This window comes from Podarcis liolepis (assembly GCF_965112155.1).
Source record: "Podarcis liolepis genome assembly, chromosome: 1".
Classification (NCBI taxonomy): domain Eukaryota; kingdom Metazoa; phylum Chordata; class Lepidosauria; order Squamata; family Lacertidae; genus Podarcis; species Podarcis liolepis.
The window spans coordinates 27662580-27784475 of NC_139554.1; the positions used below are offsets into that span (position 1 = coordinate 27662580).

At 42.4% G+C, this 121896-nt stretch overlaps 3 protein-coding genes and 1 long non-coding RNA gene across 9 annotated transcripts in view; 3 read left to right on the plus strand and 1 right to left on the minus strand.

Annotated features, from left to right (window-relative positions):
• The window catches only part of STON2 (stonin 2), a 99601-nt gene extending 78558 nt beyond the window's left edge, over positions 1-21043 (plus strand). For 2 of the 5 annotated variants that reach the window (XR_014525736.1, XR_014525737.1), the window contains 4 exons: positions 9185-11047; positions 16071-16273; positions 17600-19969; positions 20041-21043. Coding sequence is in view for 3 of the 5 variants with exons in the window: in XM_083501622.1 (XP_083357748.1) it covers positions 2165-2222; positions 9185-11047; positions 16071-16273; positions 17600-17683 (2208 nt within the window). In the remaining 2 variants the exon portion in view is untranslated. Of the gene's footprint in view, positions 1-2078; positions 2223-9184; positions 11048-16070; positions 16274-17599 lie in introns of those variants that run through there. The other 3 variants (XM_083501620.1, XM_083501621.1, XM_083501622.1) reach the window with 2 other exon arrangements.
• Positions 21044-28421: 7378 nt separating this feature from the next.
• On the plus strand, positions 28422-49326 carry GTF2A1 (general transcription factor IIA subunit 1). Of its 2 annotated transcripts, none has more exons than XM_083503199.1 (9): positions 28422-28681; positions 34433-34534; positions 35502-35733; positions 40344-40408; positions 41561-41636; positions 42365-42498; positions 43385-43705; positions 44010-44099; positions 45322-49326. In XM_083503199.1, the coding sequence occupies exons 1-9, from the start codon at positions 28667-28669 to the stop codon at positions 45427-45429; spliced, it is 1143 nt and encodes a 380-aa protein (XP_083359325.1). In that variant the 5' UTR covers positions 28422-28666; the 3' UTR covers positions 45430-49326. The 2 variants fall into 2 exon arrangements, with proteins under 2 accessions (XP_083359325.1, XP_083359324.1); XM_083503198.1 differs by lacking the exon at positions 28422-28681 and adding an exon at positions 31633-32141.
• Positions 49327-63905: 14579 nt separating this feature from the next.
• Positions 63906-121366, minus strand: TSHR (thyroid stimulating hormone receptor). Its single transcript, XM_083503925.1, has 11 exons — positions 121214-121366; positions 117455-117777; positions 98815-98886; positions 97330-97404; positions 94293-94367; positions 92622-92714; positions 91671-91748; positions 91076-91144; positions 84365-84442; positions 70710-70898; positions 63906-68788 (listed from the first exon to the last, which is right to left on the minus strand). Exons 2-11 carry the CDS (start codon positions 117628-117630, stop codon positions 67393-67395), a joined length of 2301 nt encoding a protein of 766 aa, XP_083360051.1. The 5' UTR covers positions 117631-117777; positions 121214-121366; the 3' UTR covers positions 63906-67392.
• LOC310707300 lies at positions 89658-92714 on the plus strand. Its single transcript, XR_014526420.1, has 3 exons — positions 89658-89723; positions 91585-91750; positions 92636-92714. It is a non-coding gene; the product is annotated as an uncharacterized lncRNA (long non-coding RNA).
• Positions 121367-121896: the final 530 nt, after the last annotated feature.

The following is a 121896-nucleotide window of genomic DNA, read 5'->3' on the forward strand; positions in this document are numbered from 1 at the left end:
TGCATTTGACATCATACAGTAGATCAGGGGTCAGCAACCTTTTCCAGCCATGGGCTGATCCACCGTCCCTCAGACCATGTGGTGGGCTGGACTATATATATATTTTTTGGGGGGGATGAATGAATTCCTATGCCCCACAAATAACCCAGAGATGCATTTTAAATAAAAGCACACATTCTACTCATGTAAAAACACGCTGATTCCCAGACTGTCTGTGGGCTGGATTGAGAAGGTGATTGGGCCGCATCTGGCCCACAGGCCTTAGGTTGCCTACCCCTGTCACAGATGCACATTTGAAACCTTCACATGGGGAAAAGCTGCTAGCGAAGCAGTTTGGTGCAGGGAACTAGTAAACGAGAAAAGAGTCCAGTTCCTTCACGTTTCTGCTCTCAATCATTCCTTCCCAAGCAGCTTTTTCCAACCATGGGGTCAGGGCTCTATTGCACAGATATGTGGAGTCGAAGCACTTAATATCATTTTCTCCTACTACAACTGCATTTATGGAACATTTTCTGATTCTCCTCTGTGGTGTCTTCGTTATACTCTTTCTTCTTATAGACCTCATCAAACCCTAAGTAATTTCTCTGACATTTGGCTGCAAAGTTTTCATACATCAACACCATGCTTGTAAACACCAGTGTTCTCATTATATGAAATAATGAGTTATATTTGTCCTGCTCTGGGTTATTATAGTGTGTAGCCTCTAGTTCAGCTACTTCTTAATTTATGGGCAATATAAAGCAAACAAAAATGAAATTGAATTATCTCTCTATCTGAACAAAATTTCCATGGTGATAGCTTTAAAGTTTATTACTGCAAGGAAGAATGGACATGATTTATGGCCATAAATTATATGCTAGTCTGTTCTGCCTAGCATTTTAAGATTGTTGTTTATAAGATTGTGCCCAGCTCAGCTAGGCAGCAACCTTGCAATAACTTGACAAGTGGGAAATGATAAAAATGCTGCCTCCACTTATCTATATTAATCTCTTTTTCTTCTTTGGCGATCACTCGTAGCCGAGTAAGATTGTCTTCCATAAACACGGTTTTAACAATGAGTCCGTAAGTGACTGTGGAGGCCAGTTCTGGATCCATACATCCTTCCACAGTGGGGACATTGGTTTCCGGGCGGGAGTTGATCAAGGTGAGGGTTTGACAAACGTGCCTTCCTCTTAGCAGAACAGAGCCTTACTGTGAAGACTGTTTAATCTCATACCCAGCAACTTGCACCAGTTGATGCAAGGATCACCTAGGTTGCTGAAAGCTTGTGTAGAGGGGAAAAACATGACTAATTTTCTGTTTTGTGGTGACTTTTATACTTCAGCTCCTTGCATGGCAGTGATCCCCTTTGTTCTTGTGCCTGAGGCTTGTGAGCAGTTTGCCACATATCAGGACCATGGGTTTAAAGTGTCAGATTGACTACTGGCCAGAAAAAGCATTGAACCATTCACACAAGAGTGACATGGAGTATTAGGCCATATATTGTATGGCTACCCTTTGCTCCTACTCTGTTACAGTGGCTTTCCATCATAGAACTCAAATGGTTTCTTTTATAAGGAGGGTATTCACTCCCTTTGAGTCTTTTAACTGATATTCCTCAACTACTAACTTATCGCTCTGTCCTTTGTTGGTTTGCATATGTAGAAACATAGGAGGAAGATTCCTTATACCAAGTCAGTTTCTAGCTCTACACTAGGGATGTAAGAAGACTTTGTTTTCCATTCCACCCTGTATTCTTTGCATACAGCAGTGTTTCCACTCTGCTGCAGTTCATCCTCGGCCAAAAGGTACTGTCTACTGTGGCAAAATTGCATAACTTACTATGTGAATTACATTGTCATGGTGTTATTCCACCCCATTCATGTCAATACAGAGGAAATACAGTGCAAAGCAGGGGGTGTCATAATCAGTTTCATATTGCTTGTGTACTGAAAGCAATAACAACATCGCAGGCCAACCATATTTGCTTAGGGAGGGAGCAGCAGCCATCGGACACCACATCATTCTTCACAGTGCTTCTCCACCCCAGGAGTCAGCCAGCCATGCTGCTCTTGGCTTGACTGAGCTCTCCTAAGTCTTGTGTCTTCGCCTACAAGGGGTGTGTCAGAGAGACAGAGACAGAGACTGCAATATTAAGTGAAAGGAATGGTGATATTCTTGCCACATGCAGACAGGCCAGTGGCTATTTGTCACAGGGAGCCAAGCCACTGACCATCTCGCCTGTGAGTCCTGGAAGACCTGCTTCCTCTCTTGCAAGCCTTTTCCCACCTGGCCTAGGAAGGCAGGGCCCTGACTGACTTGTCTGGCTGTTAGATAGACTCTTGGGCTGTGGTATTATTTAAGGGGACTTTTTGGTGGGGGTTGCCGCTGTTATTTATATTTTTTATATCTTTATTTTAGATCTTACTATGATTTATGTGGAAATTGTTTCAATTTGGTGGTGTATTTTTTGATCTTTTATATATTGTTTATGATGGTTTCTGTTCTGTTTGTAATTATTCCCCCTCCCCTGCCCCATGTTGTAAGTTGCCTTGAGCCTAGTTTTAACTATAGAAAAGTAGCATGCAAATAAAATGGTGTATGTATTTAGAAACAGTGCTGGATTTACGTATAAGCTAAAATAAGCTTGGGGCCCCACTCTCTTGGGGCCCCCCAAAAAATTTAAAGGAAGAAAAAAACCTGGATGTACATTTCCAAACTAACAGATAAAAAACAAATAAAATAAAACCTACATACAGCTAGAGCTTAATAATTATTTCACTAATAATAATAATAATAATAATAATAATAATAATAATATAATATAATATTTCTACCCCACCCATCTGGCTGAGTTTCCTCAGCCACTCTGCGCAGCTCCCAGTCAAGTGTTAAAAACAGTACAGCAATAAATATTAAAAACTTCCCTGATTACTTCTTAATTGTATTTCATTACAGTATTAATATACTTCTTCTTAACTGTATTTCAGTTCAACAAATCCTTTGATAAAATACATATTTTGCTATGTGCTAATGGCTGAGGTCCGTAAATTACCATATAGCATATATTCAACACAAAAAACAGTGACAATTTGTTGTTACAGAAAGCTTAAAAAATGACACTATGTAAATTGTCTACTTCCTTCTCATCTTGCTGTCTGTGCAGGCCTTTTGTTTATCATATTCAGCAGATAGAAGATACAGTTCGGCATTAACATTTGATCCTTAGGAAATACCCTGGGCACCAGAAGCAGGAAACCGGTGTTACTATTTTTGAGTTCAAGAGAAAACCAATGAGAACTGGTCGGGGCAATGTTGTGAAAGCATGTTTTGAAAATAGAAATGGCTGCTTGCTTCTTTTTTTTCATCTTCCCTGTCGTATGAAATTCTGAAGAAGTTATAAATCTATCCACATATATTATATTCTTAGATATGGCTAAATCCCAGCTTTAAGGGTCATTCACCATTTATGAAATTAGCATTGCTGTGGCTCCTGCAACCCATATACCAACCAAATGCCAAAAGTACTGATAAGGAACCCTCTCTTGCTTTGGAACTGCTGATTTTGGCTGATCTGGCAACCTGCTATCAGTTTATCAGCAAAACAGGTGCAGCAAAGGCAAGTTTCTTTACAGCTTTTTCCTGTACAAAAGCTTGTATTGTCTCTGATCTCCTTGTAGTTGGCCTGAAGAAATCACCTGGCTAAGACTTGAATTGGAACTCCCTGTCTGTTATATTAGCCACCAGAATGTCATAGTAACAAAATAGTCACTGTGTAAACATATTGGAGTTGAACTGGAGAGCTGGGACTCAGCTATTTTTGTCAAAAAAACAATGATTTGAATGTGTTATTATAAACATGCAACACCAGTTGGTGCCAGAGAGCAGAAAATTTTTGTACGTGATTTTCCATAGGTTTCCCCTCCTTTTGTTACAACTATCTAATTTCTGACTTATTTATAGGGTGTTTTTTTCCTGCATGTAGATCCATCCCTGATAGAACAAATCAATCTTATATTGACCATACTTTCCTTGGTCCTATTTTAAAGCAAACGTGTTCTGTGTTTTCAGAAGCAGAACAAGAGAGAGTTATGTCTGAACGTGCTGTGGCTTCCGTCCTTTAATACCTGGTGGATATCTTCTGTGTTGTGCTTTTTCCTTTCCTTTCAAGACTTTGTACCTGCCATTCCACTACCTGAAAGTATGAACTCCAACCAGTGACTAGAAATAACAACAGATGAATCCTCCATATACAAACTCCAGTTGCACCTTAAAGAGACATGTATGATGCGTTATCCCCCCTGTGCAGCTATCTGATATTAGCAGCCTGTTAATGGTCTTTATGGCAGCGATGAAACTCCTGTATGTAGCCATCTCAGATAGGAATATGTGAGGAGGCAGATATTAAGCTGTGTGCGGATATGAGCCAGGTCTGAAGTCTTAGCAGGCTGGTAGCTTGTCCTTTCAGCATGTTTGTGTCTGCTGAATGGAAGGAGACTTTGAATCTCAAGAGCTCAGTCAAATGATGAATTGGGTTCTACCTTATGGAAGCTTCTGCCCCAATGAATTTGTTTGTCTTTTATATGCCACAAGATTTTTTTGTCTCTTACTAGTGCACTAGCTTAAGGCTGAACGAGATGGGTAAAGACTGGAACCTTGGGAGTAGGGGAGCCTTGGTCTCAATCCAGGTCAGGCCTCCCTCACCTGCTCTTCATATTGTGGGGGGCATAGTCTCCCCTTCATTCAAGAGGAAACTTTTCTTTAACATAATAGCAGACACATGGTGACTGGTGCTGTTTCGAACTGCATCAGGAGACAAAGAGTTAAAGCCCCTATTCCACGGACAGAAGAGAGTCCCAATATAGGATGTTTCCTTATGTCATAAATGGCAAACGAAGACTCAGGGGCCAAATGTGTCCCTCCAGGGGGATCTGGCCAAGCCACACACCTCACCAGTCCTGCTTTGAACCCCTCTAGATAATTTTTATCCTGCTGGAATGTGTCCATGAACTCTTGATAGTGCTTTTTATTTGTCTTTTACAAAAATTACATTCATTGCTCTGTGCACTTTTTCCTCTGGCACCACCAAACAAAGTCATGTGGCCCCAGGAAGGAAGAAGGGAATATGGTCCTTGGGATGAGAAATGTTCCTTATCCTTGCCTTTATGTCCTTGTGGGCTCCTTGTAGCTCACACTGGGAAACAATACTGAACCAGGCAGACATTTGGTCTGATCTAGCAGTACTCTTATTGTGCAGCATCTGAGATCCCCTTCTTTTCCTGGTGCTTTGGGATTTAACTTGTAGCTGCATTCTAGCCTATGTGGCTTAAAGGTAACTGTGTGCTTTGACTGGGACAGGGAACATCCGACTGCATGTCCCGTTGGAGTGTTGTGGGTATCAAGGAGTTAACACTCTGTGTTCAGTAGAAATGTTGACTCAGCATCATGTGATGAGTCAGCATCAGGAAACCAAGATATGGGGAGTTGCCTAATTGGTCTGTAGCCAGCTGGTATAAAAAAGTATGGTTGTGTCACAAACACACACAGAGAGGGGGGGGCTTCTCCTCTGTGTGTAATCCCACCTGGATGTAAGAAGACTGCTTTATGATGACGCAAGACTGCAACTGGAATAGAGAGGCTGGGAAACCCAGCCAGATGGGTGGGGTATTAATGTTGTTGTTGTTATTATTATTATTATTAAGCACTACTTAAAATATGGCTTGGCTCCTGAGTGCTTCATGTGGGGCATCCTTATATTGCAGCATGCATTTCTGCTATATAACGTGATGGGTGGCCTTGAGCAAAAGCACTTTCTCTCAGCCTAATTTCTACCTCACCAGTTGTGGCGAGAATAAATTGCTTCCCTGAGCAGGGCAGGGCAGGGCGCCTGCAACAATGAAACAGTCTTCCCATGGAGCCTTGGAATGCAAGGCCAAATTCCAAAAGTATTTCCCCGTCAAGCCAAATTACCTGAGCATGGAAAAAGAGCTAAAATATGGCACATCCCTTATCCTCTCGCGTTGTTGGATTTCCTCGGTGAGGGTGTATGTGTGTGGACGCAAAGGTTCCCTACGGTGGCTTACCTAAATGATTAAAATGTAATGTTGGGAGCTCCAGGGCCTCACTTACCCAATTGGACATTTACGTGGAACCTCAGGTCTGTATATGTTTGCACATGAGGCCCCTGCTTTCCCCTCTGTTGGCCCCGGAGATGGGAGGCATAAAAGACCTCCTGTGACAGCAGGTCGAAGGGCCACGAGTGCAGCTGCAGCGTTAGCTAACACAGCGGGGAAAGACCCTGCAGAACCACCCAGGAGCCTTGTGTGAGGGCAGGCTACAAGTACGAACCAGCCGCAAATAGAATAAAGTGTCTGCACGTGTTTTCAGCTTGCTACTTCAGTTATTATTGCTAATCTTCACCCTGTATGAATAATCAAAAGCTTTGCTGCCCTCAAGTTCTGTGAATATTGAATCAGAGGTCATTCAGACGCTAATTAAAATAGTTCTCTCGGCAGCACCGTGTAGATAAAGAGGTTGGGGAACCAAGTTTTCTACTAGCTCTGGGTTCTTTTGTCAGTTTTCTTCAGCTCCTCCCCACCACCTTCCAAGTCAGATTTCTACCCAAGCAGCCTACAGTATCGTTGAAAGCACTTCTGCTGGATGATGAGCTGCATTTACTGAAGTCCTTGTGTACTTAAGAAATGCACTCTTTTCCAAGCGAAGTGCTCTTTTCCACCCACACCGTGTTCTGTGCAAGGTCACAGATATAGTTGGCAAGGCTGCTATATTCTTCTTCTTGTTGTTGTTGAAAAATACTACAAAGCTGTAGTATTCATTTTATGCCTTCAGTAGCTATTAGCTGTAAGGGACGCGGGTGGTGCTGTGGGTTAAACCACAGAGCCTAGGACTTGCCAATCAGAAGGTCAGTGGTTCGAATCCCCACGACAGGGTGAGCTCCTGTTGCTCGGTCCCTGCTCCTGCCAACCTAGCAGTTTGAAAGCACCTCAAAGTGCAAGTAGAAAAATAGGTACCGCTCCGGCGGGAAGGTAAACGGCGTTTCTGTGCTCTGCTCTGGTTCACCAGAAGCGGCTCAGTCATGCTGGCCACATGACCCGGAAGCTGTACTCCAGCTTCCTCGGCCAATAAAGCGAGATGAGTGCCGCAACCCCAGAGTCGGTCACGACTGGGCCTAATGGTGAGGGGTCCCTTTACCTTTAGCTATTAGCTGTGGATTGGGGGCAGATATTCTAAGAAAATAGTTCATGGGTTTGTTTGTTTTAGTTTTGATTTACAGAACTTTAACATTACAAATAAGAATTATTGAAAGCCCTCATCAGGGAAGACTAAAAGGATGATCTAGTGTCATGTTACAGTGGGCGCCCTCAAGGAGGTTGAGCATAGGCCCAGGTTCAAAATGTAATCTAGAGGTGAGGTCAAGCAACAGGTGAATACCAAAAGGAATTAGGCATGGTACAGCATAAGTGCAGGTCCAAGGAGCCAGAGACCTGTGTTATTTTCGGCAACTGGAAGGTTCAAAAGGAAGGCCTGATATCAAATCAAACCATTGAGTGTCCAATGCAGAGCACAAAAACAGGCAAAGCACAGAGAAGGAGTGTTCATTTGCAATATGGGCATTGCAATTTGATCTTCTGTTTCTCTCAACTTTCCATTGTACTCTCTGAGGACATTTCATACATGCCTGTAGGATCCTGCAAGCATGCTCCTGAGTAGGGGGAAGATGTGGAGCATGGCATCTCTGGGAAATATTTTAGGCTTTTTTAGCTATATAGACTGTGCAAATGCAACATAGTAGGCTTCTGTGAAAATCTCGCTGTGTACACTTTTGAGATCTACCAATTAATTGGTGTCGTGGTGGTCGTGGGGTAAACGTTTTGCAGTTAAGTGTATAATTTTGGAAGAGGTCTCTTAGGTTTGTCTGGCTTTATGGCACCACCTTCTGGACATACTGTTAAATTATTCTGGCTCAACAAGGTTCATAGTTCTGAAGGTGGCATGACAACAAGGGCCCTTATTCATGCATTACCTGGCAATATGTTTGCCATCTTGAAAAGTCAGAGCTGCGTGACACATGCAAAGAGTAATCATACAGCTTGCCTGGGCATATGAGATGAGATGCTTTTCTCATACAAACTAACCACACAATCCAGGTTCTCAGTGTGGTTTTCATAGTCATGGGGCGAAAAACCTGCATTATACCGTTTAGGTTCCCAATTTTTTTAACCCTTCACTGACCATTTATAGAGATGTTTAACAGTGACATGTTTAGTAGTCAAGAGCAGAGTTTATGATAGTTCGCATTTCATTTATTGAAATATATTTTATCTCAAATCTGTTTCATAAATTAATGGTGGAAGTTTGGCTTCCTCATCTGTTGTTATTCTCTCCTCCACAGAACATGACAAGCTGTCAAGGATTGTGCATAGGCTAGAGACAGATTTATGCGGTTGATGAAAGCACTTGTAAATGCAAATGAGCAAACAACAGTTTTATTATGATTTGTAAAAGTCTGTACAGTAGAATGGCATTTTCTGGCTCCATGAATCTGACCAGTAATTACAAACAAAATCTGAACAGAAAGCAGAATAAGAATGTCTAGCTCCATATGAGCTCTTGCGAAGGAGGTTTATTTCTGTAAGTAGTTTCTCCCTTCTAAAGGAGACAAAAGCAGTTTGTCTAACATGCTGTCCCCCTCCCTTAAAAAACTTTCTATTGTGCTTGCATTTTGTTTGTAATTATGGCATTCATTGGGCTGTATGCAATATAATGCTAAAGTGAAGGTTCTGTTAGCACAATGGAACATGCTCCCCCTGTTTGACCCCTAAATCTGCCCTCCACAACTCTCCAGAGTAGTAGTAGTAGTAATAGTAGTAGTAGTAGTAGTAGTAGTAGTAATACATTTATTATTTATACCCCAGCCACTCTGGGCAGCTTCCAGCAGAATATTAAAATACAATGATTCATCAAATATCAAAAGCTTCCCTAAACAGGGCTGTTTAATAAATTTAGAGATGGTGTGGGATGCACATGGGTGGAGGAGAGGAGGAAATACTGTTGTGCTAGTGCTAATCCTTGTGCTAGCACAGCTCTTTAGTTGTATACCGCCCATTGTAGACATGATGAAACGTACTATGATGCCTAGAACTTGTATCCTAGGATTGACACTTATTCTCATTTCTCCATATAGACAATTCCTCATCCCTTCTCGAAGATGAAGAGCTAGGCATGGAGGCCACCAGCTGGCAGCTGAATAGCACATCTGTAAACGGCCATAGTGAAACCCCAACAACAGCTCGTTTCCCCAGCTGGGTGACTTTTGATGACAATGAAGTCAGCTGCAATTCTCCATCCACTTTATCCCCCGTAAAAGCAGATTCCCCACCATTAGTAGCAACTGCAGCAGCAGCAGTCACAACAACACAGATCACAGATGTGAACCCTCTTACCCTCTCCTCATCCTTTAAGAAAAGGGAACGCCCCAGAAGTGCATTGGCTGACCTCCCTAAAATTCAGAAACTAGACCTTTCTTCAATAACCAGTTTGCCTTCGTTTAGTGGGACACCCCCTTGGAGTGCGACTAACCCTTTCCTTGACGAATCTCTGAGGGACGTTCAGCCTTCTCCTATCAACCCGTTCAGCTCTTTCTTTGAAGAACGGGACAGGCATTCTCAAACCTTTCCCATTTCTGGCAGAAACCAGAGAGACTCCCTCATTATCCTCCATCAGGAGCCTGACTGCATCAGCTTTAATGAGCCAAGTAAACACCTCAGGCACAGAGATGCTGTCGAGCAGCTCAAGCAACTCCAGATCGGGGACCCAGATCAGCTGAGCAGTCCTACTCTGCCCGACGATGACCCCACAGTGCCAACTGAGCTATATAGTACTGTGTCCTTTCTGGGGCCACCTCCGCGAAAAGATGGCTGGCCAATGATGCTGAGGATACCAGAAAAGAAGAACATCATGTCATCTAGACACTGGGGGCCGATCTACGTCAAGCTGACTGAGAGCCGGTACTTGCAGCTCTTTTATGAGAAGGGATTGGAAAAGCCTTTCAAGGAATTCAAGCTTGACATCAGCCATGAGATTTCAGAACCCAAACTCCAGAACTATGATGAGAATGGGAGGATACACAGTGTGAGGATAGACCGCATCACCTACAAGGAAAAGAGGAAGTACCAGCCAAAGCCTGCTGTCTCTCACATAGCGGAGAAGGAGCAGGTTATCAAGCTGGGTACCACCAGCTATGAAGACTTCCTCAGCTTCATCAGGGCGGTCCAGGATACACTAATGGATTTGCCTGCCTCGTCAACAGACCTGAGCACAGTGGGATTGAACTACCAAGAGGAGGAAATCACTGTGGATGTAAAGGACGAGTTCTATGGCACCTTGGCCAAAAGAGACAATAGGATTTTGCAGCACAATGTGTTGACCCGAGTGCACGTTCTCACTTTCCTTTCTGGCCTAGCGGAATGCAGGCTGGGTCTCAACGATGTCCTTGTCAAAGGGAACGAAATCGTCTCGCGGCAGGACATCATGCCCACTACCACCACCAAGTGGATTAAGCTGTACGATTGCCAGTTCCACTCCTGCGTGGAGGAGGAGGCGTTCGCCAGCGCCCGCGTCATTCAGTTTAACCCCTTGGACGCCTGCAGGTTTGAACTGATGCGCTTCAGAAGCGTGTTTTCCGAGAAGACGTTGCCTTTCACCTTGAGGGTTGCAGCTAGCATCAACGGCGCCGAGGTGGAGCTCCAGAGCTGGCTGATGATGTCTCCAGGGTTCTCCTCCAACAGAGACCCTCTCACTCAGGTTCCCTGTGAAAATGTGATGGTCCGCTACCCAGTGCCACAGGAGTGGGTGAAAAACTTCCGCAGAGATAGTGTCCTCGGGGAAAAGTCTTTGAAAGCAAAGGTGAACAAAAGCGCCAGCTTTGGATCCACCAGTGTGTCCGGTTCTGAGCCAGTAATGAGAGTAACACTAGGAACTGCCAAATATGAGCATGCCTTTAATTCCATCGTGTGGAGGATAAATCGTCTGCCCGACAAAAACTCTGGTGGGTACTTGTGCTGCAACTGGGTAATAATATTGGGAAAAGTTGTATTTTGGGTGCTGGGTCATATTGGAGTAACGTGCAACATTAATGGATGAAACGGTGTTCTGTCAGAAGGTGCAAACAGAATGCCTTCATAAAGCGAAGTAATTACATTTTTTGAAGATATGAAAATTTGCAACAGTAATAGTAGTAATTAAACATAGCAGTACTTGATTGTATTGAATATCACTTCTCACGGTTCTTAATTGCCTCCCCTTTTTTTCGTTTTGCTTTTCTTCCCACCATCCCCCCAAATCTGGCTCTGCTTACCCCAAGAGTTTATAGGAGTCCCCTCAAAGAGCAACAATTCCCAGCACCCTTAAGGAACTGTAGTTCCCAGAATTCTTTGGGGGAAGCAAAGACTGTTAAAGTGGTAAACGAGTGCTTTAAATGTATGATGTATAAGGTGATACAGGAAAAACTTTGTTGGAGAAGTTTGTTTGAAAAACCTTTGCAAGAAAAACTTAGCAGCGCATGCACAGGGTCTAGTTAAAGTGCCCAGATACTTGTTTAGGTAAAAATATCAAAAATGAGAAGGCAGGATGGACCCCACTATCCTTCTCTTCTTTTCTCAGTATTTCATTTTTCTCCTCATCCTGTTTACCATTCAAAGCCTAGTCTCCCTCTCCTCCAATCCCTTTCTTTCTCCCTGCTATCACAAGCTGTGGCAAAAAACAAAAACCCTATTATACGAAAATGTGAAATTATTATTTTTTAACATTTTATACCTCACGTTTCAACATAAAAGCTTCAAGGCAACTTGGCAAGTGTGAACTGAAACATCCAGTGAGAAATTAAGAAACTATATACTAGACACAGCAATAAAAACTAATTCAGCAGAGGTTAGAAAGACTAAAGGGATAAACATCCAATAATCAAAATGACAATAAAAGCATTAAAAAAACAACCTTGATCAAAAGGAATCTGAACAACAGGTGTTAGAATCCAGGTATGTCCTGGACAAGGTAAGAATTGCATCGATGGCTGGTTTGTTTGCTTTTCTCTGCTTTGAAATGGGACTGGGGCAGGGCGAGAGGACAACAGACCAAAACTGACATTCTGCATATGTTGGGGAAGACGGATTTCCTCACAACGTCCTATCTAGGAAGAAAGAAAGCTCAGAGTCAGAGCTTTCAGGCATTGGCTCTGGCACTATTATGATTTGGCTGTGGTATAAGTGTGGTAAGCCAAAAGGCATATGCCTAGCTTTTTGCAGAATCCCATTTTTCTAACCTTGTGCACCCTTCATATCTGCTGCTGGGCTTCTTCCTATGCCTTGTTCTGACAGGTTGTAAACCTCTCTGGGCTGAACCACTTTAGGCTGCAGGTAGAAGCTGACATGAATAAAACTCCTATATTCCAAAGCCTCCAAACACAGAGAGCTTGATGGGCAGGGGGGTTGCTATAATAAACCCTTCTCCCTGACATCTGATTTAATTCAGGGGGCATTGTTTATTGGTAGGAGTCAGTCATGTGAGTCCCCACCTGCAGTCTGTAGTGGTTCATCCCAGACATAGATTTACTACCTTACTAATGAGCAGAGCTACATCTTTCTTTGTTTACATAATTTGGGCTGCTTTGCTATAAAATGTGAAGGTGATGACTATACAAAAAAAACCAGTGCAATCCTACGCTTGTTTACTCAGAAGTAAGTCCATTATATTCCCAAGCAGGTGTACATAGCCTTAGCCTAATGGGTCCTTCTGGCATCTCATTAAATTGACCCAACTTAAGCCTTGCTTTAGTTATGCGTGAAAGTTTCCCCTGCTAAGCACAAGGCAAGTGTTGTCACGGCCCAGATGTCTGTTGTTGTTGTGCTTGAGGGGCAGCTGTTTTTATATAATCTATGTCACAGAACCAGTCCAAAAAAACAACAGCAGCCCTATGCTGTGGAATTGGATTCCGTGAGGAGCATTTATGTGACTGTTCCAGGAACAGCTTGGTAACTTCTAACGCAGTCCCCTGATTCATAAGCAACATGTTGATGCTGGCTGATAAAACAAGCCTTGTTTACAGCCTGTGAGGAGTCTCAGTCCCAACTGGACAGGATTCAGGGCTCCAGCGTGAAAGTGTGTTTTTTAGTCAGTCAACAAGCAAGCCGAACAAAGAGTGTTAAGAAAACATTGAATCACCGAAGGAGTTTCTGCCTTGACTGTGGAGAAATACAATGCCTTTCAAAGGACAGCACAACTTAAACCACAGCTTTGGATCTGAAGACTGGAAAACTGGTGTCTAATCAATGTTCATCAATACTGAATGCCCCTTTCTCCCTAGTGCATTATGTTGAATATCTGAATCTGAAAATGCTAAAGCACATTTTCCTATGAAGTTCACACTGTTTATATAACACACATAAAAATAAATACATTCCAGTTTAAACAATATATATTTGACAGAGGAAGATTCCACATTTCAATAGGACCTACATCTGAGTAAACATATTTAGGATTATAGGTTTAGGTCACATTCTAATCTGTGCTGCCCATGTTCATGCATGTCTCAGCCTGCACTGATCCTTCACCTGCCCACACTATAGATAGGAGGTATTAGCAATAACAGTCCAGATATAGAGGCATACATGCTTCTTCCATACTACCCAGTTCCTGATTCTAAAGACATCTTCCTGTGCTCCTGTTACTAATACTAAAAGGCAAAGAGGGAACATGGACAGCTCTACCCAGACGTACACTTTGTGCCTCTGCCAAGGTTTTCGCTTGCACAAGGTCTGGGGAGGTTATATGACATCCACTATTACCGTAACTGAGCATTCAATTTGATTTACGGGGAGGTCATATAGTGTTACATCAAGCAACTGTTATTCCACCTTTTCCAGTTTGTTTTCCTGTCATTTTCCTTACTGCAAATCAGGTTTCTTGCAGTGCAAGATGACCTAATTCACTTCAATCACGCAACCTGAATTTGCTGCCATGTGATTGAATCCTACTCACAAAATAATGTTAGTCTGAAAATGGTTCCAGAACACACTTGTCAAAATGTTGGTGTCACAGACAAAAACATGCTTTGCATCCATGAGAATCATTCAAAAGTCAGCACTGGAATATGTTATCCACCCAACTTACGTGCTGGCTACTTCCTGTATATTGGATGCAACAGGAATCTGACATTAGATCACTGGCATTAAAGCAGGCATTTGGGGACCTAAGCCTAGTGTGGCTTGTTACGGTCACCTAGTAAATTCAAGGGTGCAGCAAGATTTGAACGGGGGGTTTCTAGAGTTACAACCCACAAACTTACCCACACTGCTGCACCAGCTGTACTGAATCAGTGACTTCCCAATGTGGGTTTTTTTCTTTGCCTTTATTGCCTTTTCTAAAGGGTATATGGGGCTCTCTGTAGTTGTCGTTGTTCTTTAGTCGTTTAGTCGCATCCGACTCTTCGTGACCCCATGGACCAGAACACACCGGGCACTCCTGTCTTCCACTGCCTCCCGCAGTTTGGTCAAACTCATGTTGGTAGCTTCAAGAACAATGTCCAGCCATCTTGTCCTCTGTCATCCCCTTCTCCTTGTGCCCTCAATCTTTCCCAACATCAGGGTCTTTTCCAGGGAGTCTTCTCTTCTCATGAGGTGGCCAAAGTATTGGAGCCTCAGCTTCAGGAGCTGTCCTTCCAGTGAGCATTCAGGGCTGATTTCCTGAAGAATGGATTTTCTTGCAGTCCATGGGACCCTCAAGAGTCTCCTCCAGCACCATAATTCAAAAGCACCAATTCTTCGGCGATCAGCCTTCTTTATGGTCCAGCTCTCACTTCCATACATCACTACTGGGAAAACCATAGCTTTAACTACACAGACCTTTGACGGCAAGGTGATGTCTCTGCTTTTTAAGATGCTGTCTAGGTTTGTCATCGCTTTTCGTGTAAATCCTCTGCGGTCTAGAAAATAATTATTCAACTCTGATGTAAACAGCCAAAGATGCTTCCCTATTCTGATTTCTAATAACATTTTCTAGGACCTTTGGCAAATCACCTAAGGCTCTTCTATATTTGCATATCAACTTTGCTTTATGGCTGGCAAACACTGAGTCTAACTTTTTGTTCAATAAATTACACATCTAAGAATCTTCTAATTGACTATTTCCTGAAAATTATCAATGAAAGGGGTGATTTACAAAGGCAGGCATTTATTTGGAGCTTCACAGGAGAAAAGCAACTGGGAATTGAGTTACAGCGGAAGAGCAAATGGGAGAAAAAAATAGCAGGCTCCCTTCTGCCACTTCCACTGAAAATCTGTCTCCTGGTGGTGTTTTTTGGTGAACAAGTGGGGGTTTTTCCCCCATCCCTACATCATTATGAAGTGTGTGCCAAAGAGCTCCTGTTCCCTAGATTTCCAAAACATGAAATCACAGCACTTGACTCAAGAAATATTGCCAGTGGGAACTAGCCCATCCCCAAATAAATGTTTTAATTCTCTTTGAAATCTTGCCTAAGCCCCCTTGATTTCAATAGGACTTCGAGCTTTAATAGTGTGGATAGTATGGATTGGACAGTTAGAAAGCTCACACTTGTCTTTAAACATGTGGGGTCTTTCTTTTATTAGAGGGGCGTGGGCGTGCCCATTACTGATTTAGAGCTTTAAACAATATAATATTGTATGTCTTGGTATGATCCAAATGATTCCATCAGCTAATATTAGTTGACAGTTTGTCCAGATTCCTTCCAGTATCTATTGTAATAGTTTTATCAACAGACTGGTATAAAGCATGGAAGAGTCGTTCAGTTATTTTTACAAGAGGTTCTTAAATACTCTTCTAGAATATGTTGTAACATCATACTGAAACCTCATATCATACTGAAACCCCAGTAGTTTGATTCTCGTTTTTCAATAATGACATGACAACAGCATTCTGACTCATAACCATCTAATTAATTAAGCTGGCTTTCCTGTTTTGTTCTGCTTCTAAGCCTTCTGAAGGCTTGATTTCAAAGAAAAAGTTTTTGATTTCCATGCCCTTTTGCCCTTTTGTAGCTTCTGGTCACCCACACTGCTTCTTCTGCCACCTGGAGCTTGGCTCAGACCGGGAAGTGCCTTCTAACTTTGTCCGCTATGTGGATGTGGAGTTTGACATGCCAACCACTTCAGCATCCAAAGCCACCATCCGGTCCATCTCTGTGGAAGGCAAGACAGATGTCAGGAAGTGGGTCAACTATTCAGCACATTACAGTTACAAGGTACGAGCGAGCAGTTTTCTTCCAGGGATTAAGTGAATTGGGGTTAGTTAGTTTGTTTGCAAATGAAACTATTTTATAGTATATCTATCAGGATCACAAACTGCAGTGAATGACTAGATTCTCCATGTTGTCTTATATGTCTTCTACCATAAATTTTGAAGTAGAACTACAGTAGGCTTTGTAACTCAGTAGTAGATTATAGGTATTGAATGGAAAAGGCCCCAGATTCAGTCCTTGGCAACTCTAGATATCTGATGGTAGGGCTCAGAAAGATCTCTTGCCTGAAACTGTTGCGATCCCCTGAGAGTAAACAACACTGAGCAAGATGGAGCCAGTGATCTAACTCTGTTGAAGACACCTTTATATGTTCATAAACCTAGGAAGAGGAGAAATACATCAGATACTCCTCCCATTTTTGCTATAAGAACAGTGATGTGGGTGTTGCAGAAGGAAGGCTGGGATTACTGTACTAAGTCCCTACCTCCTTGAGCTCCTTCATTGTCTGATTTCAATCCAGCAGGCTTGAGGGTTCTTCCTATCAAATGGGACATCATGACACTGAGTCCATGCTAATCTCCTCACCCACTGCAATTTTGCCAACAACAATGAGGGTTGATGGGATAGCTATGATTGGAATCTGTCCCACTTTTGCAGATGAGAGTCTCGTGTAGAAGGGTATATGTCCACTGTCTTCACTGTAGAGCAGAGATGGAGAACTGGGAGCTGGGCATGTTTAGCCTGGAGAAGAGGAGGTTAAGGGGTGATATGATAGCCATGTTCAAATATATAAAAGGATGTCACATAGAGGAGGGAGAAAGGTTGTTTTCTGCTGCTCCAGAGAAGCGGACACGGAGCAATGGATCCAAACTACAAGAAAGAAGATTCCACCTAAACATTAGGAAGAACTTCCTGACAGTAAGAGCTGTTCGACAGTGGAATTTGCTGCCAAGGAGTGTGGTGGAGTCTTCCTTCTTTGGAGGTCTTTAAGCAGAGGCTTGACAACCATATGTCAGGGGTGCTCTGATGGTGTTTCCTGCTTGGCAGGGGGTTGGACTCGATGGTCCTTGTGGTCTCTTCCAACTCTATGATTCTGTGATTCTATGATTCTATGATTCTAACTTAACGGCATTCAGAAGTTTCTCGACTACAGCTTCCATTGTCACTGACCATTGCCCATGCTGACTGAGGCTTATGGGTACTGAAGTCCAACAATAGCTGATGGAGGGCCCAGGTTCCCCATCCCTGCTTCAGAGCAGGTTGCCATTGGCTGATGTAGAAATTTTACTGTTCTTTTCCCACAACTCCCAACTTCCTCTTCCTTATCAGGTGGAGATAGAGCAGAAGAAGAACTTGAATCCAGATGTGATGGAAGAACACACTGATAACCCCAAGGACTGTGCTGTGCAGTGAAAGGAAAGGTCCATCTGCAGTTGGAACAGAAGAATCAACAGGCCTTGAAGAAGACGGAACAGCAAGTTGCTCCTGCTGTAGGAAAAGCCGGAAAGAATCTGGAGCGCCATAGGGTTTCCTTGTCCTCTATGTCTATACTTAGAGAGGAACCTATTTTGGGATTTGTTTACAGCAGACTGGTGGCTTTGTAGAAGCACACTAAGCATATAGTATATAGGCTTACAACTGATTCAAGCCTGCCTTCGTCTCTGACACTAATCTTCTTACAGTGATATAATGGTATTTTTTTTCAACTCAAAAGGTGTAACTCTAGTCTTATTGACAGTCTTTCTCCCCTTACTGTGTGCTTGACATTACCTGAACTCTTGCAATTCAGTCCTCAGAAGAGCTCTTCCAGGTACTCTGCAGAAGCACTGAGGGGGAGGAAGGAATGAGAGAATGCACCACAGCATCCCTTGGGTTTTCTGTCACGTCCATGACACTTAGTGAAACATTTGAACAGCTTTTCTTCTCCACCAGTGTAGACGGAACCACTGGGAATTCCACTGGGTGAAGGACAAGTGGATTGACCTTCCCTTCTTATCATCTCCAAGGCAGAACATTTAAAAATTGCACATTTCCTTGGATTTTGGTGGCCAGAAAGCTTCCTTTATTCACTTAGACTGACAGCGGGGCCAGGATTATTCTTTAGACTTGACATAGTTATAGCTGCCAGTAGAGGGGACTAGGATAATATTTGATCAGGCTTGACTGGGAGGATACTGGAAGGAAATAATTTCATTTAAATTAATGGTCAAGTGAATGGTCGGGTGGACTGGTTACTTCTCTGACAGATGACAATTTATATTCTTGATAGGGATAGGGAAAGGAGGTGCTCTGTTTATTTTTTTGTAGATGTTGACAATGCTGCTTTCATGTTCTGTCCCAAAACCTACACCTTATTTTAGAAAGACTGCAGTGCCACAGTTGTGTGTGATATTCTTACTTTATAATGTACTGGCATAATGGCATAGCAGTCAGTGTTGTCAGTACTCTTTGAATTCTCTGTCTACAATAGTCTCACACAAGTGCAAAAATTAACAAAGTCCAAGTTCCCACCCCACATGACTGTAAAGATAATCTTGAAAATGTCTGGATATACCTGAGCAGAATGTTCAAGGGTCAGGTGGTAAATGGAGTTGGAAAGCAGTATGGGACTTCAGCACAGAGGCATTATCATGCAGTTGGGTCATTCAGATCCATTTGTTGTGTGCGCGACAACTGGTACACCCACAATATTCATTGCTATTCCACCTGTGGGTGGAGCTTTAGAATATATGCCATGTGGGAGAGTTTTATCTCTCTCAATCATTCCACCGCCACCTTTTTACATTGTGAAAATGTGAACAGGTATCTCTGTACCTGTGCACATGCACCTTAAAACAACAACAACCCAATAATTCCAGAAGAGCTCAAGGTCAAAACTTGTCAACATGTTTCACAATGGGCAAAATGGAGGCTAGTGTATTGGCATGGACATGTGATGCTGTAGTACAAACAACTAATTTTATCTAGATTAGAGGTGGGGAATCCTGAGTTTCCCCCCACCCCAGCAGGCTACTTTGGCAGGTGGGTACTGTTGTCCAGCTGTCAAATCACCAGACATCACTCTGGTCCTTGCCAATCCTTTAAGTTTCACCCCTGTGCAGAAGTGAATTCTAAGAACATTCAAAACAACATGATGGAAAACCCCAAACCCTGAAAATATACAAATCCAAAGAAACACTACCATGCTGCCCTTCACTTACGCCCTAAGTCTGGTTTATACATGCATTTTCATTACTGGATGAGAGTAATGAAAGGATGTCTTTTGTGTTCTAATGGGCATCACAGAGAGAATTTTCATTTCACATCACCTGTAAGTTAATAGTCGAGACCCAGCTCTATACATGTGGAGCTGTTTTTAAAATGCAGTGGACATGCCTGTCGTCCCTTTGGTGGGGAGGTAGAAACAGAGGTACTAAATCCAGCCTTCTTCCTTTTCCTTCCCAACAGGTGATAGGTAAGATTACTGTTTGTCGAAGAGGAACGTATTATGCACAGCTCAATCATGGAGAGGAATCACATCTACAGCACCTGGTGGTGGATGAGAATCCTCATCTGTATAGCCCCTAACTAGATTCTGAGCCAAAGCTTTGCAGTGGAGTCCACTTCCTTATGCAGGTGGCAGTCATCAGGTATAAAGTAATCAAATGAACATATGTGAACTAGACCCACTTAAAAGCTGATACTCCAGAGGATGCTAAAGCTTGGACCTTGCTGTTTCATAGCAGTCTCTGAAAATACTTCTCTGCGTGTCCTGCATGGGTTTTGCTCAGGCATCTGGGTGGCCCCTGTGAGAATAGGATGCTGGGCTAAGATCAGCAGGCTCTTATCTTCCTAAATATGCTACAAATGCATCAGGTACATATAAGAACATGTACAGCTGGTCTTAGAGCTGTAAGAACAAAGTCAGCTGATCTTAGAGAAAGCAATTGGGCAGAGCAGGATGGGTAAGGGTGAAGATATCTCTTAGATATTTGGAGTCCCAATGTATTAGGTTTCTAAACATAACGATCGGTATCTTGTGAATTGTGCCCAGATTTCCATTCACACCCTAAAGCTTCGAATTCAACATGTCCCGTGCATCCAGTTCCATTCAGATGTCATTATGTAGAATGCACTACAGCCCTTAGGCTTACAAGGCCATTTGTAATTATTAGCAGGTGTAAATTCAAAGCTGGGTAGTGTAAGACCCAGAAGCACCTTCTTGAATGGAGAATGAACAGGAGACAAGGCTATAGTCCTGAGCAGAAGAGGCTGGGACACATCATTGATGTTTATGTCCCCACAAGTGGGCATGACAGCTGGCTGATTATATCTGCGTTTGGTAGATTTGCCTTCAATTGACTTGCCAATATCCTGCCCACTGTTCCAAAAAGTTACATAGCATATAATACCATTTGGCTTTAGTCCTCCTTCTGCAGTATTGTCAGTTGTGCAGGGACTGATAGAATACCCTGCTAATTTATTGTGGAAAGAAACTGTGTCTCTTTGCTATAAAAAGGGTGTTGTGTTGCTTTCAGTCTGCTCTTTGCTGCCTCCATCCAGACGGATTGTTCATGACCTCTTGCACTATTGTGATTGAGTGGGTTGGTTGTTTTTTTACATATTTTGTAACAGGTTTCTACCTTTTGATGTTGTACTATGAGAGAGTCTACACACTGGTTGATACTTTAGGCATTTTGTTGTCCCCCCCCCAAAAAAAACCACTTCTCTGAGAAATGTTCTTTTGAGTTTCATTGTGGGAGAAACCGTTGAATAAAAGCAAACAAAATGCTACCTTTATTGAAGTCAATTTATTTGTGTTGGCATTCTACCTACAGATCCAACATTCATAGTGCATAAGCATTAAAACTTCTTTTGAACCAAAGCCCATCCCTGTGGCCTATGAATATATTACTAATACTGTCATTTATAGTATTATACAGCATATATAGTGTGAATAGGGAAGGGGGCTGAGGGTGAGAGTGCTGGTTATTGAATTCATAGGTGAGTTAAGATTTGGATCTGCGCCTTTCTGTCTCAAAGCTGACATTCTAAGACTATAATCCTAATTGCAGGTAGCTGGGGGTAATTCAGTAGGACTTATCTTGTAAGTCACCATGTTCTCAATTTCAGCCTCTGCATCTAAAGGAAAATGCATTGGAGTGTATGCAGAGTGCATTTTCCCAACCCTTGAGCAGTCTGCCCCACACATATGATATTACAGGGTAGGGTTTGCAAGCAGGCTTGAGCAATGACACCTCACTTAAACAAGGCCTGGTATAATCATTATGCTGGACATGGTCAAATAAAAAATGAAAACAGGCAGCATGCTGCAATAACTCTGCTGTTGTTGTTTAGTCGTTTAGTCGTGTCCGACTCTTCGTGACCCCATGGACCAGAGCACGCCAGGCACTCCTGTCTTCCACTGCCTCCCGCAGCTTGGTCAAACTCATTTTCGTAGCTTCGAGAACACTGTCCAATGTGATGCAATTAACCGGGTGTCTGTGGGCTGGGTGTGGGCTGTATTTGTATACAACTACTGCACATATGGATGTGGCAACTCAGATTAGAGGTTACCCTGCCCACACTGAACTATGTACAAACAAGTCCATGCTTAAAACAAGGCTGCGCATTAGCTGCTCTCAAAGTTTTGCTCTACAATCTTATGCAAGAGCAGCTAAGGTGGCACCTTCCTCATCCAGAAGAGCAGGTTAGCCATCCTGCATGGAAAAGCACATCCCTTTATTAGCACATGTGTTGGATGACTTTGCACCTAAAATGAGACCCCAAAGACAGTGGGTGCCTGAGGAGTCTTTCTTATACCAAGTCTTCTTCTTTGGTGATCACTTGTAGTCGAGTAAGATTGTCTTCCATGAACATGGTCTTAACAGTGAGTCCGTAAGTGACTGTGGAGGCCAATTCTGGATCCACATGTCCTTCCACAGTGGGGACATAGGTTTCCGGGCGGGAGTTGATCATGGCCAGGGTCTGCCACACGTTCCTTCCAAAGCATGTTTCGTCCTGAGTTCAAGCATCTCCAAAGCCAATGGCACCTTTGGTAAAGGCTGTACTCCAATTGGAGCACTTGCAGGCCAGTGTTTCCTAATTGTCAATGTTTATACTACATTTTAAAAAGATTTTCCTTAAGAGAGTCTTTTAACGTCTTTTGTTGACCACCAGCATTACACCTTCCATTTTTAAGTTGGGAATAGAGTAGATGCTTTGGAAGACGATAATCAGGCATCCGCACACGACAAGTCCAACGAAGTTGATGTCAAAGAATCATTGCTTTGACACTGGTGATCTTTGCTTCTTCTAGTACACTAGCATTAGTTCGCTTGTCTTCCCACGTGTACAATTTTTCAGAGACACCGTCACCGTTGATGGAATCTTTTGAGAAACTAGAGATGGTGTTTATAGGTGGTTCATGTTTCAGAAGCGTACAGTAAGGCTTCTATTACAATAGCTTTGTAAACAAGCATTTTAGTTTCCCTGCGAATGTCATGGTCCTCAAACACTCTGCACTTCAATTGGGAGAAAGCTGCACTCGCAGAGCTCAAGCAATACTGGATTTTGGCATCAATGTCAGCCCTTATGGAAAGATAACTGCCCAGGTAGGAGAAGCGATTGACATTTTCCAACGTTACACCATTTAATTGGATTTGTGGTGCTGCAGAGGGGTTGCTTTGTGCTTGTTGGTGCAGCACTTTGGTGTTTTGGATGTTGAGCAATAGGCCAAGCTTTTTGTAAGCTTCTGCGAAGGTATTTAGGATGGTTTGGAGGTCATCCTCTGAGCGTGCACACACTACGTTGTCATCAGCATAGTGAAGCTCTGTGACAGAAGTTACGGTAACCTTACTCTTTCCTTCAGCCTACTCAGATTAAAGAGCTTTCCATCTGTTCGATATATGATTTCTACTCTGGTGGGGAGTTTACCTCCAACAATGTGTAGGATCATGGCAATGAAAATAATAAATAGAGTTGGGGTGATAACACAACCCTGTTTAACACCTGATCCCAGGAGAGCCAAAGGTTCCTCACATCTGCTCTGTACTAAAATATACCAATGGATCAACATTGCAGACATTTCTTTTCCATTTTTGGTAGATCTGTTTCAGATCTCATAAGACCCAAGAGTTTTGCTAGATCATTGGACCAATTGTCCATCTTCCAACCAGATGTCTCCTCCTTCATCCGAGGATCACAGGTCAATTAACAATATAAAAACACAAAAATGCATAACAGTAATAAATAAAAACAATAATGTCCTCACAGTTTAAAAGACCAGAGATTCCTTAATTAGCCAAAGGCCTGGGAGAAGAGGGATGTTTTTGCCTGGTGCCTAAAGACAGGATTTATTACATCATGTATACAAAGCAAATATGCTTGTCAATTTCACTTCTACATGTGAGATTAAAAAAATTTAAATACTACAATATGCTCTAGTATTGGTGAGCACATTTGGCACCGCCAATCAATGTGGATAACACTGACCCAATGGTCTGTATAAGGTTCTTACATTCACCCTGCAACTCCACGTGGTTCCTTTCTTAAAAATAAGAGGGGCCCAAGAATTAATAGTGCCCCAATAATACACTTCCATAGGGGAGCAAGAGTTAAAAACTCCACACACACCCCAAGCCATCCCTGCTGGTGTATAATTTGGGGGGGGGGGCTGGTGAGTGGGGAACTACAGATTCACTGTTGCTAGAACATTTCTGTTCACAAAAATCACAAGAAGTTTGAAATGTAATTGTATGTTGAAATAATCACTTCACTTGAGCATTTTTTTGGCTCATTCCAAAATGAACAGATTCTGCAATGTGGATTTTAAAAGCCCCATTTATTTTTATTTGTGAGGCACATTTTCGCCACCTTGTGGTCTGATGCTATTACTGGAAAACTCATGGATGAAAAACAGAGACAATAACCAACTCATCAAAGTGAGGTACAAAACTGGAAAAATGTTTTTAATATAAAATGATCTGACGCGCAAGGACTTTTTCTTAATAAAAAAAGCACCTACATTATACAGTCACAAAATGTCCCTATGAAAATTTCTAGTTAGTTTCATACACTGTCAAATAATCCAGATATCCACAAAATTCAGTGAATACCACATTCAGGAACAGCAGATTGATCAGTCAGAGGATCTACCAAATGTTCATTGGGATGTAAACTAAAGGGAACCTCCACTGTATGTATAAACCCTCCACCCATCACTATTATTGCATAAAGAAATCCAGTATGTATTGCGACAACAACCATGTCGTTTCTCAATGTTGAAAGTTGCACCACATTTTTCAAGAAGCCAATATCTAAGAACCAGATTAGATGTTACTTTGCAGTGTAGCACGCAGTTCTCTTTTGGGAACTTATGTAGTGGTTTTTTCTAGGAAAAAGCTGAGGTTCAAATGTTAACCATACAGGTCGGGTACTTCTGTCACAGTTCAGAAACAAATGATACATCCATTAATACAATAACAGGACTACAGTATTTAGAGCACCAGCACTTTAAATGTTTTTGACAACTTTGAAAGGAAGAGATAAATTATGATCCACAGACCAAGGGAGGCTCTGTTGTTGTGAAGGCTCTGTGACAGGGCCTTCTTGGTGGCAGTTCCGTTTGCAGAATGCCCTTCTTGGTGCAGCATATTTATCTAATTCATTATAGTTAGTTAAGTATTTCTATTGCTTTACTTGATCTGGGGGGGGGCTGCCCCCCCCCGGCTATGCCCATGCTCAGATATTTGATGGCTGAAAGATACTGTTCCTGGCAACGTTATTAGCTTCGAAGGTATGTAGTGGCTTCCAATTGTATTGTTTTGGCTTTTGGGGGTTTGCAGCCCTCAGCTCCTTGGAGAGGAAGTACGGGATATAAATTTAATAATCACAATAACAACAATAACAGTAACAGTAACAACTAGCAACATTAGACTGTACAAGTTTCTATATATTTTGTGCTGCAGTTTAAAATGTTACATATTTGACACTTCTTATATCAGCAGCAAACTCCACAAAACAGAAAGGCAGTCAATCAATTGCATTGATGCTTATTTATTTTCACTGGAAACAGAAAAAAGTAAATAAAAATTAATTACACGAAATAAAACATCACAAAGCCAGTTGTTCAGGCACACCCTCATGCTGGCCAGCTGGGAAGCAGGGGCGTAGGAAGGGGTGTGTGGTGGGGGCGGTCCGCCCCAGGTGCAATCTCTCAGGGGGGTGACAGAGGCACACCGCAGGGGACTTGCCCCGCCGCACGGAGGATCACACCACCACCGCTGCAGCCACACGCGGAGGATCGCACCGCCTCCCCCCCGGGTGCACGGCATGGCCACCATTCCAGGTACCCATGCAGCCAGCTCCACCACTGCTGGGAAGGAGAGCAACTTTTAGGTTGAAAGGACTCCACACCTACCAAGCAGTTCATAGCTCCCATGAGGTTTAGACTTCCTAATGCAGGGGTAGGCAACCTAAGGCCCATGGGCCACAAGTGGTCCACCGGGGTCGTTTAACCAGCCCACGAGCTGCCCCCGAACCAAGCTGCCCGCTCGGCAAGTCCCTGCGCGCTGCACTAAACCAGCACAGTGTGGCGCGAGGACTCGCTTCCGCAGCGCCGGAAATAATGTCTGCACAGATGCAGACACCAGAAATCACAGGTGCACACATTGACGCGCGCTGGAGTAAACCGGCCCAGGCGAGGTAAACCTTGCCGCCCCCTCTCCTAATGCTACCATTACAGACTAGGAAGAAACCAGCAATAAGAGATGGGCTGCATGAAGGGTCCATGAGTTCCACTCTATGCCAAAGAAAGGCAAAAAGGGAGATTTTATTATCAGCAATTCTCTAATTATGGTCACTATTTGACAGGCCACAGATTTCCCAACCATGAGATACACCAACAGTAACAAGAACCTTGGAGAGCTGCTGCCAGTCAGTGTCAACAATACTAGGCTTAGGTGGACCTGTGGTCTAATTCAGGGTAAGGCACCTCCCTATGTTCCTAAGAGGCTTCCTTCACTATGACTTGCACTTTCGTGGGAGGTGATAACCTCCTGGTATTTCTCTCTGGCAGCTAGCCAAATAAAATGTTCCACCAAGCCAGTGCAAACCCAGCTTACATATGCAGATGGTTACATGCTGCCTGGGGCTTGAGTGATGACAGAAGAACAGATGAGGAACAGTTGCTGAAGGCAGCCCTGTATAGGGAAGCTTTTTTAAGGTTTAATGTTTCACTATGTTTTTATATATGCTGGAAGCCAGAGTGCCTGGGGCAACCCAGTCAGATGGGCAGGGTACAATTATTATTATTATTATTATTATTATTATTATTATTGCCAACGATCAGAGTTTGCTACAAGATAAAAGTCCAGGGATCTATTCGTAGTCAGGATAGCTGATTTGGGCTTACTTTTGTTACCGGGACCACCCAGTAAAGATATACATGGAGGTAATCACTTGAATGACAGGGGTCAGCTGGCAGCAGTCATTCCATCAGGCTGCAGCAGAAGGAAAGGGAGCTGGGTCATTTCTTTGGCTCTACTGAAAAACCAGATCCATTTGACTCCTCTCTCTTTGAACAGTTTTGATTCCAGACGGTTAGATTTACATCATAAGGACTGAATCCCAGGTTTCCGTGTTTTACTGTTCCTGCTTCATCCCTCCCCTACCATTTGTGGCATATCTTTTGGATTAAATGAAGGGAATGCCTATTTTAAAAAACCTTAAGCAAACCACTCTAGGAACTGTTTCGCCTGAAAACTATGGATGAATGGATGGGTAATTTTATTTATCTATTTACACATAGACCCCAAGATCATGAGAGAATTCAACTCTAGAAAATAACAGGTGTTCATAACCTTTCCTCCAGGATACAACAGGGACTCTAGTGGCAGTTCCTTAGAAAGTGGAGGACATATGAAGGATGGGGTTATAGACATATAATTTTGCAGAGGGAATGCTACGGCTGTAACATAATGGGTGTAATGGAGATAGGTGAATACAACCCCATTCTCAGAATAGACCCATTGAAATTCATGGCCATGACAAATTTAGATCCACTCATTTTAATGGAAAGTTAGGTGAATACAACCCATGGGCCTATGGACAGAGAAACAAACAGTAAGGGGAGGGGCAGCCCCGAGATATCATTATGATCAGGGCCATCTGAAACTGTTTGTCTATTTCTTCTGCTGACACTACCCAAATACTGATTTGGGTTAGAGAGCTAAAAATAAAACTGTTAAGGTGATGGAAGACTTCCAAGTAGTGTACTCTTCTCATCATGTTTGGGATAGCTCAGTTGGTAGAGCATAAGACTCTTAATCTCAGAGTTGTGGGTTTAAGCCCCATGTTGGGCAAAAGATTCCTGCATTGCAGGGAGTTGGACTAGATGACCCTCGTGGTCCCTTCCAACTCTACTATTCTATGATTCTATGTGCGGCAAAATGGAATTTGGAACAAGTGAACCTGCAACAGAACATTGCAGCGTGAAATGTTCCTGTTCAGGATACTCAGTTCCATTTCCCCTTTCCTGGTTATACATAATTATTTTCACACCTAACAGTCAACCACCATTCCACACCCATTGAGTTTGCTCAGTATTCACTGGCCTATTTTAGAGTCTTCCTCTAGGCTTCCTCTTCAAAAAATGTTAATTGAAGTTAATTAAAATGTAAAACTGGCCCTGATAATGTTCTGAGTGGTGCACTCCTGGTTTAGCTGTTTTCACTCAGAGGACAAATAGACCCGAAAAGCCAATGGCTCAGCATCTAGTGTCTTCATTCAGCCTATTTATTGCCCCTTGTATTCAAAAAGGTGGGAATTTCTGTGGGAATCCTTTAAGGTGATGCATGAGGCTAAAGGGAAAGTTTGCAAATTGATTGTAAGCGTGTATGAGCACAACTAAAGCATATCGCATACTGTCAGCCGGTGGTTAGCTTTCTGTGTGTATCTGCATGCTTCAGCAAATGTGAAACCAGAAGTATCTGCAAAACCTGCACATAATTTGTGAAACTCCAGAAACAGTACTTTAGAAATATATATAGGCACACAGCACAATCAACTGAAGTCAGTTTGTGCCAGCAACCTTTCAGAAAGCCGTGACTTGAAACTTGCTTTGCATTTACGAGAACCATTTGCAGCTGTGTATAAATATCACATGTTACAAATTCAGCTATTCTCATAAACTTGCCAGGTCCAGACAGCATCCACGCAAAAGTTCTTAAAGAACTGAAACGTGAAATTGTTGACTAGCTAAGAAAATATGTAACTTGACCTTGAAATTAGCCTTGATGCAAAAACACCAATTTTTAAAAAGGCATCCTGGAAATGAGGGGAAATGGGTGGAAAGCATTCTCAAGAGTAAAATCACCAAGGATACAGGAGAACAAGTCTTAATAAAGTGGAACCAGCATGACTTCCGAATGGGTAAGTGATGTCTCACTAACCTATTAAGAGTTGAGTGTGTCAACAAGGATATAGAATTATAGAGGCAATCCAGCTGAAATTGTGTACTTATACTTTCAAAAAGCTTTTGACAAGTACCTCAACACAGAGGTAAGCTTAGTGTATAAGCTTAGCACTCGTGGAATAAGAGAGGTCCTCTTATGGACTGGCAACTGGTTAATAAAACTGGAAGCAGACTAGGAATGGACAGAAAATTGAGTCCCCCAAGAGTTTGCATTGGGACCTGTACTTTTTAACTTGTTCATAAATACCATTTAGAGTTTGAGTCACCTAACCTCAAAAAGAATTATTGTAGAGCTGGAATACATTTTAAAAAGGGCAACCAAAATCATCAAGGGGATGGTGCAACACCCCTATGAGAAAATGTTACATTTGGGGCTTTTCAGTTTAAAGAAAAGGTAAGAGGTGTATAATATGCATGGCATTGAGGAAGTAGACGGAGAAAAGTTTTTCGTCCCTTCTTACAACACTAGAATTTGTAGACATCCAAAGAAGCTAAAGGTTGGGACACTTGGGACAGATAAAAGAAAGTACTTCTTCACCCAGTGCATTGTTACTATAGAATTTGCTCCCCTAAGAGGCAGCGATGGCCACCATCTTGGAAGGATTGAAAAAGAGGATTAGACAAAATTCATGCAGCATAAATCTGTCAGTGGCTACAAGCCATAGCACCTGGCTATGTTCTACCTCTGAATGCTAGTTGCTGGGAATCACAAGTAGGGAGAGTCCTGTTGATCTCGGGTCCTGTTTTCAGACTCCCCATAGGAATATGTGAGAACAGGATTCTGGACTAGTTGACTTGATCCATCAGGCTTTTCTTATTGGGCTTTTGCTATGGGCTGCTTGCCAGGAAAAAACCCCACATTTGTCCCCACCCCTCTACAGCTATAGCCCCTTGTTCATAGCCTTCATAATAATGAGAGTATCAGCCATCTGGGCTGCATTCATGATAGAATGTGTTGAAACTGGCCAGACTCCAGGAAATTATTAACTACAAATAACTAGAAATGCCACACAAGTGTTAAAACAGCACAATGGGGGTGAATTACAGGCAGTATCGTCATTAAAATGCCTCAGTTTCAGGTTGGAAGTTTCACAATGCACACTTACCTGGGAGTAAATCACATTGAATTTAATGAGTCTAATTGACAAAGCAGATTGGCTTCATTGTGGATAAAAGCAGAGAAATATTGATAATCATTTTAGTTGTTCAATGAATTAATCCCTTAACAAGGCATTTATTTTTCACTGTATTACTTCCTCACACTGACACAGGCCCACTTGCTATGTTTTAACTACCTGCTGATTAACTTTTTATTTCTGCAAGCTTACCAAGAAATATAATTTAGCTACCTACGTTTGTTTTAAAAGTCTTCCTTATTTTGTCTGTGTTTTAATGAGAATTATTTTATGTATATTTGTATTTTAATAATTCTGTGGAATCTACCTGTTTTATCTACAATTTTATTGATATGCCACTTAGAGCAATCTTTGATCAAGTGGTTTATAAATCTTATAAATAAAATAAATTCCCATTAAGTGATTACAAAATGAAACGGCTTGCAACAAGGCTGCAATCCTATACCCAGTCTCCTGGGTGTAAACCCTGTTGAACTCAACGAGGCTTATATTTGTATATATGTGTGTATAGGATTGGGCTGTCTCCTTGCTGCTATAGAGACATGGCATTTTCTAACCAGTTCTTAAGTTCAGCTGTGCAATCCTAATGTCTACTCAGAAGTAAGCCCTACTTAATTCAATGGGGCTTATCCCCAGGTAAGTGGGGTTAGGACTGCAGCCTAGAGCCAGTGTGGCATAGTGGGTACAGTGCTGGTCCAAATCCCTGCTAAGCCCACTAGATAGCTCAGTTGGTTAGAGTGTGATGCTGTTAATGCCAAGTTTGCAGGTTTGATGGGACAGCTGCATAATCCTGCATTGCAGGGGGTTGGACTAGATGATCCTCAGAATCCCCTTCCAGCTCAACAATTATTCTATGAAGCTCCCTAGGCAGTCACAGTCTCTCAGCCTGACCTACCTCAAGAGCGTTGTTGTGAGGATAAAAACTGGAAGGAGAAGAGAACCGTGTGGGCAACCTTGTGCCCTTTGGAGGAAACGTGGGCCATAGACGTGACAAATAAATTATGAATTCGCTCGCCGCTTTGAATGACAAATGGGGTTTACTGTCTTTCCAATACCGGGGAAGTTCCTGCTAACTTGCAGTGCGCGTTTTACCAGTCCGGCCACTAAAATACTGGCTTGCTGAGCACATCTAAACCCCAGATAATGCTCAAACTTCAGATTCACACAGAACAGCTGGTGAGAAACAGGTCAGCATTACCAGCTCCCCGCCATATAAACCTCCATCATCTTGTGAGTGGCGGGGGCAAGGATAACAGGCTCCACGAAGCTTACACCGCCGCTTCCGGTGCCTAATAGAACAGGACAGGCAACGCCTCCCCCACCTCCCGCCCCAAAAGGGACACGATACTATAGAGATGTGTGCCTAGAGAGGCCGCATACTTTATATTACGTTTTCCCGCCTCACACATGGAAACTGGTAACGCACCAGATGGGCTACTTGTCTCCTCAACCCATAAAGATAGAAACAGGTAGAGTCGCTAAACTTCAGGTAAAACATCGAAAGCCATCGTCGCCCGTGAGCGCGCCGTTCCAGACTTTGGCGTCTCTATGGCTAAGCCTATTCTTTACACGTCGGGCATAAAGGCGGCTCAAATTTCGGGCAGAAACAGCCGCGCATTGCGAGCAGCGGAATAGCCAAGGAAGCCGCCATAGCGGTTCGGCTCCCACTTCGGACTTCCGCCTCAGTATAGGTGTCATGGCGTCAGAAAAGCGGAAGTCGTGAAGAGGAGGACGGCGGCGTCTCGCTCCTTCTCGCGGGACGTCGCCGTCCTCCCCCTCCCTTCTCTTCCCCGGCCTCCCCCTTTCTCTGGCCGCTCGCGCAGCTGCTCGGCACTCGCTATATAAAGGGGCGAAGCGAGCAGAGCAGGCGGCTGGCGGCTGCAGCCCAAGGGCCGCCGTGTAAGGCCGGGCCGCGGGGGGAGGGCGGCCTCGGAACGCGCTTTCCCCGTCAGCGGCGGGCGAGGGAGAGAAGGGGGAGAGAAAGAGAACGGAGGGCGAGGGGAAGCCCCTGAGGCGAGACCGGGGGGAGGGAGGGGAAGCCGGAGAGCGCGCGAAGTAAGGGGGGGAGAAGAGGAGCCAGCAGTTTACCTCAGCTCGCGGTCTTCCCTTAAGAGAGAGGCGAGGGGGGTGGGGGGAGGGAGAGAAGTGCTTGAAGGTGCCTCAGCCGCCGCCCGCCCGCCTGCTCGCTCTTGCCTCAGCCGCTGCCTCGTTGGGGGTGTGCGGTGTCCTGCCCGGGGGGTTGGCGCGGGACATGGCGAGCTCGGCTAATACAAACCCCGTGGTAAGGACGCAAGGGGGAGCCTCGAGGCGGGGAGGCGGGAGGGCCGCTGGGCTTGTGTGGAGAAGAGGGAGGCGGTTGTTGCGGTGGTGGTGGTGGTCGTAGTCGTAGTATGGGCGGGGGGCGGCGGGAGAGAAAGAGAGAGAGAGAGAGCCAGGAGCGGACCCTCGCTCGGCCTCCGCCCGGATCCGCAGAGGAGGAGGGAGGCGCGCTCGCTCTGTCTCCCTCGGAGCAGCCGCCGTCTCCCTCGCGCGCTGCTTCGGGGGTCACCGCGGAAGAGGCGCCGCGGGCGTCTCGAGGCAGTCTCCCGCTCAGCGGCTCTTCCCCCTCCGCGGAGGGCGTGGGAGAGAGAGACAGACAAGCGGCGGGTTCCCCTGGCGCCTCTTTCTCTCCCGCCCGGGTGGTGGGTGCCTTTCTCTCTGCCCGCTTTCTGAGCGAGGAGGTTGGGGTGGGTGTTCATTTTTTGGAAAAAATTTAAATGTATGTGTGTGTCGGTGACCAAAGGTTGAAAAGCACTTTTTAATTCCTAACCCGGCAGAAGAAGAAGAGAAAAAAAAACAAAACCGAAGTCTCTCTTCCTCCTTTCCTCCTCTTCCCATCAACCCCCATCTTTTCTCGGAAATATCTTTGACGTGCGCCAAAAAGAAAGCACTCTTTTAAGCCCGTGCGAGGTTTCCCCAGAAAAGGTTTTTATTTAGCATTGCTGTAACAAATACAACGATTAAGCCTCTATTCCTCCTTTCCCGCCTCCCTTTTCTACGCTTCCCCCGTCTCGGTTTAATACTAGACGACACAGTTTCCCCGAGTCTCTCGCTTTCCACATCGGTTTGCAATAAGCAGTCACACGAAGGGAAAAACAACAACAAAATAACCCTGCCCCTCTTATCGTTATTTCCCCGTTTCACATTTTTTTAAAAAGAACAAACTGAATTTACTAAGGGGGGGGGGGAAATAACACTCCCCCCCATCCCAATAAACCACTGCTGACAAACCAGGGTCCAGGCGGCTCCGTTGCAGATTTGGCCGCTCTTATTTTGTGCTCTCAGATCCATCATGGCTTCCCCTCGCTTTTCTCTCTCCCTGCTCCTTGTGTTCCTCCTCCCTGTGGCTGCCCTGTTTATATAGAGCCATTGCCGCTCTCTAATATAGACTCTGCCAGGATGGGAAGGTGCTTTCCAGCCCCACGTCACCGCCTCTCCATTTAAACACCACATCAGCCTTTAAATAGGGAGAGAGCTGCGGAAAGCAGGCTGGGAGGTGCCTGCACAGCGCAAGCTGAAAGGAGCTCGCGCTCTCTCGTTCAGAAGCTGCCGCTCTGAGCTTTCAAATTCAATTTGCTGTGGCTTTTTGATGACAAAGCGGCTGGTGCATTTCTGTCCTTGTAGCTGTTTTTTTATTTTTTAATGTATATTCGGTGAAATAGAGAACAGTTCGTTGTTCTGCTTTTTAAAACATTTACAAGCTCTTGCCTGATCTTGTATATGTTTATAAAGAACCAAGTCTGAGCTCAATGGGGCTTAATAGAAGTGTGTCAAGAATTGTGTACTTGCATAGTAAAGCAGTATTAAAAATACCTGTGTGTACATATGTTTACATGTGTCAAAGGATAGATGAATTGCACAGGGTACAGTGAGAAAAATGGTTCTTCTCCAGTTCATAATTTAGCAGCTGAGTGTTCAGCATTATAGCCCTGTTGAATTCAGTGCTGCTAAACTGTTTCATTGTTGTGATTCTATGTACCTTGGGTTAAATCCGAGTGAGCACAGTGGTATTTATATCTAACTAGACCTACATATGATTTGTGCTGTAAAAGCTGCCACTTTTAGTACACATGGTGTGAATTGAAGCTTTAGTCACACTTGACATCAGTTGAGCTGGACTGAATTGGAGCAGAGTACTTTGGTTTGATTCACATTTTGTGAATCAATGTTACTACATACTAGATCAGGGCTACAATGGTTGGGCTACAATTCACACCATCTCTCATCATTTGCCATGCTGGCTGGGAATTACTGGAATTGTAGTCCAACACAATCTGGAGGGGCAAAGGTTTCCCAGCCCTGCATTAATTGTCTTATTGCTAGAAGTGCTAAAATTCTCTGGAATGTTATACAGATGTGATGGTTTAATAACTTTTTTAAAAAAAAAATTTTTTGAGACAATTAAAGAGGTATCCACAAGGATTATCTGTGAAACAGTAGTTCAGTAATTTAAATATATATCTAGAAGTGTTTAGAAATATTGCTAGCATAGATCTCACTTAATAAGCTGGTCTTATCTGTGACTTTTTGCAGCCTAAACTATATAGGTCTGTGATTGAAGATGTCATTAATGATGTCCGAGAGGTCTTTCTGGATGAGGGTGTTGATGAACAGGTTCTTGTTGAACTGAAAACAGTAAGTTATGTTCACTACAAATTACTTGCTGTTTGCAACCTTGTAGCAGTCAGTGCATAAAACTCACAGCTTGAAGGGCTGTATTCTGTAAATATTTATATAGCATGTCACTCCAAGTATTCTGCATACATTTGCAGAGATTCTTCCTTAGAGCACCCCCATAATGGAAGACACTGCTACCCCTGAATTGCAGGTGGAGAACTTAACTAAGGCCACCTAGTAAATTCAAGGCTGGATTAACATTTGAACTGGGAAGTTGTAGCCATTGCGCTACATCAACTCTTTAAAGCTTTAAATACTGCTGTTAAATATAAGTGTTTTATAGTGGTTTTCATAATTATGTCACCTTTCTTTGAAGAAGATCTAAGTATAATGGTTTTAATGTGACTGCTGCTTAATGACTTTGCAAAGATTAATAGTATACTTTTAACATTTTTCATTATCAAAATTGTCTTCCCTCCATTGTACTGAGAGAAACTTTCTTGTAGTTGAAATTTTCAGTAAATGAACAATCTAATGTGTGAAATGAAATTTTAAAAAAGTTTAAGAATATCTCAGGAATTCCATTCAGTAATATTCATCCAGGAAACAAAATATTTCCTTCCAGTAAAGAGCAAGCTTTGTATTTTATCTTTATTGGCTTGGTGCAGAATATTTTCTAATGGCTGTTTATGACATCAGAATAGATGTCTTTTTTACGATGTTGCTGATGTCCCTTAGAAACTGCGTGTCTGGATGATGCTATCAATATGGATAGGAGTGAAAGGAGACTCAAATACAGAATGGAGCCAAATTCACAAGCACTATATAGGTTCCCTTTATTTTCCAGAGGATTTCGGGTCACCTCCCTTCAAAATGAATAGATAAGAGAGAGTACATTGAATCAGTAATAATAATGTAGAGAGTATATAGTTGATGTATGTAAAAAGAAAAGTGTCCTTAAGTGAATCTTGCTTAATAAACACAGCTGTGGGAAAACAAGCTGCTGCAGTCCAAGGCTGTAGATGGATTTCATTCAGAGGAACAGCAGCTTTTGCTGCAAGTTCAGCAGCAGCAACAACAACAGCAACAGCAGCAGCAACAGCAGCAGCAACAACAACAGCAACAGCATGCTCATCATCACCATCACCCACAGCCACAGCCAACAGTTCAGCAGCAGTCCCAGACACAGCAAGTCCTTATTCCTGCAACACAGCAAGGTAAGAACCGAGTTCCTTTCTGGATGTGAGGCTTTGTAAATTTACAGCAATGTTTCATACAAAGAAAAATTAACAGGAGTACAAGTTCTCAATTCCTTCTTTTCAATTTACATGTTGTCTTCAGTGTATCACAACTAGCCATATCTCAGTGGCAAAGCACCTGGTTTGAATGCAGAAGGTCCTAAGTTCAATCCCCAGGTAGGGCTGGGAACATCCTCTGTCTGAAATGCTGGAGAGCTACTGTCAGTCAGTGTAGACACTAAGTGGGCCAGTGGTCAGACTTGGTATAAAGCAGATTCATTTGTCCTTAATTGACTGATATTTCCCCATCTTAAAGTGTCAGTTGCTCATAAAATGTCCTTCCACTTACTTACTATAATTTCAAATATTACTGGATGTCAGGGCTTTTTTTCAGCCGGAACTCACTGGAACTTAGTTCCAGCACCTCTCAGGTGGGTGCCATTGCCATTCTAAGAGAACGAGGGAGGTGTTCATTGTGAGTTCCAGCACCTCTTTTTTTTAGAAAAATAGAACTGCTGTAAGTGAAGACTGCAAGTATGAAGTGCATAGTATGAGGAGCTGTTCTAGTGTTTGCAGGTGGTTGTTTCTAGGACAGACCACCAAACTATTTGAGTCTTAGAAAACATTTAGGAGAGTACATTTAAGGGAGCACCAAAAACTCATTTCACAAAAGAAAAATTGGCAAATCTTCCCCAAATAATACAAAACGCATACATTTACCAAATAAACCACAAACATGCAGGCACTACTACTCCCCAAACAAATAACTGGGAAGGCGGTGGACCTCTGTGTGTGCTGGAGGTGTTTGTCTCAGTGCCCTGTGGTGTCCACGAGTGCCACAATAATTTAGAACATGACTGGGCTTAGCATACGCTATCTCATAGTATGAATTTCTACAAAAATCAAACGTGTACACCAGTAAGGCAATTCAGATTTTTTTTTAAATTAAAACAATACTGTATTTCCTTAATCTGGACGAAAGTAACAATTGTTTCATCTTACTGATTTTTAGGATGATTATCTCCAAATAGCAGCTGTCTAATATGACATATCCATACTGCTGCTCAAATGTGTGCAGGTGGTACATAAGTGCTGTCTCAAGGACTAATGTTTAGATTCTGTGCGACACCTAAGTAACAATGAATGTCTTATGCTTTACACTCTCTAGAAATGCCCCCAGGTTTGGAGACTTCCACAAAATAAAATATTCAGTAAAGGTAAAGGACCCCTGGATCGTTAAGTCCAGTGGAGTTCGACTATGGGTGCTGCTCTCACCTCCGCTTTCGGGCTGAGGGAGCCGGCATTTGTCCAGACAGCTTTTCTACATCGTGGCTACCATGACTAAATCACTTTTGGTGTACAGACCACTGTGACAAGTGCCAGACAGTACGGAAACACCATTACCTTCCTGCCGCAGCAGTAATTATTTATCTGCTCGCACTGGTATGTTTTCGAACTGCTAGGCTGGCAGGAGTTGGTACAAAACAACCGGAGCTCACCCTGTTGCACAGATTTGAACTGCCAACCTTACGATTGGCAAGCCCAGGAGGCTTGGTGGTTTAGACCACAGCACCACTCACATCCCATAAAATACTCAGTACATGCCCATCCAGCAATTAATCTGCTAGCAAGAGCTATTTCTTAATTGCTGCCACCAGCAATTACAATATTTTTTAGTGGAGATGGGCAACTCTGAAGTCTTATGGGGGAATTCATGCTCTTCTGATCATTCCTATCAGTGCAAGAATTTGTGCTTGACAGCAGATTTGGGGGAGGCAAGGAAGGAAAGCCCCATTGCACTGGGTTTGGTTTTTTTTAGTGTGCCAGCTTCATTAAATCTGGCCCTTAGAGTAAGCCACTTGGTTGACTTGAGGCAATCATATGGTATAGGCCGGGGAATGAGCTACCTGCTTCCTCCAGGTTGAATTGGACATAAAGCCATCAAGCAGTCTAGGCATGCTCTCAAAATATGGGAGCTAGTTAAATCCCTTAAGCAAAAGACTTGTTCAGTTAAACATTTGCTTACAGAGAACAAACAGAAAGAGCAAATTTTACTCAGAGTAGACCCATTGATATTAATGGGGCCCATTTATATTAATGGACCTAACTTGGTTGTGATCATTCATTTCAATGGATCTACTTTGAATAGAGCATAGTTAAATACCACTCAATATATAAAAACTACAAAAGAATATTTCTTTCATCATTTTTTGGCTTCTATGGCTTCATTAAGCAGGGTTTGTTAAATAAAATGTGTACTTCCTAAAGTCCCAAATGGCCTCCCTTGCTCTGAAAAGACTCTCATCAGCCTATGTGTCTCCATGCCAGCATCAGTTAGAATCTTTGTTTCAAGTGACTTTTCAGCCTTTTTCAAATGTAAGGCTTCTGTTACAGAATAAACCATCAGCACCCTGGACCAATTAGAGCTGGAGAGGCAAACAAATATTTTATTGTGACCAAAGCAGATACGGTTATCAGCACTCTGATTTACTGCTTTGGCACACTGGGCAGGTTTGAAGATTGGCTAAATCTAAACCCCATCTGCATTAGACAAAAACAGAAGTTTCTGTATCTTTCTCCCCTCCCCTTTTACAGAAGTAATTGCAGCTTCACATAGAGGGGGTGCATTTTAGATGGAGGAAAACATTCAACACTCCTCAAATGCCCTGATGTTTTTCAGATTAGTAAAACAAACCAGGAGGTATCACATCTAATTTAGTACTCAGTTAAATTGAGACTCTTAAACCAAACAGGCAGACTAAGCAGAATATACAACTTCCTTACATTATGATTCTAATATAATTTGCACCTGCTTTTTAATTGTAATATTTTTATAACCCTTTTTGATCATTTGGTAAAGAGTAGGCTGTGAGTATAAATCAGAAATAAAACTTGCTTCCTGGGGTATCCTTATCATGAGGCAGGAGTGGCAAACCATTCAGTCTGTGTAACAGATATAATTAAAGAAAGAAAACACAAACTGCTAAGCTATTTTACAAAATGGAGTCTTGGACTTTTAAAATGGCTTCCTTCATACCAAGTTGGCCAAACAGTAGTGCTCATATTCAGCATAGGTCAGGCTCATCACACCCTGCTTATCACTGTTCTTCCTTTCTCTGTTAGGATTTTAGGTCCTTGGCTTAAAATGTTTGGAATATTGTAGTGGATATGATCTCTTCCATATAATAGTAAAGGATATGAACTTAAACTAAAAACTCACCTCTCTTAGCAAGCACAGAGGTAAAACTGAACCTTCTGCAGTGAGTGTGATAATTGCCATACACCTTTTCAAGACTTCTAAGTTTGTTAGGAATTGTTTCTACTGAGGTATGTATCTGGTGTTGGTGTCCACAATATAAATAGAATGTGATATGGAAAACCTCATTTGAAGAAGAAACATTGTTGGTTAATATTCCTTTAACTGGGTTACTAGTTTAGTGGATTGTGGGATTGCTGTGAGTGTAATTTATCAGGCTTTTAGAAAAAAAATTGATGACGAATATTTTGGTTAACATTGGTTAAATGCAAACTAGATTAGTGTGATTTCAGGTGAAATACCTGATTGGAAAACCATACTTTGAGAATGCTCATCAATGTCTCCTTATAAAATTGGAAGAAAAAGTTTTGTGTGGTACAGGGCTCTGTCCAGGCTCTAATGTGCTTCAATATTTTCATCAGTGATTTACAAGAAGAGGTAGAGGGAATTCTTAAGAAATTTGCAGATGACCCAAACCTGCTGTGGCTAGCTAACATCTCAGAAGACTAAAATAAGATTCAAAATTATCTTGAGGGAAAGGAAACGGGCTTAAATTAACAAAATGCAAAATTCTATATTTCTGGGGTGTGTGGTGTGTAAAAATGCATGGGTACAGAATTGGAGATCCCAAGTTACAAGACTTGTTCCACTTTATTCTGCTGTAAGTACATGTGAAAGCTTCCCCAAATTGTAGTCAATCACAAGCTGAACATGAAACAGGGATACAGCTGCAGAAAAGCTTATAGAAATATAGTTTCCAAGTCACAGGATATAATAGTTCCACTTTATTCTGTGCTAGTGAAATATCATCTGGGGTATTGTATCCAGTTTTGGACACAATACTTTAAAAAGGATATAGGCAAATAAGAATGGGCTTAGAGGAGGGCAACTAAGATGGTCATGATGGGAAATGACACCTTTGAGGAAAGACTGACGGAACTAGATATGTTTAGCCTGGAAAAGAGAAGACTGAATGGAGACATGATTGCATTCTTCAAATACCTGATGGTCTGTCTCATAGAAGAGGACAAAGACTTGTTCTCAACCTCTCCAGAAGACAGGATTAGATCTAATGGGATTCAATCACAATATGAAAGATTGTGGTTTATTGTTAGGATAACTTATTGATGGTAAAAGGAGAATTATCTGGAAGTCTTTGAGCAGATGTTGGTTGGATGCTCAGTTCTGGATTTCATGCATTGATTAGTGGGTTGGACTAGAACAATATATAAGTCCTCACACACTGTTCTATGATTATAGTGTTAATAATAAGCTATGGCAAAGTATTCTGTGGTGATTCAAGCATTCATTATCCTTTTCTCATTTGTTGTAGCACCTCAACAACAAGTTATTATGCCAGATTCCAAGCTGATACAGCACATGAACGCATCAGGCATGGTAAGATTAAGCAGTTTATCTTTAAGGCAAGCATGCCTGGACCCAATTAGGAAAGATTGTTTGTGACCAAGCCAAATTATAGTCTGCATAAAGAAAAACTAAACCCGCACTGTACAAAATAACATTGAATTGTATAAGCTTATGCCTCTTTTTCAGTGACTGTTTTGAATGTTTAGTCTTTTTTAAAAAAGCAGAACACTTATGGTAGTAGCTAAATGTATTATATAGGTTATAAATTGTGTACCACTTATCAAGAAAAAAATCTTAATATAAGGTCTAAATATGGACCTGGTTTACATAATCACTTTAAGTCATAGATAAACATAAACTGGTGAATATACAATGTGAAGGTGCACAGGGCAGAAATAATGGGCTCTTCACTCCACCACCACTCCTGCTTTCAAGAGCTAACCCATGGTGTGGCTCAAGAGTTATGTCAGAACACAAGCTCATGTCCCTGTTATATGCAGCAGTCTGATTTGTTTTCCAGAATTCTGAATAGATTGTCAATTATTATTTCACAAGAAAATATTTTTATAGAATTTTACAGGTTGAATCCATTGTGTCCTTTTTCATGAACAGCAGGGCACCTCTCTGTGGACGGGATGTGAGTTAGTGGAGGTTCCTGCTGGTGGAAGTTGAAGAAGGCATTTTTTGCCTGGTCCCCCAGCAGCTTCTTGTGCTGCCTGCTACACTATCCCAGAGTCCCTCAATTCTCCAGAACAGCTTTTTAGGAGACGGCAGAAATAACTGGCTAAAATTGCACCCCCAGTTTCCTCCTCTAGTCAATGGCAACTCTGGATCCACTCTGGGTAGACCTATTGTGTGAACTGGAAGAAAAGGGAATTAATTGTTTAATATTTGTATTTATAAAATAAACAGTACTATAACTGACTTAAAAGCCATACTCTTACAAGAAGTGTAAGAGTATTGTAAACTGCCTTGTGATTCTCAGATGAAGGGTTGTATAGAAATTTAATAAATTAAGAAGTGCTCAAAGCAGTTAAAAATGTGGGTGGAAGAAGAAATCTGTTGTTATTCTAATATAGAGACACGTAATCGGCTATTGAAATCCATGTGCTGCTTCGTCTTAAATCTGTGTTTTCATTATAGAATTTATTTTTGCTGCTAAACTAGTTTCTTATATTTCAGAGTGCTGCAGCCACCGCAGCTACCTTGGCTTTGCCAGCTGGGGTTACTCCTGTTCAGCAGATACTCACAAATTCAGGTTTGTTTGTTTGTTTGTTTGTTTGTTTCTGTATGTGTCAATATGCATTTCTATAGTGTTATACTTTAGAATATCAAACAAAAAAAATGTATCAAATTATATATTTTGGAAGTGGAGAATAAGAAGCATAAAATCAAAGCACATGGAGGGGAAGGAAAGGGAACCACTTGCCTCATGGTCTTCTCCTGACTACCCACCATGCTAATGTCACCACCACTTGTTCTGTTTCTTGGGAGGCAATCCTGCAATCTTCATTATCAGAACATGGGGCATGAAGACCATAGACCAGACATGTGGGAGGGCAGGTTAGCAACTTGTTAAGCTGCATAGTCACGTTAGCATGGCAACTGCAGGAGGAGGAGGAGAGATGCATGTTCTGCTTGCCCAAACAGTAAATGAGATCTCTCGGTGCTCAGTGCCAAGCCAGCGCGGGGGCAATTGTGTAGGAACAGCCACAAATGCACCACACTATGCTTTTGAGCCTCCAAGAGTCCTCTAGTTCATTAATAATGCAGACAAAATGTAAGCTTAGATGAACTCTTGGTCTGATTCAGCAAGGCAGCTCACATGATGCAAAACTGACATGGCTAAACAGTAAACTTGTAGGGTATCAATAGACATGTCATTGAATTGAGAATTTTCCCAGTGTAACATTATTGGTTTCCTTTGTAAAAAGAGAATGTTCCACAAGTTAAGTGAGATATTCAAATGTACTCATTTTGTTACAGGCCAAATCCTACAGGTGGTTAGAACTGCCAATGGAGCTCAGTACATCATTCAACCACAGCAGCAAGTGGTTCTACAGCAACAGGTTATACCACAGATGCAACCTGGTGGGGTACAGTCTCCTGTTATTCAGCAAGTAAGATTGTTTGGTTAACTAAGGGGAATCTTCCAGGTCACTTTGCAGGTATCATGTTAGCACAAAAATGGGAGAGTTAAGGGAAAGGAGATGGGTGTGAGAAGAAGTATTTATAATTAGGGACAGAGCAAACATTGTTTTTGTTGTGACCGTGGCATAATTGATTTCAGTAAAGTTAAACAATGACTCACTTAAAAGATTAAACACTGCTGACACCTTGTAGATGAAGAAATGAATGGTGTTTATCTACTGAACTAGTTTTATGTATTCATAATAAAGCTAGCACGTTGCTTTCTTCTATAACACATCAGCATAATGTGTTATGCAGGATTAGGGGCAGCTCTTTTTGGAAACGGCTTCAGTACAATCCCTTATTGCCTTACCCATCTGGTCTGTGTTTGAGGAAAGAGGCCAACATGGATTTGAACAGTCTAAACAAATATGAGGCATCCTGACTAGAGAATCCATTGCTACTTATGAAGATGCATTAGATACTGCTTAGTCCTTTTTTAGCTGCTGCCACCTTATGAAGCAAAAGAATGGAGACAAACTTGAGTCCTCCCTCTGTTGCACTGGAGGAAGATAGTGGAATGGAAGGAGGACTCAAGTTTGTCTCCATTCTTTTGCTTCATGAGGTGGCAGCAGCTAAAAAGGACTAAGCAGTGTCTAATGCTAGCTGTTAATCAAAGTAGGCTATATTTTAGTAAATGCCAAGTTCTTAATAATTATTTCCTCAATAATTATTGAACATAAATATTCATATGCAAGGTTTGCAAGAAACAGAAGTAGATTGTCTTGCTTGTTTTATTACAGAAACAAAAACTGATACTTAAGTAGGAATTATAGCTGTGATACAATAGCTTTTGCTTTAATTATTTTTGCTTAGGTTTTGGCTCCTATTCCTGGAGGTATCTCACAGCAAACGGGAGTGATTATCCAACCCCAGCAGATCTTATTTACAGGAAACAAAACCCAGGTAATACCTACAACAGTGGCTGCACCCACAGCAACACAAGCACAGATTCCTGCAGCAGGTCAGCAGCAACCTCAGCAGCAAACAGCACAGCCACAGGCACCTTTGGTGCTACAGGTAGATGGAGCGGGTGACACATCATCTGAAGAGGAGGAGGAAGAAGAGGAAGATTATGATGATGATGAAGAGGAGGATAAAGAAAAGGATGGAGGCGAAGATGGCCAAGTTGAGGAGGTAAATTTTGATGTGTCTGCTTCGATTAGACTTTCCCAGCACATATAGATATCATTAATGTGTTAATTCTAGCTGAGTTGGTTGTAGGATAGGAAAAAAATATGCTCCTATTAGATAAATGGGTTTGAAAGGTTGGGGGCGGGAGCTCAAAGTGGTGAGCTTTTGTCAGTTAAAGAACATGCATGACTAGGTAATATGCACATATGTATATTTTAAAACAGTAGTGTCTTCATTGTGTAGGACTTCTATATAAATGTGCAATGTTTAATGAATTCGGTCATCTGAATACTCAAATATTTTCTAGGAGCCTCTGAATAGCGAAGATGATGTGAGTGATGAAGAAGGGCAGGAATTATTTGATACTGAGAATGTTGTTGTGTGCCAGTATGACAAGGTAAATCTGACAAATATGATTCCTAAAACCTGCATTGCGTTCTGAAAAAACCATATACTTGAGAGAATATGTATATGTTTTTATGTTTGTATTAATAGTGGTAAAAACCTCACTTTCCTAGTACAGTTTGCTGACAATTTAGAGCTGCAATTCTTAGTAAATTTAAGCAGTTAGAATCATTTATTTAAACCTTTAAAACATGTCTCCAGTTAATTTTACATGAGCTTGTAAAAGTTTATTAGAAGTATTCATAATATGGAGATAGGGAATCTTTTTCAGCCTGAGGGCTGCATTGCCTGTTTAGCAACCTTCTACAGGCTGTATGGCTTCAGCAAATGGGACACAAGGAAAATCCATTGTGTGGCGCAATGGATATGATGCTTATCTCTTTGCAGTGGTCTACATACCAGCCAAGCAAAAGTCAGAGGTGTTCTCACACATACACTCACTTGCATGCACACATATGGACACCTCCGTCTGCATCCTCTATCCAAATAAGAGGTGTTGATCACAGTTCAGAGATACATTCCATCCACTCAAATAGGGTGCAGGGCTGATGTGGAGTGTGGTTTGGGGAGGGGGCATGGCCTATGAGAGTCCCAAGAGCCCAAACAGTGAGGCACAAAGAGCTGCTTTTGTTGCGCCCAGGTTCTCTCCCCTTGGTTTAAAAAAGGGATCTTGCGCTGCATACAACAGTGTGTGAGCCCCTCTGTGCCTATTCCCTCTGACTATGCATCTTAGAAGGGCTTTAGGGCAATGTGATACAATACGGTGTCATGTTGATTTGAAGTTACTCCAGGAAGCATGGCTACTTCCCTCTTGCCATACTTCCTAGAGTGGTTTCAGAGCATCACTCTGATGAAACCCTTCTTACTAGGGTTAGTGGAGGGAATGTGTATAAAGCAGTTCACACACCTGTGAGCAGCATAAACCCCTTATCTTAGGGGGTTTCTTGTACGTGAAAGACCAGCGATTGAGAGCCAGAAGGAACCTTGTTTGAGCTTCCCTCAAAGTGGACATAATATCTGTTTGGAAGCCCCAGTGGAAGGGGAAGAGGTATTTTTTTCTGAGATCCCTTCTACCTCCAGCTACCCTTCCCATGCTCTTTTGGGCAGTTTATCCATCCCTCCAGAGCAGATTTGGGTGGGAGGTTTTTGTTAACAAATGTAGTATTTTAAGCTTGGGATATTTCTCTTCAACTTTGGCTTCCCTCCTTCAACAGATTCATAGAAGTAAGAACAAGTGGAAGTTTCACCTCAAAGATGGAATCATGAATCTTAATGGAAGAGATTATGTATTTTCCAAAGCTATTGGAGATGCAGAATGGTGAAGTTCCTTACACAAAACAAACTCTCAAAGCAAAAGCAGGAGATTTTGATTCTTGGACATAACACTTCAACAGAAATCTATATCTGCGCATCGGAAAAGAACAGTAGAACCGAGACTGCTAGAACAAAGAAATAGCATGGCAACGTTGACACTACTTCAAATGGGAAAGCTGAGGCATTGGTGCAGCTAGCTATGCCTGAAAGCTGGTTTTGTATTAATAGCTTAATTAACCACTTCTTCCTATAGATAAAGGTAACTAGCATGTGAGGCTTAATCTCCCCATACACTGATTTGAAGGAACTCTTCTTTTTTGGTAACAATACTATGGGAAAAGCTTAGTGTGTCTTGTGTATAAATTGTGCTGACCCATTCTTTCTAGGAGGGGTTGGTGAGAATCTTGCTTAAACTTGCGTGGAGGTTTCTAACCAAACAGTAAGGACTGAAGCATTGAGTTCTAATAATTACCTTGTATGAGTAAAACTATTTTTAAAGCCCTTGTGCTGGGTCATGCATAATAATTTTATCTACAGTTTTAGGCCTTTTATATAAATTTTGATCCTGGTACCAAAATCCTCATTTGTATTTTAAATTTAATAATTCTGAATCTTTCATTTAATGCGATGTTGTATTTTAAAGGGTCTACAGATGGAAGCTTTTAATGTCTCGGTCTTCCTGCTCTTTCGAAAGGTCTTTAAAGATTGAGCAAATCTAGTCTGCTATGTGCTGAATTATTGCTTGTCAGAAATCAGTCTTTAAAAATATGATTTCACTGGTTAACCTAAACTTAATGTGTATTCCCATTGCCAAGTGAGTGTGCACTGCCGGTTATGAAATCAGGTTGCAAGTGAGTATGTACTTTGGGAAAGGGTCTATCTACAGCATTGAAAGAGCTTCCACTTTCATTTCAGTAATACTGAAAAATACAGTGAACAAAATCACCCTAGCTCTGATAATTGAGCAAGCAGTAATTGCTCAATTAATCAGTTCCTCAATAAATAGCAGAAAGTTGCTGTTGAGGCTGTTTTTTTCTGTGATTGTGGCAGTGGTCTTTGGAAATTAGACTTTCAGAAATGCAGGGCCTCTTTGCAATATGGTGGGGTTGAAGTTCAGGCCAGATAATGGAAGACATGGACTTCCAGATTTCCTGTGCTAAGATCTGGAGGATGCTAGTCACCTGAAAAACAGTGAAGAGCAGATTACCCCCTTGCCCTTCTTTCAGTGCTTGTGTTTGTATGAAAAAGGAAACTTATAAAAAATGTTTTTCTATTAAAATGGCCACTGTGTTTAATCAGCACTATGTATTAGTTCCTTCCTCTTCTCTTCACAACTGTCTTCTTTGCATTTTGATTCAGATGCGTCAGTTGTTCCTGCTTACAGAAAATCCATGCAATAAGCAGTTAGGTCTTTCTGCACCCAGGATGTTGCTAAAGTTTAGCCAAATTTGTCAGTACTGTTGTATAGTGACATTCATAAAGCATCAAGAGTTTTTAAATGTAAACATTTCCTCCCACTTTCTGATACAATATATATTGCCTATTAAACCTGCATCACTGGGTGCAGTTTTAGCTCTGAACTTGAAGGTGCGTGTAAGTACTTTATTCCCACTGTGTAAAACAATGTAGGTTTAAAATAATATATGCCACTACTTAACATGCCAAGATTGTGACTATATTGAGATCAATTGCCATTTTCCTTGCATCCTTCTGTATCTTATGGCCCTATATCCTAGTTTTTAAGTATGATTTAATACAGGCTTCAGACCAATCAGAAATATTGCACTGTGAAACAAATAAGCTGCAATAGGCTACCATTTACTATTCATTACTGGAACCCAGATACTGTACAGGTGACTTTGCATTGTGTACATCATGGGCACTGAACAGCTGCTTGTCTTTAGCCTTTTATTTATTTTAAAGGATACCACAGCTTTAAAAGTGACCTACAGATAGGCCTATAGGGAAGCAGGCATAGTGTCTTGCAAGTTAATTGTGGGTATGCTTTGGTTGGTGAGGGTGTTAACAAGTACCTGTGAAGTGCTTCTGAAAGCCAGTCACATACCAAACTTGTGCTCTTACTTGCTCCATCAAGTGTTCCTTTTTAAAATCAAAAAGTGTGTTTTTAATTTTATTTTATTGTAGCAGCTTGCTGTAAGAATTTAGTTTGCTTACACTTATTGTTGTACTTGAATTTTAATCATGGTTTTAACAATGTAATTGAGCAGACCTTTTTGTTAGGTTTCCATTGAAAATCATCATTCCTTTTGGGAGGGCAAGGGGTCCCCATGGTTAGTCTTTAAGCTTTTTGTCACTTGATCCCCCCCTCCCTTAGACTTGGAATTTGTTTCTATTCAGTATATTTGCTTCTGAAGCAATTAACGGTTTGCAAGAAGGGCTTATGTTTAGATTTGCACAGAGAACAGGAGCACCTTGGCAGGGATATAGAGAAAGCAATTTCTAAATGTTTTGATCAGGGCAATGGGAGATTTACAGAGTGATTACACAAAGGTGAGAGTCTTGTGCCTTTGCAATCTTCAGGTATTCCTGCTTTGCATTGATTGATGTGATATGTAGGACCGTTGGATTCCTTTGGTTGTAGATGGCCTACAGAGTTTCAATTGTAACAAACACCAAGTCTAATCTTGCCAGCTTTCTAGTATGTGCAATCATTTGAAACGTCTACATTAAAGATGGACTTTTAAGGATACTGTCACAAAGAACTTTATATTGGACTATTTAAATTTAATGTGTAAGGTGTGTCCCCCTCCCTGCTCCAGCTGCCTAGTGGCAACCAGAGTTTCCATCTCCCTTTCTCCAACCTATATCATAACCTGCTTTTTGTCATTGGTCATCTCCCTGGAAATGGATCATGATTTCACAAATACAAATATTGTGCTAGCTGTCTTTTTCAAGGGGATGAAACTTGTAATTGAAGAACAGTTGCTAGAAAAAGCAAAGAACAAGCAACACATGTGATATATCCAGATTTGTAGAAATGTCATATTAAAAATAGTGTTAGCACCTTTGGGTTTTCATTTTTTGTCTGTTCACATCAAACAGCAACAATGTCCCCATGTTATTACTGCTGAGTGAAAACTCTGTAGTTCCAGTGCAAGAGAGAGGAAAGAAATAACTTTTCACTTGTTCATAAATCCCTGCTCTTCTGCTTTAAAAAAAAGTCTCTTTTGGCTTTGTTTTATGGAGGTGGGGAACAATCCCCAAACCTAACAAATTATAATTAGTTTGGTTCATTGTATTCAAGATAGCAGACCTTGAGTTGAAATGAGCTATATCAGTTGTAATTTAAGAGTTAAGTTTCCATTTTTGGAAGATATTAGAATATTGGTTGTTTGTTTTCTCCGTTTTTAAAGTAGGTCAGGAATGTTCAGAAATTTGGCATTTTCCCCTGTGACAAAACTACTTGCTTATTTTTTGAATTCTTGATTTGGATGTTAACAAAGAACAAAAGGGTGTGTTTTTTTAGTGGAAGGATAAAAGCAGGCTAGCCACATGTGGTAACATCATGCATTAACTTGCTCCTGTGTGCCTAGAGTACCAAATAATTTAGGGAAGTGGAAAATATCCTTAGTTGCTGTTCTGAGCTACTATTGTCAACTGCTGTTGTACATATACTGTTATGTGTAAGGGGGTAAATATATTTATTATGTTTGTAAAATTCAATCTGTACAATTGAAGATCAAGGATGCTCTTCCTGGGATGTACAGGATGTGTTTCAAAGGCCATGCTTGGAATACAATTAGAAAACTTAGTATTTTGATGTACTAAGACCTATTTTAAGTTTAATATTTTGCCTTTGCAAAAACTTTAATTAAAGATGTTATTTAAAATAAGCTTGCCACTTTTATTTACTATTTTGTGTATTAAAATACTTTTATGTGTAATCTAGTTGTATTCACTTTGTTATGACATAATGATGCAGATGACAGGATTAAGCAAGTTCTGAAGCTGTGAAAAGCTCAGCACTGGGTCAGATGTAGAAAACAGACCACAGCTTGACTTTTGCAAAGTTCTTATTGAGCTGTATAAGCAGACTGGATTTTTATTTGCATCCTTACAAGTGATTCAAAAGGAACATGTAAAAAAGCACAAGGAAAATTAAAAAATAAACTACCAACAACTAGCAACAACAAAAGCATATATATGGACTTCCCTTCCCCTCCTTTGCTGAACTTTTATTTTCCACTTCTCCCTTGTATTCTAAGTTTCTAAGACTAGAAACTGTTCCTGTTCAGAATAGTTTATACAGGATGTAGTTTTGACTTATGCTTTACGGACATTGAAATCAGTAATGCAGAGAGCCTTTGGTAATTTTTGAGATGTATGTTGATTACTTAGTGTGGGGTTTTCAGTGTTTGCAATTTTAAAATTACAATGAAGTTGAAAAATTTGTGTAAGAAGGCGCTAGCAAGCATGTGTCAAATGCTGTTGATCTGGTGAGGAAAACACACTAGATACAGGAAGTAAGATTAGTTTCTAGACAAAAAACCATTCTTAATTTTTTATTAAATTTCTATACCACCCTTCATCCGAGGATCACAGGGTGGTTTACAATATAAAAAGAAAAATACATAACATAGTAGCAAGCAAAAGTAATAAAGCCCCCCACAGTTTAAAGGGCTTTAGCCAAAGGCCTGTTAGCAGACTGATTTTGCCTAGTACCTGAAGGTATGTAAAGAAGGTGCCAGGCAAGCCTCCGTGGGGAGAGCATTCCACAAAAATGGAGCCACCACAGAAAAGTCCCTGTATGTACAACCTCTGGTCTGCAAGTTGCTGCTTATGCATCAGATGCGCATGTGAGTAAAATTAACCATATCTTCTACCACTGCTTCCATATTCAAAAAAGTATTTTATAAAAGTACATATGCACTTTGGGCATTGTTTCTGGAGTGGCATGAATCAGCAACCAGGGATGAATGCTGTAGGGCTACTGGTTTCCCATCACTCCTTTAGAAAAGGCAACAGGGTTTTTCAGTTGGGATAAGCACCCCTCCCTGAACAATTTATAGCAAAACAAATTCTTGCCAAGGTATTTCAGTGTTTTGGAAGGGCTGAAAAGATTTCCAGTTTGTTCGTAAGAAATTTGGGTTCTGGAGTGAAGATTCAAAACCAGGTTTGTTTCCTGCTCAGCTCTTCCATAGTTGTCCTTTTCAAGAGTGGATAAGGTAAGACCCTAGATGGTACTAGTTCTGTATTTTGGGATGATAGATTTGTTTATTAAACAGCCTTGTGTTCAGCTGTAGACCTTTGCCTCTGGGCAAGACTTACCTAATGTGCCCCATCAGCAGAAGCCCTTGCAAGGACTTCCACCTGCACTCCTGTAGTGGAGGAAGGGGTATATTGTGTGTGGGTTGTCACCACCCACTTGTCCGCTGGCAGGAAGTCAAAACTTCCAAGAGCGTACAGCTGATGCGCAGGGCAACCCCATGTCAGTTCAACTTTCTTCCAGCTCCGCTGCAGTTTGCTCTTTCTGGCAGCTCCAGGCATGGGAAAAGCGAAAAGCTGGGGATGTCATTTTGGAAGGGATATTCCTTTGTTCTTTCTTAACTTCTCTTTCCACTCCCTCTGCTTGCCACGTTTTCTCCTGGCTCCATAGATCTCTCCTTTTCTCCTGGTGTCCATTTTCTTTAGCCTTGGAGGCGTCTGGACATTGGCAGTGGGCGGGTGGGATTGGAAAGGGTTGAAATGCACCAGAAGGGAGCACCCATGTGCCCAGGATATCCCTGATCCCAGTAGACAGCAAGATCCATCTGTTCAGACAGGGAGGAAAGTGAGCTTTTCCTGGACGAAGAGGATGGGGAAGAGGGAGACAATTTCCCCAGACTCTTTGGGCTCAGAAATTAAACGGCTCCTGGGGAAAGATGGGTCTACCCTGGGAAATTGACTAAGAGGCTGAGGGGCAACCCCAGGGAGTAGGCAATGCCACACAAAGTACTTTCCCAAGTGTAAGGCCCCCCAAAAGAGTTTTCCATTTACCAGAAGAGTTTAAGGAGAACATCTTGCAAGAATGACAGGTTCCTGGGGCCTCTTAAGGCAGTGCACTGTCATGAAGTGCCTGTATCCCTTTCATAAGCATGTGGTGGAATCATTCCTCTATAATCAGTATTATATGATGCACGTAATATGCAGGAACTGTATTTTTACCAAAATGGTGGGTGGGTGGGTGGGTGGTGGGGCAGAGAGACCTCATCAAGGTTGAAGAATGAGACAAGAATTGAAAAACAAAATACCTGTGCGGATAAACACAAGAAGGCGTTCAGAAAATTCTATCCCTAGGAGTATACCAATAACCTCTGGAGACCAAGGTTGAAAAACATTGCCTTAAGCCATCTAGGTTGTCCAAAATGCATGTTACCCTATTTCTGCTTGGGAAACGCCATAGTTTTGTCTGCAACTTTCTGTTCAGAAGGAGAGCACTCCCAGTGTGGTGGAAAGATTGCCACTTCTTTCTGAATCAGAGAAGAAGACCAAGTAATAGAAGACATTACCAGATATACAATAGTGACTTAATATGGTGCCCTTTGGCCATCATCTTCAGAAGCAGATTAAACAGGCAGCAGGGCTCTAGGTCAGCATCAGTGTTGTGCTGCTTTTGGTGGTGATAAGTAAATGGAGTACACTCCAGTTTAGTAGCCGCGTTTTAGCATATGTCACCATTGGCATATATAACCAATGATTTTCTAGATAACATTAAATATAATCTCTTCGTTTTGCATCATTCTCCCCTAGATGGCAGCCAAAGTGCAGAAAACAAGTTCCAGAAGCATTTAGAAAGGCAAAGTGAGGAGGAGACTCTCAACATCTGCTGAGTGTTTGACACACTGGCATTTGAAGAAGTCTGCTACTTTTTACAGTTGCGACTGGTGGCAAACGTTTGCCAAAGTTCCTCTCAACTTCACTAGGGTGAAACAGTGAAAGCTATTTAAGCACAAGTTTTTAAAGCAGTGATTTTAACATTTCTGCCCACAACATTTCTGTCTTCGAGTGATATGAGCATTCAAGCAAGAGAGGCTGGAAGTTATTGTTGAATATGAAAAGATCAAGAATCACTGTAGCATACATGAAGACTCATACATTTAATTAAGGCGTAAGCTTTTGTGTGGACTAGAGCCTACATCAACGGATGCATAAAATGTGATCCTCAGTTGTCACACACACACACACACACAGAGAGAGAGAGAGAGAGAGAGAGAGAGAGAGAGAGAGAGAGGTTCCTGCATGACACAGGGTTGGATTATATGACCCTTGTGGTCCCTTCCAGTATACCTGAAGGAGCGTCTCCACCCCCATCGTTCAGCCCGGACGCTGAGGTCCAGCGCAGAGGGTCTTCTGGCAGAGGGCCTTCTCGGTGGTGGCACCTGCCCTGTGGAACGCCCTCCCACCAGATGTCAAAGAGAACAACAACTACCTCGGATGACAGACGCTTCAGGTTACAGACTCCGCTAACCCAGAAATAGTACATTGGGTTAAGAACTTTGCTTCAGGATGAGAACAGAAATTGCATAGTGGCGGCACGGCGGCAGCGGGAGGCCCCATTAGCTAAAGTGGTACCTCAGGTTAAGAACAGTTTCAGGTTAAGAACGGACCTCCAGAACAAATTACCAGTAAGTTCTTAACCTGAGGTACAACAGTACCAGACTTTTAGTAGACATCTGAAGGCAGCCCTGTTTAGGGAAGCTTTTAATGTTTAACAGACTATTGTATTTTAATATTTTGTTGGAAGCCACCCAGAGTGGCTTGGGAAACCCAGCCAGATGGGTGGGGTATAATAATAATAATAATAATAATAATAATAATAATAATAATAATAAATTCCAACTCTATAATTCTATGATTCCATGGACTGGTGTGACGTGGTTGGTTCAATTTAAATGATGATGAGATTAAAAATACAGTAAATTAGTGAAGAAACTAGTGAAGAAAATACAAGATTTGAAAATATTAATCTATTTTTCAGTTTTGATTTTTGGCTTTTCTTTTTGTTCTTATTCTTTATTCTTCATTCTTTATTCTTTGTTCTATCAACTGTTTTTCTACTGTGTATCTTTTATTTGTTTTGCTTTTGTAGTTTGAATGTTGGAATTTGTTGGAATTTGTTTTTATTGTTTGTGAAATATTAATAAATAACATTTTTTTAAAAAAATAAAAATACAGTAAATTGAACTGGAGTTTAAATATATGCAAAATTACCTTTCACAGCACCAGTTAATTAGCTGAAGCATGGTTGAATAAAGTGACCATATAATTTAACATTTTAATAAGTTGCAAGCAAGATAAGACAGCTACCTGCTCTGGTAATGGGTTCTTCTAAGAAACTTGGGAAGTGTTCAGATACTTTAAAAAGAAATATTTTTTAGTATAAAGCAGTGTTTTCACTGTTGCACAGACAAATCTTTGGCCTACTCTAGCCAAAATCCCAGAGTTCTAAATCCCCCAGTATCCTAAATGCAGGAAAGGGAAAACCTTTTTAGCCTAAGGAATTCCTTCCACTCTAGAGAACCTTCTAGGGCAGGGGTCTGCAACCTTTAAGACAAAAAGAGCCACTTGGACCCGTTTCCGAAGGAAAAAAAACTGGGAGCCGCAAAACTCGTCATTATAAAAATAATTTTTTTGTCACTTTTTTTTTATTATTTCTTTGTTTGACCCCTCAGAATTACTCCTCCTCATAGAAATAAACATTAAATTAACAAGGTACCTTTTTGTGTGTGTGTGTTCTTCACTCCCCTTCAAAACAGTGACCAGTGTACATGCCCCCTTTCAATGCAGTGACCAGAGTACATGCCCCTTACAATGTGGCGGGCAGACGGGAAGGTGATGCCGGGACGGTGCGTGACTAATGCATGCACCGCCCCCATGCGATGTCACAGCCAGTACAGCGCCCGCCACAGTGGGGAGCATAGGCGCCGACTCCATGGGGCTTGAGGGGGCCCGAGCCCCCTCAAAAATTCGTTTGGGGGGCTCAGCCCCCCCAATAATCTCGGGCGGCGGTGGGAGCGTCCGCGGCTTTTATAGGGCGCCCGGCGCGCACCAGCTCAATAACGGGCACCGGTGCGGCGGGGGGCGCCGGGCAGGGGGAGGGGGGCGGCCGGCCTGTCTCCTTGGCAACCCCATTGAGCAGCGCCGGCTCCCCCGGGAGGGCCATCCCCCCGCGCCGCCGATCGCCAACACCGCCGACGCTGTGGCTGCCCGAGCCCGAGCCCGAGCCAGAGCCAGAGCCCGACCCGGAGCCCGAGCCCGAGCCTGAGCCCGAGCCAAAGCCCGAGCCCGTCAGTCAGGAAGGAAGGAGAAATGGGGAGGGAGACGAGGGAGGAAAATTGCGCGCAGGGTGAAGAAAGGAGAAGGGCGAACGAGACGAGCTTCCAACCCAAAAAAGGGCTGGAAGACTGGGAGGATGAAGGATCGGGAAAGAAAGCGACGCCTTCCCCGCCCGCGACGTCGCCCGCTTGTCATTGGCAGCGCAGCGGGCGCCCAGAGGGGCTGGGCACCGGCGCAGGGCCGCTCCACAGCCGCGGAGGACAGCTGCGCGGCTAGCAAGGTGCGCCGCGTAGAGCGCGGCCCTTGTGTGGCCCGGTGGCCAGGCAAGCTCGGGCGGGGACCCCCATGCGAATCTAAGACGGGAGAAGAGGGCAGAGCAAAGGGGGTCCCTTCCCCAACCTCCGGCTCTGAGACTTCCCTGCGCCCCAGAAAAGCGAAAGGATTTTCTCTCTCTTTTTTTTATAAATATTTTATTAAGTTTTCAAATACAAAGTTAGAAACATACACTGAAGAAAAAAGTAAAAGAACAAGAAAAAGAAAAAAAGAAAAAGAAGAAAAGAAAACCAACCATTCAACACATTTTTTATATAGCTAACTGGACTTCCTCGCATCTCCCTTACCCTGCATTCTTTATAATAAAGATATCAGCAAATTATTACCTTGTTTCGTACCTTATTTTGTACTTTTCAAATACTATACCTCTAAATTTAACATACTTTTCATCAGTTACTTATATCTTAAATTAAACATAGTATTACCTTAGATTTTGACCTTTTCTTACTTAAAATATAATTTCCTGTTTCCCAAATCTAATTGCTGAAGCTATAGTTTCCGAATCGTGTAAATTTTTAACATTCATACAACTTATATTGTTTTTGTAAGTAGTCCTTAAATTTTTTCCAGTCCTCTTCCGTTGTTTCTTCTCCCAAATCTCGGATTCTGCCAGTCATTTCAGCCAGTTCCATGTAGTCCATCAATTGCGTCTGCCACTCTTCCAGTGTGGGCAAATCTTGTGTCTTCCAATATTTTGCTATAAGTATTCTTGCTGCTGTAGTTGCATACATAAAGAAAGTTCTATCCTTCTTTAACACTTTCTGGCCAACAATGCCCAAGAGGAAGGCCTCTGGTTTCTTGGGAAAGGTATACTTAAATACCTTTTTTAACTCATTATAGATCATTTCCCAGAAGGCCTTCACTTTTGGACAAGTCCACCAGAGGTGAAAGAATGTCCCTTCAGCCTCCTTACATTTCCAACATTTATTATCAGACAGGTGATATATTTTTGCAAGCTTGACTGGGGTCATGTACCACCTATAAATCATTTTCATAATATTTTCCTTCAAGGCATTACATGCCGTGAATTTCATTCCGGTGGTCCATAACCTTTCCCAGTCCTCAAACATGATGTTATACCCAATATCCTGAGCCCATTTTATCATGGCTGATTTGACTGTCTCATCCTGAGTGATTTTCTCTTCAACCTGCCCTCCATCCACTTGCAGAAAACTCTTTGCCTGCCCTGCCCGTATCTCGTTTTTGCTTTTTAATTCCACACACGCACCCTTCGGACTTCGTGGCAATCGGGCGCACGGGTGCGTTTCCTAAGAGAGTGAGGACCCCCGCCTCCTCCGCACCTGCTCCCTCGCCAGCCAGCCAGCCGCGTGCCCTAGCCGGAGAGCCCCGGCTGTCCCCGTCGCGCAATCGGCTGGATCTCCCTTCAGCAGGCCGTGCTCACAACTCGGCCCAGGGACCCCCAGCAGCGGATCTCCGGCTCAGCTGAAGAATCCGGCAACAAGCCCCCTCCTCCCCAATCGCTCCGCCGAAATACGCTCCAAAACCCCCCAGATAGGCCGCCGGCCGCCAAGTCTAGTGGCGCCCTGAGCGAGGGTCTCTCCCCAACACCGTCACCTCGAACTGCGTTCTCCCGGCTACCCGAGCGAACCAGCGGCAGGACCCCGGTATGGGCCCCCCCAATATTTTTTATAAGTCGGCGCCCCTGGTGGGGAGTGTCGGGGCGCACAATGTATCCACCCCGGAGCTGTGGCAAAGGTGTAAAAGAGCCACATGCGGCTCCGGAGCCGCGGGTTGCAGACACCTGTTCTAGGGGGTCAAAGGCCCATGCTTGGCAGATGTAAAAGTGAGTGCATTGATGGATGTGATTTTCATCAAGCTACAGTAGGCTGTTGTTATTCATTAAATATGTATACCACCCTTCATCTGTAGATCCCAGAGTGGTTCACAGCCTAAAAATGCAAGATAAGAGCAAGAACAAACCAAACCAATAACCCTCCTTCCTTCCCTCCCTCCTTGCAACCCCCCCCCCCGAGTTTTCTATACCTCCGCAGCTCTCTTATCTGACCTCCAAGCAAGCAAGATCCACTGTCACATTCCAGCCAGGCGAAAGCACCCAGGCAGGACATGGATCAGGGCTGGTGAGGAGAAGATGTGGACTGGTGGGATTTCCCTAAGGGCCAAATGAAAAAGGTCTGGAGGGCCACATTTGGTGCCCGGGGCTGACCTTCCCCCACCCTTGCCTTTAAAGAGGGAGGGAGGGCCTTAGAATACACATTTAATTGATATAGGACATAATATACAATTTGAGGACTGGGAAAAATTGTGGAAAATAAATTTGAAATTTACAGATTGTTCTCTTTTGAAAGAAAACTATATGAAAATGATATATAGATGGTATATTACACCAGTACAGATAGCAAAAATGTACAAAACCGGGTCAAACATATGTTGGAAATGTAAAGAGAAAGAAGGGACTTTTTATCATACGTGGTGGGAATGTAGAGAAATAAAAAAAAAAAAAGGGAATTGATATATAATGAATTGAAAAAAAATGTTTAAAATGACATTTGTAAAGAAACCAGAAGCATTTCTGTTAGGGATTGTAGGACAAGGGTGGGAAAAAGGGAAAATAATGAATATTATATGGTCTGATAATTTGTTATGTTGAAATTGTTAACAAAAACATTTTAAAAAAAGAATACACATCAGAAAACGTAAAGATTCACAAACAAGCATGTCCATGCACAAAGAAAATATTTAGCCTAAAACGGAGGAGCTGACTCTAAAATGTATTTCTACGGAAGGAGAGGCACAAACTGTGCAAGGCAGAATTGCTACGGACCTGATTAACTGAGCACTATCCTGCTGAATGCCTGATCCTGGAGACAAGCCACAGGCTGCCTTCACATGCCTCACTTACGAGTTTCCCAGGCACACCTTGGATGGCTGTTACTGGGAAAAGAAGGCTGGTCTAGCTAGATCCTTGGCCTTAGAGTGGGGCTCTTTGTATGTTAAGTGTCCTTAGAGTTTGAACACGCTGTTCCCCAATCATCCCTCTCCACTGCAGCACAAGAACTATGAGACACCCCCCTCCGACACCCCCCAGTTTTCACTGCATGGCTGGGGACAAATGGCAGCTTCTATTCTGAAAATATTTAAACCCGACGCTGATCTGTGTAATTTAGAAACCCTGTGACCCTGAGTGAAACCACTTGACTGTTTGCTGTTCCAGGCCATTGATGATGACCACTCCATGATATTGCCCCACATCTCTTTCTGGCACAAAACCCAGCATCAAAAAATAATGAAATAGCTGCCCCACTACCAGGTAGTAACCCCTTGAATGTGAATGGCACCAGAACAGCTGAATCCTGGACTCCATTGGGAAACTGGTAAGGAACAGTTATTATAGATATTGTTCGGCATTCATCTTCATCCCTAGAAAGAAAACTCCAGTGCTGAGGTGAATGTTTACCTGTATTGGGCAACTGTATTCTAAATCACACTAGATTGTGTAGCAAAAATTCCAGATGCATCACAATATTTTTAGAAGGTTCAGCCCAGGTGAGTCTGTGTATGCTGTTTTTAGTTTCATGGTGGAGGAAAGGCAGGATGTACAAAATGCTAAGTTAATTATTGTTCTTTTAACAATCATGCTCATATCAACTATTGGGCGGGGGGATGTGAACACCATAAAGAAATTAGATCAAAACACCAAATATAAAGGACAATTTTACTTAGTTCAGCAAATTAAAGTGCAACGTGCATATCAAAGCCTGGAGATACTTCTAGACATACAGTCAACCAGTAGCACAACTCTGCCAATAATGTATATAGTAATAGTGTCATACACAGTTGAAACAAGTAAATCGCTCTACAGTTAGTTATCTACTGGAAGCGCAAAGTCCTGTAAGTGGGAACGGTTGCAAGATAGGGTTATTCACATGGCCATATGTAGAGGCAGGGGTCATACGTAAGTAGTAGTCGCAGACGGGCACCTCCTTACCATCCCACGGCGAAAGTAGTACAATAGATCATAAGACCTGTACTCCAGATGTTAAGCAGGTTTCGCAACAGCTTCATCAGTCCATAATACAGAAGAATACAAAGCAACATTCCAGTCACAATAGACAAAAAGATAAATAATCTATGCACCTAAACCATCTTATGTTGTGTCTTACCTATACACTCAACACGATACAACAAGAATATAAGATCACAGGCACAGCAAGTATGCAACAAATGAGGCAAAATATTTTAAATACATTGCAGATAATTAGAATCAGTCATCGCATTGGACTAAATCACACCAACATCACAGTGTATAAAATCAATCATCAAAGGTACAGCTACACTTCTCTGCTATTGCAGCACAAACTAAGACATTAATCACAGTTCATATATAACATCCAAGATAAAATGGCCTCCTAAATTTCTACCTGTGGGTAGCAAAGTGCTTTTTCTTTAAAACTAGATCCACTGTTGTGCCCAAAATTCATAGTTGGTGGAACTGGTGAGGGGACTTCATCAAATATTGCCCGGTTCTGTCGGCAGATAATGGACCTGATCTTCAAGTTCTTTATCAAAAACAATACAGGCCTATCAATGATAGCAAGTGCAATATGGTTTACTAATCTGGCATTGTTCACAATGCTTTTATCACTTTGTGGCGTGCTTTTTCCTCTTCTTTATGTGTAGAACTTTAGCCCAAAGAGGGGTATCTCCCATGTTTTTTTTTTTTAAATGAAGTCTCTCCTATCTCCTCTGCTAGCCTTCAGACATGTTGCTGTTTTGAGAGGTTACTTAGAGACCATCCTATGGCTCACTGCGTTCCTGTGGCTGGAGAGAGTTGCTGGACCATGAGGTGTGGCAAGGACCAGGGGTGGTGTGTTGCTCCCAGGAGAGCAGCTTTGCTTCAGGCTGGAGCACAACAGAGGAGATGAGGCCGCTGTTGAAGCAGGGATGGGAAACCTGTGGCCCTACAGCTGTTATTGGACTACAATGCCCATCATCCCTGACCACTGGCCGTGCTGGCTTTGGGGTGGGGTGGGGGTGATGGGCTTTGGAGTCCTAGCAAAATCTACAGAGCTACAGGATCTTCACCATAGCTGTCAACTTTCCCCTTTTTTTAAGGGAAAATCCTACTCGGAATAAGGGAATTTGTCTTAAAAAAGGGGAAACATTGGCAGCTATGATCTCCATCCCTGCTAATGAAGAATCCCTTTAGATTGCATCAAGGTGAATTAGTGAGACGTTGTGCTACCACTACAGTGGTACCTCAGGTTAAGAACTTAATTCGTTCTGGAGGTCCGTTCTTAACCTGAAACTGTTCTTAACCTGAGGTACCACTTTAGCTAATGGGGCCTCCCACTGCCGCCGCAACCATACAATTTCTGTTCTCATCCTGAAGCAAAGTTCTTAACCCGAGGTACTATTTCTGGGTTAGCGGAGTCTGTAACCTGAAGCGTCTGTAACCTGAAGTGACTGTAACCCAAAGTACCACTGTGTTTGCAGTGAAAGTCTCCACCCATTACTCGGAAATGGGCTGTATAATTCTTTCAGAATCTGATTCTTTGGGGCTCTTCCAATGATGACCTCACACAACTGGTTTACCTCTCTAACCCAAGCCTTACTGAATTTATTTTTCCCTGCTTGGTACAGATTGTGATGTGTCAATATGCTCTGATTCACCAATTAGTTTTAATTCACTATAGTGTGCCTCGTGCTATTGCGTTGCTAACTGTCTTGAGAAGGGCTTCTAAGATGCTTTGTGCTCTTGCAGTAGAAAAAGAGGTGTATGGATTTAAATACAATGAATAAAATAAAATGCTTGGGAGGGAGAAGGTTCGCGCTAGTAACTCTTGTGCTGAGAACAGTGGAAGCAAGTAAACAGGTGAGTGCTGAGAATAGGAAACCTGAAAGAAGCACGTCTGCTACTACCCAAGACCATGTAAGAAAGCACTTGAAGGGCTACTTCTCATGGTTGGAATAAAAGAGAGAGAGAGAGAGAGAGAGAGAGAGAGAGAGAGAGAGAGAGAGAGAGGTTCAAAAAGTCAAGTAAGAGAAGAGAGACAGTGCAGCTCTTTATGCCAAAAAACATATACGGACAATATATGAGATGTAGGTACCGTCTGAGTACTACAGAAAATGCTTATTTCTTCCTAACATTAAAAACCAAGACGACAAAGCCAGAAAATATGCCTGAATATACATTAGTGATTTTTAAACAAGGCAGCAGTTAAAGCAACACATTTAGATATGCAGTCTGTAGATGGAAATAGTTACTATTTGCTATTGAAAAGACTGGTCTCCCACACCAAACCACCCACCCTAAACTTTGCATGTACTAGCCACTGAATTACAATGTGCACAAATAGAAAATGTAAGGCAAGAAAATAAAATATAAAACATTGTAAGGCAACGGTTACAATCCTACTTTATACAGGACAAAAGTATGCTTCTGGCAAATGGAAGTCTGCTTCCAAGGGTAGATATACATTACTGGTACAGGGGTGATAAATTGTCGGTATTCTCACCTCCACAAATAGAAAGCTTGAGTCCCAAAGCAGGGGAATAGTACTTTATTTTCATTCAATAGCTTTTTAATTTCACTGACTTCCCATAACAACGTCTTAAACCTTTTCAATGAAACTGGCAAAATCAAAATGCTTTCTGTACGATGACTGCTTCCTCCTCCTCCTCAAATGCATAATCTCATTTTCTAAGAACTAAAGTGAAGAGCATTGTTCCCTTTTCCATTTCTTTATTTCTTTCTTTTTTTCCTATTCAGCCTTGCTCTCTTTTATGACTGCCTGCTCTTTTGACAAGGAGATTCATGGTTTAGTCTAATTCTTTTTTCTAAAAAAAGTTTTTCCCCCATTGTTTCCCCCCCAAAAGGACACATGAGAACATAAAATTTAGCCTAATCTTAAGCACTTGAGTATTAACAAGCATTTTAGAAATTTTTATTTTTATTTTATTTAGGTAACTTATATCCACTTCAAAATCTCTGAATGGTTCACATCATCATCATCATCATCAAAAGAAATAAATGCAAAAATCACAATTAAAAACCCACGTTTTAAAGCAGAACAAAGCATACGGGGACCATATTAATCACTAGTAGATCCAAAATACAGAAATACAACAGAAACAAGTAGCCCTGCCCACCAACTGTTGTTGTTGTTGGCATCCATTGGTCCTGGGAGACAATGGAGGGGTGAAGTCAAACTGTTGGAGAGTTACAGTGCCCGCTGTGGCTGTAGAGACTGATGTGGGAGAGACATGTTTTGTTGCAGCTGGGGCAGATGAAGGTGTCTGGTTGTGCTGCTGCAGATGTACCATGACTTTTCTTCTCCCTGCAGTCCTCCCAGCAGTCATTCCTCCTCTAGTCACTGCTGTGGATAAACAACCGGACTGTCTCCAGGCACTGTGGTCGTTGGCATATGACGGGGTTAATGTTGCCAGTCTTTATGTCTTGTTTGCAGACATCTTTGTAACACAGAGTTGGTCTGCCAACTGGTCTGGTGCCTGAAGCCAGCTCCCCATAGAGTACATCTTTGGGGACTTTGACATCTTCTGTTCTGTGGACATGACCAAGCCAAAATAGATGTTATTGAGACAGAAGTGAGAACATGCTGGGAATGTGAGCTTGAAGAGCACATCTTTGTTTGAGATTCTGTCCTGCCATGTGATGCCCAAAATCTTCCTGACACGGCATGTATGGAAGGCTGAGAGGTCTTAAGTTGCTCACGGCTCACTTCCATAAAGCAGCATGCTCAACATGCAAGCCTGGTAGACCTTCATCTTGGTATTGGTTGCTAGCATCACATTCTCCCATGCCTTTTTGGAAAGTGAGCCATTGCCATGACTGCCTTGCCAATACAGCTTGTCCAGCTCAGCATCAGTGCAGATGTTGCTGGTTTTGGTGGAACCCAGGTAGACAAAATAATCAAGCGTGTGGTCACCAGCGCTTATGCGTGGAGCACTGGCTGTTGGTCTTTGTCAGGCTGATGGTAAAGGCCAACAGTTGATGAATTTCTGTAGAGCTTCCTCAGAGTGGGCTGTGAAGGTTGCATCATCCGCAAACAACATCTCTCGGATAAGGACCCGCCACACTTTTGCCTTGGCATGGAGATGAGCCAGATTGAACAGACTTGCTACTCCTTGATTGAAAGTACACAGTGTCTTCAGTGGAGCTAAGGAATATGGAGAAGGCATCAGGGACAAGAGGCATACATGTATAGGTAACAGCAGCACTCACTTCTGCTGCTATGTCCCTTTGCCATTAGAGCATCAAGATCCACAACTGGAGCTTCACTTCACTTCAGACTTGCAAATGTTAAATGTTATTAGGAAATCCAACTACTGATCTTCTTGTATTTACTTACTTGTGCAGTCTTCTGAGTGCTAGTAAGTCTCCAGCATTCTTTTTCTAGAATTTCAAGCTTGTCCATTTTTTGCACTGATTCTGGCCTTTTTCCTTCAGAATCTGGGTCTGCTGTTCTAGAACCAGTTTCTTTTCCAACTCTGCATTGACTGTCATTTTTCTCATGTAATCAAGTTGCTCCTCCAGCAAACAGTAGCAAGACTGTGCTGCCCCTAACCGCATGCTTACAATTTTCATTTCTTGCATCGTTTCCTAGTAAGTTACATCCTTCTCATTTGAGTCATGCTGAAAAGCCTTTTTATACTGGGCAGCTTCTCTGGACAGGCAGTTTAGGTCACCGTCAGCCTGTGACCTCTCTAATTCAAGATGGTGGAACTTTTATTGAAGAGTTTTCAGGGCTGCCACTAGAGCTTGGGTTTTTGGGGTAGGACTGTCTTTTGTGCTACCTGTTGCCTCCTTTGATTGGATGATAGCAAATGCAGAGTATATGTTCTCTGGAGGCTGAAGAAAACTTCCTATGAGAGCCAGTGTGGTGTAGTGGTTAAGAGTGGTAGACTCGTAATCTGGGGAACCGGGTTCGCGTCTCCGCTCCTCCACATGCAGCTGCTGGGTGACCTTGGGCTAGTCACACTTCTCTGAAGTCTCTCAGCCCCACTCACCTCACAGAGTGTTTATTGTGGGGGAGGAAGGGAAAGGAGAATGTTAGCCGCTTTGAGACTCCTTCGGGTAGTGATAAAGCGGGATATCAAATCCAAACTCTTCTTCTTCTCTTCTATGTAGCTATGCTTACTTCCTAGAGCATCATTCGCTTGGACCATCACATGTACTGAGCAGTAGCATCCCAATATGTCCTCATGGTGACTCTATTTAGGTGCTAATTCTTGTACAACTTCATCAGTAATGTAAGGCAGGCCAGAAAGCCCTGACACCTCTTAATTGGTTGATTTTAACTCGATGGCATTCTTTAAATAAATTGACAGGCATATTCCATTCCATGTTTGGACTATTTCCATTATAAATCTTCGTATTTGATTTTGTTTTTAAATAAGTTTCAAACCTTACACCAGATTTTAAAATGTGCAAGTAGCCTTTCCTGTGCAGGTTCTACTTTGTATTTACAAGAAAATCTTTAGCCCTGTGACATGGATGATCAGAAGGAAGGGGTGAGGAAGCAGAAATGTGATCTAGGTCACACAGCAAGAGTGAAGGGATGGCTGCTTGTGTGAGTAGTTTGCTTCTGTTCTTGTAGCTCTCTGCAGCATAGTCATAGGCAGATGTTGGATGCAAAGGACTACACACACACATATACACATACACACCAATGTCCATGCCTTAGTGTGCAGCAAGGGCATAAGCACATGGATCATGTTTAATCTGTGTAGTGAATGCATTCCTCAGAGAGAGAGAGAGGTGATGAAGGTGGCTGTGGTGGGACCCTTACTAAAGAAATCCACTCTTGAGCCTGGCAATATTTATGAGGATCACACTACCTGCAGTTTTCCATACCGTTCTCTAAGGTATTAATGCACATGGTTGTATCTCAGCTCCAGGGTTTTCTGAAAGAAACAGATTATATGGATCCATCCCAGTCTGGTTTTAGACCTGGTTTTGGAATGAAATCCAACTTGGTAGCCACAGTGCAGGGGTGCGGATCCTTCAGTCTGCATCCCAAATTTGACCCATGATGCTGTCCACAGTCCCTGCCCCATGCTGGGCATCACATGTGACATCAAGTGTGGGGCAGGTAGAGACAAAACTGCATTGGCTGGGTGTCCGAGTTCTCTGTGGGGGAATCTATTGTGCAGCCGATCCCTGCAGAAAGCAGCTCTGCTAGCCTCTGCTTGCAAAGCCCCTTTACTTTGGCTCCCACACGCCTAAAAACCCAGCCAGCTATCGGGTGCTTGGGAAAGGGACTTTGACAGATGTGCAGGACAAACCATCTGTTAAGCCTTTGACATCGTAATGTTTCCAGGTGATTGGCAGGTGGGATGTGCCACCCACCTGTCAAAGTTGACCTACAGGGGTGGGGACAGATAAAGATCTGGGCTGCCAGGCCCAGAATTTCCCCACTGCTGTACTTGTGGATGAGCTGCACCAGGAGATGGACACAGAGAGTGCTATGTTGCTGTTTCTCCTGGATATCTCAGCCACTTTTGATATTGTCTATCACGGGATTCTTCTGGGCCATCTGTTTGGGACGGGCTTATGTGGTACTGCTCTCCTCAGTGGTCCTGTTCCTGCCTGGAAGGCTGAACCCAAAAGTTAATGCTGGGAGACTGAGACTGCTGTTCTAAGCTGATGGGCTTTGGCCTGCGGACAACGGCAAGGTTCCATCCTGTCTCCTGTGTTTTTTAATATTTACATGAAACTACTGGGTAAGGACATCTGAAGACTCAGGCCTCTGAGTTGCCATCAGTATGCAGATGACATCCAGCTCATTCCCCATTTACCAGTTCCAGGGAAGCAGCAGAAGTGATAAACCGGGCAGTTCATGAGTGTGTACAGAAGAAGGAGTTAAAAGGATGTAACTTAATCTAGACAAGATGGAGGCAACTATTAGTTGTGGACACTGGTGATCTAGGTGAAGTTGTTCATTCTGTCTTAGGTGGGGCTGGACTTCCCTTGAAGGAACAAGCTTTGGGGGTACTGCTTGATTCATTGATTTCCCTGGATGCTCAGGTGGAAGCAGTTTCTTGCAGTGCCTTTTGTCAGCTTCACCGGATAAGCAATCTTATCTGGAGAAGGCGGATTTGGCTTCAGTCATTTATGCTACAGGTGCTTGATAGTTTAAGTGCCCTTTCTGCCAGAAGAGCCAAGGATTACAATGAACTCTATGTGGGGCTGCATTTGATGGTGGTTCAGAAGCTTCAATTGGTCCCAGAATGTAGCAGCCAGATGTTTTGTTCTGGTGCTTGCAGGCCAGCAAATAGAACACCTGTCTTAGGGCAGCTCCGTTGGTTGTCTATGTCCCTCCAGGCTCAATTCGAAGCATTGGTTTTAGTCCTTGAAGACATAAATGGTTTAAGACTGGCTTAGTTTAAGGATCACCTGCTCCCCTATGGGCTTGTCTAGGAATAAAGATCAGTTTCAAGGGCCCTGGTGCTATTTTAGGAATATAGCTCAGGGCTAGAGCACATGCTTTGCTTGCACAAAGTCCCAGTTCAGTCCCTGGCATGGAACCCTGTCTTGCACTCTGGAGAGATGCTGCCAGTTAGTGATGACAATATTGGGCTAGATCAGGGGTCAGCAAACTTTTTCAGCAGGGGGCCGGTCCACTGTCCCTCAGACCTTGTGGGGGGCTGGACTATATTTTGAAGGGGGGGAAATGAACGAATTCCTATGCCCCACAAATAACCCAGAGCTGCATTTTAAATAAAAGGACACATTCTACTCATGTAAAAACATGCTGCTTCCCAGACCGTCCACGAGCCGGATTTAGAAGGCTATTGGGTTCCAGCCCCCAGGCCTTAGTTTGCCTACCCATGGGCTAGATGGACCAATAATCTGATTCAGTACAAGGCAGCTTCCTATGTTCCTAGGAGTGAGCACAAGAGACAAGCCCTTCTCTGTGAGAGTGTGTCCACTCTGGATTGCCCTCCTAATCAAAATCCATTGGGTTCCCTTTCTGTGTATTGTCTGCCAAGCATGAAAGGTATTAATTTAAATGGGGTTTTAACTCCTAATTTTACTGTGACCCCTAATCTTATTGTCTCTCGTTTTGATGTGTAACATATTTTGCTCTTGCTGCTGCTAGGTTTGCATTTTGTTTTAAGTGCTGCTTTTAACTTGTTACTGCTGTTAGAAATGGCACGTGCATTCTTATTGATTATACGTTTTTTAATGAAAATGTTGCATGCCCCTCTGGGTACTTTAGGTAGAAGAATGGGATATAAATAAATTATTATTATTTTACAGCAGTCAAGCAGCTGCATAATTGGACAGTAAATGGTACCGACCGTAGCGCAGGGTTAAGAGATTTACTATTACTGATCTGACAATTAGGCGATCCAGATTAAGCAAGGGTTCCCCGAGACTGCAGCAGTATTGCAGGATGGTAGTCTTCAGGTGAGCCATGAGGGAGGTTTGTGAGATTCTGGCCCATCCCCCTGTTGCCCTTCTGGCTGCAAGAGCCGCTGCTGTTCTTGGGGGAGACTGTTTGACCCCTGTAGACTTGAGCCTGGTGCTCGCATAATCCAAACTTGCTGAGCAAGATGAAGACATCCCTTCGGAAAGCTTTGGTAAAGATAGCATACAGGAACGGGTTGGCACAAGAGTTCAGAGGATAGAACAGGACCAGCAGGATTTTCGAGTTGCTGACTGTTATTAGAGGTTTGTTCATAATAGCAGATAAAGCATAGAATGAGATTGGTGCCACACATAAGAAGTCAGTAAAAATCAGCACGGCCATCCTTTTGGCAATGATGGTGTCTTTGTCTCCGGATTTGTACTGGGGATTCCGTACAGTGATGTAGATCTTTATGTAGCAGGCACAAATGACGATGAAAGCAATGATGTTCAGCATCAAAACAATGATGACGTAGGCTTGACCCAAGGGTGTTTCGGTATCCATGGGAAGGCAGATACTGACTTTGCCGTAGCTGCTGACTCCAACCAGTGGTAAAAGGGCAAGAAGGAAACACACCAGCCAGCCGCCCAACATGATAACAGAAGCATGCAAGAGGCGGATTTTCTTGTCCAAGCGCATCGCAAAGGTGATGGCATACCAGCGTTCCAGGGTGATTGCGGTCAAGGTGAAGACAGACAACTCACTAGCAAAGACAGTGAAGAAGCCCGCTGTGCTGCAGCCGGGCCCAGTCTGCCAGTCAATAGCATGGTTGTAGTATTCTGATCGAGTGTAAAGATCCACCGAAGCGATCAGGAGAAGGTATAATCCCATACAGAAATCAGCAAAGGCCAAGTTGCACATCAGGAATCGTGGGACGGTCAACTTGTAATGGCTGGTGAGGAGAATGAAGAGGACAAAAACATTGCCCACAATGGCTAGCAGGTTCACAAACCACACCACGACCCTCAGAAACTTGTAGCCCATGATGTCTTCGCAAGGGTTGAACTCGTCAGGTCCTGGCGTGCAGCTGATGTCGTCTGTGCCCGCACAGATAATGTAGTCATAATGGCTGTCAAATGTTGGCATGCTCTCCTCTTGAGGGTTCTTGAGCTCCTGGCCAAACCCAACCTCTTTGTTGTCGTGCTCTTCAAGAAAGACAAAGTAATGAGAATTCCCACGAACATCTCTACTGAATTTGGAGTTCTCGTCATACACGGCTTCGGTGAGGTCTGAATAATCTTCTGCGTAGTCTTGGTAAAAGGGGCCCCTGAAGGCAGTGGCAGATCTTCTCTTGCGGATGTTGTGAGTATTAGTGTGGTTGCAGAACAGTGACTCCAGCAGTCTAAAAGGACAGAGGAAAAGAAGAATTACCACTAAGGTATTTATTTTTTAAAAAAATAATGTGCCCATTTAATCATGGCAGATTTAACCGTTTCATCCTGAGTATTCCATTTTAACAGCAAGTTATACATTCTTGAAAGTATCTTAGTATTGGGATCTAGCAATTCTGTTTCCAACTTTGATTTTTCCACCTGGAAGCCATTTTTTTTGTCTAAATTGTATACCTCTCTTATTTGATAATAATGAAGCCAATCTCGCACTCTGTCTTTCAATTTCTCAAAACTCTGCAATTTCAATTTGTCTCCTTCTTGCTCTAGAATCTCCCAATATTTTGGCCACTTGGCCTCCATATTGAGCCTTTTTTGAGCTTTTGCCTCCATTGGTGACAACCACCTTGGGGTTTTATTTTCAAGTAAGTCTTTATATCGTATCCAGACATTGAACAGTGCTTTTCTGACAATATGGTTTTTGAAAGCCTTATGTGCTTTAACCTTGTCATACCACAAATATGCATGCCACCCAAAAACATTGTTGAAACCTTCTAAATCCAAAATGTCTGTGTTCTCAAGAAGCAGCCAGTCCTTCAACCAGCAGAAAGCTGCTGATTCATAATAGAGTTTAAGGTCTGGCAGGGCAAATCCCCCTCTTTCTTTTGCATCGGTTAGTATTTTAAATTTTATTCTGGGTTTCTTGCCCTGCCAGACAAATTTGGAAATGTCTCTCTGCCACTTCTTGAAACAGTCCATTTTATCCAAAATTTGTAACGATTGAAACAAAAACAACATTCTTGGCAATACATTACCACTAAGGTATTTAGTTCATGTTGAGCCCAGCAACTGAGGCGATGGGAAGCTATTCATTGTAATCTAGGCATAAGAAATATATTATTCAAGGGATTTTGGACCCAAACTATTACCTGAGACCTTCTCTAAATATGACACATACATAATTGAATAGCATTTCACATTAAACATGCTATTATGTATTATTTAATTGCCCTGCAATGGTGCTATTCTATTATTCATTTACGTTTATTAAAAGGAATTTCCACAGTGCCTTCCTACAATGAGAAGTCTACAAGGCTGCTTATATTAGACATTACAAATCAGTGGGTGGATGCATGGATGGAAATCCTAATTCTAATAATTTTGAACTAGAGCCAGAATTCAGGATAAAACACAACAAAACAAAACAAAACAAAAGCAATAAAAGAATACTGGTGGTTTTTCTGTGGTGGCTCCCCACTTGCGGAATCGCCTCTCCTCAGGGAGACTCACCTGGTGCCTTCATTACATATCTTTCGGTGCCAGGCAAAAATACTCCTCTTCTCCCAAGTCCATGTCCAAAGTCCATTTCAGGGGCCCAATCTGGCGCCCGTGGCAGTAAAATCCTTAAAAAAGCTCAGCATCTTCAATCCTAAAAAAAGCTCAATAACTCTTTGGTCGGCCCTCACACATGTTCACTTCATCAAATCTGGCCCTCTTTGAAAAAAGCTTAGACACCTCTGATCTTTGACCTTTTAAACTGTGTGTGAGAGGGTTATTGTTTTTGTTTGTTATTACAGTATGTAATTTTTGTGTTTTTATATTGTAAACTGCCCTGTGATCTTTGGATGAAGGGCAGTATAGAAATTTAATTAATAATAGTATTAATAATAATTAAAAGCTAGGGTGAATAGAATGGATTTGGCCTGGCACCTAAATGATGATCAGCAGAGTGCAAAGTCCTTTGGAGAAGGAATTCCAGAGTTTGGGTGCCACCCCAGAAAAGGCCCTTTCTCTAGAAGTCACCTGCCTTATGAAAGTGGGGCACAGCTGAAGAGGACCTTGGAAAATTATCTCAGTTGCTGGGCATGTTCATGAGAAAGGAGACACCGTGGCCCCAGATGGTTTTAGAATTTAATTTAAATTGTTAAGACTTACCCCTTGGCTTTCTTCCAGTTCTTGAAAGCACAGCAGTGACTTTGGTATGACAGCTCAGCATTAGCAAGATAAGGAAAAGTCTGTATAGGGGGGAATTTCTTTAGGGCCCAGGTATTTTTAGCCATCAGTTCTTTAAGGTTTTCCAGTCCTCTTGCTGGAAGAGTGGTGATACCTGTCTGGGAGACATCGCTGAGGATATGCATAGAGAAAAATGAGGGGTAATATATTAGATCATATTTTCTTTACGTGCTTCATAACTCATGGATGGCAGAAAAATCCACAGTCAAAATGAAACACAGAGGGCACCTGATCTATGTACCGGATCTTTGAGTGGGAATGCAACTCCATCCAAAACAAGCAATTGTTCTATTTTCCGGACGGGGTCCACCACCTACCCATAAAACCTCCATCTTCCCACCATTCAGACTCAGTTTATTGGCCCTCATCCAGTCCGCCACTGCATTCAGGCCCTCATCCAGGGCTTGCACATCCTCTCCTGATTCAGATATTAGAGACAAATAGATTTATGTGCAACTGTTATAATAAAAAACTGCTCCCTTTCCCTTATGGGGTATCCAAGAGCCCATATAGAGTCCTTAAGTGGGTTTCCTACTGGTAGGAGAAAGTAACAGAGGCCAACCAGGGTATACTGAGAGGCAAAGCGGCTAGTAAGCCTGATTTTTATTAAACTGTTGCAACAGGGTCCCCACTCACCACATGCAGGTGGGAGGGGAACCCTGAACAATGGTGCACATTATATAGACTTTTGAAATTGCCCACCCTGCAGCCCAAGACCACCCCACTAAAACATCATACATACATCACAGGAGGTGGTCTGCAGCAGAAAGCCTGTCTGCCAGGATACCTGATAATGGTCACTGATTGCATTACCTGGGCAGCCTGGCCATTCTTTTGTGGTGGTTAATACTTTAGTTCCTGATTCCAGGTTACAGGCTCACCCTATTCATACACAAATAAGCCCTTAAAACAGGATTTGAGAGCAAAGAAGACAATGGGGAGGTTTTCCCATTTCCTCTCTCCTTGGAGAGAAATATCTGAGGTTTATTTGGGAGAGTCAAAATGGCTTCAGGATTGCTCTCCTCTACTATTTCAGACCATGGTTTGTATACTTATGTATGTGTTTACCTTGTACATTTATGAACATTTAATTTATATTTGAGACCTTAGAATTCTTATAATACCATCAACATATTGATGACAATGTGCTGCAAAACTCCTAATGACTGTCCCCAATGTTCACCTCTCTCTCTGGCTCCATCTACACTAGATATTTAAAGCAGCATCAAACAACTTTAGGCATGGCTTCCCCATAGACATCCTGGGAACTATGGCTTGTTAAGGGTGCTGAGAATTATCAGTAGGCCCCTTCTCTCCCTCGAGAGCTACAATTCCCAGAGTTTCCAGGGAAGAGGGTTTGACTGTGAAACTACTCTGGAAAATATAAGGTAAAGGGACCCCTGACCATTAGGTCCAGTCATGGCCGACTCTGGGGTTGCGGTGCTCATCTCGCTTTATTGGCAGAGGGAGCCGGCATACAGCTTCCGGGTCATGTGGCCAGCATGACTAAGCTGCTTCTGGCAAACCAGAGCAGCACACAGAAATGCCATTTACCTTCCTGCTGGAGTGGTACCTATTTATCTACTTGCACTTTGACGTGATTTCGAACTGCTAGGTTGGCAGGAGCAGGGACCAAGCAACGGGAGCTCACCCCGTCGCGGGGATTCGAACCACCGACCTTCTGATCGGCAAGTCCTAGGCTCTGTGGTTTAACCCACAGTCTCCCAGCAACTCTCAGCACTTTTAAAGAACTATGGTCTCCCAGATTCTTGGAGGGGAAGTCATGACTGGTTTAATTTGGGATGATACTCTTTTAAATGTATTGTGCAGATGGGGCCTTCATTCATTCAAACTGTCAGTAGCTGCCTCTCACATTGGTCAAGCATTTGCCTCAGGATCCCAGTCTGAAAGAGAATTTCCCACTCTGTTGCTGACCATAAAATGGTCATTCTTGAACAAAGGACTTTCAAGGGGAGACTCTAAGCTAAAGCTACAGAATTGCAGCATCGTTAAGTTCAACTCCTGTATTTGGGACTTGTGTCAACAGAAAGGGTTTTATTTTAACTCATTGCAGGTGCTGGTTAGCTTATGAAGGCCAAATTCACACTGCTTTGTGAATTTAATGTAATTATCACAGTCCGTATCCCTGTTGCTACCCAATATAATTTCCCCTCTGATGTCTGCCTGAGTCTTGAAATCTAAGCATTCTTGAGGAGGGGTCATGGCTCAGGGAAGTGCATCTGCTTTGCATGCAGAAAGTCCCAGGTTCAAATCCCGGCCATCTCCAAGTAGGGCTGGGAGAGAATTCTGGTCTGAAATCCTGGAAAGCTGCTGCCAGTTAGTGTATACAATACTGAGCTAAAAGGGCTTAGTATAAGTAAGGGGACGTGGGTGGCACTGCTTGCTGATCAGAAGGTTGGCGGTTTGAATCCCTGCAACGGGGTGAACTCCCATCGCTCTGTCCCAGCTCCTGTCAACCGAGCAGTTCGAAAGCATACCAGTGCAAGTAGATAAATAGGTACCGCTGGAGTGGGAAGGTAAACGGCTTCTACTCTGGCTTCCATCACTGTGTCCTGTTGCGCCAGAAGTGGTTTAGTCATGCTGGTTGCATGATCCAGAAGCTGTCTGTGGACAAACGCTGGCTCCCTCGGCCTGAAAGTGAGATGAGCGCCGCAACCCCAGAGTCCCTTTTGACTGAGCTTAACTGTCCAGGGGTCCTTTCCCTTTCCCTTAGTATAAGTAAGCATTATATGTTCTCCTAGCAACAAAAACGACCATTGGATCTCTTACCTCAGTGTGCTAATTAGAAAAATGCTACTTGGGTGTGGGTGAGGGGGGATAGAGAAGAAATATTTGTCAAAGTTTTCACTGAAAGTTTTTTTTTTAAACCTGGACTCAATAATAATAATAATAATAATAATAATAATAATTTTTTATTTATATTCCGCCCTCCCCAGCCGAAGCTGGGCTCAGAGCAGCTAACAACAATAAAAGTAATACAGTTGATATAAAAAGCAAATTTACCGTCAGTAATTTATTAACTCATCCCCTCTTTTCTCTTTCTGCAGCATTGTACATGAAGCACTTTCAACGCTTTGCTCAGTAGAATTCCAGTTTTATAGAATCATAGAACTGCAGAGTTGGACGGTATCCCAAGAGTCCTCTAGTCCAGTCCCCTGCAATGCAGGACTCTGAACTAAAGCATCCATGACAGATGGCCACCCAACTTCTGCTTAAAAACGTCCAATGAAGGAAGTCCATTCCGCTGACAAACAGCTCTTACTGTCAGAAAGTCATTCCGGATGTTTAGTTGGAATCTCCTTCCTTGTAACTTGAAGCCATTTATTTGGGAAAATCCCTCTGGGACAGAAGGAAGTGAGCTTGCACCATCTTCCACATAAGAACCCTTTAGATATTTGAAGAGGGCTATCGTATCTATTCTCAGACTCCTCTTTCCCATATTAAACATACCCAACTCCTTCAACCGCCCCTCATCAGGCTTAGTTTGTTGGCTTTAATGGACCAGTTTATTTCATTTGTTTTTGAAATACCCATAAAGACACACACAATTTGCATGGGGAAAGATATACAGTTAAAAATCAATAGCTCACCAATAGACTTAAAAGGTAGTCCAAATGTATACCACGTTCAGTGCTCACTGTGTCCCTTTTGTGACCTGGTTATACGGGGGGTGGGGATCTAACCTTTGGGGTGGTCTGAGGAACATTATACCAAAATAAAATTTCCTTCAAAGTGCTTCTTGATTTAATGCTGAAAGGTTTTCTTGCCAATGAACTAAAGTATGTCTTGAAAAAACATGTCTTGAAAAATTGTGCATTAAAGTACCATAACCAACTTGGTGTAAAATCACTTACAAAGATGGAGAGCATCTAAGGGTGGGGGAATACAGAGGCCAAGCCATTAGCCACCACAAGAGATGTATGCAACTCCCAATAATGCAATGACCACAAATGCAGTTCAAGAATGGTGCTCGTCATTCCAATTTGCCAGCACTTCACACAAGTGTCCATAGAAGAAATTGGACTCAACTTCTCCACAGGTTACTTAGACAAAAAGGTCACATCTCTGAGTAAGTTAGCAGTCTAGCACCACTTATTTGCGATGTTGCTGTGAGATGTTTCTAAAAGCTCCACTATACAGAAACTACATTCTTGTCTTGGATCTCTGAGCATTCACAGAATGGGTAATACCATAGGGCACGACCCAATTTACCTCCAGTCCTTTCATACTCTTCACAATGATATTGCGCCAGTCCTGGATTTAGGGCAGTGCAGGCGGTTCTCCTGCACAGTGCAGTGAGTCAAAGGGGCACAAAACTGAGAAGATCCATTTGGGGGCACCAAATTTTGGCCTTGCACAGGGGTGCCATATTATGAAAGATTTCCAAAGTCCGCCCCTGATTTCACTTGGGTGAAGAATGATGAAAACATATGGCTCTCAAGCTTTTCCTTCATCTATGATTAGTGCTTGCTAAACCAGGGCTTTTGTAGCCCTCTGGATACCCAGGTTAATTAGTGATTTAGGATCAAAAATATGCTAGCCACAGCACAAAGCACAGGTAATATTTATTCCCTGCACAGAGGAAGTCACACCTGAAGGACTGATAATGTCTATGGCATCCGTACGAAAGTTAAGAAGAACCTACTAGTTCAGGCCAATAGCTCATTTGGTCCAGCACCACGTTCCCAACCAGATACCTATGGGAAGCTTGAATGTAGGACCTGAGCACTGTTGGGATTCGTAGGATACTGGATAAGTCTGCAGGCTTCAACAGGATGATGCAATACTCTGCTGGGTCAGAGTGACTCAGCAGGAGTGTGATTAGTGTAATTGGCTATCACCTGTTTTAAAAAGGAAAGCCTGTTTAACAGGGGGTGTGGTGGTTGTGCTGTAGTGTAGTGGTGCTGTGGTGGAGAGTATTCGTTTGTAAGTACTCTGTATGGACTGTTTCTTTTGTAAATGCCTGTATATAGCTCACATTAAAAGGACTGCACTGAAAAACCTGGAACTCTTAGTGTTTCGCTGAAAACGCCGCGTGGAATATGCGACAAGCACAACAGCACTCTCCTCACCTGAGATTTCCAGCAACTGGTATGCAGAGGCATACTGCCTCTGGCAAAGGTAAAGGACCCCTGGACGGTTAAGTCCAGTCAAAGGCGAGAATGGGGTGCGGTGCTCATCTCACTTCAGGCCGAGCGAGCTAAGAGGAAGGCACATTTGGCAAACCCTCACCATGATCAAATCCCTCCTGGAAACCTATGTCCCCACGGTGGAAGAATGTGTGGATCCAGAATTGGCCTCCACAGTCACGTACGGACTCACTGCTAAGACTGTGTTCATGGAAGACAATCTTACTCAGCTATGACTGATCGCCAAAGAAGAAATGAAAGAAGACAGCCTCTGACAGGGGAATGTGTAACTCTGATCTCGTTCCACCTTCACTACTTACCCATTTGTCTCCTGTTTCAGTTGCACGTGAAAGTTTGGACCTTAAAAGCCCTAAATGATATTGGATAAAGAACCACCTGCTCCCATATCAGCCTGCCTTGGCCTTAAGATGTGCCTTAGAAGCCTTGCACTCTGGGAGGGAAACTACAGCTCCAAGAATTCTTGTGGGGAGCCATGGACTGTCTGAAGTGGTATCACAGTGCTTTAACTGAATGTGGCCTCTGTCAGGTATATGATGAGGTTCTTTCTCATGCCATCTCCATCACTTTTGGGGACTTGCCAGTGTGGGAAGCAACTGTGTAACTCACCTGAATGGCACAGTTCCTCTCTACAGGCGTTACTTATATTGGTGTGTGAGCCAGCTATGGAGTAAATGCTCCATGTTATTATGGCAACATACTAAAAGCTACTAGATAATATGACATTAATATCCCGCTAAATCCAGTGTGGAGTGCCTTTTGGAAGCTCTGTAACAGAATTCTACTTAACTAATACCACTGCAAGATTCTTCAGGGTTCAGATGGACCCAAAGTTCTCAAGTCACTTTTCTTAAGGTGCTTTCATACAAGAGCCAGTAAAAGAATAACCCTGCTAGGATTAATCAGATGAGCAAACCAGGTGATGTAATATTAAAAAGGATGCTTTCTCAAGTATCTTTTACAAAGGCTGCAAGGCTGGCTCCAGGGACGCCAGGTGTCAAGCAAAATTCAATATGGGACTTCAGAAATTCCTTTTCAATTCCATGATTTCATGGTGGTGGAATGTGAGCGGGTACAACTTCTAGCGTTTTAGCTTTCATTATGTACACCCCCCCCCGCATGCAGGCATTTCTTTTGGAAACATTGGGTCAGCAGCGGACCTATATTTTGGGGGCCTTGAAGTTTGAACGGTCATGGGGGTCCCTTCGCAGCCCACAATGAGAGCTGAGTAGCCACTGTTATCTTCTTCAGTGGGGTTGTTCCGTGACAGATCAGCATATCTTTACAACATCTGTGCTACTGACTGACAAACTTTGGGATTGTTGAAATGTATAAAACAAATAATTAATCAATTTGAGGTATGCCACTCAAAGTGGGTCTATGAGACTCAAAATTTTCAAGCAATGTGTGAGCTAAATTTGCTTCTGGGGCTCCTCCTGGATTGGGGGCCATGAAACTTAAACTTCATTAATTTCATAGTAGATCTGCCCATTCCTGCCAACCTAGCAGCTTAAAGGACGTCAAAGTGCAAGTAGATAAATAGGTACCACTCTGGCGGGAAGGTAAACAGTGTTTCCGTGCACTGCTCTGGTTTGCCAGAAGTGGCTTCGTCATGCTGGCCACATGACCCGGAAGCTGTACGCCAGCTCCCTCGGCCAATAAAGTGAGATGAGCGCCGCAACCCCAGAGTCGGTCACGACTGGACCCAATGGTCAGGGGTCCCTTTACCTTTAGATCTGCCCCTGCATATGCACTCACTCCTTGCCCACCTGCGTTGGGGCACTTGGTTGTGCCCCCTCAAAGTTTCATTTGGTTAATATCTGTTTGATATAGTAGGTTCTGGCAGTTCTAATGCTCTAGAAGGTAGCAGCATTTGAATTATGTGAACCACGATTACTGATGGGTGATTTAATTAGAGCTCTTACTGGTAAACAAAAATATAATCTCTCTCTCTCTCTTATCTGTATAGATTTAGAGTACATTGACAGTGAAATCCTATACATGTTTACTCAGAAGTAAGCCCAGTGAGTTCAATGGGACTTATTCACAAGTAAGTGTGTAAAGGATCACAGCCCAAAAAGATAATCTTCATGGGGGGAAACCAAGAAACCCCAAGCAGGATTTCTGGATGTGAAGAAAGTAAAAGTAAATAAAACTGATTGTAAGTTTAAAAAGAACAATGACATGTGACTATATAATTAAGGAGAAACAAACATCAAACTCAAACTCAAATTTATAAAGACTTAGGTTTAATAAAACAGATTAGAATTCAATTCCCCCTTTTTTGCCGCAGAGTTTTCATCTGGTTTACATTATTTTTATTTTTCTGCACAACCTTGGCCGTAACAATTTTCACAAATTCTGAAGTTCAGCCAGTATAAAAACAATGTGCCTTATTAAATAATCTCTGAACTCTTCTACTGTGTTATTGAATCTACTTATTTAAGCAACTGATGCCCTACATAACTTGGTGATGTAATTTTTATAATTTTGTTTTTGTCCTTTCACTATTCCCTAACATACTACAGTGGTGCCTCGCAAGACGAAAATAATTCGTTCCGCGAGTCTTTTCGTCTTGCGATTTTTTCGTCTTGCGAAGCACGGTCCGTCGCAACTGCGCCTCTTCAAGCGGCTTTTAAAAAAAAGCGCAAGACGTTTTCGTCTTGCGAAGCAAGCCCGTAGGGAAACTCGTCTAGCGAAGCAACGCAAAACCGAAAAACCCTTTCGTCTAGCGAGTTCTTCGTCTTGCGAGGCATTCGTCTTGCGGGGCACCACTGTATGCTCAATTTTGCTACATACAGCGTCTGACTTGGATTCAAATATGCCCTCCTGTTTATGGAAGGAAGTCGATCCCATAAAAGATCATGAGGGAGGTGACTTTGGTTGAGTCCCCATTTCCATTCCTGCACCCTATAAAAGCTGCCCCAGAGAGTTGGGAGCAATGCTTCTGACCTTTCTCCAGTGGGGTAGAACTCCATCCATGGGGGGTTACACTATATTTAAAGGTAAACATTTTCTTAGGGCAATCTTAGAAGACACAAGCAGTGAAATATATAAAAACTACAATCCACTACAACATAGCATAAATGTAACACTCCAAATAAAATATCAGTAATATACTGTTGCTGACATTTTGATGCACATGCAGTAAGTAAAACACACGTCTGCGCTCTTTTGCATGTCCTAGTTTGCCTGTTTATTTTTTTATTTTGCATCCTATCAAACTCCATCCAGTGGTGTGGATGGAAAAATGGAAATGTGTGTTAATATTGCCAAAAGCACACACAGAAAATTTGGATCTGAGCGTTTGTGATATAAGATCCCCATTGGGAAGCAGCCAATGCAGTTTCTTCACTTATTCCGTGTGTGTGTGTGTGTGTGTGTGTGTGTGTGTGTGTTTTAGATTGTGAGCTCAGACTTTGGGCAGGGCATGCTCATTTTAACTTTGTATTACTTTTGTATAGCATCTAGTGTATTTCAGGAACTTTTATCAAATAACAATAAATTAACAGACCTTACAGCGATGCAGTGCTTACATTGTGTTTGAGAAAGAGGGAATGCCTCTTTGAAGATGCATGAAGGTTTTGTAAAAATCCATGTATAGGGTAAATACTGTGGGGGGAATTCATGCTAAGGTGATCATTCCAGGGCTTCTGCTACAACAACAATTGTACCTTGCCCATCTGACTGGGTTGCCCCAGCCACTCTGAGCAGCTGCAGGGACTCATTAGTTGAGGGGAAATATACATACATACAGAAATTAAAATCCAGAAAGGGGAAAAAATGAGGACAGAAATTGTATTCCTCCCACCTTGCTACGCTGTTTCCTGATGCCAGGCAGGACTTTGGATAGACCAGGGGTTCAGCATACTTTTTCAGCAGGGGGCCAGTCCACTGTCCCTCAGACCTTGTGGGGGGCCAGACTATATTTTGAAAAAAATATGAACGAATTCCTATGCCCCAGAAATAACTCAGAGATGCATTTTAAATAAAAGCACACATTCTACTCATGTAAAAACACCAGGCAGGCCCCACAAATAACCGAGAGATGCATTTTAAATAATAGGACACATTCTACTCCTGTAAAAACACACTGATTCCTGGAACGTCCGTGGGCTGGATTTAGAAGGCGATTGGGCCAGATCTGGCCCCCGGGCCTTAGTTTGCCTACCCATGGGATAGACTATATTTTTCTGTGTATGAGACAATGGGTTTTTTGCTAATTTTTTAAAGTCAAAAATTGAGGGTCGACTTAAACACAGATAGTGAATGCACAGGGGTTCAGGCTCAGGCTCAGGTCCGAGTCTGTGCTCTGGCAGCCTAGGCCTGGGCTTGGGCTCTTGAAATATGGCAACCCTAACACCCTAACCCTAACAAAGTTCAACAACTTTGGCCAACTTCCATCAAAAAAGCTCGTGCGACCTCCTCCCCATCTCCAAAAAAGCTCAAAGCTGTTCTGTTTGATGTTTAAAATATTGATTTCTTAATGTTGGCTTCAAAAAACCAGGGGTCCTCTTATACATGGGGGCATCTTATACATGGAAAAACACGGCAAGTACATAAAAGAGCCTGCTAGATCAGGCCTAAAACCCACCTAGTCCAGCATCCTAGACTCGCAATGACCAGTCAGATGCCCATGAGATGCCCCAAAGAAGGACTTAAGCTTATCTCAGACCCTCCAATGTCAGAGGTCCCCCAACCCTCTGGTAGGAACGCTTTGTGATTGCTGCAGCCCCCTAACACTTATATGAAGGAAACATAATAAAGTATAATAACCATGACCACGAACGGCTGTTTGCTTTCGTTCTCAATGCCAAACATGGGGGAAAAAGGATTTCAAATGGACTGCACATTTAAAGTTTTGCCAGCTTTCATATTTTGAAGTTTGGTACTCTGTGTTTTCCTTGCAAAAGCCAATCTAGTTGGTGCTGAAGCAACTTAGTAACACAAAGCAGATTGTCAAGAAACCATTTTGGTATGAATATATTTTCATAAATGCCTATCTATGATCTCAATGTATTGGATGCTAGAAACGAATTCATTGCAGCATTCCCTATTTCGGCCAACAACACCTGAAAACAATTACATGTTGCTGCTTTGAAAGAGCTTTGAAAGATGCTTTAGGAACACCAGCCACCTGCAAAACAATCACCAGCACCCGCACTGCACTGACCTTTTTTCTTTTCTTTTTTAAAAAAGCCAGAAAATAGATAATGAACACATAACTGAAAATTAACCACTAAGCAGCACGTATTTAATCAATGCCAACGAAGAAGATAACATCCCAACATGTTAAGATGCATTATACTTTCCCACCCTGTTACCTAAAGTTGTTTTCCAGATCAGGGATTGGTTCTGGAAAGTGCTGCATGGCAAACACATCTTGTATTGAGTGCTGGTCCCTCAGACAGGTTCAGTAGGTCAGTTTATGAATGACACTGAAGAGCAGTACAGACTTTATCTTATGACTCCCAGTGGAGGCTGGTTCATTTGGGCAAATGGGGCATGGCCCCACCAACCTCAGTCTGTTGGTCTCCCTGCCTTCCACCCTACCACCACTGATCACTTCTTATGTTAAGCCAGATGGGGTGTCCTTGTGCAACCATCCTCAGGACCAAAATGAGGGAAAGTGTATTCCCACTGAAAGTCGGGACCTTGGATCCTTGCTGAAAATAGAAGGGGGTCAGAATAACTCACTCTGCGCCTTCTTCCCCAAATCCCTAAAACTGGCCCAGACATATCCTTAGCAACAGAGGGAAGTGCATAGACACAAGGCCTGGGAACACAGAGGAGAGGCCATTGGAATCGACTGAGTGGAAAGTGTCTACAGCTAACTTTCTGCTTGGTGAACCCAACAAGATGCCTGGTGGTTAACTCAGGGTCCTCTCACCGTCCAGTTTCCTGGGGGAAAATTATTTTGGCAGCAAAAGAGGCCTGTTCCTTTGCCACCATAGCAAGGGAGAGCGCAAATGGCAGTGTGGCGGGCAGTGAGATCAAAATTCTACCCTCTCTCCTCCCCATTTGGATTTGGGTCCAAAAGGCCAAGCCAAAGTATGGAAGCATGGAGAACAAGTGGTAAACAAACACAATTTGTGACACTGCACAACATCATTGCTTATCACAGAGCCTGTCCACTAAGACCTTAGATTGTGTTTTCCCAGCTTTGTGGAACATGAGCTGACCTGAGACAGATTTAGGTCTGATCTTAAACCAGGAGGTTTGAATACAGCAAAATATACAGTAAAGTGATTTTAACACAGCAAGATATACAGCAAAGATAGAGTAAGACTGTTTAAAATAAATGCCTTTAATCCTATTAAATATGTCATGATCTGATTAGCAGAAAGGGTCCGTGGGTCAGAATAGGTCTGTGATACTCATTATACCTTGTTTTTCCATATTTCTCACAGCCAACCTCAGGATGAAAGCGAAGCCTCCTCAGGGAAGGGAAGGCTCAGAAGTTGGCAAATCGCTAACTCCAAACTCTCTCCGTTTATTTTTAACATTGGATGAAATGTTTCCCTTGTGCCCAAAGACTTAATATTTCGGTTGAATTTGGAGCAGTGCATGCTAGAAAAGGTGATCAAATCATGAACCTCATTTTGTTTTTGCTCAACTTGTCCAGAACTTGAGCTCTTTTGTTTGGAACTTAGGCAGCTGTGCTGGCTGACACAGTTGGTAGATTATGCCGATTGGGCCTCTGAATCCTAGCCAAGATCTCATTATGCGAAGAGCAGCAAGTGCGTAATCATTCCTCTGAGGCTGGAAGAGAACTGTTGACTAGGTCCCTTCTGCTGCGTTTCTTGCTTATATCTGAGGATGGAGCGTGGTGACCAAAAAACACAGCAATGTAATCAATGGCACTTGCCTCAGCTACAGAAAGAGGGGTGGCGTAAGGCCCACAGGTCACTAGCAGAGCAACTGTTTTGAATGCAGGAGATCCCAGGTTAAATTCCCAGCACCTCCTGGTAGGGCTGGGAATGTCCCCTGTTTGAAATCCTGGACAGCCACTGACAGCCAGACGATACTCACCTTGGTGGGATACCAGTCTGACTTGGTAAAAGGCCACTTCCTGTGTTCCCATGAACTTGCGTTAACACACAGCCTCTGGGACCGCTGTTTGGAAGGCAGCTCTCGAAGTGTGCAAGTCTGCCCTTATCAAGGCAAACACTGGTTTCACATCTTCTATAATAGGGGTGTGCTTTTTGGACTCCAACTCCCATCAACCCTATTCAGGTTGGCCAATGGTTAGGGATGATTGGGACCCACTGATTATTTGTGTGTGAACACTGGGAATACATGTAAGGGGTCAAGCCCCTCTTTTTGGGGGGCGGGATATAAAACACTACAGGTAGGGCTTACCTGATTACAACGCTATCTGACCAAAAGCTTGGTGAAAAGAAAAGTCTTAACGGAGCATCAAAAAGCCAACAGAGGGATGCGCTGTGGAAAGGTGGATGATTGGGTAGCCTCTGTTCTTGTTTTTATTATGTGCTTTTTATATTGTGCTTTTATGTTGTGAACAGCCGAGATCTATGGGTATAGGGCGGTATATGCATTTTAATAATAATAATAATAATAATAATAATAATAATAATAATAACAACAACAACAACAACCAGGCTTCTTGAGGCAAGCAGTTATACAAAGCAGGGTCAAAAGCAAAAAGGCTATATTCTGTACCATATTCCAGCTAAACCAACTTTCAGTGTCAGTAGGGCACAAAGTACAGCCTCAGATTACAACAGGCAGGCTGGCTCATGAGTTTGGCACTATCATCACTAGCGAAATGTCAGGGACTGTTGGGAAGCTGACGAGTGCGCACCAGGGGAAGGAGGGATGAAGTCTGACATGGGAGACGAGACCAGTGATTTGTGTGGAACTGTACCAGCCAGGAGGCAAGAATCGTAGGCAGGGGAAGCGTCAAAGATGGAGGGTGGAGCACAGGATGAGTTGGAATAAGAGGAAAAGAGGCAAGTCAGGCAAGTGAAGGGCCAGGTGCTTCCCCATCTTCTCCTGCACTACTCTCTCCTAGAACCAGGAGGGGATTGAAAAGGGATGAGCAGAGGAAACTCCTATGCCGGCGTAGCCTCTGCTTGAATGGGCGAAGCTCGTTGGAGGAAGTACATAAACTGCTGGAGCAGAAGCGGTCCCCTGGTGCAGCAACTGCTCCATTGAGTGCGGACCTGGGAATAGATTGTTGCGCAAGAGTATCCAGAGCTGTAGAAGCGATTGTTGAGTGTTATCTTTGACAATCAAGAGTTAACTATCTGCTGTGCTTGTTCCTTTGGCTGTGAAGTGCCCTTGGCACGAAAGACACATTATGTGAAACAACCATCAGAGGATGCTTAGAGTACCATTAAATAACAATGCTATAATTTCAAGGTATCTCTCCTTGCTCTTACTCACAGTAGGCTTGGACCGCTCTGCACACCCAAAAAAGCATCTTCATCAATAACTCTCAGATATTTGTTCTTATTCAGATACCTGCAAGGGGGAAAGATAGCACCAATAATTAGCTGATAGCTTATATTTTAACAGAGTTAATTGTATGGGACTAGTAAAAAGTAAAAAAGTCAGACTGGGAAGCTAGGTCAGCTTTTGCTGAATATCAGGCCCACTTTCTTCATCACGGGGCTCCTACTGAAGCCTATGGACAGGATTTCCCTAAGGAGCCTCACCAGCAGCTACCCCGCTTTGCCCCCCCAAATTGGTTGTGGTGTGCGTGTCAGGATAACTCCCAGAACAGTGGTCAGAAGGAGGGGAGGGGAGATCGTTCCATCCAGCAAGCTAAAATTCTGATACAGACAGAATGTTCATTTCCCTTCCTCCCAAAGCAGCCCAGGGTGGGAAACAAGTGTTAAAACAATAAAAACCTTATTAAAAAAATTCCAGAAAATATTCAGACTAGAAAAATCATATTAAAAGAGCAATGTCTTCAATAGGCATTGATTCTAATATTCAAGGAACCAGTGACCTGAGCTATCTCAAGAAACAGCAACCCAGGGGAGCAAGCAAAGTATCCAGATGCCCCAGTCCTCCCAGTGCTGCAGAAATAAAATGAATGTATAATCTCCAGCAATATTGAATGTATAATCTGTCAATCAAGGTGAGAAACTTGTGGCTCTCTTTTTGATATGTAGAAATGGCATGGCAATGGACACCAGTGAATAATGCAACAACAACAACAACAACAACACCAGCAATAATGAATGTATAATCTGTCAATCAAGGTGAGAAACTTGTGGCTCTCTTTTTGATATGTAGAAATGGCATGGCAATGGACACCAGTGAACAGGATTATGAGATCCCTGATCAATCATAAAAATTAGTTCCACTTGTATTGAGCGCTTAGGAAAACTGCATGTAATATAATAACGTGCATCATAATGTGTGTACAATGTGCAAGAAATGTTCGCATTTTTAGTAGAATGGCAGGGGCGTGGGTGCTTCTTATTGTGATTAAGGAAAGAGATGAGAATTGGGGGGGGGGAGTCAATGTAGATACGGGCAACAATATGTTAAGAAAATCTGGACTCTATCTGGAAGCACCCAAAGTTCTTCATATATAAAGTTGCAGTGGCATTGCTTTTTTCTGTGGCTTTATGGATTTTAAAATTTCCAACAATACAAAAACTGGAGTGTGCCTGAAGTTAGTAAGCACCTTAGAAAGATTAAACGTGGTGCTGGTTTTTTTAAAAACACACACACACACAAGCAAACGAACAAACAGCCCTTGCAAATTAAAAACATTAAACAAAAAACATTAGACAACTGACATATGGATGGGAAGTTTGGTGTGCTAGAATGAAGTATGGGAAGACTCTTCTGCCTTGAATACTAAAAATCAATGGAAGATGAATAATTGTTGTTGTTGTTTTTACAAGTCTTTTCTCTGATATTTAGGACTTCGTTGGAAAATTGAAACCTAGCTATCTGGTTCTACCAAGAAGGCAACACAGACTTTCAAACCAACGACATGTTCATAACAATGCCTTAGCAAGGAGGGGCTGCAATGACAGCTGCCAACTTCAACATCTAAGAGCCAGAATGTAGGATTTCCTGATGTTAATGGGTTTCAGTTGCTTAAACCTTTTCTTTTAATAGTATCCAAAAGGATTTTTCTTGCTAACTCATTTTATTGTTATGTTTTTGTTGGTACAACATCTAGAGAACTTATTTTAATAAATGTTAAAGGTGATTAATAAAGAAAGTAAGACAAAATATGCTAAAAGGCATACAGACGTTTAAGGGACTGTCTAGTTTGGCCCTTGTTTGTGCTCCCTGTGGGGGGAGTTCACCTTTCTATTTACAGCAGGGAGGGACATTTATGAGTAAAGATTTGGAAGATGGTCTGCGCAGACAGTCTTATGTCTGTGCAAGCAAGCATATGTTCATGTGCGCACAAGCTTGGCCTCTTTTGTCTAGTTACCTATAGCACAAGCATCACATAAGGAGGTACAAAAATAAATCGGGGGGTGGGAAAGATCTGAATGGTAGACAGAATATCCTGTCTATCTGCCTTTCTAAATCTTACACATATTCTGAAAAGGCTCTGACCTTGTTTCGTTTCTTTGATCCGAGGAATTTATTAATGTTATTATTCTACGGGGATTGACTGGCTTAAAAAAGCCTTCTATGATAAAAGCCTTTTTCTATGAGGGTTAGAAGTTCAAACTGAATTGGTTTTGGAGAAGCGTTGTTACTTAGGAGCTGCCCACATCTTTCACAATGGTTTTGTTGGCAGACCACCTCTGCTTTACAAAGGTGACATGAAGGCTGGCAACATCAACCCTGCGGTGCAGGAATCCCCTACGGATAACCACAGTGCCTGGAGACAAACAGACAGACAGGTTGTGTATCCACAGTTGTGTATCCCCAGCAGTGACCAGAGGAAGAATGACCACTGAGAGGAGTGCAGAGAAAAGCAACACCATGGTGCTTCTGCGTCAGCACAACCAGATGCCTTCATCTGCCCCATATGCAACAAAACATATCTACAGCCACAGCAGGCTCTGCAACCCTCCAAGAGTTTGGTTTCATCCCCAAAGGCTCATTCCTCCACCGTCTCCCGAGACAGATGGATGCCAGCCAACCAACCCCGCCTAACTCCATGCCAGAAAGAACATTCTGTTATTCTTTTCTCAACACCTTTTTCTTCAGTGATATATGTAAATGGTGAACGGCCATCACTGGAGTCATATCAGTGCTCAAAATGGCCAAAAAGAGCTTGGTGTCCATGTCAACTATTTATTTGATGTAGCTGTTCAGATATTTTGAATTTCCTTATAAAGCTGACTCGAGGCATTTTGAGGTCTGGGATAAAGGACAAGATGGTGCCCCCTTCCAATCCCATTTACAGAAGCCAACTGCCGTATACTGCCAGTTGAACCTTCATGGGGCAGCATACTACAAAATTATTTAAGGCAGCAATATAGCTTAGGAGGAGGTACAGGGCAAATCATGGGGCACATACAGCTCTATCCTTGAACCACCTCTCCATTAATCCCTGCCTGCCTCTCCAGCAATCTCTATCTGGGCCATCAAGCTACACAAAAACAATAGCCTAATGACCAATGCCCCTCCCCGAAAAAACCCCCAGACACTTGTGGCTCTGTGGTCATATCCACAAGTATTGAAATGCAATTTCTCTCTGCTCCTTTTTTGGAGCTCCACAAGTGGTCCTTCTGAACCTGGAACTATGTTCAATATGTTTTGTTTGGAATGCAACAAGTCCATCTTTCTTCTCCTATTTCTTATCTGGAAGGGCATAAAACAATAGCAGGCGCCCATCAGGTTGCTGTAGCATGAGTCAAAATAACAGGGCCATCCAAAATCGGCATTCCAGCCTCTCTCAGGTAGGAGCCAATGATCAGATGCTGAAAATCCAAGCCTTGAGACAGCCTGAAACTTGGTCAGTTGTCTTAGACCGGAGCTGGGACACTGTGCCAAAACGAAAGCAGAGCTGGGCTAGACCAAAGAAGCATCAGAATTTTTCCTAATTCTTGCTGTGCGAGAAGACAAGTCGAAGCCAGAGCAGAGTGCAGACCAAACAAGAATGAAACACAGTTTAAGACTATGAAGCAATGGCAGAATGGAACAGGGGGAAAGGCAGAAAGCTTTTTGCTAAGGCAACATTCCCGTATGTAATATATGAACATCTGGCTGGAGAGGAGGACCAGATTGGCAAAATCTCTTTTAGGAGAGGGAGGCGCAAGGAATTTAGGAGCACAGTGCATGTATATTCAGTAGAGGCATTTGTCTATAGGTACTATACATTTCAAACACATTCCCCCCTTCCCCAACAATCCTAAGAACTATAGTTTGTTAAGAGTGCTGGGAATTGCGCCTCAATAAAGGTAAGCTACAGTTCCCAGAATGTGGGGTGGGAGATATGCTTTAAATATATATGTGCTTTGATAACGATTTGTTGGGTCTCTGGACCGTAATAAAGATTGTTGTTGTTGTTAAATATATATGCAGCCAAACAGATGAATGGGGAAAGCTTTCAGACTGGTTTGTCAATGGAAAAGTCCAAGTCACATACCTGTGTCTCACTTACACCCCAAGCTATACCTAATTTTGAGTCCTCTGCTCTTTAGCTTCCTTCTTTCCACTTCACTTTAAAAGCACTTTGTGTAAGCAACAACCAAACCAACCAAGCTGCTAGAATTACACTTTCAAAAATAAATTTCGCTGTCAGGGCATGTCTTCATTATTTTAGAATCCATTACTAAAATGCTAAAGCAGTTTGTTTTAGTTGCGAGTCCCTGAGCCAAGGAAGCTAATCAGGATTCATGCTGGAATTACCTAGCGTTACCATATTTTTAAACATTTCTAGCACATCAAGAGACACCAAAAAAAGAACTTGAAAAGCATGCCTTGTGGCTTTTGGCTAGAAGCAACACTTGCTCTCTCCCCACAAAAACCCACCCTCTCCCCCCAAAAAATTATATTAGTACTGTCATTCATATGTTTGACTGAAGCTAAGGAGCATCAAGTGCCAGTGAAGTTTATTATTTCTGAAAGGAAAGATGGGGGGTAATCCTGTACGGTCATTTTAGATTCCAACGTATGTGAATTGTCTCCTTTTCCAGGCAGTTGTCATTCATGATGACACACCAGTCTGCGATACAAGAGTTTATTTTAAGGGAAGAGAAAGATACTTGTGGGGCTCAATTTTACAACACCAATTTACCGTTGACGTTTATGTTATATTTTAAAGCACCATACAGTTCAACTGCTCCAAATGGGAGCTCTTTTTAAAAAGAATAAAATAAAGTATGGTCCACAGTAGGGATGAAAATGATACTACAAAAATGCTTGCAAGCCAATTCAGGTGACAAACCAGGAAAGTTAGGCTAAACCAGGTGGGACATTTTGTCATGTAGTTTGGTGCTGCAAAGGGTTAGGAATGCAGGAAGCTGCCTTATAATGAGTCAGACCATCTAGTCTAATGTTGTCTACACTGACTGGCAGCAGTTTTGTACGTGTGTGCATATGAAGAAGTAAGCAAATGTAAGTGTCCGCACCTACAAAGAATAGAATAGAATCAACTGCACAGCAAGCAGTGATTTTTTGCTTATTCATTTGGCATGATCTGCTAAGACTACGGCACAATTAGCCTGAGTGTTTAGCTTAGCACTTAGATTAAAGCTAGCCTTGAATATTCTGTTAAAGGAGATTTATACTTTGTTTCTACAGGTGCCTGGAAATGACCAGCTTGTAAAAACACGAGTTCCTTTTCAAAAAACACAAGTTACTCATGGTGAGCACAAAGTCAGATTTTCAGATGAGGTGTGGCTGTTTTGTTTCAAATAGTATGAAATGGAGGTTCCAAGAGGTTTAGTTCCATTGCAGCCAGAGGATTTTCTAAGGCCCTGAAAAAGCTTGAAATGGGAGCTATTTTAATCATCGCTACCACCATGGTACCCTCATGTGCATCTATATTTTTATTATTTCACTCGACAATGGTAATTTGATTAAGAAACAATCAAATTTTGTAGCTTTTAACTCATACTTTCTAAACAGCCCTTATAATTTAAAGACTTTTTGAGAAAGTGTTTTTGGGAACAAAGAACTCTCCCCCCCTTTTTTTTGCAATGCCATATAGTGGGAAGAGGGAACTGTGGCCTTCCAGGTGTTGTTAGTTTGTTCAACTGCACAACTGCAGTGGGTTTTTTGTTTCTAAACACACAATGTTGAGCTGACAAATTTATTTGTTTTGTTCTCTTTTCCCCTTCATTTTTTTGTGCTGTGTGTTTCCCCTAATAAATTTGCAATTAAAAAAATCCAAACAACCTGGAAAAATGAAAAACAATTTCTCCAAATCTCCTTGCTTCATTTATTTCCTATTGAATTCACTGTAAATTACTGCACAAGCATCTTTCTGTTTTAGAATGGGAAATGCCTGTAGTTTCAGGGCTGAACATAAATTAAGTGCATGCAAGCTTTTGTTGAATTGGGAGTTCATTCCCAGGTGTTTGCTATTGTGCAATCCGCTTGTTGATATTTTTCATTTTTTAAGATGTGAGCACTGCTTAGCAGACTCCTGAACACATGCCCCGTTTCTGCAAAATTAACACATTCAAATAAACAAACTGGAAGACAAAGACAAAAGAGAGCATTTACCAGTATGGATGGGAATAAGAAATTTAATTTCAACTTCAGCTGCAACTGGGCATGTGTGTAAACCTGTTGTTGGCATCTGTCTGCCTTCAGAGTGAACAAATGAGGTAAAATCTGAATGGAGAAAACATGGCTTCAAAGCCAGACCCATCTCAAATGTGCACAAGCCCTATGAGATGCTGTTTCACCCAAACTTGAAAACTTTTAAAAGTCGTTAGGTGCTTAATTGAACCTGGTGTGGTAAAGTGTTTAAGAGACTGAGCAATAAATCGTGATGTAACAGTTTCGAATCTCACATCTGCTATGAACTCACTACCTGGTCTTTGACAAGTCAAACTCGCTCCGTTTCAGTTCCCCCATCAGAAATAACAGGGATAATGGCACTGACCTACTTTATAGAGTTGCTGTAAGGAGTGCAACTAGATAATGCATCCAATATTCTTTAAATACCTGAAAGCATGATGCAATTGGTAAGTATTATTGATTACTTACACAGAATCTAACTTTGTTCCATTGAAGGCATAGGCGTCAACCTTTGTGAACCCATTGTTGTACAGCTTTCTGTAAACAAACAAAAAATAGATTATTAGCTGATGTGACGCAACTGTAACTAGGCTTTTTTACTTTTTGCATGCACACTGTGTCCTAACTTACTTTAGTCTCAATGGGAATGCTTGTTCCCATTGCTCCCCAAACCCAAAGTATACTTTCCCCTAACGAGAATCTGAACACCTATATGTTTTTGGTTTTGATGGCATTATATGAAATTCCATTATATCTTGGCCTATTCATTTTTCTTCCCACTGAAACCAATGGGAGGTAACATTTAAGAAATAAACAACTCAGGGTGAAATTCCAAACCTCCTGCTTACTGCCTTGGCAGGGGCAAGCTCAGTAGGGCTTGGGAAACAGTGGCCCCTCTCCCAAACACAGCCCCCCCTCATCGCCTGAGGATTGCTCTGCCCATCATCTTTCCAACTGACAACTATTTTCTTATTTAGCATTACTCATTAAGGCTAAACTACTGCTTCACAACTACTGAAACGAAAAGGAGGAAGAGAAAACAACTTGTGCCCCATCAACATACAGGCTAAGGGATTCGTTGCATAGCCCATGGAATGCGTTTGCAGGCACCGAAATCATGTATGGATTATCAGCCATTTCACTGTGAAAAAGAGGAGAAAGGCTTAGTATTACAATAAAATACAATTATATGTTAAGATAACTCTGTGATTATAGATATAGATATAGATGATATAGATATGACACACACATACAGTGGTACCTCAGGTTAAGTACTTAATTCGTTCTGGAGGTCCATACTTAACCTGAAACTGTTCTTAAGCTGAAGCACCACTTTAGCTAATGGGGCCTCCTGCTGCTGCCGCGCCGCCGGAGCACGATTTCTGTTCTCATCCTGAAGCAAAGTTCTTAACCTGAAGCACTATTTCTGGGTTAGAGGAGTCTGGAACCTGAAGCGTATGTAACCTGAAGCGTATGTAACCCGAGGTATCACTGTACATGCTTAATTTTTCTTTAGACATTTAGACAACTGCACTGTACTGCATGTGAGGCAGCCCTTGATAACTGGAAATTTCAACTGATGCAGTATCCTAATAAGGATAAACAATGTAGAAAATAATATACCAGCACTTCAGCAGCTTTGCTGCCCCCCCCAATTGTCTTCTTCACCCAGTTAAAGGTACTTGTTTTGAAGAACAAAGTGCTTTAACAGTCAAGAAGACCATCTCCTCCTGAAGTTTCATCATGATTTTCTACAGTTTTCAAAGGGCGGCCTCTTCAGTACTATTTATGCAACAAATTAGAGCACCCGTAACACGCAGAGAGGCTCTCTGGTGAACTCTGGCTGGGAGCAGAAATTACAACAGATTAAAAAAGGGTGCCACTGGAAACAACACTTGTGATTCTTTCCTCCTCTATCCTTCATGAAGTCTAGCAGTGCACAGCAGACAATGGACTACAACTTTTCTCTGCCCTGATAAACTTCATTGGCTGCCGCTCGAAGAAGAAGGGAAACTCTGATACTTGCAGCAAAAAGTTCATATCTGCTGTCACTGAGTTGATCTTCGTGAGGTCAGGGAAAACTCTGAGTCCAGTGTTCATGATCACACTGAAATAAAGCAGAGAAGGAGAATTAAATGGTGTGCCTATGTACACAAAGAGATCCATTTTTATTATTTATTTATTTATTTAAACAGTTTATATGCTGTTTAGCAGCATAGCTCTAAGTGGTATACTGTACGATTGCAAAAGATTTAAGATAGTGCAGATATGCCTTTAAAACAATAACTATACAATCTAATGAAGGTGATAGACTATATGGGACTGGCTGAAATGACCGGCAGAATCCGCGACCAGGGGAAAGAGACGGCGGATGAAGATTGGAAGAAATTCAAAATTTAGCTTAAGAAATATTATAAAATTAATGAATGCTAAAATGTTGAGGTTTTAGAAAAAAGGGAATTACAGCTGCAAAAGATTAAGTAAAAGAAAAGAATAAATAAGGGACAAATTTGATAAAAATAAGTGTTAGGATTTGCTGAAATAATTTTGGAAATTGGGATGTAGAAAGGGGAGGTTTGGGGGAGTCGAAGAAGTGAGGTTTATGAAAAAAAGAATACAAAATTATACATGTTTGTTTTTCTTTATTTGTTTGTATTGTCTATAAAAATTTTTTGTAAAACCAATAATTTTTTTTATAAAAAAATAAATAAAATAAAACAATAACTATACAATCTAGGCCAAACTAAGTTCCACTGATATGAATTAGGTTCATATACCTGTGGGAGCAAGGATTGGACTAGTTGACCTCCCAGGATAGCATCTAAGCCAGTGATTCCTGATTATAAGAGTGACATCTCTGCAAGACTAGGCTGCAATGGTCAAAACTGGCTGGACAGGAGATTTATCTGAGTCTAGAGTCTACGTATATCTCATCTGTTAGGGAGATTCATTTATTGCTGTTGACAGCTGACCCTTTGAATGGCAGAGGAAGTCTAGGGACTCAGCTACATTAGTAAAGAAAAAGCGTTTTATATGCGTTATAACACTGTGACACCAAAAGACGCTGTGGAGTCCTGCCTTTCGCCAACGTGATTTCCCATAATAAACTTTACAACGCGTTTTCCTGAAACACTTTTTTTGATATGCCTACATCCAGCCTAGGATTCCTCCCGCCCAGCCCAGATAAGAAAAGTGGTAATCCAGTGTTTGTGAAAATGCGTTATCGGTTAGCAGTGTGCATCAGACCGGGAGAGACAGAGTTAGTTTGAAAACATCTGGCGGTGGGGGGACTGACTTGTTTCCCCAGGAGAGCTGAGATGGGGCAGCGTAATACTTCACCTAGGCTCAACCTGTATATTTGTAGATCATTTTTCCAAAACGCCAGTAAGCAGTGGTATTTTCCTAGAAAAAGAAGTGCCAGAACTCACCATTATTGCCTCTCTTGTTCTCTTAGAATGGCAACGGTTCCCACCTGAGAGGAGTCGGAACGGAGTTCCGGTGACTTCTGGATGAAAAAAAGCCCTGGCAGTAAGCCTCCATAGAATAAGAACAGGGGCACTGCTGTAAGCATGAAAAAATATCCCTATTTTGAACTCTAATGTTGGCGGGTAGAACCCTGAGGTCAAGGAAGCGCCCAAATCTTTCAAGAATAGCAATTCCCTAGGCTTTTGTTTTCAGTACTTACAGGTATTTCAGCAACGGGAGATTCATGAAGGCTTCGGGATCTATGTATTGTAGGTTTCTGGCATTTCTGATTTCTCTGTTCAAAATACAATCAAATGTCCACAAAGAACATTAGTATTTCTGTTCTTGCACACCTCACATTAAACACACCCACACCCACCCACCCACCCACTATAGGAAGATGCCTTATACAGAGTCAGACCACTGGTCCGTCTAGCTCAGTGTTTCAGACAGGGGTATCTCCTGCCCCCCCCCCCGAGATGCTGAGTATTGAACCTGCACACAAAACAGATGCTCTCTACACCTTTGGTCTATGAAATTCTGAGAACTGAAAAGTCCATTCTTATAAATGAGCTCCATGTGAACTATGGCCTATTAGCAAATGTTTCGTCCAAATAACATGTAACAAGCTGACCTCACTCAAAAGCAAGAGGACCTGTTTTCTGGGTGGTATGATCAGCATAATTTTCTAAAAAGATTGGATTCTGGACCCCTTTACACTTATGTAACAGAAAAGAAACACTACTTTGGCCTGCTCGTCTTTGTATATGTTGGCCTTTGTGTTAAAAAATAACAGTTTTTTAATGTTTTCGAGGTCAGGCACAAAAAAGATTTTCTGATGTGCAAAAAGATTTCAGTTATGAATATGGGTTCAGAAAGAATATTAAATTAATTAACAATAAAAACAAAGCATGCAGGGGATTTTAGCATTGCCATATGGCAGGATTCCTTCTGGCCTGCCTGGAATGTCACTATTCAAAAAGCAAAAGCCAGTGCTAGAAAATGAAAAGCCAGCCACAATATTCGTGTGTGATCTATCTATCTATCTCTCTATCTTGCATGCCACCCCAGTCTCCGAATGGCACAAGATTCCACGGGTTCCAGGGATCACTTTCCTAGGAATGATGGACAGCAGAGACTGTGGTGTCTTTATGATATATGGTTTATTTACACATATCTACAACCTGAGCCTACAATGTATGGGCTCACAGCATTAACACTGTGAGGGTATTGCTTCTTCCATAGCCAAAGCCTTGGATTCCAGACGAAGGTATTGCTTCTTCTATAGCCAAAGCCTTGGATTCCAGACGAAAACAGGCATGGCTCTGCCTCTCAGCTGCCCAGCTTGCTGCTAGCATCTAGCTCTCACACACCTCAACTCTGGCTTTTGCCTTTCTAACTAACATAGAGACCCATTGGGCCTCTGGCACAGAGCCACTTCTTTTGTTAACTTAATGGCACACCAAACCCTGTTGCCTCTTCTGCTTCCGACACCTCCTCCTCCTAGCCTGCTCCTTCTTCTCCCTCTGACCATTCATCCATCCCACCACCACCCCTTTGGCTTCGAGCCTTCTTCCTCTGGGCGTTCCCCAGCCTCTGTATCCAGCCAACCCATGACCCCCTATCATGCCCTCCTTATGAGAGCCTCGGGAGCTATTTTTGCCTTTCATAGTCTGAGACAAAATTTTGGACTAGATGATTCTTACGCTCCTTTTTCTGAGCACTTGTCGGAGCCAGAGCAATTAGCCCCTCTTTTTATGAGGAACAAGTTCTCAATTAAACAAACAAACAAAGCATTAAAAATATACAAATGGTGTGTTCACTCACTCGCTTTCCTTTAAAAATAAATGTTAACACATATATAAATATATACACTTCTGAATAGTCCTCTGTTGCATGACTGGTTTCCCCCTAAACTGTTTAAAGTAATTGAAACCAATCTTTAAACAAACTATGATGATAGTGGCTAAATATTATTTTAGAAGTAAGGCTTCTGAAATGTAACATAAATGTACGTACAGCAGACAGCATTTGTTTATTCCCCAACTGACCTTGCCCTCTGGAGAATAATTACACAGAAGCCAGTGACATTCAACTAATGCTAATGATCTAAGGGGCTCTGAAGAGAATTCATAAAAACACTCACATTTCTGAAGGGCTTTCCCTCACAGAATGATATCTGGCATGCATAGTCAAACCTTTTAACCTTTTCCCAATTAAGTTTTCTTCTCCTAATTGACAAGAGGTATGGTTAGATGAGTGTGTCCTTTGGGCTTCATAATCCTGTTTAGCAGCACAATCTAGCACTTTGCAAATAGACTGTGGAGATAAATTAATATTATGCAACTTTCCGAAAGCTGCAAAACAAACCAGCCAGTTAATGGCACTAGCATGTCATATTGGTGTTCATTGTAACTGCTGTTGTATGAATATGGGTTTTCATTCATTTTTTTTCTTTTTTGGTAACGTAGTTTTTATTCATTTTCATCTATGGGTTTTCTTCTATAGCTGGTATATTTTCCCCTAGATTAAATGTACTGAAGCATATACTATTAGTTCACCACAAAGTTAATTGTTTCTTTTTTGGCAATCACTCGTAGCCGAGTAAGATTGTCTTCCATGAACATAGCAGTGAGTCCGTAAGTGACTGTGGAGGCCAATTCTGGATCCACACATCCTTCCACAGTGGGGACATTGGTTTCCAGGTGGGAGTTGATCACGGTGTGGATTTGCCAAACGTGCCTTCCTCTTAGCTCGTTTTTCCTTTGTGCCCTGAGTTCGTGCTTCTTCAAAGTCCACGACACCTTTGGTAAAGGCTGTTCTCCAACTGGAACGCTTGCAGGCCAGTGTTCCCCAGTTATCAGTGCTTATACTACATTTTTTAAGATTTGCCTTGAGAACATTCTTAAACTGGGAATAGAGCAGTTGCTTTGGAAGATAATAATCAGGCATCCAAATAGTTAAGCAGTCATTGGAAGATATATATCCAAAAGAGAGAATAGGGATTTGGAATAAGCAGCAGATTTGGGAGCTGTGAAGCTGACATTCTTATTTAGCTATTTAAATAGTAAAAAAATAATATTGATGTTTGAAAATTAACAGTTTTGAAGAGATAAATGCATCTCTTGATAACCTTAACTTTATGAGCTTATCTACTGTAGCCAAGTTCACACAACCAGCTTAACACATTTTACCAGCTGCTTTTGCATCATATCATAGGACCAGTTCAAATTATTCAAGGATTTCCATCTACTTACATATGCGTGACTTTGTTTAGATTTCTGAAAGAATGAGCCTCCAGCATCTGCAGCACTGCATCTATGGTGATATAGCTGCATGGAAGAAAAAGGGGAAGGGAGGTCATACACAAAGGCCGATGGAAATCTATGAGCTGAGTTCATTGTATCTGTTCTCTGTAAGTATTCCTCTGCTCCAGGGAGAGTCAATGTTGTGCCCCCCAGATTTTGGGCTATAAGTCCCATTGTCCCTGATCATTTTGGTTGGAGCTGATGGGAGCTGGAGTCCAACCACAACGGGAGGTTAGCTGCCCCTCTTTTCTTTCATTGTTTTCGATTGGCTATGTTGGAATGGAATTCTAAACAACAAGTTGGTGCCTTGGACTTCTGCATAATCTCCTCCTCTTTTGACACAGCTGCAAGGATTTGCTTCTACATTCAAGTAACCACAGTCTGCTGTTATCTCTGAACTGGGACAGACAGTGGCTAGTTTTAACTATGGTTTGTCTGAACAAGCCAAATGCAAACTGCAGTTCTCAATCTTGGCTGGTTCAGATAAACTATCATTAAAACTAACCGCAGTGCTTTCAGTTTCAGGGAATCCAATTCCCTATGCAGAGGCAGAAGTGTCTTCCCTGGTGGGGCCATTACGCTAGTTTCCCAGCAGATGGGTCACTGTTACTTTCTGAGAGGGGACATTGGCACGGTACACATGAACCAACAGCAGCCCTAGACTGGCTCTTGTTTCCACCATGCCAACCTCCCCACTCCCAGTAAGCAATAATAGTGACCAACCTGCCAGGAAGCTAGCATAGGAGTTCCACCCTACTTGGTGAACCACATCTGTGCAAGGCTCTTGCAAGCCTTCTTCAGCATGGAATAAATGGACCAGTAATCTGCGTTAGAGTAATGATGGCAGGGGAATCACACCAAAATGTGTGATCAAAAGGTTAATTTGTACTTATGGTTTTTAAAGCAGTTAGTAATGCAACATCTGGCTGCAGAGATAAATAACAGTTCTGATTGCGTCCAGAGAACTACGGTTGCAAGGCAAGCTTGTGTTGGTGGCAGGGTGTTACTTAGCAACCAGGTAGGACCATGGAATATTTGTTTGGTCTGGACATAGCAGTGATAGGGAAGCTATGGTCCTTCAGATGTTGCTGGACTCCAATTCCAATCATCCTTAAGCATTGGCTACCATGGCAGAGGCTGATGAATTACGATTCCAATAACGTGTGGAGGGCAACATCCCTGGTGTATTATTAATTTATTTCATTTTGGCACCCACACTTTGGAACTTCCTGCCTATTGACATCAGGCCTGAACCATTTTGTTCACCTCATCTGTTTGTTACTCAGTCAAGTTTGCCTGGGTTTTTTGGTTTTTTTAATTCTTGGATTCAGTCAGCTTTATTCAGCTAATTCTGCTAACATTCTGAGCTACCAAAGTTGCTTTTAATGCTTCACCCCATTTTAATATAAAAACACATTGGGGGTTGGAACTTACATCCTGGAGATGTTGGGAAGATTGGAGAATGCTTCTGTAGGAATTATTCTCAAATGGGTTTCCATAAACCTCCTGTAGAAACAAAACTCTGTTAGTTCAAGAGACTTACAGATTAAAAAACCTTTTTCCGTTTCTCAGAGCAGAGTGGAACTTATGTTGGGGGTAGAAGGAGAAATGATTACAGACACAAGGCAGGTGGAGATGAGAGAATATGATGAGAGTATATGACAGGGGTCAGCAGCGTTTGGGCCAGGGGTCACATTTTGAATTTTAAGAGAGTGCTGGGGGCGCCAGGCACAAAATGGCTGCCATTGGGGTCCGATATTGGCTGCCTTGGAGGCATGGCATAACACTAAATTAGAGTACAATCATGATGAGACTTTCCCCAGAATTTGATTTGATTTGGGATAGGGTCATGGTAAATGGGGAACACAATCTCTTCCAGTGCCACAGTTCAAATCAAAGGCAGACTTTATGTTAAGCTGCTTTAAAGTAAAAAATAAAAATAGTGAACGATCCAGTTGTGCCTCTTCCATATACTATACAGTCCCCTTCCTCAAAGAGAAAAATAATGCTGGTATGGTTTTGCATATCTTTGTATCCTCTAAATCACATTTCAACAATAAATTTTAGCATGTTTCCCTCTCTTTCCCTACTTTGTAGGATTCCTTGTTGTTTTTAACTAAATATTAAGAACATAAAAAGACACCTGCTAGATCAGGACACATAGCTTAATGGGTTCATTGCTAAATCTGTACACCATGGAACAGCTCCCCAAATGTACCTATTCTTAAAAAAAGTTGTGTTTTTTTTAAAAAAGTTGTTTATTATGCCTCATATTGCAGCTGGTAGAATTTTTGTCTAATAATGTCAGTCTTCATGGCTTTACCACATCTGCACAATTAATTATACTAAATACACTCAAAACAATAGGATTAGTGGAATAGGAAGGCTGAAATCTGTGTGACAGACTGAAATGTATTATTTATTCACTTAGGAAGCAGGATGAAAAGCTATTAATATGACATCTATTAAAAACTCCCCACTCCTTACCGTAGTATCTTCCACAAATATTTTCCAAAATGTTGAAAGGAAACCCTTTAAACCAGGCACCCCCAAACTCGGCCCTCCAGATGTTTTGGGACTACAACTCTCATCATCACCAGCTAACAGGACCAGTGATCAGTGATGATGGGAATTGTAGTCCCAAAACATCTGGAGGGCCGGGTTTGGGGATGCCTGCTTTAGACAGAACATCTAATACTTTATAAAAGAATTCCTTCCAGTAGCACCTTAAAGACCAACTAAGTTAGTTCTTGGTATGAGCTTTCATGTGCATGCACACTTCTTCAGATACACAGTGTGCATGCACATGAAAGCTCATACCAAGAACTAACTTAGTTGGTCTTTAAGGTGCTACTGGAAGGAATTCTTTTATTTTGACTATGGCAGACCAACACGGCTACCTATCTGTAACTAATACTTTATGGTTAATTTCAACAACAATCACAAAGGGCAAGGCAATGTCGATATTAAAGTAAGTATTTCAAATCCGGGCATTCCTAGTGCCAAATCCTGTTATTCACAGCAGAAATCTCTCAATGACTTACGAATAAGTTATGATAAGTTAATGGAGGAACTGTCATGCCTACAATCAATGACCATAAACCATTACTGGAGGAAGTCGTAACAATGAAACATCCAAAAGCTTGTAGAGCACTTCTGAATTAGCTAGTCTTGTTTCTAAAGTCAAAACAATGCATCAGGAATGACTAATTGTTCCATTTTTTAATTTCTGAATTTTGTACAGAGTACTTCATGCCCTTTCATTATCTCCATTCATTGGGCATTGATTAAATAGTGCAACATAAGAAGCTAAAAACATAAGAAGAGCCTGCTGGATCAGGTCTATAGCTCATCTAAGTCCAGCATCCTGGTCTCACAGGGACCAACTAGATACCTGTGGGAAAGCTGCAAGCAAGGCTACAGCCCAAGACCCTCTCCCCTCCTGTGGTTTGGAGCAACTGGCATTCAGAAGAACTACTGCCTCCAACTGTGCAGGCGGAATAAGGTAAAGGTAAAAAGGTAAAGGACCCCTGGATGGTTAAGTCCAATCAAAGGCGACTATGAGGTTGCAGTGCTCATCTCGCTTTACGGGCTGAGGGAGCCGGCGTTTGTCCACAGACAGCTTTCCGGGTCATGTGGCCAGCAGGACTAAACCGCTACTGGCACACGGAAGACCGTGATGAGTGCCAGAGTGCATGGAAACGGTGTTTACCTTCCTGCCGCAGTGGTACCTAGTTATCTGCTTGCACTGGCGTGCTTTCAAACTGCTAGTTTGGCAGGAGCTGGGACCGAGCAACAGGAGCTCACCCTACAGCGGAGATTCGAACCGCTGATCTTCTGATCAGCAAGCCCAAGAGGCTCAGTGGTTTAAACCACAGCGCCAGAATATAACCATCATGGCTAGTAGCTATCAATAGCCCTCTCTTCCATGAAGTTTTCTTTTAAAGCTGGCTAGGTTGGTAGCCACCATTGCGTCTTCTGCTTAGTGAGTTTCATTGCCTGAGAAACGACTTTCTTTCATCTGTCCTGAATCACTTGATGTCCACGAGTTCTAGTGTTATGAAAGAGGGAGAAAACATATTTTCTGTCCACTTTCTCCATGCCATGAATAGTTTTATAAACCTCTTGTCATATCACCTCTTCCCATTTTTCTAAACTGAACAGTCACAAATGCTGTAATCTTTCTGTATAGGGGAGCAGGAGTACCAAGCTTGGCCCCATGACCGTGGGTGCCTGGTCCGTGGGTGCCATGCAGCGTGCATGGCCCTGACACCGAAATGTGTGGGTGTCCAGTCCCTTCATGGGGAATTTGGTGGGTGCTTGGGCACCCAGGGAGTTGGCACCTATGTAGGGGAGCTGCTCCATCCCCTTGATCATTTTGGTTGTCCTTTTCTGAATCTTTTCCAACTTGTTTTTGCAGCTTGGAGACCAGAACTGTACATAATATTCCAAATGCAGCTGCACTGCAGATCTGTATAACAGCGTCAAGATATTGGATTCCGAATGACCCCAGCTTGCCGTTTGCCTTTTTCACAGCTGCTGAACACTGGGTCAATGTCTGCATCAGGGTAATCTACTATGACTGCAAGGTCTCATTCCTGGTCAGCCACCACCAGTTCAGACCCCGTGAGCATATATGCGAAATTAAGGGGGGGGGGGGTTGCCCTGACATGAACCACTTTATGATGCATGCATGCAAAAAAGCAATTTTCAGGTAATCCTCATGTACAGCAAAGTTATTTTTTGTATATTTACTAGTGTGCATCAGTCATACAGAGGGATAGAAGAATGCAAATGAGCTGGAGGAGTTGAAACCAAATTGAATTGAATTGAAATTAATTAAAAAAAATTCTTTTGTTGAAACCAGAATTCAAAAATGGGATACTGATGAGAGCAAACTGCAGAGAAGAACCAGCGAAACATTAAAGTAGTAGAACGAGTGAAATATTCTAATTCCTAGTCATAGGTAGATTAAAAAATTTATAAAGGCTGTCCCTGTAATTGCAACACTGCAGCATCAACAATACCTCTGAACATACACACACAACAAAACCTAACCCAGCAGGTATTCTCATTGATTTATTAGGAAACCTGCCTACAAGAATATCCTCAGTATGGAAGAATGGTGATGTGAATCCACTCAAAATTCATCTTATAAAAACATAATAGTTGGTATTCGGTCATCTAAATATTGACATAATTTTGTATTTTGGCTTTATGTTTTTAAAACCATGTATGTTATATTTTGATCTCTTCCTTAGCCGCTTCAAACTTTTTTGGAAAGACAGGGGACATAAATGTTTCAAATAAATGAATAATAATGAATAGGTTCACAATGAATAAAAATGAATAGGTTTGACATAAATGTAACTAGGCAAATTGTTTGCACATCTTTGCAGGGGAGGCTTTGCTTAAAATATTTGCTAGCCATACCTTTCTGCACTAACATAGTTCGTGAACAGAAATGCTCATTCATGAAGAATTCATGCAAATATTCCCACCCACTTGAAATATTTCCTTTCCTCCACTAACATCATTACCAGATTATCTCAATTAGAGTAGGTTCATACTGCACTGTATACAAAACTTGAGAAATGAATAGTGACTAAGAGTTGCTCAACAAGGTGACTTATTTTATGGTCTTTATTTTACTACATATTGCAATTCTTCATAAAATTTACCTAGGCTGAGTACACACGCCATACGTTTAAAGCATATTCAAAGCACAAACACACACCCCGCCAAATCCTAGAAACTGTAGTTTGTTAGGAATTATAACTATGTGAGGAGCAAACTACAATTCCCATAATTCTTTTTTTTTGGGGGGGGGGGTATACAGTTTTTGACTGCAATCCTGCGAGTAAGCCCTTTTGAATTCAGCAGGAATATCTTGAGTCAACATGCATAGAATTAGGTTGCCTATTTTCTTATTTCAAGATAAATATTTCTTCTTTTCAAAATATATTCCCATTTGTTTTGCAAGTTCATTTATAGACAGTGCCACTTAACATTTCTGCCATCATTGTTTCGATCTGATCAGGATTCCATATTCGACTGTCCTCTGAGATACAATGAAAACAAACCAAGATTACTGTCTACTAGTGCCCAAAGGATTCCACCTTCCTGGTGGAATTTCTGCTTAACTAGCCACCACCTGAGATTCCAACTCATCTCTAGTTTCGTGCCCTTTCTTCACTTTTTAATTAGATGATTCCATCCAATCCAAGAGAAGTTACCGCTTTGGAACTAAATAAATAGTCTGCAACTCAGGAAACACACTTTTACACATTAAAAAGTTATTTTCATTAATATAATTTATATGTTATTTTCACTGTATCATTGTGCACAATTTTTTGCTGGAAAGCTGTATCACAAAATTCGGAAACGCTTAGTATGTTTAGCCTGGAAAAGAGGAGACTGAGAGGAGATAAGATAGCCATCTTCAACTATATTAAGGGCTCTTGAGGGTAGGACTCGGGGCAATGGCTTCAAGTTGCAAGAAAGGAGATTCCGACTAAACATTCGGGGAAAAAACTTTCTGGCATTAAGAGCTGTTCAGCAGTGGAACAGACTCCCACGAGAAGTGGTGGACTCTCCTTCCTTGGAGGTTTTTAAGCAGAGGTTGGGTGACCATCTGCCATGGATGCTATAGCTGAGATTCCTGCATTGCAGAGGCTTGGACTAGGGAACCCATGGGGTCCCTTCCAACTCTGAGATTCTATAATTCTGATTAGATGATCACATATAGAGTACACTGTTGCTTTTGCAGCAGATTCAGAAGCCTGCTGCCATCTACTGTCTAGATTCAGTAGCACAGTAAAAAGGGATCCCTACCTTCCTTCTACAGTGGTACCTCGGGTTAAGAACTTAATTCGTTCCGGAGGTCCGTTCTTAACCTGAAACTGTTCTTAACCTGAAGCACCACTTTAGCTAAAGGGGCCTCCTGCTGCTGCTGTGTAGCCGCTGCACGATTTCTGTTCTCATCCTGAAGCAAAGTTCTTAACCCGAGGTACTATTTCTGGGTTAGTGGAGTCTGTAACCTGAAGCGTCTGTAACCCGAGGTACCACTGTATTTCCCACCAGATCTCATTTAGTATCAGCTGTGCAATAACCTGTTCCCATTGTAATGTATGTAATTTTGTGCTGTGCTGAATCCATGACCACAGTTGTGCAAATCTTTTCCCATCCTCAATGAAAGCAGGGGGAATTTTTTAGTTGTTTTCAGGTGTGGAAGGAAGATTTGTCATTTTGTCATTACCTGAATAAAATTACAAGGTGTGCTTAAAAACAAACAAACACGTTTTCAAGCATAGATTTATGCCACCCTCAGGCACCTCTTTGGCTTTCCTGTGCTTCCTTGAATGTCTATGGAAGAATGCCCAAAGTGGGGGCAGCCAGGGAGGCTGCCTACAGAGCACCTAAGAACTGCACGATGACTTCAAAAATAAGTAAATGAAAAGGAAGGGAAAGGAGATTGTTAGCCGCCTTGAGACTCCTTAAGGTAGTGATAAAGCGGGATATCAAATCCAAACTTTTCTTCTTCTTCTTCTGTTAACTTTTTTTTTTTAAAAAAAGAACATTGCAATACTCTCAGGCACTCTGAAGACAGCATCTTGAGCTGCCCACAAAGTCCTACTGTGGGTATTATCTCATAGCTATATCTACCCGCCTAGCTGCCTGGCTGATCTCATGGTATTATGGCACAGAAAACATGGCTTCCGAGGCCAGTCATAAAAGGCTGGGCAGGGTCATCTGGGAGAAGGCAGTTTCTGAGATGATCTGGTCCTTATTAGGCTTCTGAAAGATCAATGCCAGCACTTTGTTTCGAGTCCAGAAACAATTGGGCAGCCAGTGCAAACAGAGCAAGATCGGTGTTGTATTCTCTATTTTATATGGCCCCAGCATTTTATTTATTTAAACAATTTATATATTGCTTACCTACAATAATCAATAAGTGGTGTACAAGAATACAGTAGAAATTGGTTAAAACTATAAAATCAGACTTTAATTAAAATGCTTGCTCGATTTTATTTTTTTTAAAAAACGGTTCTTCAGCAGGTGCTGGAAGCTCAACAGGAAGGGGCCAATCCAACCTCAATTAGAGGGGAGTTCCATAAAACACACCCCACAAAACTGAACAAATATCTTCTGGTGGATAGAAGCCACGGGGCATTGGGGCATTGGGGTCCCACTCCCTCCCTCTGAAGATGTCAGTGATTTTTCAGCTTTTGAAGTTTCTTTGAAGTTTCTTTATTTAGACGAATTCTCTCCCCCCCCCCACCTCTTCAACCAACAGCTTCACAGAGTGAATTACACAGGGTTAAAAAACCAACACATCCCACAAATCCAACATTCTCTTGATCCGTGACCTCTTTTTCAGCCTGTGAGAAATAAACCAAACTATATTAACCTTCTTTGCATAGCCACTCTGACTTGGCACAATTCCTCACATAATTCTGGCAAAATATTGGGGTTGCCCTCTTTCGTTGCACTTAAATCTGATTTAATGGTGTAATTTGCTGGGCTTTTATTTTTCATACACTGTTACGTTTTACGAAGGCCATTTTATGGGGAAAAAATGCAAGTTGAATGAACAAGATACAATGGAATGAATTTCAAAATGGGTCATATTTGAAAATTAGCACTGGGGGAGAATACCTGGCTACATTCCTCTGTTTCTTTTTTTAGAATCAGCATTTTTGTTTTTAGTTCACAACCAAATTGGCGAAAGGTTGGACTGGCTGCTTCTTGCTCAGTTTAAATTGGCTGGCCCTGAAACCTTTAATTCATGACATCTGTTTGCAGTAAGGTTGTCACTAGGAATGCCATACGTTCAATTTTGGGGGTTTCCTAAAAAAAGAAGCCTCAACAATTTTGGGGTGTGCTAGTTTTTACTTTTTGAAATACAATGGTGCCCCGCAAGACGAATGCCTCGCAAGACGGAAAACTCGCTAGACGAAAGAGTTTTCCGTTTTGGAGGTGCTTCGCAAAACGATCCCCCTATGGGCTTGCTTCGCAAGACGAAAATGTCTTGCGAGTTCCTGCGGGGTTTTTTTCCTCCCCCTTTTTTCTAAGCCGCTTATCAGCTGATCCGATCAGCAGATAAGCCGCTAAAAGCCGCTAAAAGCCGCTAAAAGCCGCTAATAGCGCTAATCCTCTAATCTGTCAATGGGCTTGCTTCGCAAGACGAAAAAACCGCTAGACGAAGAGAATCACGGAACGGATTCTTTTCGTCTTGCGAGGCACCACTGTATGGCAACCTTAGTTGCCACCTCTATTTCCAACAGGGCTCCATTGGCTTTCAGCTGGTTCTCAGTGACACAGTATTTTTTCACTCTATAGCAGAAGTGGGACCAGGGCTGGCTCTAGCCTAAATAGCACCCTGGGGGAGAAGTACCTTCAGCACCTCTCCCACTCCCACAGTGAGCTTTGCAGGACCACCCAGAGGACTTATGGGGCTTGGTGCAGGTGTGATGTTGGGGACCCGGCTGCTACGCTCTACAACAGTACTTTCCAAACTTTTCATGTTGGTGGTACACTTTCAGACATGCAGCATTTGCGACACAGTAGTCCAGTCAAACTTACCCCTTTCCAGTCCCGGTAGAGGCATGGGGAGCATTCGTGCGACACACCTACACATTGCAGCTGACACACTCACATGTCACAATGTACAGTTTGGAAAGCTCTGCTCTCCCACACATACATGTCAAAACCTGAGAATTACTGCATGCACAACTACTAATTCTTGCCTGCATCTCCTACTTGCCCAGGGATCAAGCAGACTGAGAGATGTGCACCATGTTTTTCTTACATGGGGATAAGGAAATAGGGATCCAGTGTGGCACTTCTTCTGAGTACCATCTCTTCCTGGGGCTCAGTCTCACAGGTCTTCTGGTTGTGGCTTGCTGCTGGCCTTCTCCACCGCTCAGGAAGGACGGATTCCTCCTTTAAGGTCTGGCTAGCCTCACACCATTTCTATGCCTTTTCCTATGGTTAAATGCTACAGAGGATTACTCTCCAGCGGCACCTTGCCAGGAAATCTTAAGTAGCATTCGCCCATCACTAGTGACCAATTGCATGCGCAGGAACTGATAATAATAACAATAATAATAATAATAATAATAATAATAATAATAATAATAATAACAACAATATATTTATACCCCACCCATCTGGCTGGGCTTCCCTAGCCACTCTGGGAGGCCTCCAACCAAATATTAAAATACAGTAATACATCATACAGATTCTGGAAAAAATTATACAGCCCATTTCCAAGTAATGGGTGGAGACTTTCACTACAAATACAGTGGTACCTCAGGTTACACATGCTTCAGGTTACATACGCTTCAGGTTACAGACTCCGCTAACCCAGAAATAGTGCTTCAGGTTAAGAACTTTGCTTCAGGATGAGAACAGAAATCGTGCTCTGGTGGCGCGGCGGCAGCAGGAGGCCCCATTACCTAAAGTGGTGCTTCAGGTTAAGAACAGTTTCAGGCTAAGAACGGACCTCCGGAACAAATTAAGTACTTAACCCGAGGTACCACGGTAATCCAAAAAAAGGGACACACACTTCCGGGTTTGATGTGGTTGTAAAACAAAGCGGTTGCAAACCAAGGTACAACTGTACTTTTAATTTGTGTTTTGTTTTGTAGCAGCTTTTAGCTTTGGGTATGCATTCTATATTTCAGAACGTCCATTTTTATCTTTTAAAAACAACAAAGAAAAGCTATCGATAAAACATTTATCCCGGCTGACCTCTCACAGTTTATGTGATTTATATAGTAGTGTTTATAGCAGTGGCGGAGAAAGGGGGGCAAGTGGGTGTGGTCCACCACGGGTGTCATCTAATAGGGGGGGTGACAAAATCCCCCCTGGGTGGGGATCGCCACGCCGATCGCCCCCCTGGGCGGCCCACCCCACCCCTGGGTGCACGGCATGTGCACTGCTCCAGGTGCCCAAGCAGCTAGCTACACCGCTGGTTTATAGTATTCAAAGTAATGTTGCCCCAAAGTAAAGCTCTGCTCCGCTGATTCTTACTTAGCATAAATGATATCAAAGCAAAAACCAAAAAAGAAACATACTTCAAAGCAAGTTGAAGATCACCTTTTTTTTTTTGCAGTTAGTAACCAAACAACCTGCAGAACCTTGCAAAGAAAGGTTGCAGGCAACTGCTTTTTACCACCACAGCTCAATGCAGACAGTATAAACTGAAGGGGGGGGGGAGGGAACAGCCACTGAGCACAGTCTGGCACCCTCCTCAACTTGTGGCCCCAAACTCATAAGTGAACTGAGAAGAAGATACAGAAGAAAATGGGGGAGAGCTGTATCTGTCTTTCATTCACCTCAAGTGTGGGAAAGGAGGTGACAGGCCTCTATGAAACTCAGGCCCCAGCATAGATAGAACATGGGACCATAGAAAGTTTCTTTGCATTGAGTCCATCTGCCTCATGATAATATTGTCTATGCTTAATGATAGCAGCTTTCCAGAGTTTTAAACAAGGGTCTGAAGACGGGACCTTCTGCACACAAAACTCTTGTAAATACAGCCCTTCACCATGCCTTGTATCAAATCGTGTGTGTGTGTGTGTGTGTGTGTGTGTGTGTTTCATCAGAAAGCTCCACACAGGTGCTTACATATAACTTCTGAAAAACGATTGCAGTGTTCACAGTCTGCTGATCTCCCAAGCACCTACCACGACCTTGTGCAGAACAACAAGAGGTTTATTTTGCTCCAGTTTCTTAGTTACACATTGTGAAGTGTAACTAAGGGTGGGGGGAGAGAGACCTAGATTTAGATCCAAATAAATGAAAGGGGTGGAAATAATCATAGAATTGTAGAGTCATTGTCTGACCCCGTGCAATGCAGGAATCTCAGCTAAAACCATCCAACCTCTGCTTAAAAACCTCTAAAGAAGAAGAGCCCACAACCTCCTGACTCTGTTCCACTATCGAACAGCTCTTAGTGTCAAAAAGCTCTTCCCGATGTTTAGCCGGGATGTCCTTTCTTGTAACTTGAATCCCTTGGTTTGGGTCCTACTCTCCAGAGCAGGAGAAAACAAGCTTCTAGAGCAGGAGAAAACAAATGTTGGTTTCAATACATTTTGGAAAGATTACTGAAGCTGTTTGAACATCCCCCCCTCACACATTCCCCATTGTGGGAGGAAGGAGAGCAGGAATGGCATGGGCAGATCTACCAATTTTGGTTTCCTCATTTTTCCTGTCTTACATTCAGTTCTCCACATTTCCACATCTGTTTGCAAATGTGGTGTTATTACTATTATTGGTGTATGGTCCAATTATTCCATTTGAAGCTCTCAAGTTCTTATGCCTCAGCCTCATTATACCATCGGTACTGTCCTTGACATCCACATTTGAAATCACCCGTTGCAGTATGTGAGAGTTCCTCACATAGTAAATACTGCAGTCACAGATAAAATACTTGTCCATCCCATGTAAAGAGATACAGTGGGACACTGGTGGAAGTAACCATTTGTTGTGCTCTATTGGTCAAGGCCTCTGATCATGCAAGGGCAAAAAAGATCCCCCATTGTTGGTTCCTTTCCAGCTGGTGCAAGAGGACTCAAAAAAATACAGGAAATTCCCCGTTTCTGTGGGGGTTACATTGCAGGTCAAAATAAAAAAATTCCTTCCAGTAGCACCTTAAAGACCAACTAAGTTAGTTCTTGGTATGAGCTTTCGTGTGCAAGCACACTTCTTCAGAAGAAGATATCAGTCTGTACCTGTGCAAGTTTCTTGGTGAGGTTGATGGTCAAAGCGTGTGTCAGTGGGGCACGCATAAACTCACCCTGCCCCATTATGCCCCTGCCTCACCCCCTCTCCTCCTTCTTCCGGGTCCAAAAGGACCTGTGTGTTGGCGGTCATGCATCAGTTGGAACATGCCTAAAATGGTCACTGCCTGTATTCCATCTTTATCCAGCTGACACATCAATAACACTGGGCAACAATTTTTTACTTTTTGAATGTTGTCTAGATTTCTACAACTGATTTAGGGTATTTTTGCACTGCTGAATCAGGAAATGGCATCTGTTTCTCTCCATCAGGTCAGGTTTTCTGTAAACTGAATGGTGGGCATTGATAAAGGTAAGGACACATAAATTGCATGTTGCTTCACCATTTTTCAAACTTCAGGGCTTGAACTTCTGTTTCTTGGAACTCCTGGAATGCTCAGCAGCACGGAGGTCTCTCTTCAGAGTCCAACAGTAGTCAGCCATCATGACTGCGTCCCAGCGACCCTGATACCTGGTCTCCATCTCTTTCATGTCCTGATGGAATCTCTCCCCCTGCTCATCACTCATTGAACCCAGGTTCTCAGGAAACCGGTCCAGATGTGAAAATAGGTAATGCATCTTGACGCTCATGTTGCAGCCCAGGTTTCTGAAAGCAGTCAGCATGTTGTTGACAAGTTCTGCGTAGTTTCTGGCCTTATTGTTGCCAAGAAAGTTCTTCACTACCAGAACAAATGCCTTCCACACTTCCAGTTCCACTTCGTTCATTGAGTTTCCAAACTCTGGATCTCTGATGAGCTGACGGATCTGAGGACCGTCAAAGATGCCAGCTTTCAACTTCTCCATGGTCAACCCTGGAAAAGCCTGGCACAAGTAAATGAAGCAGTCACCATCCTTGTCCAGAGCCTTGGTGAACTGCTTGATTAAGCCGAGCTTGATGTGCAGCAGTGGGAAGAGTATTCTGTCTCTGTCCACCAGAGGGTCGTTGATGACGTTCCTTTCTTTGCAAGGTACCAATTCCTCCCGCACAGGCCAGTCCTTCTTCGTGTAATGCTGAGCACAGTCCCTACTATCCCACATGCACAGAAAACATGGGTACTTGGTGAAGGCAGACTGTTGTCCCAACAAAAAGTTCACCATCTTCAGGTCAACACAAATAAACCACTTATGCTGATCATAACCAATTTTCTCCAGCACATACTTCACCGCTTCATAGTTCTCCTTCAGTGTAGTCGAGTGAGCCAGGGGTATAGAGGCAAACTGGTTGCCGTTGTGTAGCAGAACACATTTCAGTGATCGCTTGCTGCTGTCAATGAACAGTCTCCAATCTTTGGGTTCGTACTGTGGCACTCCAAGCTTGAGCAGAAGCTGCACAATATCTGCACAGTACACCAAGTCCTTCTCTTCCGAGAAAAAACGGAGGTACTCTTGATGCCTGTTGCATAAGAAGCTGATGCGAGCACTGTCAGAGAGGAGGTTTTTTTCCTTCAATCTGGATGCCAACAGTTCGGCAGAGTCCTTTGACAAGCTGAGGTCGCGAATTAGATCATTCAACTCCTTTTGGGAAAACGGATGTGGAGCATCATCTTCAAGAACCACTTCTTCTTCTTCATGTCCTTCAACACTGGAGGCATCTTCGTCACTAATGTCAGGAAGTTCTCCAAAGATAGGCACTGGAATTTCATCACAATGAGCTACAGGACGACGTGCTGATTGAAGATCAGGATACTTTGTGGGGCGGCTGCCCCATTAACTTAGTTTTGATCCCCCAACTTCATGCTTTGCTGGACCAATTTATGGAAGATTTCGAGGTTTTATAACTTCAAACTGATCCGTTTTCGACATAATCACCCAGAACTATCGGACCTGAAAACTTCTTGTCATTAAAATAATCATTTCCAATCAAAACAATTATTTGACAAGGCATTTTACCCCCACCAACTTCTTCTAAAATGCTCCACATAAGCGTACATGTGAACAAAAACGTAAAAAAAGACATGTGGCCATAGCTCAAAAACTTGACCTGATTGAGCAAAACCAATGTGATTTTTGGATTCAGCACATCAGATTCATCCTAAATCAGCTGAAAAAACGCAGACAACAAATTTGTTGTTGACCAGTGTAATAGAATTGTGTTGTTTTTTGGGTGAGTTTATATTTTAATTTTTATTTGGTTCGCTTTCTTCTTTTACCTTATTTCTTACATGTTATTGAATTATGTTTCTGATTAATTAAAGAAAAACTTTTTTAAAAAGAAGGATAAAATATTAGAATTTTACTGTTGTACATTTATAGCCCACCTTTCCCTACATTTTATTCTCACAACAACCCTTTGAGATAGGCAAAGCTAGGAGATCGTTCCTAACCCAGGTTTACCCAATGAGCTTCATGGGCGAGTGGACATTTGAACCATGTCCTGGTCCAATGCTCTTAACCACTGCACCTCACTGCCTCTCTATTGCTGGACACCCAAGGCTTATAAGGTTTCAAAGTGACTCTTCTCCCACACCTGAGTTACTTGTAGAGGGGCTCACAAAACATCCCAGAGTAATCCTGCTATTTAGTTGTAAACGTTTTCCCCAGTATGTGTAGGCAAAGCTCTGGGCATTTATGATGATGATGATTAATTTCAGAAGGGGGCAAAAAAGCCTTATAAAGGCTATGAAAAGCAAAAAAATAATTAGGATCATAACTAGATGGATTTTGAGGCCACCTATGCAGTCAGCCATACAAGAGAGCACATGGCTGAGATCCAACAGTAGCTGAAAACAGTGCTTTCAAAAGTCATCCTGACCCAGCTTAAATGAAGCTCTGTGTAATTTTATGTAAGATAAGCTAAACCTAAGCTCTGTTTTCAGATGTTGAGGAAGGTATTTCTGCTTCATTTGCCTCTAATTCCTCATTCAATGACTGGCTGCCAAAGAGCTTTATGGTGGCATCACTAGCGCAGATATTCATAACTACTCGGAAGTACCAATTCCAACAAATGAGACCCTTTCTGATTGCATATCGGTACTTCACAGCTGCACCCCAACCTGTTTGTTTCCTGTTTGTTGCAATGGAAGCTGTAATTGCTTTAACTTTAACAAAATGAAACCCTTGATCCTGTCTGAGGACAAGGTATAAACAAGTGTACCAATTAAAATCTCAACAGAGATAAAATCAGTTTGCAAACTATTCAGCTATATCATCAGCTGGACTGAAAGGACATAGGATTTGCAGAAAAGTACATAATAGAGATTAATGCTCTTACTGGCCTTAAAAAACCAAACACAAATTCACCCATTACCATGGCTACACAATGGGTACCACTTGGCAAGTAGATGGAGCTAATGGCTGTGTTATGAAGAAGTGGCACTGAGATACAGTGCAAAGGGGGCAAAATGTATGGTCCATATGAATGTTTGGGTGGGTACAGGCTCAAACATCTATTCCTAAACTCCAAAAGGACTTGTCATGCGGAATCATTTAACAACTGTGAGATTAAACGACAGCTACCACCTATGTTGGCACTTACAATAGCAAGATAAAATGACAAACAATTTCAAACTATGTTAAGTCCCTCTTTATTTTGAAAAAAACATCATTTCATCTAACATAAGTCAACATGGTCGGATATTTATGCAGCACAGCCAAATCATTTCTCAGCATCAAATACTAGGTGCTAAAAGTCCATGAAACAGAAGCGCAGGATAATTCAGAATTCCAGCAGGAGAAAAGCAGTTATGACGTCCTGACATTAAAGAAACTTCAAGTGCCCCATGTTGGCGGCCCCTGCCTAGACACCATAGGTAGCAGTGAATTTGAGTTAAAGTGGACTTTCCCAGTATGCTTAACTTGTTTATGTGTAAGTAAAGCACATATCACCAAATTGTGGTAAGCCTCTGGTGATCTCATTCCAAAGAAAGCAGAACCCGTGCCTTTGGAGTTCTCATTACTTGCATAATTTGGGAAGAGTTTAATGCAAAGGCATAAGATATTTGCTAAGGCTCACGCAAACATTGTGAAGCACAATGTGCAACATTAGGTTTGCAACTGACCATTTTCAACAGTAATACAAACACTATGTAAATCCAGTAGAGCAGCATATTCAGCATAAACTAGTACTAAGTGAAGCATAAACAAGATTCAAATAAGTAACAAAAGAATTTCATATACTTAGAGCTGATGGCTAAATAATGGCTAGATAATTTTGGTCTGCAATCTTGATTCAAAATGGCAACTGGCAACCAAACGTTGACAAAGACTGCCACCTCCACCTCATGAATCCTTGTGCACAGTTTGGCAATGATATCTCAAGAAGGGGCCGAACAGGTAAAAGTCACCACAAAGTGACATTTCAGTTCACCATTGGGATTCAAAAGGATGCCTGGCATTCAAACACTGACAACGACCACTACCCCTACCTTGGAAGCCCTTGTACTGAGTTTGGCAATGATATCTTGAGAGGCAGCCAAAGCCTCAGAGAACAGATGGACAGACAAACCACTTTCCAAAATACATAATATAAAAATAAAATTATTTTTTGCATCTCCACCCCTGCTGCACTTATGGGCAATTTGTCATCATTTTCATGATGCATCACTCAAAAATACATTGGGAGTGGAAGGCTAATCTGGAATGATTATAAAAAAACTGTAGACAAACTCTTCAACCCTTTCTGGGGCAATTATAAGCAACTTGAAAAAGAAACTAATTAGTGCTGGAGTTTTCGGCAGTAAAGTACATCTCCCTCCATTCCTGAGCTTTATTGTTGCTTAAAAAACTGCTTCACAGGCCCTGGAGTCTGAGCAGACACAATAAGCAGAACTTGAATGGTCAGCTGTTTAAAATGTTTTAGAAAAGATTCATTATGGTAGAATTGAAAGACCACGGCAAAAAAAAGCTAAAATAAAAAAGCTAAGTATATCATGTAAAAGCACTATCCTGTTTCTAGTCCTGTTCATCAACATCTTCATACACTTGCTTTTAGAAAAAACAAAGCTGTGTTCCAAACTTAAAAGTAACAGAACATAAAGATACTTTTTAGTAACCATCAGCTCTTAGGTCGCTACACAGCCCAATGCAGGGAATCAATCATATCATCAATTTGAAGGTCATCATTATCAGAAACTAAAAAAAGCAGTTAGTTCTTTGGCAAAAGTTAATTAATTCTCTAGTGTAATGACAAACCATGGCTAGTTATTTCAAACAAAAACTGAAGCAAACCTCAGGCTCACATGTTCCTCCCTCCCTTTCCTCCTAGTCTGCAAACAAGGTCGGGGGGGGGGAGAGATTTATTTACGGTAATGTATAAATTGTCTTCCACATGAGTCTTACGAACATACCATTAAAAATCTAAAACAAATTTTTAAAAGAGCGCCAAAGTCCAACTAAATGTAAGTTGAAAAACAATGCAAAGAGCCAAGGGAGAGACCTTTGCATCTTGCAAAGAAAGATGTACAGTGATACCTCGGGTTACAAATGCTTCGGGTTACAAACACTTCAGATTACAAACTCTGAGTAGTACCTCAGGTTGAGAACTTTGCCCCAGGATGAGATCGGAAATCGTGTGCAGGGACCAGTCCCCATTAGCGAAAGCGTGCCTCAGGTTAAGAACGGTTTCGGGTTAAGAAAATAAATAAATAATAATAATAATAATAATAATAATAATAATAATAATAATAATTTATTATTTATACCCCGCCCATCTGGCTGGGCCTCCCCAGCCACTCAGGGCGGCTTCCATAGAAACCAAAAATACACTAAAATATCATACGTTAAAAACTTCCCTGAACAGACCTCTGGAATAAATTAAGTTCATAACCCGAGGTACCATTGTATTCAGAAAGATGTATTCAAAAGAAAAATGCATTCAGTTGTTTCTGGAAGGTAGAAATAACAGGTGCCTGTCATGTATCAACACTAAAAAGTCACAGCTTTCCACAAACCGGAGCAGCCACTCTGAAAGCTTTGCTCCTAGCTACTCTGAGATTAAGAACATTACATTCATTGTGTGCAACAAGCCACAATTCCCATTTTGTTTGAATATGAGAAACTGTTTTATTTTATTTGCAAAACGGGATATAAAACCAGGGTCTAGTTTGTACAAGCTGCAGTTTCCTGTATTCAGACAAGATGACAAACTGTGCTTTGTAGCAAACCATGAATGTAAGCTTCTAACCTCTCCCACTGTGTGAAAAGAAAGGGGAGGAGGGAGCATGTGAGCCTGAGGCTGCCTGCAGGTCTTTCACGTAAATCATGGTTTCTCATTACATCCAAACTGGGTCTCTGTTTAGTGTACTGCAAAATTGTCTTAGTTTCTTATGGCAACTTAAAGTAGGGGTCCCTAACCGTTTTTTGAGAGTGCTGTCAGCAGCATCACAAAATGGCTGCCTTGATGGCATGCATGTTGACAAAATGGCTGCTGTGATGGGAGCGACCAGTCACAAGACACCCACATAGCAGAAGGTGAACTGGTGAGCATGCCTAAGTAGCATGCCTAAGTAGCATGCCTAAGAATATGAGGAAGGAGTAGGGTCTGAGCCCCAAAACACAAAACCACTCCTTTGAATGCCCAGCCTTCTGCTCCAGCACCAATTTCATAAAATACCATTCCCCTACACACACACCCATTTTGTGCTTTGTCAGGCCAACCTTGAACAAAACGTCTTAGTGCTCTTGCTCAATGGTTATTGACAAGCAAAACCCAGGGCCAGAGCAGACATCATTTTTGTAAACCCCACATAACGGGATTTAAGGACTGTAGGACACATTCAGGGAAGGGATGGTGGGCTTGACTTCAGCTCTTCTGCACTGTGGCAAACACCCTCCTTCTGTCTCAAAACATTCTTTCCCAGCCAGACTCACTTCTGGGTTTAGATCTTAACTGTTAGCGTGGCTGAGAAGACTTTTAAGATGACTTACGGAGGGATTTGCACAGGATAATAGCCAATTCCCTTCCATTCAGCAATTATCTCCAACACAGAGGGCACCACCCCATACCCTACATTAGCATCACACAGTAAATATGGCATGGGTCCCTCATAACAAATTGTTCTGGTCCCCCAAAGCCACCAGATCAGGACCACGACACGATGGAAGAGAGCTTGACTCTTTCCTTCATGCTGTTTTGCTGCACTCCACAGACCCACCCATACACACATTCAAAAAAGCTGCTGCTTCACACCTGCTATTAGGTGAGACTCAATGAATGGGTCCTGTCAGTGGAATCCCTGCATGAGAAATTCTACATGTGCAATGCGATTTCCCTTTCCTCCTCCCCCTGTGCCCCTGAAATAGACTGGGGGTTGGGGTGAGAGAGACATATATAAGTCCCATATACTCACAAAGTCTTGGTGCCCCGTGGGAGGTTGGGGATGAAATATATCTCTCTGCAGGTGACTTTGAAGCGGTCCCAATCTGAGCAGTCACAGAGGGACGAAGGGCACATTTCCGTGCCTCTACTTATCAGTCCCGTTTCCAGCAAGAGCAGGAGCTGAAGGAACTCTGGTACCCACAGCATCTTCCTGAGCCTATTGTGGAAACGACTTCATTGCCCTGTGCAGCTCTTCTCTGCAGAGAGAGAAGACACGACCACAGTTCCTTTCCTTGGGAACAGAATAGAGGGAATCTGCTGTTTCTTCAGAAAACCACGTTCACCTGATGCTCCCTAAAAGGAAACAGGGTGTAATAAGCAAAAGCATAGAAAGATGTTACAGGCAGTAGACAAATCCCTTTCAACTTCCTCCATGCCAAATCTACCAGGTACAGTACTATCTCATCCTTTCCCACCCTCCCATCTCAATGGGTGATCTACTTTCTTTTCTTTCTTTTTTACTGCTATGTGGTCCCCATGCGCAGGAAAAAGTTTTCTTCCTCAAGCAGAAAGTTTGTCTGCAACAAGAAGTGGTACAGCCAGGGCTGGACTTTTGTGGCTGAAGTCCAGCGTCCCACACATAGCCTGTCCCCCTGAAATGAGCACTCAGACAGCAGCAGATGGGGGGGTGGGTGGCATAGCAAACAGGTCCAGTGTCAATACCTGTGCAGGGATGGGTGCACTCTGGGGCCCAGCAGGAATGACATTACCCCAACACCCCAATATAGATGTTCATTTCATTATTTTTACTTTCAAAACAGATTATCCTTTTCTACAACAAAATCTGGTTTGCTCCCTAGTCAACGTATGTACCATCAAGGCTGCAGAAGCAAGCATCGTTTAATCCTGTGGGTGCGATGGTACTGGTAAAAGGTTCATCAGTCCTGAAAAATAATAATACTCTGAGCACATGCAGTTCTGCATTTTACATTTAAAATGCAGATCTCACTTTACATTTAAAATGCAGAACTGCATGTGCTCAGAGTATTATTATTTTTCAGGACTGGTAAACCTTTTGGGTTTTGGTTCTAACACACAACAGGTAAAGGTAAAGGGACCTCTGACCATTAGGTCCAGTCGTAACCGACTATGGGGTTGCGGCGCTCATCTCGCTTTATTGGCCAAGGGAGCCGGCGTACAGCTTCCGGGTCATGTGGCCAGCATGACTAAGCTGCTTCTGGCGAACCAGAGCAGCGCACGGAAACGCTGTTTACCTTCCCACTGAAGCAGTACCTATTTATCTACTTGCACTTTGACGTGCTTTCAAACTGCTAAGTTGGAAGGAGCAGGGACCAAGCAACGGGAGCTCACCCCGTCGCAGGGATTCGAACCGCCAACTTCTGATCAGCAAGTCCTAGGCTCTGTGGTTTAACCCACAGCGCCACCTGCGTCCCTAACACACAACAGAAACAGCTGTAAACTGGAGATAAATTTTAGCTATGTGTGCTTCACGTATGGTCATCTAAAGGGAAGAGGCATAACTTCTTTTTAAGTCCAAAGTCTAAACTTACCTAGCTGAACCATAGGCATGGGCGTAGCCGGGGGGGAGGGGGGGCAGCTGCTCCCCCTAGATCAAGTAAAACAATAGAAATACTTAGCTAACTGACCAGCCATGATGACGCCCATGACCATTGGTAAAGGGAAGTTAACTAACCCAAAAAAATCAGCAGACAAAATGCTATTTTACAGCATTTGCTTCTTTAAACTTTATTACACTGGATACTCTCTCCTCACTTTTTCACCCACAGGCAGATCCCTCTCCCTTCCCCGAACCTGATCACTCCATACCCTCTCACTGTAAGTGCCATCTTTCAATATTCTCTCACTTCTCTGCACAACTGTCTTTTCATAGAAGGGATTCTCTTTGTACAAAATAAACAAGAGGCATTTGAGAATTCTAGTATTGTGTTGTCTCAGAAAAAAGAAGTGTTAGTTCTATCATAGATTATATTATTGTGCTAGCAAATAAAGTATGCCTCGCTGTGGGCATTATATATGATCAAGCAGATAAGAACTAGCTACAAGAGCAAATGACCCATGAATTAAATTACTTGCTTTGGATGCAGAAAGGAGATTGTTCAAATTAAGTAAAATGCAAAAATTTACTATCAGATAGTTCTGAGAATCTAGGGCAAACTAGATTAATTTTAAATTCACCCAAGTTGGCTAAGCAGCTTATTATCCAATTTGCAAGAAACTCTGTGAAATTTTCAACATTTAAAAAGATGATGAGGGATCTGATTATTCTTCTATTTTTGAGATATGGAAGAATACAAAATGAGGTGTTGGACAGAGATCTAAGATGGTTTGAATGTTCGCAAGTGAGGACATGGGTAACAAACAATAGATTAAGAGGTGGAGGATTAGTTATTAATGTAACAAGACACAAACTTTCCAAAATATATAGACTGATAAAACTAAAATATGGACCGAAACAAGTATATGCACATGACTTTGAGACTTAGATATTCCAGTACTTTTGAAATAATGCATATTTCTAGAAAGAAGGTCACTAATCTTGTTTATACAAATATGAGAGAAATTTATTTTAGACATTGGTAATACAATGGTGTATGCTTCTCAAGAAACTATGTAAATGAATAACAAGTATATTCCAAGCTGTTGAAAAAGTAAATCTCAAGTGGGTAGGCATATTTATTTGTGGTGGATCTATCAGAGGCAAATAATGTTGGCAAGATATTTGGAAAAGAGTGGAACAATGTCATTTGAGATTATTCTTCATCAACAAATATTAAGAATAGAAGTCCTCAACATGTGGAAATTACCGACTTCAATTATTGCTTATATGGCTATTGTAGCTTGGATATAATAAACTAAGCGTTAGAAATAGGAAAAAAACACCTCAAATGATGAATAACTTCCCAAACCTTGGAACCATATGGTGATGCAAAAGTTAATGCCGATGTCATGAAAGGGAGAAAAAGGCTTAACATGCTTAGTCACATATAGTATTATTTCCCATAATCGCAGTAGGGAACTGAAAACAGATTTTTATAAACAAACTTTCTTGGTGTGTTATAAAACATATAGTGCAACCCTATGCATGCTTACTCGGAAGTAAGTGCCTCTATGTTCAATGGGATTTACTCCCATCCATGTGTGCATAGGATAGTAGACAGTGAGTTATATATGCAGATTTAGTTTAAGTGAATCACAATTTTAAATAACAAGTAAGTTTGACAGGATTCCCATAACACAGGGCACAGCGGCAATTATTCTCCCAAAGACTGACTTCCCCAGACAGCAAACCCTCCATCCTCTGCCTCCTCAAAAGTTGAAATCACTACAGAAAACTCCCAACGGTGTGTTTTGTTTGTATGTTTTGGCAAGGCGTCTCAGGGCACCTTTAACATCTGCATGACCAACAGAAATTCAACAGGTGGAGCTTTTCCTGCCATGGAGATGTAGTCATCTTTTCTGTGGAATCTTTCCCTGCTGAACTCATCTTTTGCACTCAGGAAGTAACACCCCCCCCCCCGTTTGAATCGTCTCCTATCAGATTCACCTCCTATAGATATGAAGGAACCCCTCCCTTAAATCTTCACCTGTTGAATTCATCTTCCGTAAATTATCTCCCCGTTGTATCTTCACGTGTGTATGTGTGTTACGTATGTGTAAATTTCCCTTGGGAGAACCGTCACTTGTCTGAATTCCCCTTCGGCAGTTTTTTTTTGGGGGGGGCGGAATCTCCGCTGTTGAATCTCTCTACCTGTTGAATGTCCCATCTTGGCCACGCTGCTGCGAAAGGCGTCCAGGAGCCTTGCCGTGGACGTGTCATGCAATCCCCGGCGCTGCCTCCTGCGGATCTAACGGCAGGCTGCTCCCCTAAGAAGCAACCCGCGGGTGTTCCCACGAGCGCCCGGGGAACCCCCTTCCTTCCCGGGCGCCTAAGTAGCCCCAAGAGAGGGATCGCGCTCCGCCTCACCAGGACTCCAAACCTCGCGCGGACCACGGGCTCCGGCGTCCTCTCCTCCCGTCTGGGCACCGGGCGGCAAGATGCTCAGGAGATCCTTCCCAAGCCCCATCCCATCCCGGCCCCGCCAGCCACTCAAGTGCGGGACCTTTGCAAGAAGTCCGCGACTCCGCGCCGAATCAGAGCATCCCACGCTCCGGAGTTCCGACGGCTTCAGGGCCTGCCCTCCGTTGCCATCTCGTGGCGGCTGCCGGGACTACGCGAAGCAGAAAGCCCCTCTGAAAAGAAAAGCAGGGGGGAGCTCTCCTTCAGCCGCGTATAAGCTTAAACAAGCTATATAGCTTAAGGTCCCACTCTCTTGCCCCCCCCCCCCCAAAAAAAAAATTAAAAGAAAAAAATATGGGTGTACATTTCCAAAATGTAAGATAAAAAACCAAATAAAATAAAACCTACATACAGCAACAGTGGCAAATGGCTTT

Coding starts and splice junctions, on each gene's coding strand:
- GTF2A1 (XM_083503198.1), top strand. CDS start 32,112: ATGGCGAGCTCGGCTAATACAAACCCCGTG. Junction 35,734..40,343: donor TATTCCTGCAACACAGCAAG/GTAAGAACCGAG, acceptor CATTTGTTGTAG/CACCTCAACAACAAGTTATT. Junction 41,637..42,364: donor GCAGATACTCACAAATTCAG/GTTTGTTTGTTT, acceptor ATTTTGTTACAG/GCCAAATCCTACAGGTGGTT.
- TSHR (XM_083503925.1), bottom strand. CDS start 117,630: ATGCTGTGGGTACCAGAGTTCCTTCAGCTCCTGCTCTTGCTGGAAACG. Junction 97,405..98,814: donor CTTCCCAACATCTCCAGGAT/GTAAGTTCCAAC, acceptor TCTTCCATGCAG/CTATATCACCATAGATGCAG. Junction 84,443..91,075: donor GGAACAAAGTTAGATTCTGT/GTAAGTAATCAA, acceptor TCCCCCTTGCAG/GTATCTGAATAAGAACAAAT.